This window comes from Sinohyriopsis cumingii, chromosome 1 (genome assembly GCF_028554795.1).
Source record: "Sinohyriopsis cumingii isolate HCF-2022 chromosome 1, ASM2855479v2, whole genome shotgun sequence".
Lineage (NCBI taxonomy): Eukaryota > Metazoa > Mollusca > Bivalvia > Unionida > Unionidae > Sinohyriopsis > Sinohyriopsis cumingii.
The window spans coordinates 139,936,360-140,057,886 of record NC_142961.1 but is presented as its reverse complement, the minus strand read 5'-3'; the positions used below and the strand labels follow the sequence as shown (position 1 = coordinate 140,057,886).

The following is a 121,527-nucleotide window of genomic DNA, read 5'->3' as shown; positions in this document are numbered from 1 at the left end:
TTCAGCTTTGGGAAAGTTCAAAAGTTGATCTTGACAGACTAACTCCTGAACCGGATAGGCGATATTTGTGTAGGGATATTTATCTGATTTTTTATATCAGGGATGCTAAAAAGGATTTCGTGATGATGGGGCATCACACATTTGGTCGACATACTGTATTTGTGGCAGGGACAATGAGGGCGAATTGTGTATAGGTGCCATTTCTAACATTTACTATGAGCGAGAGAGAAGGATTCTTGGTTATCTCGGCGATAAAAGATATTTTATCAGAGTAAAGTGTATTGAGCCAAAATATGGGTGGATTATTCGTGACGAACGTGGTCTTGTACGTGTTGATGATAAGATCCTTTTGTTAAGTAAAAATTTCGGGTTGGGAATGCTGGCTAGAATTGACAGAGAATATAGAGCTCAACTGGTTGAAATATACGCGATTGTTTATCGAATTTATCGGGTAAATGATAACGAATTTTATGTTAATAAGATTTAACAGTGCGATCTGTTTAGGAGTATCTGTAGATTGCGGGTTTACGAACTCAGTAATCCATTTTTTTTACTTGATCATTATACTAGCAACTATAGTACACTGATTTCTCATTTGAGTCATCATATATACAAATATTTTTTTATTTAAATATTTGCCTAAAATATAATATGGAAGAGTTTGAGAGATTATCTACAATCGAGTCTTGAAAAACTTCCAGATTTGATCTTGACTGAATAACTCCTGACTTGCGGAGGCGAGCTCTGACTGATCCGACGATTAATCTGATTAATATTATCAGGGATGCTAAAAAAATTTCGTGATGATGGGGTATCTCACACGTGGTCGACATTAAAAATTATACGTGACAACAAATGTGTCAACAAAGGTGTCGACGAAGTTATTAATGCTACAATGAACGATACGCGGGAGAAAACGACTATGGATTATATCAACGATCAGAAATATTTTTTTTCAAGATAAAGTTTATTGTGCTAGCAGAAACAGATTCTACTGAGTGGATTATCCATGACAAACGTGTCCCTGTCCTTGCTAATGAAAAAAAACCGCTGTGTTAAGTAAAAATTCCAAGCCAGGATTACAGACTGGTATTGACAGACCATATTACGAATGAGCGTATCCTATAACAGCGGTTGTTTATGGAATTTATCAGCTAAATGACAACCCCAACATTAATGATCTTGCTCCAATGAAATTTTCAAAGCTGAATTGTGTAGCCGTACGAGTAATCGAACATTTTACAAGCGCGGTGTGTGGAAACGGGTTAATGGATTTACGACGTTCGCTGATCAACAATTGGGCCGAATCGGTCAAGGATACCGGATCTACAATAAATGATGTCGCGGAGTTAGGAAATAAATTAAAATTTCCAAAAGTAGTAAAATGATAACCGTGGAGATTTTATATGAATCAAAGAATAAATCGAGAGGAGCTCCAATTGAAATTATTGATCATAATGCGCACGCGTGGACTAGCGCAGTCACAATATTTCCACAATATCGAACTGTAAGATTTTACCAAGGAGGTATGTTTGATTTTATTCACGAAATAAGTAAAAACGATCCTGTATCAGTATGGCTATTTAAGAGTTCAGAGGATGACAAAAATGGTAAATTTGTACGACCTAACGGCGAAATATATTGTAAAGAATCTCTTCATGAAGAAATGAAAAATCTCGCGCAGAAATTTTCAACAGATAATACTGAGCAATTATTAAATAATTGTTTTTACAATTCCATCTGTTGCATCTCACTTTGCAAGAGAGAAAAATTTCTGGAAGCCAACACGATTTGAATTTCTCGAAGACGTACAATTAATTTGCTGTGAATACGGACACGGTGGATTGTGGAATACCAAGTATGACCACAACGAAGTTATCTCGGTTGATATGATCGCGTGTTATCCGTGAAGTTTTCTTGGATTGGGGGAGTGTTCTGTGTATTTTAAAAGATTTGGGCATCCGACAAACGAGATGACAAGAGTATCGATAAATGGATCACTACCTGATTTTGATCTAACCGGATTCGCTCGTATTATATCATTCGTGTTTGCTAAGGGTCTTCATCCGATCTGTTATGTTTGATTTTGTAGATACTTTTCAGAAAAACGCTGGGCACCAATAGTTTTATTACGATATATGCTTGATTGTAAAATACTGATATCATTGATTGTAAGTGAGGCAATTATATGATTTCGGAAGCAGACCGAAATTTGTTTACCACCACCTGACGATGATAAAACCGCAAAAGATCTCGGTAGAAGAATAATCGGTAAATTTACTCAAGGTGGAGCATATGATCATAAATAACATTATGCACGATTAATTCTAGATGATGCTGAATATGATTTTATAATCGCTGATGCAACAGCTAGAAATATATTTATAAGTCGAGAAAAAGCTAACTTATCTGACGGAACACGGTTAGGTACAATTGTTGATTATATTGATGGCGAGTCACCTCAGTTTACTCATTTAAGAACTGCAATGCTCGCTTATGTTTCTATAAATTTATTATCAATGTTAAGTAGATTCCCTGACACTGCAGTCAGAGTGGCAACGGATTCGTTTTATATCGAAAAAAATATACAGAATTACTGACTCTTTTTACAAGTACTGATGAATCATGGGGTTCGTGGAGAAGAAAAGAAGAAATGTTCTATGATTATTCTGAATCCGCAGACATTACGATTAAAGATATTTAATACAGCAATCAGATATCAGAATTATCGTCTGCGGCATCTGTGTATGATCCAGTATCCGGGGGGTTCTGGTAAGACAACTCGGGTAATCGAATTATTTCGACAGAATTCGGATGATATGGTTGTTTTAACACCTACACACAGACGTGCAAGAGAAATGAAATAACGAGGAGTACAATCATGTACTTATCATAGATTTTTCCGATACAAGGGTGAAACATGGACTCCTGATCGAATGGGAGATAAATATATTCCAAAAATTATTATTTGGGATGAAGTATGCACAGTGTCGCTAGATACATTAAAAATGTTTCTCGATTGGTTGTTATTGAAAAATACAGCTGTGATAATGTGCGGCGATCACGGTCAACCACCACCGTTTGTTGGACCATCTCCAAATGATTGGCTAATGAATTTTGTAGAATATTTCGAGGAGATAACTGATGATCATAGATCTCTTGATGTAGAGTTAAGGAAGTTTAAGAAATGAATCAGACTACAACCGAATAAAATTCAACGTGAAATAATGCGTAAAATAATTTCAGAAACTTCTATGAACGATTTTCTGCAAGTGTGGAGACCAAATGATTTAACAGTGGCAAGTAGAAAGATAGTTCGTGATACACTTCAACAGCGGTTATTTGAAAAGCATAAGGAAACGTTTTCAGATCATAGTGTACCATTGTGCTATAGACCAGATGATACACGACGACAAAATATCGACTTTGATATACCAGGAGAGACTGAGAAACAGAATATCGTATTGAATGATGTTGTCGCAGTTGATGTCAATGTTGTTGAGTATGCGCTGAGTAATGATAAATCCCCGTGGACGTTAGGATACACAATAACAATTCACTCATCTCAGGGGTTAACCATCTCTGATACTCGAGTTTGGATTGTCGATGATCGCGTTGAGTGGTCAAACTTAGTTTATCTCGCAGTGTCTCGAGTCAGGAGAATATCTCAGCTGCGGAGAATTGTCATAGACGTTACAGAAACCATCAATGATGTTATTGACAGAGATATAGTAAGAAAAAATTAGCTGGTTATAAACAAAGTGACAAAAAAGCAAACGCGACTTTGATCTAGACGTTGAATTTGTCATAGCGCTGAAGCAGCAGCAGAAGAATCATTGTGCGAGCTGTAATTGTGTAATGTTGTGGCAGTGCTCGAGTAATAATCCAAGACAATTTACCGTAGATAGAAAAGATAGTAGTCGCAGCCATACACGTGAAAATGTGATGCTGACCTGTCTCGAGTGTAATCGACGTAGTGGTGCTAGTTAAGTGATTGCGGTGGTAATTGCGTGTCTTCAGGAATTACTTGTAATTGTTCATGTGTAAATCCACGTTCAGGAGCAGTTGAATCTAATCTGTAGATTGCAGGTCTACCCGCGGATCTTAGCACGCTGAAAATTTTGTGTGTTGTAATACTCCAGACAGGATCAGTTGCTCTTTTTTACCACCTTCAAGTTCAACGGGCTCATATAAATATCTTACAGTCACATTACCCAGTACTGGCTGCGCTGAACAATCACGCCGTTGTACTGGTCTATACGCGCTTGTGATCGTTTTAATAGGCTTCATGGCAGTTGTTCGATTAATTTCATTATTTAATGCAGCTATCACATTTGGTAAACTTGTAACCCATTCGCGAGATCTAGTATCTTGAATTATTTCCTTCGCGTATTGATATCCAAACTTTTGACATTATGTTGCTTCATCAGCGATGATACTGCACCCTGAAATTCTTTGCCAGGATCAACCTGTAACAGCTGTGGCCATCGTAGACCACCACGTCGATAAATTCGTTCAAATGCAGAAGCTACTTCAGTCGCTTTCTTTGTTGATAACGGCTCTGCTTCTTTATATATACTTGCAACATCAACGACAGTTAGCGCGTATTTGTACGTTAATCGACGTCTTCCAATTTTAATAGTATCGTGTGGTAAAAATAAAATATCAGCCTGATGAACTTCAATAAGAACGCTAACATCAATATGTGCGTACTGAATTGTTTTAGGTGGTGGTAGGTAAATTTGCCATATTGCCTGTCCGGCTAACCAGTTGGCTGCGGCTGAAAGTTCGACACCTGCTTTTTCAGGGAATTTACTAATCGCTGTTCTACCTTTCCAATATCCTCTTGGGGAATAATAAATCGACTCCATTATTTCAATAATCGGATGATTAATTACTAGCTTAGGAAACTCCGTTTCCCAATACAAGCTTACCCTTCATTGCAGATCTCACCAACCAATTAGCTAATGATTCTTTGAAAGATTAATTTTTTTAATGGAATTTAGCGCGTGAATTAATTTCACATCTGCGATATGCCTATGCTGCAGATCTTTACTTTTATAAGCAAATCATGAGCATGACACGCTTTATCAATAGCATTTATTGGATACTCACCGGGTTTTGGTTGATCTTGGTTATCAAGTCTCATATCAAGTGGAGTTCCAGGGCCACAGTAACTATGTCTTGGGAGGTGTTTTTCTCCTGGGTACTTATCCCACGGAGTTCCTGGTAGTTTAGCTAACTGAGCGGCAATATCACCTCCTCTTTTTTTAATATTGTTTGGATCAGAAATAAACTTAAATTTCTTTGTACCTGTAACTGCTGACCTGATTTTTGTTGTTGTAATAGTTGTTAGTTCACCAGTGGGGGTACGCGTCCTGCATTTCATACAATATAAACCTATATTATAATTATATGGATGTAATTGATTTTTCAGCGACAGGAAAACGAGAACCGGTCAAGCATCATTCTGCGTTATCAAATTCTGTCCGAATGATTATCATAGGTCCATCTGGATCTGGTAAGACGCAACTGCTGCTTAATTTGATAATGAGGTAGCTCAAATGGGATAAATTGTATTTAGTTGCTCTGTCAGTTGATGATCAACGATGCTCTGATGTTCTTAAAGACTTTAATGAAAACGCACAGTTGTTGGATGAGCGCGGTGATAATGTTATCGAGTTTATTACTGATATCGGTGAAGCACCGTCCGTGGATGACCTTGATGGATATATTCATAATTTAGTTGTGTACGATGATGTAATGCTGGATAAGCAATCAAATCCAGATAGAATATTTTCTAGAGGCAGGCATAAAAACACTGACGTGATTTATGTTACTCAACGATATACACAAATACCTAAAGTAATTAGAGATAATTGTAATATGCTTGCTGTGTTTAACGGAGTTGACACTCACACGTTATGAAATATTCATCAGACTTGGTGTAGCGGTGATATGGATATAATTAAGTTTAGCAATTTATTTAGTCAGGCTCAGTTATCCCCGCATGGTTTTATAACAATAAACTTACATTACTCACGGTCACGATATCGAATCGGACTTGATAAAAATTTTAAATAATAGCAGCAGAGGGGGCGAAGTCTCCTACTTGGCACTCGATTATTGTAAATCCTTTTTCTTTACGATTTTCAAGAAGGACGTTCATTTCGAACCTTTGTTTTTGCGATTTCCAGGAAGGCTTATTATTTGAAATAGAGAGTGATTCAATTAGAGTCTGTTCGCCCTCTCTGCTGCTACATATGCGCTTTTCCCTGTTCACACACAACACACACACACACACACACACACACACACACACAAACACATGCACGCGCATACACACACACACTTTATTAAGAATCAACTCCTCTCCATTGTCAAAAGTTTATTGGTGGTAAATATATTCATTATAGTTCTTAACAATTAATTTTTTAATGAATAACCGAGCCATGAACTGTACTTGGACTCTAAATAGAAATCATTTGTGTTTAAAGTGGTATAAAGAAAACAATGTTTGATGCTTTGTAATCATGTTTATTCAGAATTCATTAATCCAGACTTAATCAAGCACGCAAATTATCTGAGCACTAATAATTATATTAATACAATAAGATCCACTTTGATTGGACAAATTAAGATGCTGACGAAATAATTTCACGTGAACGTTTTGACTGTGAGAGGCTACTACTGATCAGTGGTAACCTTGCATAACACTGAGACGACTTATCTCTAAAGTGTATCAACATTTTTTAAGTTGCCCAGCATCTTCAAATACGTCACCCGATCATAATGTCTTATAATAACTACTACTACCTCGCAAAGCCGTCCCTCTGGATGACAGTTAAAGAGACTGATCTCGTCTTGATACAGTAAAAGCCATCATAAATGATCACACCTATATTTATTAGCATTGAAATAGTGTTGATGACATCTTCTGTGTTGTGAAAAACATATGAGCAACGGCAGTTTTTGAATCTTTTAAATTCCGCACCAAAACGTCTGGTGCAAAATTCAATACTTAAGTATGTAAAATGACTGCCATTCCATAAAAAAGACATGGTCGCAATGTTCTTTTCAATTACAGCTACGATAAACTCCCCAAGGATTCTTTTCCCTGAAATCGTACTTTCATTACCAACCACTCCTAGGCAGCCAAACGTATGTAGGTTTATTTTATTTTCCCCAATTTCAAGACTGTTCCCCATTATTTCATATTATTAGTAGCGCGTGTCCTACACACACACCCACACACCCAGAGAGAGAGAGAGAGAGAGAGAGAGAGAGAGAGAGAGCCAGCACAATTCACATACAAGTATTATGAAAGTTTTCTACCTTAAAGTAAGTTGGAGGAGAGTTCTCTTAAAAGAAATGCATACTCCATCAATACATGTCCAGCTTTTCTTTCTTTCTTCGTCTTTAAATTTCTGTCATTTTTCTAAGCGCACTTGGTACTTAGATGAACGATGTAACAAGATAACCGGGTGGGATTTCGGATTTACAACAGAACACTTTTGATTAATGATGAATGACTTGAATGAGAAAATAATTCTAATTAATATCCAAATATTGGATCTATTAACATAATCCGCACGAACTAAATAATGAAAATACAAATAAATGTAATGGGTTATTTCACAACGAAAGAATGATGTGTTTTACTCAATAGTAAAACTGGTGTTTTACTCATATAGTAAAAATCTACTGACTCAATAGTGAAAATGATGAAAACAAAGGGACAGATGTACAAAATATATTTACAGCCCCAAAAACACACTGGATATTACTAACCCGAAAGATTAGTACACGGCTAAAAGATTACATTATGGAGTTACCCTTTCCGTCACCAGCGCACTTGGCAGCCAGTCACACTGGTCAATCAAGCAGTCAGTATTCCAGGTTGGTCAATCAAGCAATCATCGCCCACCAATCTCGGTCAGCAACGTCCGATCACCTGCTACTCGACCAGCAACACTGTTTACTCAGCTCTACGGCTGCTATGGTTCAGCTTCATAGCTGCTCTGGCCAACTTCTGTGGTTAGCTCTGCAGCTGGTACCACGTCGACTCCGATCACACCGATAACTCTGATCATTCTGGTCAGCTATACAGCTGCGACTCCGATCACCCTGGTCAGCTGAAAATGCATCTAACACCGTGTACTATGCATGCCACGGGCATATACTATACAATTATATACGGTAAGCTATGCAGATTACATTATCGGCACAATACTTACAAAAGAACACATAAGTTCAGAAATAACCCTAACCGTGTCCAAAAAGAATCTTACGGTACTAAACGTATCTTAAAAATGCAACTGTATATATTGCTTAGATAAATCTTTTGCTAAGTCACAAACAAGAATAGAATATATTTGCATGATACTACGTAAACCGAAGCTACATAGAAACTATACAAAACTAAACGTGGTAGAACATTGGTTATAACGTATATACATGCAATTAATAACTCACATACCTCTACAGCTGAAGATGTTCAAGTCCTTAAATTAGACCGCTCACTGACAAGACGTTCCGTAATGTAAAGATTTTGACCTACGGTGAGGTATTTATACACAGACGATGCTGCAATACATCGTCTTTGCAAAGGAAGTATTCGGTTCTTCCCATCGAAAGCACTTCCCACGTGCGGCAGAGGACGAACCGAACTCACTATTTTGAAATCTTTGTACAATATACATAAATCACCATCGGGTATCGTTGTACACATAAAAAAAAACGAAACCCGAGTACATGTATTTAATAAATAAAAGGATTTATACAGTTCAATAACACACAGGTCGCTCGTACGTACCCCAATCCCAACATTGCTGCAGCTGTATTAAAAGGTGTGCAACGCTATATTGAATTATTTTCATAGGTCATCATTTGACTTTCCTAGGTAACAATGTCTTACATATTGGTATTAGAGCGTCCACTTCATAGTTCCCGTTTCAGTCTGATATACACAAGTAGGTTTTCTATGTAATTTTGGTTGTATCGTCCAATTAGTAGTTACTATAAGCTGCGCTTTGAGAATTGTACCAGTATAATCAGTATATTTACCTTTCCTACACGTAACCGTTGTTAGAATTTACATTCTAGCGTCCACCGTGTACGCATCTGTATCTACGCCCCAGTACTCTAGGTGTATTGGCTACCACGTTGGTTCTTTTGCAGGTAAATTGTCGATGTTGTGTATCTCTGCACGTACACTCTCTAAGTTCATAAAGCAGTACGCGTGACAGGCTACGTCTGTATATATTGTACGCCCTATTTTTTCTACAGATTTAGATCATGAACAACACGAAGTGTAGGTTTTGTTGCTAAGCTTCGATTATAGTTTCACGTCGGTAATATTGGTATATCTATAATAACTTCTATAATAATGCATCCACATTTTACATGTATTTGACAGACCGACATTGATCAGTTGCAACACGCACACGCACTTCTAACCAATTTAACTTTTTTTACTGGTGCAACTGTCGTACAATTATTGAAAATCTCTTTCTGGAGCATATTCAAGTCTCTGGCGATCGTACGTTCTTGGGGTCTGGCATGACTTACAGACACAAGAAACCATTTCAGCCATTGAATAATGTCTTAAATCATCGCATTTGTCTTTGCACAAACAGTGTTACACAGACAGGTGCTTCAATGTTGAATAACAATCCAGACTTTTTGTCTTTGTTCAGTCAGTGCTGCTGGGTGTATTCGTTGGAAACTGTAGTTGGGTTGGATTCAGCAGTTAATTCCACTTTATAGTTGTAGAAACAATCCCTCGGTGTTTTTGCATCTGGTGTGCAATCAACGATCGGGCAATTCCACTTGCTAATACCTCAAAGCTCGCGTCTAGTAGGCATGTCCCAGGATAGTCCCAATGGTTTATTTATATTTAGCCTCTAACAAGATTATATTTAAGTTTATACAAGGATATGTTAACACCGTTTGGAAGCAGATATTCGTCGACAAGTGGAACGAAATGGATATCAATGAAGACATCGCTGGTCAAATTGTCTAACATCCCGTCGATAAATTCCGCAAACACATGATCGCTGTAACAATCAATCACGTATATGTAATGACAAATATAATCTTAAATAAAATAACTAAAAACGTTTAAGTGCCCGAGTGGAAAAATGTTGATTCCGTCGAACTGAATGTCATCTCCAGTGACAAACTATATTGGCACTTTATATGTAAAAATATGATAGACTCTAGTCGCTGGTGGGTCACATATCATTAATTCACAAGATTGGAGAATTGTTCACTAATACTATTCCATACCATTCACAAGAAAAACCGGATAAGACAACTAAATACTTTCCTATCTTAAGGACGTGAGATTTAGATTTATCAAAACTGTAAACTGTAGTGAAAATAAGTCGACTTGCTATAGTGGTGGTAATGGTTTTCTCCTTTGTTAACTAGTTAAAAGTCCTGTCCGTTTTGAAAAACAAATTTTCCACACGGACACGTCTGCGATTTGTTCATTCACGTATTGTTTTGTTGTACCAGCATAATCTTTGACAAACGCAACAGAGACAACATTCTTTGATTCCTCCGACTTAAACTATCACGCGCCTCAGTCATACAAATATATTTTGGATGTCCACTACGACGTTTGTTTTACCTTGGAAAATCACAAGCTTGCTTCGATCAAAATCAGCTAGGCTGATGAACTTAGGCAAATCCGTTTCTTAAACGATGTTTTGAATGTCCACATTTGACATTTTCTGTTTTTCAGCTCGATCTTCAAAAATCACAAGTTGACATTGTTCAACGTGAACAACAAACATATCAGCAACCTCAACAATATCCGCTATCATGGCAAACTTGCTTAGATCCACATCAGCACTCTAAATATATACATATGTTAAGCGTAATTTAATGTAAAATCAATAAGTGTTTGCGGGTAGAATGTCCCGTAAGTTCGTGGGACGCTTTATGCCCACATATTTGCCCATCCAAACAAGTCAGCAATGGTAGGGTAGAATAAGACAACGATATACAACATTCTTGTAAGTTATCAGCAATTTCAAGTAGTGATACATGCCCATATGAGTCAAAATACAAGAGATATTTGGGTGGTATCATATATGCGACCCAAAACTTTCCATGTCCTGCTCTTGAACCCAGGTTAACACTGTGAGATTCTCTTGTGCGCAGGATTATCGATGCAAGTTCATTAAGCATAAAGACACCACGGAGCTATCTGACTGACTTGACCATTGCGAGTATATCAAAACTGGTTAGTGGCGAGGCCTTGTGCTTCGTAGTTGAAGATTTCTGCCTGAGACTATTATGCGAGCTGTTCCCGGTAATCAAAGAATATTTTTTGTATGTTTTTATTCGTCGACCGACGGCTCTGAAAAGCCCGCCTACGAACGCCTTTTCCTTTGCCATTTGGCATGTATTTCTGACATCCCTTAACGCAGCTTCTTTTACAACCGCAGTAACCGCAAGAGATAAGAATTCTTGAAGGGCTGCGAGGAACGGAAATATTTCAATGGTGTTTCACATTGGCATCACCTCAGACTTTAATAATTTTATTGAGAAACCAATATCGTTGAACCCTAGAGTCGAGAAAAGACCAACGAGTTTCTCAGAGTAACCAGTTTCAGTGTGATTTATTCATGTTCCAGCTCCGCACGGTTTCTCACTTGAACCTATTTTCTATATAATCGTTTAGAGTTAAATGCTTAAGCAATCATATCCCAAAATTCATAAATAAACCCATTGAATTTGCTTTAAGTGTTAAGGTTTTTGACGACATATATTAATTGACAGCTCAACGTGATACAACCTGTCTGAGTAGGTGGCTCTTGGAGCATCGAAATCATAAGTAGGCTGAGCTCGCATCTTGCTAGCCTTATGACGATGAATTGCAAGGCGTAGCAAATATCTATGCCATAAACGAGGCTTAACTAGGGGTCAGGAGGGCTGATTCTCTGGGGCTGTCTGCGCTTGTATTGTACACATTATTCAGCCACTTTCTGCCTATAGATAACCGCAAAATTCTAAGAAATGATTTAAAAACGACCCAATCAGCAAGACCTCCTTGTCGAACATCAGCGGCCAAATTGACTTTAGGGACGGTGCAGTACTAGATAGCACACATTGTAGATGGCTTGACTATCGATAGAGATATCGATTTCTAAAGCAAAAACAGCAGCAAGCACAACCGATAGCATTCAGATGGTAACAATGCTGGACTGAGATAAAGGAGAATACTGCCATCTGTAGCGGAAATGTGTGTACTTGATATAAATACGTTACATATGACAGAAAATATATTCAGGTTTCGTTACCATGTACAGCGTTACCAGCGAGTAGTTTAATTTTGTCTTTAGCTTTTTCAAAATACTGAGATCCGAGTGATGTACGATCAAAGTGTTTTCATCGAGAAATATGATTACTATAAGCTCATTGGCCGTGCATTTCATAATAACCAGGGTATTTATAGAGTAATGTGCAACTGAATTATCACAAAACGACGAGTTTTGGCAGGAAGCAGTCTTCATTAGAGATGGATTCCTGACCAACAAAAAGCATGTAAGGCAAACTATTTTATAGTGGGTTCCGCCCAACCAAGCCATGTTTTATTGAATATGTGTACCATTACAAGATTGTCCTTCAATAGGTAAAGAGACTATGTTAACACAAGAGTCTTCATGCATAACATGTGCTTGATCTTCGTCTTTTATGCCTGCCAGTTAAAACGGTGCCTATGGCCGTTATATACCTCCATGATTTTTTAAAATTATTTTTAAAACCGGTTTTCAAGAACCAGTGTTCGAACACAGTTTAAATGTAGAGGTGAAATCGGTCGATTCGGAGTGGGGATCTTTGTTTCGACCAAGTTGTGATCATTTCTTAGATCAGTTTTAGAAAAGCATGTGAAGTAATTCAGTCAAATTTTCTGCTTACAACTTAAAGACATGTCTCGCTGCGCCGCTTGACCGAGAATCCGTACCACAGCTGCATTTGTGTAGCCTTTGAGTTTCAGAGACACGGAGTAGACGGCTTTTTGCGTCGATGACTGTGTTCATGTCTCCAGTTCAGCTCGTCAAAAAAGAATATGTACAAACAGGTCTCCTAGTGAGCTTAAACTCTTCATTCTTGAGGATCCTTCTCATGCACTTTTCTGAAACCATGCTCTGTTTCCGTAGATTTCGTCTATGTCAAATCCACTCATTTCATGCATTCACCTGCTCTCGCTTTTGTGCAGCTCTCTTGACTGTATTTTCGCTTGCAGGATAATGCACTGATATTGTGGGAGCGCTTGAGGGCAATGTGGCAACTGTCCTTGTTTGTACACGCATGCGTTATTGATGTGGTCGATTGTCTATTGACCATGGGCAGGTGGCACTTTTGAGGAACAACCACCTTTTCACAGGTCCAGTCAACCTTGACGTAAGCCCTAGCTTACAGTCTTTCCGACCCGACCTACGAATGCAGCACTGTCATACGTCTGGCCGGTTGTCTCGTCAGTGATCTTTAACTCTTTAATCCTTGGATGCGCTTTTCGATGATCCAGCGGGAAACATGCAAAAGGTCATTATTAGTTTGCATGGTGCAGAAGCGCATACATTCTGTAAGGAAGCACGTGGATGCTGTTTCTATAATAAATATAGAGCGTGTCGACCAGAGTCGATCATCCTGTACTGCCTGGAAGGAGGTACGAAGTTTTGGGACCACCCTTGCTTATCAACGTCCGATTCACACTACCGAAGCCTCGAACAGTGGGTCCCTGTCCTACTGCAAGGAGCTGATCCTCCTTTGCCCATTAGTGCTGTGTGGGACACCTATATTTGCCTTGCAATTTCATGTATTATAACTGCATATATTTTCAAATTAAAAAAGTATTAAAAATGACCTCCATTGGTGTTGGTGGTGATGGTAATTACTCAAAGGTTTTTTAAAAACCAATTTTAAGATAAAAATTGCCATAAAATATTTTTGAAAATCCGTGTCATTTACTAACTTTGAGAGAGAGATTAATATGACAAGTGCAGCAAGGAAACTAAAGAGTCAATGCAAACTAGGTAATGTCTTGATTCATTCAGACTTCTTTACATTGTATAATCTTTTAAGTTTAAAATTTAGCTTTTGCGGAGAATTGTTGTGCATACTCTCACTCAATTTTTTACATTGCCGTAATAACGAAAATAAAAACTAGAATATCAGTTTCGACTACTAACGTAGCTGTTTAGACCTGGTGTAGTTTCTTAAAACGTCCGTTATCAATGAATCGATCCTGCATCCATATAATCGTGTAATCATACATCTTGTTCTCCGTCCTTCAGTCCATTCGGATGTCAGCTTATAGGCACGGCAGGATGTGTATATCGGTTTTTGTAGTATGTAGATGAATATATGGATGGCTGTCAACATATTTAACTGCTGAAACATTGGCAGACATCACATACATGTCTTAAAGGTTCTGGTGGAGCATAAAGTAGTTTTCTTATCAATAATATACCTCAAATGAGCAATCATAAAATGAAATTAAACTGTAGCATTCCTAGTCCGATATACATGCAATTGCAGAGCCCTTTCGCAAATACTTTCTAATTGTGTATCATTTCCGTTGCGTTAGGGTTCAGTCATTTCTATGTTGTTCACATATTTCATTGCGGAGACTCAAATGCAAATTTGTAAGGCTTGATTGGAATTTTTTGAATGAGTATACGTGGTCTGAGTCAACACGATATTTAAGCAGCTCTGTTCGTACATGGTTTGAAAGGTTACTCAATAGATGAATACGTATCGAGTTTTCGTATTCCTATACAGTAGAAAACTACCTCACACTCTTGATTTCCTGCACATTTGCATTCATCATAATTTGAGCTAGCATTTAATTGGATGAATTTCATTGATGCCAATTTATAAAACTGGTCTGCTACCTTCAACAGCCTATGAATGTTTATTTGTTGGAACAAAAAGCGCCAGCGCGCGCGCGTGTGTGTCTGTGTGTGTGTGTGTGTGTGTGTGTGTGTGTTGATTATTTATAACATTAAGTGCGCTGCATAAAAAAAATAAAGATACTTTTTAGAATTAGACATGGTCATATATTCTATGATATACCCATTGCAAGAACTATAAACCACAGTTAGTTTTGGCGCGTACATGTTTCCATAGGTAACATATATAAGCGTTATTGCTTGAGATAAATCACTAATTAAAACTTTGGTTACTTTTACAAAAATACGCATATTTTATATATCTGTTTGAAATTTTATCTGTACATGTTCTGTACAATCATGATGTAAACAAACAGTGAAGTGTTCTCGTTATGCGGGAGGAGTTCTCTAAATTTGGTAGAATATATGGAATATAATCTGAAGATGTTTCATTGAAGATTCATCAACCGAAGAAATTATATTATTCCACTGATATGATTTTTTAAAGACCTTTACATTGTACATTGTAGTTTTGTAAGACTGTACAAAGACCTTTACATTGTAAATTGTAGTTTTTGTAAGACTGTACAAAGACTTTTACATTGTAAATTGTAGTTTTGTAAGACTGTACAAAGTCGAGATGGATGACATCAACCAGTTCAATTTCAAATTCATCAATTTATTCTGACCATGAAAACACCCCAGCGTTGGAATCAACCACCAAAATTGAGTATGTTAGATCAATGTTTGCGAGAAGAAATGTATATTGCAAGATATAATTTACTGTTCAGCATACTAAAGGAATGACATGTTTATGAGAATAACTTCCTGAATTGTTAATAAGTACACGTATGCGCATGTCTACGAATGTTACATTTATTTTGGTTGATTTTCATTTTATACTTGATTGGTTGATCATAGCTGGAAAACTAAGTCTTGATCCCGATTTTCTGATGATACAGCAATCAGCATCGCATAATTATAATAGTGATATTTTTCTTATATATATATATATATATATATATATATATATATATATATATATATATATATATATATATCCATTTTCAGGTAATATAATCACTATATGTAACTTAAATACAAAATAAATTGCTTAAAGTTTCAACCTTTTTGATAGTACCTTCATCTTTAAGATGAATCGAGATACATTTTGATATGCACAAGAATGTTGCAAAGTTGTGTATAAAACGTATGTAACAACAGTTGCTCGTTTTCACTAAGATCACTGTCAATAGCATGAATTCTTCGACTGCTGGGGACAGCAGGCCCCTATATGTCACATGTCATTTATACTTATTGTGTAGTTTCTAAATTTTGCATCACGTACGATTTCATAGCTGAATGGCCATTAAAGTTCATATGCGAGACCAAACTGATAGATGCTGAACTGATTCTGGCAGGACATTGTAAGATGCTTCACTAGGGACTTGGCATGGAATGAAACCATTATGTTTTACATGTATGTACTACGGTATTAGACAAATCGTTGGAATTTAACGATGACGATTTATTACAGAGAATATGGTGGTTCGGAATCAGAAAAAGTCCATATCGTATTCATACTTCTAGGAAACGAAGGTAAAAATATAGCCTTTTATTGAGTAAAACCTTAATAGCTGTGTAATAAGAAAGGAAAAAAATAAAAAGGTCTTGAGATCAACACAGACTCTTTGATGCTGGTCTCGTTGTACGAATGTTACTGATTTGTTGTTTATTATTTATTACGTTTAACATAACTATGTGGGCCTAAGTAAACTGCAAATATATAAAGAAAGAATTAGTTTCTGTATCTAGTTAGTTATTCTTAATTTGCTTGAAGACTGATATGATACTGATAGAAAATAGATAAAAAAAGAAAAACAATACGAAGAAGAAAGACAAATAAGTATTAGCACTATATTATTATTATTATTATTATTATTATTAAATGAGATGGCAAAAATTTGTGCTACATATTTTATTTAAAGAAAATAAAATTGCTTGTGGAACTCAATTATCTTTAGAATCTTTAAAATTTGTTGATTCAGTAAATACATTCTCCTTCAAGACATGGTTCATGTTCCATGTCATTTTCAACGATTAATGAATATTGGATTTTATTTCATTTGCCATTTTCTACTGGTAAATTGAGAAGTTATTTTAAATAGTGACTTAAAAAGTTTAAATCCCCAATCCAAAACTATTCTTCAAAACTCAATGCTTATTATTATGTAGCTTCTAAATGTTTCTATTTTTCACATGTGAGTCGGCAGTAAACCATAAATTTGAAGGTATGATGAGTGTTACATTTAAGCAAATATGACACCGACTTTCTTTATACAAACTATGACAATGTTTGTGTATTGTAAGTAAGCAGCATAGGAATGCAATCTAAAAGAGCTATACTTTACTTTGTCGTATCTAACAATGGAAATTTTCTAAATGTTTTTCTTTCTTGAAATCCCACTTTTATATGACAATTATAGATAATTTAATTAGCGCTAAACTATTCATTTATTTATCAAATAGAATGAATGGTTGTAATTTGAATAATCAATATGCTTCCAATAGCAAATGATTTTAGGATCTGGCATGACAGTACTATAAGATCCATGCACCCATTTACATTATACAAAACACCTTTAGACTACAAGAAATCGCAGACATATTTCTAATCTTCAGTTAATAGTTTAATCCAAATGCTCAAAGCTTAATATCCCGACTCTATGCCCAACTTAAACGCAAACAAACAAAAGAGTGAATCAGTGTGAAATTTTCTTTCTTGTTATAAACATTAGGATCCCTTTCATTAGAAATGGCTAATGCCTTTTTAACTCAAGCATGAATAGATTTAAGGTACTCAGATTAGATCTATCCACTCTTATAAAATTTCTCATATAATTCTTGAAGGCCAAAAGAAATGTTTGTTCTATAAATCTGTGATAAAAGGTTTATTAGCACTTTGCTTCTCACGCGAAAATCATTTTCAATGTAACAATTCTTCAAAAGGATAAGAGTATTTCTGCCCTGTCGCACATAGGGTGGCGAAAACAATTAACATTATTTCATCCCTGTGAAAGAAAAACTCCTCGAAGTAGTTTCCACAAATATCAGTGACTCATCCATCAACACTAATTGGTAGGTTGTGTTATGTATATTTAAATTAATTGTTTGTCTGTTAGTTTTAAAATATTTTGTATTCCATTACATGTTATTGTACTGTAATATTGTTTACTGGACTTGATTTTTTTCAGATTTCAGTTCAGTTCTGTTTGACCTGACTGTTATTTTTCATTGATAAACGGATAATAATAGAAACATTAATCTAGTTTCTGACCTTGTTTCAAAATCAGTGATAGTTTTTGGTAAACAACGTTTTTTATTTTCTATTCTTTCTCAGAGTAAGAATTATTAAGTTAAGTCAAAGCCATACATGGATTAAGTGACAAATAGCATGTATCAATTGTTACAAACTTCTGTTTTCTTTCTAGAAGATTGACCCTTATCCGGGAATCTGTTTTGTGTCTTATTAGCGTATAACTATTGTTTCTGACAGACGTTTGTCAGTCGGGCTTAAAATACTTGATATGTTAAGTTGTCTTATGTTGTGACCAGTTTGAGTTGAAATTTTAATTTCTTCAAATTATTTTGAATTCATGTGATTCTTGTCCATGGAAATATAAAGGTGCTCTAAATTAATTTTTGGACAAAGACATCCACTGAAATGTATACGGAATTCAAAACTAGAATAATATTTTCTATGATTCAACAAGAGAATGTTGACACATCAGTACAACGCTGACTATTAATGACGTGATCGCCTTCCATCTTGAATTTCATCGGGATTTTTAGTTTATGATCATAGACTTGTAACAGAAAATTCGTGCGCTCGTCCTTGGGATACGAGTTTTGGCTAAAATATTTCAGAAAACTTGGTTTTTGAAATTTAAATTGCCCTAGTTTCAAAATTTTAAACCCCAAGTATTATTTCACATTTAAAAAATCTTTAGTGAAATCAACAAACTTTTGTACAATGTCATCAAAAGTGGAGATCTTTCTTTCAAATTCTACCTAGGAGCAGTTGGACTGTTTGAGAAAAGATAAATTGTTTCAACTTGCCAGAAAATATGATCTTTCCGAGGCAAAACCTTCTTTAATGAAGCAAGAAATAAAAAGTTCTTTGGTCCAGTATTTTGTGGAATAAAAGTGCTTTGGTTTCGATCAGTAAGTCTGTATCAGACTCTAACATCAAAGTAAAAGAATTAAAATTAAAATACAAAACGGATTTAGAGTTAAGAAGGCTTGAACGTCATAAAGAAAAAGAGGAAAAACATATACAATAGGAAAAAAGAGAATAAACAGATGCAAATGCAGTCACAATCGGAGAAAGTGGAGAGATAGAGAGAGAGACAAATGTAGTTGCAATTGGAGAAAGAGGAGAAACAAATGCAGTTACAGAAAGAACAAATACAGTTACAGAAACATGAAATGCAGTTAGAGAAAGAAGAAAAGCAAATGCTAATGGCAAAGAGAAAGAAGAAAGGGAATATCTATTTAGAATAAGAGAATTAGAGCTGGCAAGTGAAAGGAACTTTCCCACTTTACATACAAATTTCAGTTTGATGTTACTACGAATTTTAGGTTAGTGCCCCCTTTTAGAGAAAAAGAAATATACAAAAATTTTCCTCGTTTTGATAAAAATGCTGAAAATATTAAATGGCTAAGGGAACACTCGACTTTATTATTACAATGTGTACTTACTGGTAAAGTAAGTGATACTTACATTTCACGGTCACTACATCAGCGTGCTGACTGACTATGATGTGGTTAAGGACTATATCTTAAAGGGTTATAGACAAGGGTTTAGGAATTCTAGAAAATCAACCGACTAGACTTTTGTCGATTTTGCATGGGAAAAAGCACGACAATTTGAGAGGTGGTGCTCTTCTATAAAGGTTAATAAAGATTACGAAAATCTCAGACAACTCCTACTACTTGAAGAGTTCAAGAACTGTGTTCATAGTGACATTAAGACTCATCTAGATGAGAATAACGTCGAAACCTTGGAAAATGCTGCTCGTAATGCTGAAGAGTATTGCATAACTTATAACTTTTCTTTATAAGTAAGTCTTCCACTCAGCAATCTTCTGTTAAAAATAGTTCAGCCCTTCTAAATTTCAATCTGGCACAACTTTGAGAAATCAAGTGTCTGTTAAGAATGATCAGAAATCCTTATCTCTTCCTACGTGTACCTATTGTAAGAAAAAAAGGATACGTTTTTTTTTCTGATTGCTACAAATGGAAAAATAAGCATTAGAGTAAAGAGAGACCTATTCCAAATGCTCTTATTTGTAAGAGGTCAAGGTCACGGTCATGTATTGAAAACAATACATATGATTGGTCTAATAAACCAAAGTCTGATTTTATCATGGAGAATTATGAACCATTCACGTCAAAGGGTTCTATATCATTCTATATCATTCTTAGGTGATTTTGCCAATCCCAACCCTATTAAAGTTTTAAGGGGCACAGGAGCTTCACAGTGTCACAGAATTTTATAAAAAATTTATTTATCAAATACATGTATTCGGGTTTCATTTCTTGCGTACAACGATACCCGAGGATGATTTATGTATATTGTGTTGTATTTCGAAATAATGAGTTCGATTCATCCTATGCCGCACGTACGAAGTGCTTTCGATGGGAAGAACCGAATGCCTTCAGTGCACATACTATATGTGTGTATAAATACCTCACCTTATGTAAAACTCTTTGCATTACGGATAGTCTTGTCAGTCAACTGTCTACTTTAAGGACTTACGTATCTTCAGCTGTAGAGGTATGTAATTTTATTAATGTCTTGTGTATAAGTTATTACTACTGTATTACCACGTTTATTTTTGTATGTTTGCTATGTAGCTTTGGTTTACGCAGTGTAATGCACATATTCCTATACTTGTTTGCGACTTATCAAGGGGTTTATTTTAGTAATATAAGACTACATTTTTGAGAAATGTTTAGTACAGTCGTTTCCTTATCGAGCAGGTTTAGGTTTATTTCTGAACATGTTCTTTTGTAATTATCGTGCTCATAATGTAATCCGTATAATTTACCGTGTATAACGTCATTACCTTATATGCCCGTGTCATATATAGTACACGGTATTGGATATATTTTCAGCTGTTCAGAGTGTCCGGAGTGTGTACAGCTGTGTAGAGCCGGGAAGAGCAGTGTAGAGCTTTATAGAGCTGTCCAGAGTGTCTGGAGTGTCCAGAGTGTCTACAGTGTCCAGAGTGCCTAGTGTGACCAGAGTGACTCGAGTGTTCAAAGTTATCGGAATGATCGAGGTCAACGTGGTCTAAGCTGTAAAGCCAACCACAGGAATTAACCGTAACAGCTGTGAAGCTGAACTGTAGCAGTCGTGGAGCTGAGATAAAGTGTGCTGATGACGGAGTGTATCTCCTTACATGTAATCTGTTAGCCGTGGGCTAATATGAGTAAAAGTCTACATTGTTTACTAGCTCAGTAAACTGTATCCATTTTTTTAAAAATTGTGAAATCACTATGAACCATTCACGCCTTGTCTTCGTATTTTGTATAGTAATTTATTTGTATTTTTCAATATAAAGTCTGTGCGTTCTTATATTAGTTAATCCAATATTTTGATTATATATACACGCACATATTCATAATTAATTGCTCATTCAAGTCATTCAGTATTAAAGATTGTATTTATATCATCGTCAAAAGTGCTCTGTTGTTAATCCGGAAATCCAACCTGGTTACCTTGTTACACCCAGAATCTTTTATCATCAGATAGTTCGTCTTTTTCTGAGAAGACTTCTTCTAATGATGGTGTTCTTGTTCAGGGAGTAGAGTGCGGTTTTGTTAATGTTCATCTCCATTGTGTAAATTTGTCATGAGAATAACACTCGGGACCCGTGTAAGTCGGAACAGTGTCTTTCTTACACGTTGAGGGCATTCATTTATTACTAGGCAGCGACCTAACTGGAGATACGGTTGTGGTTAATCCACTTGTAGCTGACATACCTTGTTTGGTTGAGCAAGTTTATCCTATTGAAAACGAATTCCCTGGTTTATACCCAGTTTGCACAGTTATTAGAGCTTTGGCAAAGAAAGCTCTTTAGAATGATGTTGATCAGGAAAGTATTCCTTTAGCTGACACGTGTATTGGTCAGGCTTTTAATGAGGTCGCTTTCATTCCTTGTTTGGATCAATTAAAAGGGAATTGATCACAGTGTTCCTCTTTTAACTACTCATTCTCTTTATTCTAATCAGGGTGACAAACGATAATCACTTGTCATCAAACAGGTAAAGTATCCTGAGATCTCTATTAGTGAAACTGAAGCCACTAAAGTACCTGTCTGTTATTTCACTGAAATGGGATTCTTATGAGGAAATGGAGACCTCCCGAGGTACTTGCTGGTGACGAGAGGTCAGTGAACTATCAAATTGTAGTTCCAAAATTTTACAGACAGGAAAGACTTAGTCTGGCACATGAAACTCCTTTGTCTCGTCATTTAGGGATTATTAAGACTTATCACAAGATCTTGAATCACTTCTATTGGCCAAAAATCAAAATTGATGCTTGTCAATACTGCCGATCTTGTTATACTTGTCAAGTGGTGGGAAACCCCAATCATATGATACCTAAGGCTCATCTGCAACCTATTCCTCCATTTGACGAACCATTTCGCAGAACAATGGTACACTGTGCTGGTCCCTTACCTAAGGTCAAGTCAGGTAACTAATACTTGTTGACTTTAATGTGTGCGTCAACAAGGTTCCCAGAGGCCATTCCTCTCAGGAATATTAAAACTAAAATAATAGTAAAAGCTTTGATAAAGTCTTTTACTCAGTTTTGCCTTCCCAAATCAGTCTAATCTATTAAGGGTCAAATTTTAGGTCTGGGATTCTCCAGCCGATTATCCTTGAAATTGGTACTCAGCAATTCAAGTCAAACGTGATATTATGGTTCGACAGAACTTCATAAGGAGAGAACCTTTGAATCCGATTATATAGTTTTGTCTCTCTTGTTCATTCTTCTAAATTTTCTTCAGATTAGGTATTACGGCCCTTACAACGTTATAATAATAGTACGCGTCGAATGTAAATAAATTAAAAGCGTACCAGTATGTTGAGAGAGATAGCCAGGTTAATCATGCAATTAATTTAGTTGTACCTGTCCCAGTCACTGACAATTTAAACGAGGTAATGCAACCAGACTCTATTGACTTTGGAGTGACAAATCTTCGGAATTCTGAAATTATACATTATTTGGACCATAATCATTCAATTTTTCAGCAACAAGAAAGGAATGAACTTAGACAGTTATTACTGGAATATGAGCACTTATTTCTAGTTGTTCTTATAAGAACAAACACAATTTACCATGATGGTGAAATTGTAAATTCACAACCTGTGAAACAACACCCGTACAGGATGAATCCACTCAAACAGCAATACTTGAAAAAATAAATTCAGTGTTTGCTGGAAAATGATTTCATAGAGCCCCGTAAAAGTGAATGGAGTTCACCATGTATACTTGTATCAAAACCAAATAACACGTGCCGCATGTGCGCTGATTATAGAAATTGAACAATGTGACTAAAACAAATTCATTTCCATTACCAAGAATCGATGACTGCGTTGATAAAATTGGAAATGAAAAGTATTTCACCAAATTTTTTCAATTCTTAATGAACATGAGTACCCCTACTCTAGATAATTGTGGTGCTTACATCGATGATGTCATTATCTGCAACGACACCTGGAAAGAAAATTTAGCAACAATTTGACATTTTTTGACAGACTTACTGATGCAATTTTGACAATTATTTTATCCAAAAGTGAGTTCTGCCGTGCTAGTGTATCATTTCTAGGACATATAGATGCTAAGATCAAGACTATCTCTGAATTCCCTAAAAAGCAACTGATGCGAATTTTGGATATAACTGGATACTATCGCAAATTTTGTTCTAATATTTCCTGAACCCCTGATAACTTTTTTGAGGAAGAAAATCAAGTTTCTTTGGACTGACAAATGTCAGGAGACATTTAATAAGTTAAAAGCCATACTTAAGAGTGCACCATTTCTTACAGATACAAATTTCAGCCAATCATTTAAACTCTGTTGATGCAAGTTATGTAGGGGATGGAGCAGTATTGATTCAAGAAGATAAACACGATGCTGATCATCCAGTGTGCTATTTTTCTAAGAAATTACATAAGCACCAGAGAAATTATTCCACTGTGTAGAAGGAATGTTTGGCTTTGACATTGGTGTTACAACATTTTGAAGTTTACACTATTTTAACTCCTTCTCCGATAATTGTGTTTAGTGATCACAACTCCCTTCCTTTCATTGGCAAGATGAAAAACAATATATATATATATATATATATATATATATATATATATATATATATATATATATATATATATATATATATATATATATATATATATATATATATATATACCGATGGTTAATGCCTTATCGTAGGCCTTTGGCCTTAGGTTCGGAGTAGTTGACCCGATTGCCGAGTCCTAGATAAATGGATTCGGGTCACAATTAGTACTTCCAGTTCAGTACCCACGAATGTAGTTCTAGTCTATTTTGAGAACATTTTTTTCCTCTCTCAATTTGGTGGTGATAGAAGAGTTTTATTTATGCATTTTAATAGGAATTTAAAGGTAATTGTTTATTCTTGACAATATGTGATCAGGGTGTTGTTGTCTGTATTTATTTCGGCCACAGTGCACAGTGAGTAATAAGGCCTTGGTGATGATCCGGTAGTGAAATCTGTGTTCTGTTTACATGCTGCTCTGTTGACAGTCCAGCATCTCGAAAAAGAGCAGGTCAACCTTTGACAAGAACTTCACCGTGAAGTCATCTTTGAAGGTATTTTAGATTAACACATATTTTGCATTGATTGGCACATAGTGGAAAGGTCTGTACTGAGAAACAAATGTAGAGAACATATAGTAAAATTAATTGTGTTCTTTGTCCAAATCCAAGGATGAGAAGGGATCTTTATATAACAATGTCAACGAGGCCTGTGCGATAAGCTATCAAATATTGACCACGCAGAAGGATGGTTTATTTTGCCCACCCGTTTATTTTGATTGCTACAAAGGAACATTATTTATTTAAATGAGATGATGAACGTATTAATAAACCTTGATTTCACACGACTATATGAATGCAAACTCACCAACATTATTAGCAATAATGTTTAAAAAAAATATCAAAATAACCGATGAAGATGAAAGAAAAAAACCATTACCGGCAAGATCCTATGTAATAAATTGATATATATTCATTTTTAAATGTCACACTACACATACCCTAGTTATTCTAATAGAAATCCCCTTTCAATAAACGCACCCTCTTTCTATCACACAAAATAATCCCGACCTTTCTAAGGCTTATTGGTCATATTGTTTCCATTATGGTATGTCCAAATAATTAAAGCAGTACACGAATAATCCAACGACTGTTAGAAAAAATTAACTTATTTTTCGAACATTTTCAGTCAAACAGCTATATACGATATCAATGCTCCACCCCCTTTGGAAACTGTACCGCCCCTTAACTACGGTACATATGTACCTGAGAGTCCTTGGAGAAAAGGAAAAGAAAGGACGAAATTCAGAGGTGGTATATAATACTCATGTGTTGGTGATATACCAGAAATAAGACCGAAAACTGACCATCGTATTACGAAAGAGGTGTGCAGTTTAACATGTGTTGCATATGTTATTAAACGTTCTGTGCATAGCACAAACGAGTATATAGCTTTACCAAATGAATGTTTTCTGATCTTCTTAACGAGTAGTCACAAAAAGGGAAGGTTTGGAATATAAATAGGTTAGAGGTGACTGTTTCAAATCAAACTCTTGTAATGAAAGTTATTGTTGTATGCTTTGTCATAGTCCCAAACTTTCATTTTAGAGTCTGCTCAATTTTTATAAGACCAAACCCAGTGTCACAAAATGTTCTTATAAAGTTAATCGAAATGCAACTTCTAATTGGATTTCTAGCATTAAGTACAAAATAGTAACATGCTTTGTATAAGGACCGTTATTACTGATACTTCAGTATATTGACTACATTGTCGGCTGGACTTGAGATTTACGTTTAGGGGCAGGAAAAAAGTTACTCGTAATTTCCTGACGAGCAAAAATGTGACTGTGTATTGTACAGCATGTTTAGTACTGTTTGTGTTGTATTATTTCCAATCCACTGGCCGGGTGTGCAAACAAGTATTTCGCCAAATGCGTCAATGAACAAAGCTTACTGGAAAAGTACTGAATTAGAATAAATTATTATTTGGTTTAATGAGTTCATTTTATGAACACATCTTTATTTTTGTCATTACAAAAGATTGGCAGAACACCACACCGTTCACTAAATCTCCGATTAGATCTGTTTTATAGTAACGCAGTCTTTATGAGGTCGAGTGTTAGATAACATAATTAGTAAAATTAGTCTTAAATTATGAGATGAGCATTATACGAAGAAAAATTCTAATGACAAACGATAACATCCATAGATAATATATTCCCCTTTTTAACCCCTAGACTGACAGGAATGGAGTATGTGAAATGTTAGCATTGCCACTTAGAGTCGCCGTTGCTTCCCTTGAAAAGCTTAAGTGTTCGCTGGAAAGTAATTAGGAAATTGTCCGGTGATTTTATGTCTGTATTTGAAAATCGTTACGAAATTACAAGAAGTCGAAGTAGAAGGAAGCAAAGGGTTCGGATTATTTAAACAGATACAAGTTGGTGGTGTGGTAATCTTCATTCAAGTTAGGATTACTAAAGTTTTGTGATATTCATCGTTCCAGAATGTTGAGTAGAAATTTTTGGATTACTTGCTTAATACAAATCAATTGACTTCAGCTTTTCTGTATTTTTGTACCTTCTACCACCAGATCAATATTATGTGGAACAGACAGCGTATCGTTTTAGTCTCATCTCGTTGATTCAGATTAATATCGACTGTGATAATGATGTTATGCCATAAGTGGCGGCTTGCATTCATATATCGAGAACTTACCAGATAGCTCAACAGCTTTTGACAATCTCCCACCATGCAAAGTAGTGGACAAACTAGTTGATCAGCACGATCTTGCACTGAATACCTAGTGTAACGGTACTCAAGACTGATGATCGTATGGTAGTTATAATTTGCGCAAAACTGGCTTGATAAACGTCATCAATATTTTGCACGTTTATATCAGGGTTCGATCATGGATGAATCAGCGGTTGACGAATATCATCGACAAGCGCTGAAAATGTTTCTTCACCTTGAACCTAGGTATTACGAATCCATTTTCTTAAAATAAGAAATAGAAAACATCGATATCAACAACTTTGGTAAAATTCAACAAATACGTTATTTCTCTAGAATATAAAGTGAAAAAGTTAAAAGAACTTAAAGTATGATGAATTAAATCCTAAATGATCCTAAACGTTATATCCAAGTCCAAAGGTATATAGTGTTCCAAATGAATTCCAGTTTTGAATGTGCTGACGTGCCAGTATATATTAATGTACCGATGTGTCAATAGACTTCATGTAACACAATGAAGTAATCCACAGTGTGATTGAATGAATTTACAATAATCACAAAACATGACTTTGTCCAAATGTCAATGAGCACTTTGTAACTCCAATGAAAAATTAAAATAAATACATTTTCTCAATTTATAACTGAACACAACTAAGACATTGATTCCACTAAAAATAAAAATGAATAATTCTATTGATAATAACTTATACATAGAAACCAAAGACACAATAAGAGGACCACGATGAGGGTCAAAACCTCGTTTCCAGAATATTCTAAGTCTTAAACAAGGTCAGGTCTTTTCCTTAAATTTTAGTAAAGATTATATAGACCTATCATTTCGAAGTCGGTAAGCTATCTAATTGCTGCTGAAAAGAAACAAACCTTATCTTGATAATTTAATGAACTGGTTACGATTTTGCCAAAATATTGCTTTCTTCAAGCTTTAAATAAATCAATAAATAAATAAATCAATAAATAAATAAATAATCAGAATCCTTTTCTTTCATGTTTTTAATTGCTTATTTTAAACGATTCAAAAATGTCAGAGAGCATACTTATCAAAGCTATGATTCTGTAAATAGATTTTTTAACTGTAAATACCAATTCATTTTAAAAATCAAACGAATATAAGCATGATAATATGTATTGTGTTAATAGTGGTATGAAAGAAGGTAACTGAATTATTTGGACTTAAAAAAACCCGGCAACCAGTTGTCTCGATAAAACACAACCGGCTGTAACATCAACCCTAATAGTACAACAACTAAAACAATATTCGCGGGAGCGTAAGATTCAAATACCAAGTGGTGCAGGAAAAGCAGAATTAATTACGTTATCACGGTCAAAAAACGTCTGACCAAAAGAGAGCTCCGCATAAGAGAGGTATTAATAAATAGCTTTTCAAGTTGACCAGTGAGATCGTTACTTAGCCAACTAATTAAATTAAAATTTTTTCCGTAAGATTTCAATGCGAAAATTAATCATTTATGCCAGAAACGATCAACGGCCTGTGAAACACCAAACAGTACTATACACCTATCCTAGCGTTTGCTTAAAGCAGTGCACGTACTATATTAGACATCTAATAACTGAACTATGTTGAAATTTTGGTGGCGGAAATCAAACTTATATATATATATATATATATATATATATATATATATATATATATATATATATATATATATATATATATATATATATATATATATGAAGGAGATTATCTGAATGCATATGGTTGTAAATAAATTTACATAAAACTCTTTCCATTATTTTCCCGAAATAGGAATGTAGTTTGACGGAAGTAGTATATGCGACCAATTTAGCAACAATGGGACTTTAACATTAAAAATGGGTATATCAAAACTGGCGACAATGGGACTTTAACATGGGGAATACAGGACCGGCACTGTGGCGACAATGGGACTTTAACATGGGAATACAGGGCCACTTTAGCGACGATGGGACCTTAATGTTTAAAATGGGTATATCAAAATTAGTGGCAATGGGACTTTAGCATGGGACTTTAACGTTAAAATAAGGGTTTGCACTTTGGCGACAATGGAAATTTAACATGGAATGTCACCTGAAGGTCAATGGGAATTGAACATTGGGTGGCGTCATGGGATTGATAGGGTCAAAACGTTTTATTGGGTGAAATGTATTTGTAGGGACAAAGGGTTGATAGGGACAAACATAGACATACTGAAACAAACAAATAAACATTCAATCACACAGAAAAGAGGACAGAAATGTTCTAAAGAAAGACTCACAGATATAATATAGACTCGAAAAAGAAAAGTCTATTGTATGGGTTCAGAACATTTGCTCAACTATCTACATCGGCTTTCTGACCTGTGCTTTGGTCTGAGCACTATCCATTTAATGCATAAACATTTTAACATAAACAAACATATTTACGAGTTATTTAGTTCTTGGTTCTAGTAAACTACTGTTTAAAATTAAAGTTCACGCCTTTTTAAAATCACTTCATATACAACGTATTTATATTAAATGTTCATTTATAAGGGAAAGCTAAAACAAAACAAGTAACAACCAATCAAATAGGACAAAGTTCATATTTCTCTCTCTATCCGTCACACACGTTGTTTAAAATCTGGTCAGCTACCACTTGTGTCCCAGCGTAGATCTTTCACATTACGTACTCCCTTTCATTCGTAAATCTGCTGTTAAGTCCATCTTGCTAGGTACACTTATCGGTAATTAGATCAAGTGCAGTCATCGTCTTTTTCCCATGGAGGTACAACGTATGCCATATATGAATGTTCACTTTTCCATCGGTGACGTCAAATTTTCCTCTCATCGTCTGCACGCCTTCAATAGCCCTCAAAAGTTTGGAAGAGGTTAGTCCTGCAGGTGTGCTAAACCCGAGACATACAGGCGAGGTCAAACTGTCTTGATACATAGATAAGCTCAAACGACCTCGATCTTTGACTTGGCAATGACATTTGAGTTCCTCTAACAGTCAGTCAAGTAAGTCTGTAATGAAACCTGCTACTTCCTCGGCTGGAACGTCAAAAGCGAACTCTTTAAATTTCACCGTGTAGGTGTAAGTTGTCGTCCTAAATTTTCTGGAGGTCGCTGTCTGAGACATTTGGATGCTAAAATACTCCTTGAGGTCTACTGAATGCGTTCCCTTTTTGGACGCACTTTGTTGTGACGATATGGTGGTGAAAGAGGTCAATGATATTTGTTCCTTCTCTTTTTTCATCTGCGTAGAGTCCTCGCAATGAAGTTTAGTTCTTGGAAGTCGTCCCTTTTTATACTGGTGATATCAGCATATCCATACGGTAGAGTTTTGTGGTCTGGAAGTTGCACTGGTTGCAAAAGAATCACACCTGAGTTTTTCGTTGGACTTGAGTCTTACACTAGATACTTGCTGTTTGAAAGGATTCATTTTTCTCGATTGACGTTGTTAGTGACAGGGAACTGTCGGTCTTGAACGTTGTCCCTTTATATATGCTGACCAATATCGACGTGACCGTACTGCAAAGTGAAGTGGTTGGGAAGCCTCACTCGCTTCTGGTACATGATTTGATGTAGTTGTTACAAGGGTCGACTGACGATTTGGTGGGTTGGTAAGCGTATAATCTTATTCGGCTCGTAAGTGGTCACTTTAAAGTTTCCATCCTCTCCAGACTGCAAGACTTCTTTCAATACGCAAAAGTTCACACGCAACTGTTGAGAGTCAATCGTTTCACTTTACAATCCGTGTGCACTTCTCCTTGTTTGTCCCCGCATTCGTAGCCGGAATTTTTAGGACCGCCACTAGCGAAACTTAAAATCGTGTCATCCGGGTGTTCGTCTGTCCAGGCTCCGAAACGGTCTCCTTCAATGTCAGAGCGACGTTGACCCGGGCGATCGATGTAGATGCAGCTGTCCGTGTCAATGTACAGGACGCGATCACCTAACAGTTCTAAAGCTTCGTACAATTTTAAGCGGGCATGGGCTGTCACGTAACCCGCAATGATGACATTTCCAAATTCGTCAGCTTGCACAAAGTGCAATTCTTCTTCGTAATTGACTAAGATCAAGTCCTCGCAAAAGACGCCCACGTGTTTCATATACTGTATTTGGTTTCGTCGTGAATCATCTGAAAGTAACGGGAAGTTTCAAATACTCTGTCTTGGGGAAACACGGTCATTGTGCCACTTGTGTGAGTGTGTCTGCGTGCGTCTGTGTGTTATGAAGATTATGTTTTACAATCTACACCTACCTGCACTGTAAAATTAAATGATTTACACCATTGGTTGTTATTTGTTTGTTTATTAAAATTTGGCACAATGTGTGTAAGCGAAAGCTAACACAAACGCGTCTGTATGTCATCGTTCTAAATTTTTCTCAAAGTTACGTTTGGTGCTACTAGATTGTAAAACATAATCTTCATAACACACAGACGCACGCAAGCACACGCACCCAAGTGTTACTACATTGGGTGAGAGTGTTCTACGCTTTAGTCTGGATTGTTTTCAGAGATGTGCAGACAGACTTAACATTACAGAAAGAAAGAATGGTAAAAACCCCGAACAAAATACAAACGTAGGACTTCATTTTTGGTTCTGTTATTTTTTTGCGGTATTACAGGACAAATATAATGAAGACAACCATACATTCTATGTGAAAAATGTTCATTGTTTTCATTCATTCATCAATGTCATTAAAAAAGATAGTGTGATATTTATTGTCGACTGACTGCTTAACATTTTCTTAACATAGCCCAAATTTAAGAGATGTTCTATGTTTCGCAGCAAACGCTACAAACAATGTTGCAAAATATTTACAAATCTAAGAGCGGGAAAAAAATCAACACCAAAACGCTCCTTGCTCTATCCAGTCTAAACTGAGAGAAATAGGACAAACATTGTTACATATTTTCTGAACGCATGATTTGATATTACAGTTTAGAGTTAACCCGAATCAGGGTTGTATAGTGCAATGTCACTCGCGCCATTCTTGAAACAGACGTGTTTGGGTAGACATTTTTTCAATGATATTTTGCAGTGCCAAAATAGGATAAAACTAAGATATCCGAGTTGTACAAGCTCAAGTAAAGTCAAGATTTTATTTTATCCAACCATTTACTAATGGTAGCAACAAAAAAAAATCGTTATACTTTTTTTATGGTCTTAAGGTTTTGAAAAAAAATAATTTAAAAAAAAATGCTTTGAAACGCATCTTGTTCTATCGACAGCCTAAACAGAGAAAATTGGTCAAACATTGTTACATTTTTTATGAACGTGTATTTTGGTTTTCAAATTCAGAGTTAACCATGGGCAGGGTTATACAGTGCAATGTCACTCGTGTCATTCTTGAACATTGTTACATTTTTTTTCGAACGTGTGTTTTGGTTTTAGAATTCAGAGTTAACCATAGGCAGGTCTATACAGTGCAATGTCATTCGCGTCCATTGAAAAAGGCATTGTGTTTGTTTCCTTTCTTGAAAAACGGTAGATCTGTTGTTAGAAATTTTTTCCGTGCCACATTGCGGTGCCAAAATAAAGACAACGCTAAGGTACCTGAATTGTACAAGCTCGTCAACTCAAGATTTTATTTCATCCAAGGATTTACTGATTTACAGTTTGTAAAAGTGTAAGTGTTTGAAGAAAAAAATTACATGACAAACTGTACAGTTCACGTAATTATGGTGATTACTGATCACAATTTTAGACAGGTATCTTCAAACGGGAACATATGCCATTAGATTTCAATCAAAATTACTATGACGGAGAGAAAGAGAGAATATTATTCCTACTTTTAAAAATATCAAGACTCTCGCATTTGTATGGTATATTTTCCTTACGAGATTTCAAAAACACGAATCTCACTGAAATAATTACTCTTATAGGAAAAATCCATTATTGCAAAATATCACAAGAATAAACTGGAGACAGCCTTCTAAAATTATTCTGCCAAAAACGTCGATGTAAAGTTCTCACAGAATAAATACTTCATCCAAACATGCAATGAGTAATTCCACGAGTCGCCCATGGTGCGATTATGCATTAGTTTTATTGTTGTGAAGTGACTAGTGGTCAGGTACAGAAAAACACGTCCGATCCTCTCGCGGTGCGAATAACAACTTAAAACGATTTGAAGCTAAGGCGGTGGAAAATATCGGTTAGCCAATGAAGTCGTTTGCAATGAATGACATTTGTTTGGGCCTGAATTCAAGGCAAGTAGTGTAGTGGTCAGGCGCAGAAAAACACGTCTGATCTTGTCATTCTGCGAGGTGCGAAAGAGATTCGGTGCTAAGGTAGTAGCAGATAGGTGTAGTCAATACAATTGCTTCTAACGACTTATTTTGCCTTATCTCTTGCGCTTTTACCTTTGGAGTGCAGACTGACTGGAGAGTGAACTTAATCCTGTGTTGTGTAAGATAACATTTCTTCTTGCCACATCAAATACTTAACTGTGCCATTATTGTTCGCGTTTTGAAACTGACCAAAACAAAATATTTTCTTACCTGAACATTTTGACGTACACACATTCGCATAGGTAGAGAGAGAAATGAGATAGTATTGAGTGATTGATTGATTAGTTGGATCATAGTGGTGAGCGCACGTTGTGCATGTACCACAGGTAATGGTATTGAGTGGTAGTTTTTTTTTTCAAATTAGTGAATTTGAGGTTTGTATGAAGTAAATAAACTAAAGTACAGTGAACCTCAAGGATGATAACACAAACTGCCTGTCCATCAGAAGAAATATGATCTCTAGAACACAAAGATATAAAGCAAGCATGATTAAAATGAACACAAAGACAGCAAGCTGTAGTAACAAAGGCGTGTTTTCCTTCACGTCCGCGTAACTTAAAGTTTCAATCTCCTTGCAAGACAAACTTGATTTATTTTTTATTTTTTTATTTTTTTTCTTCTTTTTTTTAATTTTTTCCCCCCTCATGTAGGCATGCAGCTATTAATACTAACCATCATGGTCTGAGAAAAACAACACATTTATTCTCATAACTATGTATACATATTATAAAGGTGTCAAACCTCCGCCATCAGGCCCATATACATACGACAACAAGAGTGGTAAGATACAAATAAACACAAAATATACTTAGGCCCCAACCATCTTAAGACTATAAGGTGACCTAAGCCAAGTCAAGAGGCCACACACACACACACACACACACACACACCACTACGGAACTAAATAAACAACAACAACAACACAGTCCCCAATTTTTAACACGACATGTAAATCCAACACTTATACTCAGACCAAACATACTAATTTATACAACAAAAAGGGGCACAATATACCTTCAAAATTCAATACAGCTATTAAACAAAGAATCGTGCCGATAAAAGACCAGTCGCAAAATCAAGATCTAAGGCAATGGAAATCGAGTCGAAACAGAACAGCAAACTCTAGCAAAACAGCAAAACACTACAACAGCACGAAGAAGAAAGAAAGAGGGTATCACAGAATGAAAAAGGAGTAAAGAAGAAAGAGGACATCGACTTTCAAATTTCCAATTTATATGAGGTTCTTCCTTCGGCTATTGAAGACCTCTTTCGATACAAGCTCTATACCCACAACCCTAACTCGATCCTTTGTATACCACCAACAAAATGAAAACCGAAAGTAAACACAGCGTGACCCAAACATGTATAGGGTGCCTGACACCCAGCTGATTGTCAACATTTCGGAAAATCAAAAGTCCACCATGTACACCAAAATTCCAACTTTAATTAAAAATAGCAATGAAATTACACAACTCAAAGGATTAGGAAAATTACACGAGTGACTTACACACCATTGGAATAGATTTCTGTCCACTAGTACATCTGGACTTGAGTCCCGCGGGCCCCTTGTCTCCTTTCCTCGGCCGGACATGTTCATGAATTAAAAAGTGCGACATTCGCACATAAAAGCGGGACTGTAGTGGCTCCATTCCTACAGCCCCGATCAATTGAAAATCTCGACCTTCGAGATTTAACCAGTCGGGAAAGCACTAGTTGCGTAGGCGACTTAAATCGTTTAATTGACTGATTGACAAACTTGATACCTTTTGTAGAGCTTGAAATAAAAACACTGAACAAATGTAAGCACTTTGCTCTAGATATTTTCTTCTGCAGCAACAGACTAAATAGCATAAATAGACCTACAACCATACAAAATTTTACATCTCCTATAACAAAGAAATACACTAAAAATAGAATTAAAGATTAATGATGGCTAACCAACACAACCGAATTTAACAAAGGCAGTGAGATATGTAGAAATGAATCTCACTTCGGGAAGGTATGCAAATGTAATCTGCCACGCACCAACCTGAACAAACCATAAACAGAGAGAAACCTGAATTCAAAATTCAGTTTTTTCAAAATTATTTGTACATACCTAAGCACTAATAAAGAGTGGAAGAGGGTAAATACACAAAAAGCTTTGATATTTCTGGGAAAAAATGAGGGGATATTCTTAACGTTTTTAACCAGATATATATGTTTGGACTTGTCCGTGGGATATCCACAAATAAAGAAGTACAGAGTTCTAGTCACGTTGCAAGTGTGTGCGTGTTTTGGAAAATGATAAAAATTGGATATGCAATTTTCTCGTGACGCTTATAAAGTGAAAAGTTTGTGCAAGTGTCAAAAGCCAAAGTCATATAACCTTTGTACGACATGTACATATTTTCACTTTAGAAATTGTGAACTATCACAAGTTATTATCACAAACAGAAGTGGAACACACGGGCTTGACAGCTGTTGTTTAGATACATCCACTAAACTTCAGAACTTACTTTCTCTGTCTCATACTTTGGTCTTAGGAAAGATCACCTTTGTAGGTGCAGCAACAATGGTAACAGCAGGGGGGAGACTCCATCGAGCTGTCAAAAAGGGTAGTTCTTTAAAAATGGGATTAGTATTTTTTAAAAATATCAAATGAAGAAAAATGTGTGTTAAAACAGGATTGGTAGATATCGTGGTTAGCGACAAAGTAGAAGTGACTGAGAGAAGGAGACATCGTTGTCGAGTAGTGTAGTTTTCTGAAGTACGTACGTGTCCTAACGGACCAGTGCCGTCTCTAGCTCTCTTGAGGACACCAACTGTCTGTTTTGTTTCCCTTGCAACTTTTTTTTTTCGTGGTAGAGTTCGAATCTAAGGGTTGTCAAGATGCATGTGGTGCTTAAGATGTACCGCTGTCGTTGTGTTCCTGTATATTTGGCTTCCACTTTCCATTGTGAAATAGACCAAGTCATTGTCACAACAAGAAGTAGAGAGGGTATATATGGATGAACAAACTTGGTTAAATCATTTATGAATCAGCAATCGAGACGAAACGATCGCACGATTTCAATGAGAGAGAAAAAGAACGTAAGAGGCAGCGACGTGATGTATCGCCTCACACACGAAAATAAGTATTCGCTCAAATCGAAGACAGACGCGAACCTGAACCAACACCTTCCACGTATGCGACCAAACAGAGAGAGAGCCTATTCCAAACCAAAGTCCACCAGTATAACCCGAAAAGTATTATCACATTCGAGAGACGGAAAAGCGCTCCTCTAGAAAGGTTAAAACGACGGCTTACACTTACACGGTGAAGTTTAAAGATTTCAAGTCCGACGTAGCGTTGAAGAAAGCAGAGGACTTCATCATCGAGGTATTGAATTCTTTGTTAAGCACACTGAAACGACAATGTGAAGCCAAAGAGGACGATCGATTGAGACTTTCCATTCATCAAGACAGTTTTTAGTCACCCATTTGGATCAAGTTTAGCAGCCCAGCTGAATTGACACCTTCCAAAGTCATCGATAAGATTCAACACGTGCAACAATCCAACGACAAGTTTCACGTCACTGATGGAAAAACCACACTGTTCATGACCCACGTGTCTCTTCCCCAAGGGACAGGACGCAGAAAGGTGTTTTTGGTGTAGGACCATCGCAGCACCCAAAAGAGCCTCGTCCAAATTAACAACCCTCAAGACCACATGTGTTTAGCCCGTGACATCGTCGTAGGACGTACGTATGCCAACAAGAAGGACACAGTAGAATAGAAAAGAGCCTGGAAAACTATTCAAAAATCGGACAGAACCAAACAACAAAGAGAAGCAGAATTCCTGTTACAACAAGCTGGCCTGTCCAAAGACACATCCTGTGGCATTCCTGAAATGCAAAAGTTGCAAGATGTCTTATCTCCACCCTACACTTTGCAAGTGCACCCTCAAGAAGTGCGCGGGCCACTGTTGTTTCGAGCCAAAGATTTAAAAGACCGAAATTACATTCACGCATACATTTCGATATCATTACCAGTATCACTGGATTACTGAGATACAGCTATTAGTGTGAGAAATGTGACTATGACTTTAATAATCGAGAGCAACACAAGCATTTCGGATCAAAATGCTCAGGATGTTTGGCCTCTAAACCCTGTCTATTCGAAGGACAACAACGGGTGCATTGCCGTGCTTGTCAGCGCACTTTTGGCAGCCTTACCTGTTACCAACAGCATCTAAAAACGCAAGGTTCACAGCGGAAAAGTGCCTTTCAACTCCTGAGATTGTGCCTTACTGGTGGCCAAGGCATACGTGCCAATAATGACAAGGCACACATATGTTCAGGAAAGAAACGATGTCACACTTGTCACCAATCGTGGACTTGGAACACTAATGCTACATTAAAAAATAGTATTCCAAACATCAGGAGGAGGAAGATGATCAGAATAAAGGAAATTTCATCTTTTTCGATTTCGAATGCGTTCAAGAAACTGGCATTCACATTCCTAATTTCTGTATGGCTCATTGAGCATGCGAGAAGTGCATGCAAGAACCTATCTTTAGTCATTGCCCTCATTGTAGTAAGATTCCTGGAGGACGTGAAAAAATATTTCGGGGACCAAATAAGCTAGCCGAATTCGGCCAATGGATCTTAGACTACATCGACGAAATGTTGAGCCAAGAGGACATCGAACGTTACGGAGATTGTCATCGCCATGCCACAGTGATGGATTACAATTTCTCGGGATACGATGGACAGTTTCTTTTGAGATACTATACGGAACAAGGTACCGAACGTCCTAAACTGAGTTTGAACGGAGCCAAAATAATTTCCATGCAAGTGGGACAGGTACAGTTTAAAGATTCGATGAGCTATTTGGCCATTCCTTTGAGTCGAATGCCTAAAACTTTTGGAATGACAAAAATGGCTACTTTTTCAATACCCAAGCCAATCAACTCGCCGTTTTGCCCCATTTGCCTGAGGCTCACGACTAAGACCCCAAAAACATGCGTACCGATCAACCAGAAGCTTTCTACGCTTGGTACCAGGCTCACGCTGACCCCTTCGACTTTCAGGAAGAAATGTTAAAGTAGTGTCGTTTCGACGTGGACATTTTACGACGTTGCTGTGGAAAAATTTCGACAACTGTTCATGAAACACGGCACGGGGGGAGCGATCCTTTGAAAGAAGCCTTCACCATTGCAAAAGCGTCTTCCTTAGTGCACCGACAACGATTCATGCCCGAAAACACCCTGGCTGTCATCATTCCTCAAACGACCAACTTTGTCAAACATCAATACTCTGTCAAAGCCCTACGCTGGCAACATTATTTGTGGGACAAGGAAGACAAATGGATCCAGCACGCCCGAAACGGAGGAGGCGAAAAGACCATCGGAAACTATTCAGGTGATGGGTGGGACTTAGAAAACCCCAAGATCATGTACGAGTTTAACGATTGCTTATTTCACGGATGTCCCTTCTGCTACCCTGCACGTGACGCTAAAAATAAGTTTTTACAACGGACCATAGAAGACTTGTACTTGTCAGCGGCGCTTGAAGTTAAAATAGCAAGGATACCGGGTGATGTGGGAACACGAGTACGATCACCGTTTGAAAACCGATCCTGAATTTAAACGCATCGTAGAAAGTTACAAGCTGGTCGACCCACTGAACCCGCGAGACAGTTTGTACGGAGGACGGACGAATGCCATCTGTTTGTTTTACCAAGCCAACGAGGAGAAAGGAGAAGAAATCAAATACATTTGTGTTCTCTGTATCCTTACGTGTGCAAATACTGTCGCTTTCCTGCATGGCACCCGCAATTGCTGACGGAACACATCGACCTGGACAACATTCTAGAATACGAAATATTGATCAAGTGCAAAGTCTTGCCTCCCACCGACTTGCACCATCCCGTGTTACCTCACCATTGCCAAGGAAAACTGATGTTTCCCTTGTGCCGTACTTGTGCCGAAACGTGTAACCAAGACCAACCTTGCCAGGACACACAGGAAGAACGCGCCTTATCGTTAACTTGAGTCAGCGTGGAAGTGTTAAAATCTCTGGACATAGGATACCAACTGTTAGAAGTGTACGAAATTTACCACTTTCCAAGACACAAAAATACCATAAGGGAGACGAGACTCAGAAAGGCATTTTCGCAGACTACGTGGATGCTTTATAGAAACTGAAACAAGAAGCCAGTGTCTATCCTTACTGGTACCACACTCCCGAAGAACAAAAGAAATTCAAAGAGAACTACTGGGAGCAGGAAGGCATCACATTAGACCACATCGAGAAAAACGAAGGCAGGCGATCGTTTGCCAAAGTGATGTTAAATTGCTTGTGGGGCAAAATGGCACAACGACCGTGTTTCCCCAGGACAGAGTATTTGACAGAACCTTTCAGATGATTCACGTCAAAACCAGTTACATGAAACACGTGGACGTCTTTTGCGAGGACTTAATTTTAGTCAATTACGAAGAAGAATTGGACTTTGTACAAGCAGACGAATTTGGAAATGTCATCATTGCGGCTTACGTGACAGCCCATGGAGTACGTAATGTGAAACATCTACGCTGGGACACAAGTGGTAGCTGACCAGATTTTAAACAACGTGTGTGATGGATAGAGAGAGAAACATGAACTTTGTCCTATTTGATTGGTTGTTACTTGTTTTGTTTTAGCTTTTCCTTATAAATGAACATTTAATATAAATACGTTGTATATGAAGTGATTTTAAATAGGTGTGAACTTTAATTTTAAACAGTAGTTTACTAGAACCAAGAACTCGTAAATAGGTTTGTTTCATGTTCAAATGTTTATGCATTAAATGGATAGTGCTTAGACCAAAGCACGGGCCAAAGAGCCCATGTAGATAACTGAGTAAATGTTTTGAACCCATACAATAGACTTTTCTTTTTCGAGTCTCTATTCTATGTGTGAGCCTTTCTTTAGAACATTTCTGTCCTCTTTTCTGTGTGATTGAATGTGCTTTTGTTTGTTTCAGTATGTCTATGTTTGTCTCTATCAACCCTTTGTCCCTACATATACATTTCACCCAATAAAACGTTTTGACCCTATCAATCCCATGACGCCACCCAATGTTCAATTCCCAATGACCTTCAGGTGTCATTCCATGTTAGATTCCCATTGTCGCCAAAGTGCAAGCCCTTATTTTAAAGTTAAAGTCCCGTTGTCTCTAAAGTGACTCTCTATTCCCATGTTAAAGTCCCAATGCCACCAATTCTGATATACCCATTTTAAACATTAAGGTCCCATCGTCGCTAAAGTGGCCTCTATTCCCATGTTAAAGTCCCATTGTCGCCACAGTGCCGGTCCTGTATTCCCCATGTTAAAGTTCCCATTGTCGCCAGTTTTGATATACACATTTTAACGTTCAAGTCCCATTGTCGCTTAACTGGCCCTGTATTCCCCATGTTAAAGTCCTATTGTCACCAGTTTTGATATACCCATTTTTAACGTTAAAGTCCCATTGTCGCTAAAGTGGCCCAGGGTGTCTTGTAATGCTAATTCCATTGACGCTAAAGTGTCCCCAACAACTACTGACGGATCAATTGGAGTTCCATTTTTCAGATATTGTAATCACAAAAACTCCTTATTGGCATCACAAAAGCTCCTTACCAAATATTAGGAAAGATTTGTTCTCTTAATAATTAATTTAATACGAATCTCAGGTTTGGCAATTGGTGGTGATACACATTTTAACATAATATAACTGATCGTATCAAGTCCACTACCGTTTTGACTAAGGTTTGTTTGATAGAACAACTTCGAAAAGAAATATGTCTACCGTGTCCCTGCGAATCGCTCCACAACCATCAATCATTCATTTTAATCTAATTATGTTACTGTCCATGAAAAGGACCTAAATGACCTTCATGCCATGTATAGTAGAGACATCTATAAGACAGTAGAGGGACGTATATCGGCTAGCGATTCGGGTATGTAACCTCTGCCATGGGTATATGTTGTTGTTTTGGGTTTAAAGCTATTTATCAGTGGAGGATAGGCTATACACAGAGGCCAGTATAATTGGTGGATGAAGAAATTGGACAAACCCTGAAAAGATCCATCAAAAATCCCACAGGAAGCTTTCTCATATAACCCCATTAGCCTATCCCGGCTATGGTTGTTTGGCTGTTTACACCAACTATCTGGGTTTTGATAAACTGTTAAGAGAGGCTGGTGGGTATGTAATTTAACAAATTACCTTTTTTCACTTAACTCGTTTCAATTCATCCAATTTTGAAAAGATTGGATCAATGCACGCCACCATCCACTTCGAACAAATATGTTTGCCCCTGTAGATCGCCTCACAAGCATCAATCATTTTTATCACATTGGTTTAATCTCCACGTGAAGGACATAACTGAACTTGATACCTTGTATGGCTGCAGAATATGCATAGCAGGGCGTTAGTCGACCAGCGATACATTACCTGGGCTCTTCCTTGTATGTTACGGCTTTTTACGTCAACGGTCTGAAGTTTTGATAGACTCAGGTGAAATAGATGGGTATGTACTTTAATAACTTACCTTTTTGCTTTTAACTCACTTAAATGCATGCGATTTTGAAACAAATGGCAGAATACATGCTACTTTATTGCTTATTGGTCGAAATATTCATTTGAGAAGGAAAGGAGCTAAATGTTTTATTATGACCGGCTTCCAGAAGTATGGAATGAGACCAGCGTCATAATTCTACGTTGAAGATGTCTATCAGTATACAATATATATATAGTCCATGTTGTATTTTCTATGTGCTTTTTGGATGTAATTGTACATCTGCCAACATTTATTGCTGAATTTGTTTAATATCTTGTTAGAATACTGCAATGTTATGTCTTACGATTCCATGTGAGTGATCTATGTGCTAATCTTATGTAATATTTTGTCTTTCTGCTGCTAAATTCCTCTTCGCATCATAAGCATAGAATTCGATAAATAATAAGATAATATAAATGCTTATTTCTTCCAGATTAGTCTTTTTTCTTTTTATATTTTTTACGGATACTTCTTTTACAGCCGTATTAACGATTCATCGCCTTCCCCATCCCCTAATAGATCAAGCATTATCTCCAGTTTTGTTATTAATGTTTATTTTTATTACTTTTGTTGTAACATATATGTTTTCAATTCACCATCATAAATCAGATTTGTTTTCTGGGGAATTTAAAGTAAACAAGACTATTTTAAATTCAACACTCTACCCCAGTCCTCCAAGTGATAATTCTACCTGACCTTTATTATCTCTCTCTCTCTCTCTCATATTTTGGCATTTCGAAAGACAACGATATGTAATCGGGGACACATACTAACAATATAATCCCATGCTGCAATAATGTTCGGCGTAACAACAGTGGTGATCAAAGATATTGGAGGATTTTTAAGGTCAGAAACATACGATTTTTTTTTATATAATCTGGACTCGCCATGCAAAAAGGCCGTTCAACTTTATTTACCCATGCATACTGCAAACGATTTCTTCAAACCAGTCTAATTCATGTGTGACTGGTGACGTGATTATCTTCGCGAAGGCATCATTTAACAATTTGTAAGAAAGAGTCATTTGGAAAGAATTTATGACACAAGGAGGTTCAATCAGTTTGTGATAAGAAATGACCTTTTCGCATTGTTCATATATATGTCATTGTATATTCACAGTTATAAAAAGAACAACAAGATAAAAATAATCTTCTTACTTCGTAATACGATAATCATATGAAATAGGAAAGTTTTGTAAAAGTTCATATTGAGAGAAAAATTTGAATAAAATTTAAAAATAGTTATTGATTTGTTAAAGAATATTTCATATGGATTTCACACTGAAGTGTTTCATATAGAACACTATTTGGAACTAAATGCTTGAACCAGAGAGAGATGGAGGAGTGCATCGGATACGATGTTGAAGACGTTTTACCGATTTGTCAAAAATATCCGCAAACCAAAATAAGGTCTTTCATTTATAATTGAAGGTTTCATGAAAGCTTCAAACTGTCATTTTAAATATGAAATTTAAAGTAATATTAAATAAACAACGATATACAATTAGTTTCAAGAGTCTGGGTGTGTGTATAGTCAGGCAAATGGCAACATTAAACAAGGACTGAATAAAAGATATGCTAATTCCTCCTGAACATCCACGGACAGAAAGCGAATTACCGTTACTAATAGCATATATAGTCTCCATACCGACAACTTATGAAGTCAGTCTGGTGAATTTTCCGTGAGTGATTAAGGATCATCTCTAATTACAGACAGACTAACGTGAGCTCATCATTTAATCCCCTGAATTTGACACGTGTTCTTGATCATGCTCTGTGTGCGTACTTATGTCTGTATCTATATCTAATGATTGTAATGTGCTTGTGAGATTTGCAATACATTATCATAAATTCCCGATTAGACTTTTAAGAAGAATAAATAAAGAAATAAATTGTTCAAATAAATATATTTAATACGAAGTACATGCCATTGTATCAGTATAGTTGGACATAGTGTGTTAGAACCATAAATGAAGATTTTGTGTGCGCTTTATATCGCACGTTAACCAGGACATGTATGTGCAATAGGAGATAAGTGGATATATCTTCCATGCTTAGAATTTGTCGTATAGATAAGACTTGGGATAGTTAGCCGTAGCAAGACATTCACAAGCAGCAACCATTGCATCTCCACTGGCATCAGAGACTTCTATAACTTGGTATTTGGTGTTTCTTTTTCATGGATGTAATCATTTTTGCACGTACATAAGTAAGGTCTCGGTTGGTTAGAACTTTAATGTCACTGACTTGTCCTTCAACGAAACATGCGTTCCCATGTTCTTTCTTATAATTTGCTCTTTTCATTACTGATGGACCGGATTGTTTTCCTTTCTCTACTAAATAGTCATATATCAGATGAAAATTATGTTTTGACAATTTAAAAAAAATATCTAGTCCATTCAGCCTTTTTCGGAAATTCACAATCGATCGTGAAAAGTTGGATAATTTGGCTGGTGAATGCTGGTGAATGTCAGCATCACACTTACAATCTTATTTTGGCCGAGAAACGCCCTTTTTCCTACGAATTAAAGGGTAGGTACGTGAAACTCGAATTGCCTTTTGGCCCTGACGCTGTCAGTGTTCAGTCTTAAGATTTCTTTCAATTGTTTCATGGGTAAACACTGTAAGTCTTCTAAGTTATATTCGATATATTTCTGACGTTCTAATATTTTGATTTCTTGTAAATCTCCCAACAATGAGCGCTCGTTTAGAAATTTAGAGATGTTTTTTTGTTTTTAGATAACCGTTGATCACGATTTTCAGGTATTGTGAGACTGGCCTATTTTGGCTGAGTATCTGACACAATAAATCTGGAACATATCACTAACAAGTCTTTCTTTACGGTACACACATGTACACATTTTCACAGGTAAATTGCATGTATCCACGAAACACACTCTGAGCTCTCATGCTTTGCTGTCCATGAACCAGACACTGTAAGTTGCACAGGCTCGACTACTTTGCTTAAATATAAATTTTCGGTTAACTCCGCTGTCCAAGATAATGCGTAGCATCTCTGAGTTCTTAATATTTCTGACAACATATATGAAATATTAGCGGAATGTATTTGAACAGTTTTATACTGTTCTGCGTTAACTAGGTATTACATCAGACAACGTAAGTGTCTCAGGAATGCATGACTTTTTTTTTTTTACAGGAATACTATATATAGTGGAAGACATTTTCTAATCATCTTATGGGAATAAGTGCGACTAAAAATGATCGTGTATATGTTTGGCGTAGGCATTTTGTCAAATGTAGTCGTGAAAAGCAGCCTAATATTTATGTAAAATTAGTTTTGGAGCAACATAGGTCAAAAAGCTGTAGCCAAATAAGTGACTATAGAGCGAAAAATCATGTGTGTGAGTGAATTTCGTCACGTTAATGGGAAAATGTGGTCCAAGCCTTTTTATTTTTTATTTTTTTTTAAATGTGATAGGGAAATATTCCTCACTAACATTCACACATGATCTTACCTGTTTTACTTAAATGTGCTTAGATGGGAGATTGCGTCGGAGCGAATTTAATTTTGTTATCGGGAATAATCTTCTTCCTTGCACATTGTGTGAGGTTTGAACAATATAAAATACTGTATCTTCATAAAGATCATCATCATCATCATCATCACCATCATCATCATCAATACTACTACTACTACTAATAATAATAATAATAATAAAACGTTTGTGGAAGAGGAAAGAAAGGAAAAGTCTATTACATTCAAGGGCCATACATCTGTCTCAAAATAGACCTTCATATTTTTGTTACAATGCTAATGTGATCAATGCTCATATTGGATCAACTGCCAAATCTAACAAAATATTTTCTCCAAAACTTTGATTACTTTATTATTCGCTCATTTGCTATAAAAAATGCCGCATCAAAGGCAACCTGCTATACACGGATTTTGCATAATTTGGAGCAAAAGAGTACCCAAATTCCTTACGTCATCTACAGGCCACCTCTACATTTTACCGGTCAAGCCTTCTACCGTGCTAAACGTTATATTTTGGAATATATTTTCAATTATATTTATATCCGACCTTTTTAATCAGATACTAATTGATCTCTTCTTCTACAAAGTAAGTCTAGATTGATATGTTTCAGCATTGTTATCACGGAACATCAGTTCTTATGTAAATACGTTGATGCTACTAATTACATATATGCTATAAACCAGGTTTTTCGTCATTTATGGAGTTAACATTACCATCCACTGGTAAAAAGAAACAATAAAACATCATGTATTTTAACCAAAACCAAATTTTTGTTCCAACATCGATGGGATGGTAACTTGTGTCTTAATGTAAATGTAGAATCGCATCTTTCAGCTCCAACTCATGCTTACTGCTTTTCTTCGCATCTATGTTGACAAACGATAATCACACATGATTACACGTCGTATTTCATTCCAGACAATGTTTAATACGATTTAAATTTAACTCTGAGATTTCAACCCAAGGTTTAAACAATTCAAGTAATTTTATACTCTGTGTGGTTAGGTGTTTGTTTATAGCCCGAGGGACAGCAATACGGAGGAGACAAATAACTGAATCAAGAATGACACTGCAAGGTGAGCGTTGTTAGAGTTCAGCATTAATGAAGAAATAATAACATACTCCATGATTGTTGGATTGTGGGTAAATGTCGGCAGGACTAGAACGAGTTTTCATAGCATACATATATCAGCTGGTAGTCTGGCATCTGTGTGCGGTAAATGTTTATGAAGCGCTTGTAGGAGTTTTTGTTTTGAGTAAGAAAAAAGGAGTTGGTTGGATCGGGGATATTTTTAAGTTTGTGCCAATAGCCGAGACATAGGTAGATATGGTTGATGGTGCATAGTGTTTTTCAAAAAAGATACGAAATAAAAAGTGCCAAAATGTTATTTGAAACCGGGAAAGTGCTGTGGAGTTTTAAAGTGGTTGAAAAATGGATGTAATGTTTTTCAACTGCTCCTGCAAGATTCTACCGAAGTTGGAGAAAGAGCACTTTGTACTAACATGGACAGTATTATTCCCAGTCTGTTAATGTCGGTAATTCTGAGACCTGTTCTGGGATTTCCTCTGCGCAAGGTGAGAGCTGGAGGAATCTGTGCACCTGTTGGCGAGAAAGAGCATCCTGAGATTGTGCCATCCCTTGCAAGTCAAAAACCGACTGCAGGTACAAAACTCTAAATGTGTTGTGCCCCATTCGGATTCATGGTGACTGACCAGTTGACGGAACTGCTCGTCATAGTAACGCCAGTTGGCTTTTCTTGTTGGAAAGAGTCATTACAGTTTCCATATGTTGCGACAAACCTGCAATTGATACTGTTTTACATTCAGCGTGAATTGCTACGAACCTATTCAAAGCAAACAGCCACTGATGAAGGAAAAGAGGGGTTTTATTCTGACTAGGGATCAGTTTAATTTCGGGAGAAGTCCGGTCAATATCAATCTGCATCTTAAAGGTCTCCTCGCTTCTATCAGGAAGAAGTATAGCTAAATCAATGTACTGGCCATCCAGAATGAGTTGTTTGACCTTTATAGGGATGACAGCTGTGATCTGAGTGGATGCACGACCAAATTTGGATTCGTTTTGACATGGCAGTGCCGACTGACTGGGAACATTTATAGGCGTGCACAAAGTAGCAGTGACTATCAGTGTATCTCCCACTGACATTGCCATGTCTACGGCCTGGTCCACCACCTCATGATTCAGCTGCTGTGACGGATTAGCAGCTGGTTGATGTATCTGTTGCTGGGTGTTGAAAATGTTGGCCAATTGGTCATCCACGTGGGCCTTGATGGTGTCAGTTACCTCTCTTGTTATGTTTTCTATCGCCTCAGCATCAAGGGATGAAGAAGTGCCAGGAGCTGGAGCTGAGGAAGTTCTTCTATGCCCGACATTCCTGGCGTCCACCACCCGCTGTACACCATTTGAAGTTGTTTTTCGCGGAGGCGCTCTTTTGCGTGCAATATTCATAGAGTCTACCATCTGTATCCCCACTGGAGGCTTTTCTCTGTGGAGCCATTCTGAAAATAAAAAGGGGAACAGAAAGCAGCATTTCCGTATTGTGGGAGTAGGAGAGAAATTGTTACATAATGAACAAATTGCATAAGTCATGGTGACTAACACCCTAAATAACTGCTGTCAACACGACCAACTAGATACGAGTTAGGAGACAAACCATGTACGTAGAATTTGTAGCATTGAGATTGAAGCCAGTTGCCAAAATTGAGAACTGAATCGCCGAGTAGATGCAAGTAGAAACAGATGAATATGAATGATACGATGCAGATGGAAAGAGTCAAGCTGTCAGGAGCGACTTGATAACTGACAGAGTCAAGGAGAAGGACCCTCAAAGGAACTTGTAACATCATCATGTATAGTTAAGGTGGTTGACTCAAGTGATCTCTGATCAACTTGTTAACTGGTAGAGTGAAGTGGAAATATCTACTTCATAACTTGTAAAAATTATATTCAAGTGATCTATGATCAAGTGGAAGTATTCACTTGATAACTTGTAATAATAGTCAAATGATCTATGATTCACTTGATAGCTGGTAGAGTCAAGTGGAAGTATTCACTTGATAACTTTGAATAATAGTCAAGTGATCTATGATTCACTTGATAACTGGTAGAGTCAAGTGGAAGTATTCACTTGATAACCTGTAATAATAGCACGTAGAGTCGAGGCAGAGCACAAACTCAAGAAAGGAAGAGTCAAGTGATATAAAGTGAACTTGAAAACTGCTGGTCAGATGGACACACCTGATAACTTGACATAACATCAAACAGAATTGAATTTGCAGACAAGGTCCAAAAGTATAGAATCTATTGAATGAACGATGAACTTGAAAACTGGTAGAGTAAAGTGGAGATAGTTGGATAAACTTGGCGACTAGTATTTAGATCATGCAGAATGTAGCTAACGTATGTACTGTAGACCTGAAGAGCCAAGGTTGTACCGATATTGATCATTATCTTGCCAAACTAGAGGAATGACGCTCCAGAAATTTTTACCTAAAGTAGGCACTGTTAAGGACAAGCTCAAAACGTACAGAAAATCAGTCATTATAAGTAATGTGTTAATAATGAGTGAAATAATGTAGGAAACGGAAGGAAAATACAAGGATATATAAAGAAAAACAAATACGAAAAATAAATATATATGTATTAAGACCTCAACGGCTTCAGTCTTCTAATCTAACTTGTAAATTTTCTTGCGAGCAGTCATGATTGCGCCCTTAAGTGATTTGTACAAATAGGGTTTCCCTTTGTTTGACAAGTGTTCGCCGTCTGCCCGGAATTTATCCCTGCAATCCTTGCGTTCGACGGGCAAAGGACCATTATGTTCCCAGATGTCATGTATGGATAGGAAGGTACTTCCGTCCACAGAATTCCATTCACCGACCGTGCAACGTCGAATAATTATTAGGTGTATGACCACTAAGTATGAAACGTGGAAGCATCTGGCATAATACAATTTGTTTGACATGGTAATCACGATGTAATTGTGAGGCAAGCGAAATCAGTTTAAAGGCTAATGCGTGGGGGTCAGTATCAGCCTGTATGTCATTGTTGCCCAAAAGCAATACAACACTATCAGGACAAAGAAAACAAAGGGAAGATATGTCGAACTTCATCCATTTCTTCACCGTTCTTTCTCCAACACCGTGCAACTTCTCCGAATCGACGTTTTTCAAAATTTTAAATCAAAGGCAAGACGGTCGTCTGTGCCGGAGGTAAGATACGGTGATTGCCATTTACAAATAGAGTGGCCCGTAATTAGAGCAAGAGGCATATTCATAGTAGTAGTGAAAATCAAATGTGCAAAAATAAATTTTACTGACTTAACAAATATCACAAAAGCTGTAAAGCACAGTGCCAACTAGTACGACAAATCTTGAAAGGCGACTGTGGAACTTAAATTCCACACAAAATATTTGTCTCAAAGAAGGATCGCATCTCTACTCCTCTGCAGTTCAGTTGAAAGTGACGCTAATTACAAGTCAAATAACTGTGCGCAGTTGCAAGCACCGACAAATGATTGGGCAATGAAACTTATGTGACCACTACGGGGCAATTCAGGCGGCCTTCCGGGCTCAGCTCATTATCATAACAGAGTAAGGTAAAAATTAGACCCAACCTCATTACACCACCCATAAATGTACTTACGCAGGCGTCAGTAGTTTTGTGATAAATTCAAAACTTGTACATTTGCTGCATAAGAAATCGTACAAATTATTTCGTTTAGTAAAGATTGGACAACATTTGATTTAAATGCACAAGTAGTCACTCAGGTCAATACTTATCTGTCAAGTTATCTAGTTTGTTTAAGCATATTTTATTGCCTTATTTACAACACCTTGGGTAGGGCTACACGTTCTTAACAACAGCCCTCTCCAAAATGTTTAGTTAGGTATATGAAATGTGGCAATAGCCAACAGTACTTGCATATACATATGTGTGGATCAGATATACCGTGTATTTATACAATGACTATAGAAAAATTCAGCATGCTAGAAAGATTAACACAACGCAAGTGTACAGCAACTAATTTAAAGCAGAGAAAAGGGGAGAAAAGGGGACTCCTAATGGGGTGCCATGGCGGGTAATGGAGGGAGATCATGCCAGTAGATAATTTGTCTTAGACGATTACTGAAGTCTTTTAGCATCTTTAAGTCTTAAAGATTTCAAGGATGCGAGTGTTAGGTCATTGGTATTGTATGTGTCTTACAATTTTAAAAAATATAATGGTAAGCAGTCTCGTCGTCCTGTCTACACGTAACAACGGACAATCAGTAAGAAAATTTGAAAATAAAACATTATGTAAATCACCGCAGTTGTTTTTATCCTTGTATGAATGAGTCTTTCTAGCCTGTTGCCATAATAAAGTAATAATAATAATAATAATATAGTGAGACATGGTTTTTGGGCAGATGAATGTTTTCGTTTAAACATTGAATAATCTGATTAATTTTTACTGGTTCCGGCAGGGTGTTACAAGCCTTTAAAGTGGAAGAATTTCTGGAGATTTATTCTCTAGGATGTATTGTGAAAACTATTTCTGTTTCTCAAATTATATTTTGTTGTATACAAGATCTTATGTTTAACAGGGAGAAAAACCATACACAATTTTCCTCTTGTAATAGATTGGAGGTAGTTCAACTTTGGATATAGAATTTAAAACAGTGTTTATACATTCTGCTTTTTCTAAGTCGGTAATTACTCATTATTTAGTAATTTAGTTCATCTTATGGTTTGTCTGATAGAACAACTTCGAGAAGAAATATGTCTACCTTGCCCCTGCGGATCGCCTCACAACCATCACTCATTCATTTTCATCTAATTTTGTTACTGCCCATGAAAAGGACCTAAATGACCTTCATACCATGTATGGTAGTGACATCTATAGGACAGTAGAGGGACGTATATCGGCTGGCGATTCCGTTATGTAACCTCTGCCATGGTTATGCGTTGTTGTTTTGGGTTTAAGGCTATTTCTCAGTGGAAGATAGGCTATACACAGAGGCCAGTATAATTGGTGGATGAAGAAACTGGACAAACCCTGAAAAGATCCATAGACCCACAGGAAGCTTTCTTATATACCCCCATTAGTGTTTGGTTATTTACATATACCCCCCCATTAGCCTATCCCGGCTATGGTGGTTTGGTTATTTACACCAACTGTCTGGGGTTTGATAAACTGTTAAGAGAGATTGGTGGGTATGTAATTTAACAAATTACCTTTCTTCACTTAACTCGTTTCAATTCATCCAATTTTGAAAAGGTTGGATCAATGCACGCCACCATCCATTTCAAACAAGTATGTTTGCCCCTGTAGATCGCCTCACAAGCATCACTCATTATTATCACACTGGTTTACTCTCCATGTAAAGCACATAACTGAATTTGATACCTTGTATGGTTGTAGCATAGACATAGCAGGGCGTCAGTCGACCAGCGATCCCTTACCTAGGCTCTTCCTTGTATGTCACAGCTTTTTACGTCAACGGTCTGAAGTATTGATAGACTCAGGTGAAATAGATGGGTATGTACTTTAATAACTTACCTTTTTGCTCTTAACTCGCTTAAATGCATGCGATTTTGAGAAAGATTGGATCAATACATGCTACTTTATTGCTTATTGGTCGAAATATGCATTTGAGAAGGAAAGGAACGAAATCTTTTATTACGACCGGCTTCCAGAAGTATGGAATGAGATCAGCGCCATAATTCTATGTTGATGATGTCTATCAGTATACAATGTATATAGTCCATGTTGTATTTTCTATGTGCTTTTTGGATGTAATTGTACGTCTGCCAATATTTATTGCTGAATTGTTTAATATCTTGTTAGAATACTGCAATGGTATTTCTTACGGTTCCATATGAGTGATCCATGTGCTAATCTTATGTAATATTTTGTCTTTCTACCTTTAAATTCCTCTTCGAATCATGAACACAGAATTCGATAAATAATAAGATGATAAAAATGCTTCTTTCTTCCAGATTAACGATTCTTCCCCTTCACCATACCCTAATAGTTCAAACATTATCTCCAGTTTTGTTATTGATGTTTATTTGTATTACTTTTATTGTAACATATATGTTTTCAATTGACCATGATAAATCAGATTTGTTATCTCGGGAATTTAAAGTAAACAAGAATATTTTAAATTCAGCACTCTACCCCAGTCCTCCAAGTAATAATTCTACCTGACTTTTAACATTTCTGTCTCTATCTCTGTCTCTATCACTGTCTCCGTCTCTTTCTCTCTCTGTCTGTCTGTCTCTGTCTCTGTCTGTCTCTCTCTCTCTCTTATATGTTGGCCTTTCGAAAGACAAAGATATGTAGCCGGGGACACATATTAGCAAGATAAGCCCTTGCTGCAGTAATGATCGGCGTAACAACAGTGGTGATCAAAGGTATTGGACGAAATTTAATGTCAGAAACGAACGATTTTTATAAAATCAGGACTAGCCTTGCAAAAGAGAAATAGAGCCACACAAAAATAAAATTTGATCTTGTGAAGTTGAAGGATCCCGAAGTAGCAAAATCCTTCCCGGCAATGATTGGTGGGAAATTTGCACCGCTCGCTATCCTCGATGCTGACAATTCCGACATGGACACGTTGATCACCACCTTCAACACAGCAACGACCGAAACAGCCAGCGATATCCTCAGTAGACATCACCCAGTCAAGAAACCGTGGGTCAGAGCTGAGGTTAGGAACCTGTGTGACAACAGGAGGGAACTGAAGAAGAAAAAGAACGATACAAAATGGGCAGAGCAGTGCAAGGCAGTCAACCGGGAAGTGAAGAAAAGCTTGAAAAAAGCAAAAGAGAACTGGATAGAAGAAATGTCCAAAGACATTGAAGGAAACTTGAAAAGGAACAACAGCAGGAAAGCATACCAACTGATCCATGTTATAACAGGCACAAAACAACGGCGGGTTACCTCCTTACAGGACAAAGCCGGAAACTGCCTCACAGAAGAAAAAGATATTCTGAAACGATGGACAGAGTACTGCGCAGAACTTTACAACCACCAAGCCACAGTGGATCCAGATACTGAACATCCCTCCAGCAACTAACAACGACAACCACCCTATCATACACGAAGAAGTAGAAGCCGCAGTGAGATCACTCAAAAAGTGTATGTCAACAGGAGTGGACAACATCCCAGCAGAATTAATCCAAGCTGGCGGAGAAGCAATGATTAGTGCCCTCACAAACATCTGCAACAAGGTCTGGCAAACAGGAGTATGGCCATCGCCATGGACCCAATCACTGATCATCATCCTCCCCGAGAAAGGCAAGTTGCAACACTGTCAAAATCACCGTACAATCAGTCTTATAAGCCATCCAAGCAAAGTCATGTTAAGGATACTGCTGGACAGAATAAAACCACAGGCTGAAAAGATCATTGCCGAGGAGCAGGCATGCAAATACTTTGGCACCATTCTATTTTGTATAATATTAACATAACATCAGCATCGGAGGCAGAACAATACCAACTTACGTATTGCTGATGACATTGATGGACTAGCAGGAAATGAGCAAGAAATAGCTAGCTTAGTAGAGAGCCTTGACAAAACCTCTGCAGCCTATGGCATGGAAGTTAGTGCAGAGAAGACCAAAATGATGACCAACAACATCAAGGGCATTAGCACTGATACAGGCTCCAAGGTGCAAACCTAGAAACAGTCCACAGTTTCAAGTATTTGGGGGCGACTAATGAGGGATCTAAGCCTAAAATAGTCTCCAGGATTGCACAGACAACAGCAGCGCTGACATAACTGAAGCCCATCTGGAAGGACAAGAACATCGTACTCAGCTCAAAAGTCAGACTGATGCAGTCACTGGTGATCTCCATATTTCTCTATGCCTGCGAATCATGGACCATAACAGCGGACTTGTAGAAACGGATACAGGCTACAGAGATGAGATGCTTCCGAAAAGATCCTCGGCGTCACATACAAAGACCATATCACCAATGAAGAAATACGGCATATGATAAGACAAGCCATTGGTCCTCACGATGACCTCCTGATCGTAGTGAAAAAACGAAAATTGCAGTGGTATGGACATATTTTACGATTATCAGGACTGGCCAAGACAATCCTACAAGGCACTATACAAGGAAGAAGAAAGAGAGGCATGCAAAGATAGAGTTGGGAAGATAACATTTGAGAGTGGACAGGCTTGACACTGAGCGACTCACTGAGAAAGACGGGAAATCGAGAGGAATGGAGGAAGCTGTTTGTTAGGTCTTGTGCGGTGCCCCAACGGTCTTCCATACTACGGGATTACGGGACTGATGATGATGACGATGAGCCTTGCAAAAAAGCCGTTCAACTTTATTTACCCATGCATAAAGAAACGATTTCTTCAAACCAAACAATCTATATAGTTCATGTGCGCCTGTTTACGTGATTATCTTCACGAAGGCATCATTTAACAATTGTAAGAAAGAGTCATTTGGAAAGAATTTACGACACAAGGAGGTTTAATCAGTTTGTGATAAGAAATGACCATCTCGCATTGTTCATATTTTTGTCATTGTATATTCACAGATATAAAATGAACAATAAAATAAAAATAAAATCTTCTTACTTCGTAATACGATAATATATATGGAAGTGGTGAAAAATTTATGTTGAATAAAAATTATTTTGAATAAAATTTAAGAATAGTTATTGATTTGTTAAAGAATATTTCATATGGATTTCACACTGCAGTGTTTCATATAGAACACTATTTGGAACTAAATGCTTGAACCAGAGAGAGATGCGGGAGTGAATCGGATGCGATGTTGAAGATGCTTTACCGATTTGTCAAAAATATCCGCAAACCAAAATAAGGTCTTTCATTTATAATTGAAGTTTACATGAAAAGCTTCAAACTGTTATTTTAAAGATGAAACATAAAGTAATATTAAATAAACAACGATATACAATTAGTTTCAAGAGTCTGTGTGTGTATATAGTCAGGCAAATGGCAGCAGTAAACAAGAACTGAATAAAAGATATGCTGTTTTCTCCTGAACATCCACGGACAGAAACGAATTACCGTTACTACTAGCATATATAGTTTCCATAGCGACAACTTATGAAGTCAGTCTGGTGAATTTTCCGTGAGTGATTAAGGATCATCTCTAATTACAGACAGACTAACGTGAGCTCGTCATTTAATCCCCTGAATCTGACACGTGTTCTTGATCATGCTCTGTGTGCGTACTTATGTCTGTATCTATATCTAATGATTGTAATGTGCTTGTGAGATCTGCAATACACAATCATAAATTCCCAATTAGACTTTTAAGAAGAATAAATAAAGAAATAAATTGTTCAAATAAATATATTTAATACGAAGTACATACCATTGTATCAGTATAGTTGGACATAGTGTGTTAGAACCATAAATGAAGATTTTGTGTGCGCTTTATATCGCACGTTAACCAGGACATGTATGTGCAATAGGAGATAAGTAGATATATCTTCCATGCTTAGAATTTGTCGTATAGATAAGACCTGGGATGGTTAGCCGTAGCAAGACATTCACAAGCAGCAACCATTGCATCTCCACTGGCATCAGAGACTTCTATAACTTGGTATTTGGTGTTTTTTTTCATGGATGTGATCACTTTTGCACGTACATAAATAAGGTCTCGGTTGGTAGGAACTTTAACGTCACTGAATTGTCCTTCAACGAAACATACGTTCCCATGATCTCTCTTATAACTTGCTCCTTTCATTGCGGAAGAACCAGATTGTTTTTTTTCTCTCTACTAAATAGTCATATATCTGTGAAAATTATTTTCTGATTTTCTCTTATTTAGTGAAAACGCAATAGTTGCTCTCTGTTCACATACTCTACTCGTTTACTGCGTATGGTAGTAGAGTAGGAAGCGTGGTCGAAACCACCTGTTAACGTCAGATTTCAAACCCAATTAATAGTCGCGTATGTTGGACTACTGAGACGAGAAACCTTTTCCCTATTAATATTTGTCCCAACGGATTCCTGCAACGAGTAACTAGTTACCCACTACTGCTCGTCACCAATGACTAGGAGGGGACAAACATATGGTCTGTTCGTTAGCCTTGCTGCTGCATTCTATATTTACAGTTCAACAAATATATGCACATGCATTTTTATTTTTCTATCCCAAGATATGGACTATTCAGAAGTGGAATCCTTCGACTAACGATTCCTGTTTCGTTTCTCTAGTCACTGATGAATAATTCTTCGTAAAAGGACTCTGAGGTTCAGCGAGAGAGTCGAATATTTATCATAGGGATCAAGAAACGTGGTATAAATTGCAATAAATGAAGCAAACTAAAGCGTTTAGGCTACGTTATCCAGAGATAATTCAACAATTTAAAATTAGTATTGAGTGGACTTCGTGCATTGGAGACAAATACAAAACATTGGATATTTACCCGAAGGGTTATTAAAGCATTGCCATATGATTTTTACTAAGAACTTTTTATGTTACTGCCCTAAATTGTACAAAGAAAAATATAAATTGATTTGGTGAACACGTAGGCTAAATATTCGAGTGTACATTAATGTACGATGGGTTATTGCATTATAAACATCTTTTACACAGAATGAAGATTGGGGCCCTGAGTGGCCGAGTGGTCTAAAGCGCTCACCGTTCCAGATCACTGCCATCTCACCTCTGTGTGCGAGGGTTCGAGTCCAAGGCTCTGCTAGCGTGGGTACGTGGGAAAGCTTGCCAGTAGCTTCTCGTGGGTCGGTGGTTCTTCCCTGGGTTTTCTAGGGTTCTTCCTTCACCAGTTATACTGGCCGCCATGTATAGCCTATCTTGTGCTGAAAAATGGCGTTAAACCCTAGAACAACAACAACAACAAGAGAATGAAGATCATATATGAGACCTTAACTCGGATTTCCTTAAGTCCTAGCTTTACAAAGCCCCACAGTTTCAATGTTGATTGTTTCCAAATGATTCATTCAATGATTCCTCTTTCAGCAAAGATGTACATTGTAAATGAGAACTGAAATGAGTTGCAATTTTTTTGTCTCTATATAGCTGTACAGACGTATATTCTGATGACATAAATCAGACATTATAAAAAAAATGAAAAAAAGATTCGAGCCTGTCAGTGCCTCTGATGCATATTCTATGAAAACTTATGGTTATATAGAGTCTTTTGAGGTATTTTGTTTCGCTTATAGCTGCTAGTTTGCATATCATTTTACATAAGGAGCCATGAAAAGAATATACACGCCGGTATCACTGTATAATATCAGATTTGCTTTGAATACAGCTTATTACTGTCCTTTCGTCAGCCTTTAAGTGTGCAGTTTACTGTATCATTATACTATGAACACAGAGTTGAACGTACCGGATATGAAGATGGTCAATCAAGTGGTATAGCTCCAACACGAAGAAACATAATTCCGACATTAAACTAAACGCTCCCTTCACAATTTTAGTATAAGGTCAGAAAGAAGGATACATATATGTCCATGTGAGCAGTTTAATTTCTCAATACGTCCATTTATCTGTGATAAAAATGTAAATAGTCCAGTAGTATATATAAATGGAGGTTCTGATTTACTTGTATCAATGCGTGATAAAGAATGGTCGACAGAGTCCCTCTCCATTGTTCTATCTACTAGGGTATGGGGTTTCTGGCTGATGTTTTTCTTAGAGGATGTGTGGTGACTCCAGCACAGAAAAAATGCCAGTGTTTTAGATCTTTATGATGGCTCACTGCTTGATAAAGTGTGTCCCCTGTTCGTATGCAATGGATTTCTGGCTCACTGTTGTTTGTTGCGTTAGAGGTGTGCTGGTGATATAGCGAAGATGTCACTACCGTGTTATCCATGGAGTGGAGATCGATTGGGATTGAGTGAAGTTATGAAAAGTCCAGTACTGGAATTAAGTGAGTAGGAGTCAAGAGAATGGTTGAAACCTGCCAAGAAGTTAATAACGTACGTGAATAAAGATTTGAGTTGTCTGCCTGAGATGATTTACTGTGATGAAAGCGAAGACGAGTGTGAGAATGAGGAATGGGTGAGACTCAGCTGTACAATCCGCAGTATTACATCAAAACTAAGCTGAAACGTTTTCATTTGGCATAGCCTCAGCGAGATCAGCTGGTAGGTGGTTCGAAATTTATAAAATTTGAGCATGTGCTCAAGCGTATATTTGAAAAGATCGGTCTTCACGAGCATGCTCCAGGAAGAGTTTGTCTAAGGAGTACGATAAGATTATTTCTGAGGCTTTGTCCTCGAAGTCATATACTCTCGAGACAAAGGAGTCAAGGATGCTGTGGGAATCCTCGAGTTGAATTGTTCAGGAATGCCAAACCATTTGACGAGCAATTGTTTCCTCTGTAGGTGACTTTTTCGACTCTGAAGAGGTTTTGTTTTGTTTTTATTGTAACTCCTGTTCGTAAAAAGATCCTGTATGGGCTCCCCCCTAGGAAACTTTGAGTGTGTACGTGATCGGAATGGTTTTTCGAAGGGTATCGACAACGAAAATTTCTTCGATCCAGTTAGTAGTGTATCCCTTTTCGAAGGTATTTTTCGTCTGCTGATTCTGAGCAGGTGAACCAAACGAATCGCAATATTGGACGTCTTTATAATGTGGATCGTTGACCGTGGCGACATGGTGAGTGTCATGTCCATCGTAAAAAATTTGCAGGTTAATTACGCAGCTCGGGTGTAATTTGTTCAGGAAGCTGATTCTTAGAAAAGACACCTCTGAAATTTCTAACGCTAGGCACTAATTCTTGCTCGATGTTAATGTTGGGTAGCGGAGAAAACGTTTCCGTAGGAGTCATAGTTTCCAACGTTAGAAACTTGTTCCCTTATACCTTTGCTGGAAATACCTTTACCGCGCGTCATTGCAGGAAGTTGGAGTAATTTTTCGATGCCAAGCAATTCTGAAAGTAACATTCGAGCGATTCCAGCTAACAGGGTTGCGATAAATCCTCATTGTTATGCTAGCTTTGACTCCGACAAATTAAGAACAATTCCTTTTCGTGCAGCGGCATATTCAGCTACTGATGTGGCCTGGTGATGGGTCAACGTAATTCTATCCGGTCATGTGAGCGCTGACGCTTTAATCCTGATAGTTACTGGCCTTTTATGCGTGGCTGCCACAACGATACTTTTCTTCTTCTGTGGTGACTGCGTAACATCTACTGGAAAATACTACATTGTGTTATACTAAATGTTATTATTTTGGTGGTTTTCTTTTGACAGATTTACTTCGATAACCAAAGGACACCGTCACAATGTCACGATTGGTCAGAGATTTTCTCCGCGGAAGTTTATGCTACGGACAACACCATTTCGCATCACCACTTTATGTATGGCTTCGGTAATGGCTCTTGGCGCCTCGACAAGCCCCAAGAGAACATAAACAGCTTTGGTGCCATAGTCTTCACGAATAGAACTATCTCGCTGGCGATGGAGAAACCCTCATGTTTTGATCCCTGACGTTTAAACGACTTTTTCTTCGGCATTGTCTATACAATGATATTCTTTGTTCCACTGAGCATGTCAAGCGTCATGAATTGGTCTGACGTCAACTGGATTGTTAATAGTCCATCTGATTTCGATATCAACTGGTGAATCTTCGACAGGCTCCGAATGTATGGAGGCATCGAAATGAAAGATGGAATACAAGTTAGCGAAATATTCCTGGGATACTTGTGTGCCCTTGTCCACGTCTTGGTGTTTCTGCATGGCTTCACTCAACATCATGTATACGCGAGAATAATTACTGGTGCCTACAGCGAAATTGCACTCCAGTTCTCTCCCTGTATATTGCCTGGAGTTGATGCGAACGTGAATGCGGGACAGCTCCAGATGGCTAAACACGTACTTGTTTCCTTCCTGATCTCTGCGTTGTGCTGCCTTCTGAAATGCTACGAACCCGTGTTTGGGACGCTCGCTGCCTGAATTGGTAAATACTCTCCAAGACGTGGTCAACTTATCAGCGGCAAATTGTTGCATGTAAATAAGGTGTTGTTCAAAGTAAAGTTTATTGGGTAACCTGGCGAACATCGATTCCAGTTCGAGCATGTGAACCCTCGGGGGCGTGATTTTCGACATCCACATCAACAACCACGTCATAGTGAATTGTCCATTACTTATCGCTGCTCCTCTGCATGTATTGTGCGGCAGAATCTCTTTTCATCACCAGTATGTGCTTGACGCCTCTGACCACCGTGCGGATATCCAAACACACACCAAAGATGCTGCTGAGAGGAAGCATCATGAATGTCCCATGGCCGGTGTCTGTCAGAGCACGTCGAGCTGCGAATCCCACGTTGTAGATAGAGGTATTTGATTGTGCAAACGCGGATGAGATTTAGGTTTTTGCTGTCATATCAGCCTGTCACGGAATTGTGTAGGAGTTATTTCAATATGTATATGTTGTCAAAAATGTACTCGGGTTTCGTTGCCGCGTACAGCGTCACCCGAGGGTGGTATATTTTTTCGGCTTAGTTATTTCGAAATCCTGAGCGAAACTCAGACCATGCTGCACGAACAAATTGCCTACAGCGGGAAACCGAAGTAACTAGCTGCGCATATCTGTCACAGCTAGTGTACTTATAGAGCAAATTCTCTATAAACAAACCACATTACGCAAAGTCTTGTCAGGACGCTTACCCCTTTACAGGAGCAAATCTCCAGCTGTAGAGGTAATGAAATTCTTTATTATTATTCGTCTATATGACGGAATTGTTTTTATACTTCAGATGTTTTAGAACCTTAATGTTTCAAAAAGACTTCTATCTGCAAACATATTCATTGAATGCAGTAGCTAACTAGCAGGAAACATGTATGTATTCTAAATTCTACGGCGAGTCAATACCTAGGTTATACAACGCTATATTATAACTACTATGGTCTGGTTCGAGTTAGCTATTTGTTGCAACCGAACAGACAACTTGTATTTAATTATACAATGTTTGCATTAAACGATTAATGTATTGGGTAATGAATTCATGTGCGCGCATGCGCTACATATATGACTGAAGAAGTACTTAACCGTGTCATGTGTACTACACGGCTTAGTTTTTATCATTTTAGCTGCCTAAATGCCATGCCTTGTATATGGTTTGATGTGGAGTCACCAGCTGTAGAGCTGCTTTATACATGCCTGCCATGCCTTGTACATCGTTTGATGTGGAGTCACAGAACTGTCGGGGTTCGTGTAACGTATACGCTGTGTTTTGGTGACGTTGGCTTGGAAGAGTGAACTGGTTTTCTCGGTGCGAGAGACCAGGGCTTCGCGACCAACGAGTCTGTGATGTAAGGGATCCTATAGCAGACTGAAGAAGCGGACCATGCGTGGGTGCTTCTCTGGCCATTTACTAGAGCGCGTGGAACCGGAGTTAACATCTTGGTCGTCAAATGGGCGCCACGATAGTTGTAATGTTCCATGTTATTTCCACAATTGCATTTATGTCATTCATTCCTATTGCTATATCGTTATATGAACGATCGATAGGTTAATGTCATTCATCCCTATTGCTATGTCGTTATATGAACGATCGATAGGTTCATGTCACTCATTCCTATTGTTATATCGTTATATGAACGATCGATAGGTTCATAATGTCATTCATCCCTATTGCTATGTCGTTATATGAACGATCGATAGGTTCATCATTCCATTCATTACTGTCGTTATATAAACGATCGATAGGTTCATAATGTCATTCATCCCTATTAAGTTGTTATATGAAAGATCGATACGTTCATAATTACACGTATTGTTATATAGCTATATGAACGATCGATAGGCGAATAATTACACGTATTGCTATATCGTTATGTAAACGATCGATAGGCGAATAATTTCATTCATTCATATAGTTATATGAAAATATCGTTATATGAACAATCGATAGGTTTATGTTAATTCCTATTGCAATGCCGTGGTGTGAACGATCGATAGGTTTATAATGTTATTAATTCCTATTGCAATGCCGTTGTGTGAACGATCGATAGGTTTATAATGTTGTTCATTCCTATTGCAATGTCGTTGTGTGAACGATCGATGGGTTTATAATGTTATTAATTTCTATTGCAATGCCGTTGTGTGAACGATCGATAGGTTTATAATGTTGTTCATTCCTATTGTAATGCCGTTGTGTGAACGATCGATGGGTTTATAATGTTATTCATTCCTATTGCAATACCGTTGTGTGAATGATTGATAGGTTTTATCATTTCATTCATTCCTATTTCAACGTCTGGTTACGATCGATAGGTTCGTAATTTGCACTGCTTTTCAATATCTTTTTATGAAAGATAGGTTAGTAATTTACACTGCTTTTCTAAATCGTTATTTGAACGATACATAATTACATTCTTTTCTAAATCGTTATTTGAACGATACATAATTACATTCTTTTCTAAATCGTTATTTAAACGATACCTTCAAGACTTTTTATATGGAGGTGTAGGTCACTTTATTTTGTTGATCGGTGATAGGATTCACGTTTGTTTTGAAATTCCATTTGTTAAATTCATGTCTTAATTTTTCTCGTTGAGTTAATTGTTGATAGTTCCATGTTAGGAACTTTATAATTTTCCTTATCTTTTGATTATAATGGTGTCAGATTTGTTATATTTAAATTGCGTTTATAAATAAACATCTTGTAAACGCAGTTGCTTTTGGTGTCTTCCCTAATCCAGTCCCAACCCGGCTTCATCCTGTGACACAGCCAAACGATATTCATCTGCTCCTGCCGCTGCTGGTTTGTACACGATAACGTTAGCGGTTTCTGCCTCTTCAGATCAACGGCATTGACTGGCAGTGTACCAGGGCGAAATGTGTTACTAACAGCTGTACCCGCGTTGGTATCTCTGAACCAATACATGTTGGTGGCACACGTGGGGCAAGTAGCCTTTTCTTCCACGGTCTGATTGGTTAGCTGATATTGTGCAGACTTGAATAACAACCATTCTTTATTTTGCTCTGGTACTTGTGCGCCTGCTGAATAATTTCCTCCGCCCGCCGCAAATTGAAATCCGCGGATTTTGAGAAAAGCTTTACGCGAAAGCAAGTACACATCTTCGTCAGACATCTCTATTTTTCGATGCGTGGTCGCGTTGAGATTGGTGATGTTCGTGTGCTAGTATTCGAGGTACCAGTAGTCTGTCGTCGAGTCGTCGACGGGGTTGTCATCGTTTAGCCAAAGATAATCGGGAGTGAACCTCGCATACTTGAAGACGATATATTAACTCGGCTATGTTATAATAGTGTTACAAAAAAATCGCGCGATTATTCAAATACATGATATTTATTTGTCCAAATATGTCTTTGGAATAGTTCTGAAAATTTCTTACCATAATCGTTTTAATCCATAATAGGACATGATGGTGCCAAGACATGGTGTAGGTGTGCCACTCACCTTTCTCTCAAGATTGTACAAAATTCTTTCTGATCTTGCGTTGATACCGCCAAAGTTTTCTTAAGAGCCTGTTTGGCCTGCTTGGAAAGATAGGACAGCCGATTTTCCTTCAACTGTGACGGAGTCGCTGTCGGTGATGGCGCAGGCATGATATTGCTTGATATTTTTGTCCCACTGACGCTTCAGCTGCAGAGGACTCTCCAGTAGCTCCAGATTCTCCCGCTTTGAGGTCAATCTAAGCTACTGTCGCTGTAATACAGGAATGAGCTGCACACACCGAGGAAAACAGCGAGGTTAAAATTAAACCTGCGATTTTACGTCGTTGTACGCGTGAACGCCTCATTGCAACTATTTTATATACGAGTATTTTCTGTTATCCATTTAAGATGGTGTTCTGTGTCGACAGCTTCAAGAAGCCTTTTGTCTCACGTGCAGGTAATATGTGATTTGTTCATAGATATTATGTACAACGTTTCCAGACTGATCGGCGAGCCATATGGTGATTTCATAGGCACGTACATATTCAGGATGAGATAATAAATGAAAGGGATTGGGGCGAATTTGCATGAACGATCCTGGTGGGACAAATCGCCGTTGAGTAAATTACGTTGGAGGCCGAACCGACCGACAACAACAATCCCTGAGCGATCAAGCACTTGATGAGAAGGTTACCCAGGTCGGTGATGTATAATCTCTCTCGTACGTTCCATTGGCGCTTACGACAGCACCTGTGCTAAAAACGAAGAATGGATCCAATCGAGTTGGCGATGAAAATCTCACGCGACAACCTCCCGACAGCGGATTCTGGTTCACAGCGTGGAATAATTAGGTTTGAATTTGATGTTAGTGGGGATGAGTCCGTTGTCGGTTTTCAATCTGGAGATTTCCGTGGCGATGTCGGTTATGTTGCATCCGTCTGGCGAGATCGTGATCGTTTGTCTCTGAGCTGACGCCGAGTACGAAATTTCATTATTTCTCGCGCTGATGTTAAGAAAGCTGTTGCATCTTTCGACGGAGATCAACGCGATCTTGTACCACGACTGTTGAAATAAGTCAGCGGGGTATAATACCTCACCGTGGAAGTGACCGAACGTGAATCGATCAACAGCGTGGTATCTCTGAGAGCAATGTGATATATCATGAAATGGCAGTTTCCTATTTAAGTGTATGTGACTAAATCAGGTGGTTGTACAGAATCTCATATTGTTCCGACGTCACCAGTTTGCGATCCAGAAGATGATTGAGGATACCCAACATCTTGGTATCGATCTCCACACCGACATACCCAGCATGTTTAGAAGCCATCAGCAATTCTAACCGCGTGACGATCTCGGTTGAACTTTGAAAGTTGTGGATATTCTTATTTTCAGAGCCGCAGCGGATGCCTTTTCCAGTCGTTGGTCTTTCCTGCTTCTTGGACTCCTCTTCCTGCCGACGTGTTGCTGACATCTCATAAGGGCGGTTGATTTTCCTGGTTTCTTCGGCAAGCCTTTTTGTTAAAAAATAAAATCTCCCTCTTCTCTAAGTAAGGATTCTGTGAACCCTTTCGACCCCTCTGCAGGCAGACTCGCTGAGGTCTCTGGATCCGCCAACGCTTGTTTCTTTAACCAAGCAATCTCTAATCCTGCTTGCTTTGTACAGGTCGGATCTGCCATGGGAAACATGGGTCTTTCCCCCGAGCGGTATATTTTTTCGCTGACTTTCAGCTCCTCTTTCAGTTCAGAATTGTTATCTTTTAACTCTCTAAGCAGAGGGCTCATGTATTGTTCTCTTTCTCGTCCTTGTTGTGCTAAATTGACGGTCCATACTTTTGGTTGATACGACTTATCAGGCGACGTGCAGCTACCGCTATATAGTAATTATCATAACATCACGTGCTCTTTGATGTCTGGAAGTATGTCTCTCACAAAATGTTGTAGCCATTCTTTGCTTAACGCAGAAGGATGCTGATAACCGGTATGAAAGGCCAAATCACCAAAAGAGGCAGTGATATTAGCATGCTCACATACAGAAAACTCACTCTGAAACTTTTCTTTTTGCAGCTGATTCGTTTCTTCCTCTTTTTCAGTAATTTAAGACTGGCTTCGGATTTTTCTTTTTCTTCCATCTTTGGAGTAACGCTGCTGTTTTTTTCCGTTCTGTTTCATCTTTTTCAGTTCGGACTTCCTGGCTTCTCCTTTTTGTTGTGCTTCAGCTTTCATCATCTTTGCGGCGACGTCACTTTCAAGAGCAGGAACCAACTCTTCCAGTAATCGCTGCTAAGATTCCTGACAAAATTTTAGCGTGTTCTGATTCAATTTAATCGTGTCCAACAACTGATCTTGCTTTGTCTCATAGTTCGTTTTTGCTTCATCGAGTTAATGAGAAAAGGCTCCAACCATTCTCCGGCGACATCTCGCTTAAAGGAGTGCTGACTTATTTTGTCCTCGATGACGCGCTGACAAAACACTCCCACGCAGCTCGATACTATTTTCGAGAACGTCTTCACGTTGACGACGATTGCTTATCTTTTTGAACGGCATGATGATACACTAATCAGGAAGGTAAAATTCGTCAAAGCCTTTCATATATCGTTCTGGGATTGTCTCCGCATCGCAATGAAACGTCCTAAAATCGTGTTTGAATTCTTTGCGGTGATGCCCCTGCAATGGTCTCTAGCTATAGCGTCGATGTCCCTGTTGTCGAGTCCTGAAAACAGCACAAAGTATTCCGTGTTACGTTTGATGTATTTAGGCACGTGGTAGTACGACTGAGTGGGATAAATCCAGTTACAACGCTTGTCGCGCGACAACAAAAAATACTCTCAGATCCGGTTCATGCTTTCGTTGATCGATTTTAATATCGGCTAACACATGATCTTATGAGTGCCTGAATCCATTTCTTCTACGGGTTTTATCTTCTCCGGATCCACGATGGTAAAAACGTCTTCTGACGTGTTTCCTGAGACCATTTCGTCAAACTCGTCAATCGTCCTGTATTTGTCCTGATGAGGATCTAACGTGTAAATGACCATTTGGCCATAGTACGGCATATTGTTCAGAACTATTTTCATGAGCATAGTGGTTTTACAATGGCCAGTCCGATCCACAATCATGTAATGGAAATCGGGCATCAAAAATGATGTTAATGCGCTTTCGTTTTCGCCTTCGTGTCGAAATTAATGATGTCCATTTTCCATATATAATTCATTTCGTGAATCATTCTTGTTAGTCGATCTTATCTGACAACCATGTCTTACACTTCCTTTGGTGTGCTCACATGAAATCTCATCGTAGTAACTGGAGCTAAACTCGTAGTGACGGATTATCCACCCACGGCAAACAACGAGCCACGAAAATATACCTGGATACGTGCCGTGTCAGAAACAGCTTCGACACATACCACTCACAAAAAATAATGGAAACAGTTGTGGAGTTTATGTATCAGCATCATCAGAATTATCATGCTCTTACCTTGCTTATTATGTTTTTGCCAATCATCTGGTAGCGTCCGATGCTGTTAACGGGTGGGGCACGGCTGCACTAATATCCAATTTCTGGCTTCATGTGCAGTTACCTGCTAAAGTAGTCATCTGAAAATTTCAATTGCGTGGGCGCAGCTCTTGAAAACAGCGCATTCTCACGTGTAGATTCGATGGAATAAAATCAGATAGCATTGCTGATGATCTTTACGACGGTACCTCTTCCACTGGTTCCACAACGCTTGAATTTTACATATCTGCCGCAAGCATGAAATATTCCAACCTTCTAATCCTGGGTTGAGTTATTTCCAAATTTTTATACTGGATGACCTGATCTAAGCCGATTATTTTAGCATTATACAGATCTCGCCATGGCGAAATTGTCAGAGTAGCTATCGAACGTGACCAGTTATTGTTGACAATAGTTACAGGCAGGATGCGTCGTATGCTGGATATGAGGTCATAAAAGCACTTTTTAACGCGATCATGTATAATGTGGATATAAAAATCGTTGCAGATCTTGCTGCATCGTCATACACGTATTTTGACAATTTCACACAGGAAAAAACTGAGCAAAAATTGAGTAGTGTTTTTAAAAAGGAAGTGTGTTTTCACAAGGAAACTTTGTCAATGCTCAAAAGGCATCTCAGAAACTGCTTGATAAAATGAACGATCGAGAAAAATATCGAAGAAAATACTCAGCTGGCTTCCAGTGACAGAGATTTTATGCTCCAGCGATAAAAAAAACTTTGAAAAAGTAAATCTCAACGTGGCAAACATTGCCTTGTTTTGTTATTACGTTTACAAATATCATCGAAAAACACTTTATTCTGCTGAAGATTTCCGCTTGTTAGCTTGTTGCACCATCTTGAACTGGCAGCGACTCTTGATACGCTGTCGGATATTTTAAAATTAAATCAGCTGATGAAAATCACAAAAGGGTTAAATTGATTTCCGCTTTGTATTGTTGAAGAGTGACATTAACGTCAAAGAGGATAAAATTAACGTGCATGTAAAATTTTTAAACGAGAACTTGCCACGGCTTGAACTGTTGATGAAAAGTTTAGTTGATTCAGAGGCATATAAAAATGAATCCCATCATCGACCTCAATGACAATGAATTTGACGGCAGAACAGCGTCATGATGCAGAACCATATTATCGATATTACCATCGAAAAGTCTACGTGCACAAGTACGCGTACAATAGATACAAGCGTGTTCTAAGATTCATCTCGTTGACAACTCTCGATGTGACGACCAACGGAGTGATCTCCATGAGAGCAATAGCCAACCCGCATATGTTGATTTTATCCGGAGCTGGAATGGCCTTACAAACGATGATGAAACACATCGAGTCACAACTGTATGCTAAACAAATACCACAACAGGCCATGAAGTCGTATGAGAAACTGCTCGTATCTTCTGCAGCCCCGTTGACATGCATTTGCTCATCGGCCAGAAAAGAACCGTCCACGATTACATCTTGGACATAGTTGGCAACCGGTACGGATTGGCGTTCCTGAGCCGATTCGAAAAAGTCTACGATAAAAAGTATGTCATTGATTATATATAAAAAATGTCTGGCTACAGCAGCTATTCTGCCGGTCTTGATGATGAGGAGATATTTGCCACCGCCGTAATCTTACACAATCCGGAAGAGCCCCTTGAAGCCATTGCGACGGTGGTTCGAAATAACGTTCCTGTGACGCTTGAATTGATGCTGACCAAAACGCAGAGAGCAGCGTACAAAAGCGTCTTACTCACGCGAGAGCAGCGTGATAAGTTATCCTGGAAAGGCATCGTCAAGATCCATCACGACAGAACTGCATGAGATGAATCAGCGAGAAAATACTGAAAAATCATAGAACTATCTTAGTTATAAGGATCAACATGGAAGAAGTGGGCAACAATGGCTCGGCTGCCATAACAGTCAACAACGAGGTCACCTCTATCAATTCCGAAGCAGACTCAATCAACTCTGTTGATCAGATGCGATGTCTCACGTATGTCATCGTAGAACATTAGAAAGAAAGAAAACACGGGATGAACATTCCACGGAAACACAGTTTCCCGAGTCGTGGTTAACTTTGTTGACATCGTCATGCTTGATCTTCGCAAAAAACTCGGGACTTTACTATATACACATCTATCATCTGTAGAATAGACTAAAATTTTGCTTAGTATTAATGGAACGTAAAATGCCGCACAAGGTAGCTGCAGATCCAGGGAAAGATTTTATCCAGCGGCATGTTAATGCTCGTCGACTCAGGGACATCTGTCGATATATTCAAGGTACCCACATAAACTATACAAGATCAAATGCCTCCCTGCAAGAATTAATCAAACGAGTCAGAGGATCATTAAAGTTTATGCCGAGAAGGGATCCTGAACACCGCACACTCGTGAACGAGTACAATGCGCTGTCGGGACGAGAGATCTTTACCACACAGCGGTATCCAACGTCACTTCGAACGTTATGAAAAGTATGGATCGGCATGGCTTTGTGTGGGAGGCAATTCTGTCTTGTTTCAAACTTTCAAATTAACACTGTTGCGAGGCAAATTGTGGCCACCAAATCATGCTTCAATGTCAGAAACAACGATGACTTCTGCCTTGTGTGAACTATCCTTTCCGCGCTACATTCTGCAGAGGACAATGCATCTCCAAGTACAAGCCGTATTTTGATACCATAAAAAATACCAGTACCACTTTATCTGCAGAGGTCAAAGACGTCCAAAATCTTGAAGAGTTCAATGATGGACTCTCAGTCAACTTTTTCGAACTCGATTCAATGAAAACGGGCGATAAACAGTTTGTGGTCTATCCCATGTTGATCTCCAAAACGGCCATACAACACAGCAACAGTTTACTGATTTAATATCACCATTTTGTGTACATCAAAAAAAATTCAGGTGCTTGCGTCGATCACAGTACGCGCAAATTAAAAATCATGGATATTTATGCTATCGCTGCTTGCAATGCTTTCCACAACTACACGATCTTGACACGTCTCGATACTCTCACACCGTTCAGATGCCACGCGAGGAAACACTACAGTTCGAAGACAACTACAGAAAATGCGCACATAAGTAGTATATCATCTTTGACTCGGAAACGATGTTTGAAAAAGTTCAAGGACCCTCTCCTGATCCTGTACATTCTTTCACTCAAGTGGAACACAAACATATCCCGTGCTGCTCCGTCAATCATACGCCATATCGTGTGGTTCTTTGAGCAATTCGTGGCTGAATGGAAACGCACAGTGGCATTCAGAAAATTTAAACGCCGATTATTGTATTCACACCGTTACAACTGCGACAACATAAATCAACGCAGAAATGTTATATCCAAGAGGAGCATTTGAAGCCACATGATAAAATGTCAGAGACCATTGCTATGTCACCCGGTCACTATCGAGGAGCCGCTGATGCTGGTTGTAATCTACGGTTCAAAGATCCGGACTTTCGACCGCTGATCGCGCATAATCTACGACTAAACGATGGAAATTTCATCATCGCAGCCCTCAATCATCCGCGCGTCAAACAACTTCTCACTGAGGTGGGATCCAAAATCAAATGCATCTCCCACAATTTTGAGAAGTACATGTCGTTCTCGATTGGACTTTTTCGATTCATTGATTGGTTCCAGTTCTTGGCGTCTTCGCAGGAAGAACTTGCTGAACCTGTCCTAAGTTCACACACCTAGAAACAGAATTTGGACTCCATGCAGATCTACTCCAACGAAAAGGGACTTTTCCCTTCGAATACATCGATACCTGATCGAGATTTGATGAAACCTCGTATGAGCCACAAGACGCATTCTATTCACACTTACATTTCTCCGATATCACCAATGAGGAATACCAGTTTGCGAGCAAGATATGGAACGACTTTGGTTACCAAACTCTTGGAGATTATCACGACCTGTACCTGAAAACAGATGTACTTCTGCTCACTGATATCCTTGCAACTTTCAGGTATACATGCTTGGATCATTACCAACTCGATCCACTCTGGTATTTCTCAGCCTTTCCTGGGATGCTTTTCTCAGGACGAGCCAAGCCAGTTTAAACTTTTTACCGAGCCGGACATGTTCATGTTCACCGAACATATGATTCTCGGAGGAAACTCCGTGATCAGTCAAAACACACAGTCGACAATAACAAATACATGAAACACTATGATCCGACCAAGCCATCCACGTACCTATGCCATCCATCTCTATGGTTGGGCAATGTCACTGCCCCTTCCCGTCGGAGATTTTCAATGGATCACTGAAACACAGTTCGTCGAGGAAAGACAAGCGTGATATGATGATTGTCATAGCTTTTTCGTTGAAGTCGATCTCCTTTATCCATCTGATCTCCATGATGCTCATAACGATTATCCTTATCATGCTGTGCCACTCCTCGTTACCAACTCGATGCCGTCTCCAAATAAGTTGAGCAAAAAAAGCCAATTCGGACTCGGATACGTCAAAGTAAAATGACTAGTACCCAGTCTCAACCACAAAACACGCTACAAAATACGTCATCGGCTGCTCTAGCAAACTCTCCAACATGGATTAGTTCTCAACAAAGTTCACGGTGCTCTCGAATTCAACACAAAACAACGAACCAAAGCCACTACGGACTTCGGTAAAAATGTCTTCAAACTCATGAACAACGGCGTCTTCGTAAAAACCAGGAAAACATTAGACAAGGAAAGAAAATTGAAATCGTCAATAGCCTACGGCGACGAGATAAGCTCGTGACCAACGAAGCCGTCGTCAGCATGAAAATCTTTGACGAAGAGCTCGTCGCGATAAAATCCAAAAAAGAAAACACATCTCAACTGGACAAACCCACCTACGTTTGCGCAGCAGTTCTCGACTTCTCCAAAATATTCATGCTAGAATTTCATTAGGACTTCATCAAATGCCAACACGGAAACAAAGCCACACTGCTCATGACCAATACCGATAAATTCATCTATGAAATTCTTTGATCTTACCGATTATCGTGATACAAGTCAATTCCACTGCAAAGATAATAAAAAGGAACTTGGAAAGTTCAGAAATAAAACTTGTGTGATACCCTTCATAGAATTCACAAGACTTAGGTCCAAATGTATTTCCACACACTCGATGATGATACCATCAGGAAAGAATGCAAAAGGTGTCATATCGCTGCTATTAGACAATCACTACAAGGACATTTACGCTACTACCCCATGAGAACATTCCGATCACAACGACATGACATATCTACCATACTCACAACAAAAAAAAAGGACTTTGTCCCTTTGACAATAAGCGTTACTCCACCGATGGTATTCAATCACTCGCACACAGACATTATCGCACGCAAAAGTAAACCCCAGACAAGGAAACACTTTTTATCACGCACTGATCCACGATACAAGTCCAAAACACACCCATGTTTTCTGCGCTGGAGTCACCACGGTAAAGTGATCCAGAAGCCCCTTACCCCAGTAATATATAGACCTATGAGGGGCTCTCTCAAACACTCTGTATCACGTGGTGATAAAAGTGAGTCAGAACCCCAATATTTATTTTAACCAAATTTCAGTATATAAAAGAAAGTATTTGAATCGCATTATATCGGATACACTAATTCATCTCTTTTACTTTTCTATTGAGATTCGACATTTTGTAACGTTTACAAGAGACCCATTAGGTTTAGAAAACAAACAGAAAGATATCTTACTTCAATGATTTTTTCAAATTATATATTTTTTAACTTCATGAGATAGCTTTTTAAGTATCCAACATTTATTGCCCGTTGATGAGTTATTGTAGCTATCATTTAATCGTTTAATATTTAAAATATTGATTAATTTATATATGTCCTCTTAATAATTATAAAGCATACACTTTGTCACGTCCGATTGAAACTGGCATAATAATATCAATTGATTTCTCTCTGTTTTCAGTTTAACATGTTGATTACAGCCTGAATCGGAATTATCGCAAAAATCATTTTGTTAATACCTGTTGCCGGAAGAATCAAAATGGTATGAGAGTACTTGCGCAATTTTGGTTTAAAGTTATGTTTAAATTTCAAATTTTGAACATGTTGACAAGGATCTAAATGATTGGTTGTAATTCTGTGCATGACATAAAGATTTATTTTTAAATATGATTATTTTAAATACACTGTAATGAGAAACTTAAGATGACATAAAACTTAGACATCTTCGCAAGAATATTTAGAATCATATATATTACCTATATGTCATATAAGCAAGCATTTCATGATAGTTTATAAAACATTTGAATTATTGCATAAATGTTTTATGACACTGTACTGTAGTTAAATAATTAATACATATGTAAAAGTACACTCGTTCTCATTTGTCAAAAAAATCATATCTGAATTTCTAAGTTTGGTAAAGGTATATTTATTGGATACTGCATTTGTATGAAAATATATGAACGAGCTTTTGGGACGGAAATACTGCACGACCTTGGGAGTGCAGTATATCCATCCGACAAAACGAGTTCATATTTTGCATATAAATGCAGTAACCGTTTTATTATATGCTCATTTTCCTATTCTACCTAAGTCTTAATTATATAAACAAAAATACACTACAAGAAACAATGTATCTGAATGTATACCGTATTCCGAACTAAATACACATCGGCAGATTCATGCATCATTATACAACAACAACGTTATTAATGCGCACTTAACTCCGCCCAGATAAATTTGAACTTAGTCGCGCGCTAGAACTAACTTTCGAAAGAAATGGCGTCTCTACCTAAAATTGACATTTGGAGTCATATTGTGAATGAATGGGAATTGCAACAACGCTTCCATTTTATCTAGAATGAATAGATTTTGGTATTTTTGTCCATTCTCCGAAATTCTTTTTATTATGGACTGGATTTATCTGTGACAATTCCACATGAAATACATCGGATTGAATCAGCGAGGGAGAAGCGTATTGACATCTGCAAATGTGTTTCTGTTTCTGTCATTGAATGTTTGAAATAATAATGTGGGGAAAAATATGAAGTCGTTCAATTGCTATTATCAAAAAGACGCTATAGAATTTAATGCTTATTTCATTCTGAGTGCAGTAAAGAAGATGTATTTGCACGTGGAATATATTCGAAATTACAGTACAATTTCGGAATCTGTAATCAAGATTGAGAACCTATGGCATGGCTTATGTAATTCGGATTTGCAGAACTAAGAAGGTAGATTTTTAGGAAATGCAGGTGTAAAACTTTATGTATATTTTTTGCCATTCTTATTACCAGCTAAAGACGACGGTTTTAAGGAACCTGTCTGGCGTCTATAGCTAGCCTAAATTTAAACATTGTATCAAAAAAGGTAACGCGGAATGTGCCAAAGCAGTTAGTATGTTGCAGTCCACGAAACATCTGCTTTAGTTCATTCAGAAACAAAGTTAATAGACCAAAACGTAAAGCGCCTACTACGCAAGTGTACATGATTTGTTTACAAATCAAAAGTGCTGGCGTCCATTGTTTGTTCACAATAGAAGGTAGTTCCTTTATGCACGTGAATGCAATATATGAATTGAACGAGAGTTCAATATCGTAAAATATTGCACGATTCTGACAATGTAAAGTTAACGGAGAAATAAAATGAGCATATAATAAGTAAAGTTCCTGTAATGAAACAATTACTATTTAAGGGAATATAATAATCAGGTAATTTATCCATCCTGTTCCTGAATTCGTTATTCACTTGAAAAAGTATGAGAAAGATTAGAAAAATTAAAGAGTAACATGGTCTAGATTGAAGGTAATTGTTCAATTGACTAAACAACAAGGAGCGAATTCAATTATTAATCTTACTGGTTATAGATGTCTATCAAAGTACAATATTTAAAACAGAAACTGTAGTTGTCCTTATTAATATTAGAGGCACGCGTACAGCAACATAAACGAATAGGAATAAGAGAACTAAATGAAATCTATAATGTGTAGATCTTATATATCGTAAGGTTCAAGAATTATTTATCAATACATTTTGTAAATTATGAGATGATATTGATAACACACTATTTTCTTATTCAGGCTAACCATACACATGATGGCCTCGTATCGGATCATGAGGTAAAAATATTGTAAAATACCATAACCTGTAAATTTAATATATATTTATTTTCTTTTTAAAACAATTTAGATGATCCATTGCCTACCATTTAAAGACTGTGAGTACAAAGAAAGGCAGGGTTAGTTTTGACCATGCTTTTTGTCAATGATGTTTCGTTTTCGAATACGTCAGCTTCAATGCTCAATGAAATATTCTAACATTTCATTTTTATTTTATGTGCATGATCAGTTCTGTTTAGAATATGATAGTGATTGGGGCATCAAAATTATATTCAGCAATCACAGTAATTGAACATATATTACGGCAGATAATTGGCAATTAAAAATAAATCCTCTATTACAAAATTTTCACGGTGAGGAAAGATGATGATGATGATAATGATAAAAAATTTACATGATATAATTCTCGTGTTCTCTTCTTTCGTGATTTTTAGTAATAATGGTTTAAGAGATATAGTCAGTATCCATTCGTACTGATAATTAGTACTGAACCATAACTGTATATGTCTTGCAATCGAGTACGGAGAAATCAAACACAGAATAATGCCTTTTATGTGACTCGTGTCATTTTCACCGTTGTAATATATGTTTAACTTTTGAAAGAAATGCAGAAACAAAATGCACGTTATTTTTAGAAAATACAACCCCTCACAAGCTCCTTTGATATTCTGTTGTTTCCATGGAAATTGGTCTCAAAATATGGTTTGGCTCATATCACTTGCAGAGTTGTCTACCAAGGTATTATATTTGTATTCTTTCTTATTTTTCTCTATCGCTTCTCCTACGTCTCACCAAAGAGCTGAATAATACGGCGATTCTAAGAGATTGGTAAGGAAGGGGTGGAGCGGAATCTTTTTCGCTCAACATCGTGTAAAGTCTGGACACGTCAAGCGTATAATATATGTTTCACCGGGTTGGGTATCTCATTTTTCTAAAATAAAATTGAATACTTTCATTTCTAAAGCACTACATTGTTTAATCATTGTGAAAAAATACCAATGTCGATAACTTAATGGGAAATCAAAATTTGCTTTTAAATTAATGCTGGAAGCGTGCCGATTTAATTATATTGTACAAAACATAACTACTTAATGTTTATGAGCCATTACTATTTATTGATGCAAATGAACTGTCTTTTAGGGAATAAAAATGGTCAGAAATTATATTTTGCGTGTTCTATTATGTTCCTCAGAGCCGATCAAACGTTAACTGAACACATATCATTGAGTCTCAAGTTGTCTTTAAAAAATTTAATCCTGGAATAAATGAAGTATTATAATGCTATATCAAACTTTTAACAGTTTGTAGAAAAACCATATGAATAAAACCTATTTGCCACAAGTTCCCGCTTTCACTAAATTTCTCATTAACTTAATATTTTAAAGTATCTTGCTTACCGGGTATAATGATCATTAACAGGGGTAGAGATAGTAGAAAGGAGGCAAAACTCACCGCTTAATTTTAAAATACAACACATGGAATAAGTTTGATTCTTGACTATAGTTAACAAATTACTACAATGTTAAAGAATGCTTCGCAGTGTCCTTAGATAGGCGGCAAGATCCCTTGTTTGATCCAAGCTGTGTGTTCTGTAAAACAAAATCATTTTCCTGGCTAATTGTTGAAAGTTCGAGATATTTAGTATAACTGAGGCATGGCTTTAACCATTGAGTTGATATAGATATGCAAAAATAAAGGACATGAGTTCGTAGATTATATCAGTAAAATGCAAATATTTATTACATATATTTTTATTATTACATCTTTGACAAGATGTTTGATATTAATATTCCATATTTGTTTTGTGCCTGTAATGTCAATACTGTGCGCTTATCTAATACTTTCCTACTTAGAATATGGTGACAATTTTTTTGGTGAAGTTTCAAAACATTGTATTATCAAAAGTTAATAGATTTTCTTTAATTGTCTCGTTAATATATAAATGCAGTTGTGTTGTATTTTCTGTGTAATATATATATATATATATATATATATATATATATATATATATATATATATATATATATATATATATATATATATATATATATATATATATATATATATATATATATATATATATATATATATATATATATATATATGTGTGTGTGTGTGTGTGTGTGTGTTTTAATTTGTGTTTTTAATAACAAACAACGATAAAGGTAACAGAAGTATAGTTCGCCTCTACCTAGCTTTGACACGATGAAATGAACTCCTAGTCACGATCGACAGGCATTTTCTTAACAACACTGTCGCCCCGCCATATGGTGGATGTACAGAGTTAAAGGGTGAACCACCTGGTAAAAGATAGTGACTAGGCTTATGTAACCGCACTCTAAATGTATATTAACATGTCTAGGGAAGAAACAAACTACATCCACAAAACAAATACTACATACAAAAGGAAATATAAAATCTGGACTCTTACATGTTTAAATAACATGACAAATCTACAAACAAAAGGTAAATAATGGAATAAATAAATAAATAAATAAATAAATTAAAACTGGAATAACTACCTTCAAATGGGCAAACCACATATCTATCCTGGGCTGCCGTCATTCCAACATAGTTATACGATAGCATTCAAAGGTGAGAAGATCGTGTTTATCGTATAGAAAACAATAATGTTTTGAGCTCATTCCAGACTGGGTACAAAGGACAATAAACATGCGTGACGAACATTTACCCTAAGTTTAATTTTAAAAATAAATTGCATATTTCAGGAACATTGTGTGTGGAGGTTATAAAGGAAATATAACTAGAAACTTGTATATGGAGAATAAGCAGATAATAATAATAATAATAATAATAATAATAATGATAATAATAATGATAATAATAATAATACTGTTAAAGAGTCACAAAAGTTTTCTTGGAGAAATGTTATCTCACGAATTGTGCAAAGATAATAGACTGATGAAGCCTGACTGGAATTTTGATAAGATTAAATTGTCTAATTTAGGTAAAATTCTCCATACGTTCTAAATAATAATGTCCAGTGTCATTCTTTTATAGAGTATTCTGTATCAGTCCACTCTTGGTTATACTCAGTCAGTAGCACCTCGAGGTTCGCGACAATATTTCAGTAGAGTTGTAGTGATGTGTACGTGTTTGCGCATATGGCTCTTGTGGCGTTTTCTTCATTTTCAGAAATTAATATTTTTGCCAACATATTTAATGGCACATAACATGCATTTCAGGATATCGATTACATCTTTTGCTCGAAATCTTAACTTCTAATTGATACTAAAAGTAACTTAGGTAATTGAGATTCCGAACTATATCTGGGGTGTCATCGCCGGGGGCGGATGTGGGAGATAATCACTCACTTCCCTTGGAAATCTCCCAGTGTTTTGCGTCTGATAGAGCCTCTGAAAACCAAATCCAGCTCCAGGCCTTCACAAGTTTCGGAACCTGTTTAAACTGACTGGAGAAGGGATGACAGGCGAGTTTCTGGTGCCTCAAAATCAGATGCTTCGGGCAGATGGGAATTGTCAACCTTGGGTGGTCGCCCATCTAGGAGAAGGTAAACTCCGATTTCAACCCTTTGCTGCCTTGCGATTATACCCTCTCATGGGAAAGGCTAAGGGAGTAAACCCCAACAGAAAATCCGGAGATGGAGTCCCTAAGGCGACTTGGCATTGCTTTCAGTGTCATCTCGGCAACTCCTGCGACGCAGCTGGTGCCATGACGTATCGACTTGTCCTTTCCCTCAGCTGCGTGGAGAGCGGGGATCAGCTGCATGGGCAACAGTTGATTCTCCATATCACCCTGCCCAGGCTTGCACCCTGGAGAGTACACTCCATATTCGCTCCACAGCGTCGACACAACACGGGAAGCAGCAGTTTGCCGGTTATAAGTCACCGCTCGATTGACATAGAGCCAGACGCCAGGGGTTGCTTCTGACGGTGGAAGAGAAAAACAGGTTTTACTGGACAGCTACCGCCCGCCTCAAACTGGGCAGCCCCCAGCCAATAATATGCCGTCCCGCCACAGTTCGCCTGCCTTGCTGAGTGCGCAAGGCTTAAGGTACGTGAGTACCTGACAAGCGGAGTGCAACTACTGCACCAAGAAATAAGAAAATAAAACCAATAAGGAAACCTCCAATCCTCAAGCTAGGTACCTGGAATGTCTGGACCATCCTGACTGGGCTTTCAGATGATCTCCAGTCAATCAGCGATGTTCGAAAGACTTCAGTCATCAACGACGAACTTGCAAGACTCCAGGTCGACATTGCCTCGCTACAGGAGACACGACTACCAGATTCCGGGTTCCTCAGAGAAAAGAACTACATATTCTTCTGGCAAGGAAAGAGCGCCGACGAAGCCAGAGAGTTTGGTGTCGGTTTCGCTGTCAGGAACACTCTGCAGAGGATGATAGAACCCTGCCAAGAAGGAAATGGAAGACTGCTATCCCTCCACCTCCACACACAAACGGGCCTGTCAACCTGATCAGTGTTTACCCTCCCACACTAAACGCATCCACATATACCAAGGATGAGTTTTACGATGAGTTAAATTCGCTCATCGACAAAATTCCCAAGGAAGAGAACTTGATTTTGCTGGGCGACTTCAATGCTAGGGTAGGTGCCGACCATGACTCTTGGTCCTCCTGTCTGGGCAAGTTTGGCGTTGGGAAGATGATTGAGAATGGGCAGCGCCTTCTAGAAATGTGCTTGTACCACGACATCAGCATCACCAATTCATTCTTTCAGACTAAGCCACGGCATAAAGTGTCTTGGATGCATCCCCGGTCTAAACACTGGCACCAGCTGAACTTGATCATTATAAGACGGTCAGCCATGAAGTGTATGCTTCTTACCCGTACCTTCCACAGTGCTGAATGTGACACGGACCATTCGCTGGTGTGCTGCAAAATGAAGCTTCAGCCGAAGAAGATCCACCGCTCTAGGCAAGAGGGTAAACCGCACATTGATGTGAGCAAAACGTCTTATCCAGACAAGGCTGAGGAATTCACATATGTTCTATCCAAGACGTTTGATTCAGAACCCCCAACGGCAGTGCCAAAGAAAGATGGGATCACATCAGAGAGACTGTGTACAGCACAGCCACGCAGATCTTCGGTAAGAAGGAATTAAAAAACAATGACTGGTTTGAGGTTAACTCTGCCACACTCATGCCAGCCATAAAAGAGCGTCCCAGTGCTCACCTGCAATACAAGTGATCCCCTGCCAGAAGACACTACAGGCATAAAGGTCTACCAGAAGGAAAGTGCAGAGATTAGAAAGGCAGTGTACCAATGAATACTGGCTTTAACTCTGTCAGAGCATCCAGTCAGCAGCACATATAGGAAACATCAGAGGCATGTGCAGTGGCATAAAGAAATTAACGGGTCCCACGAAGAAAGTGACAGCACCACTGACGTTTGTTACAGGCGATACCATCCACAACAAGGGCAAGCAGATGGAACGTTGGGTGGAATACTACTCTAAACTGTACTCCAGAGAGAACCGTGTAACAAACGATGCCCTCAACGCCATTGAAAACTTACCTCTCATGGCCGAACTGGACGAGAAACCTACTGTAACCTAACTAAAGAAGGCCTTAGAGAAACTGTCATCAGGTAAAGCCACAGGGAAGGACAGCATTCCAACAGAAGTCAACAAGTGCGGCTGCAGCGTGCTGCTCACACACCTGCACGACCTCCTCTGTCAGTGCTGTGATGAGGGTGCAGTGCCTGAGGACATGAGAGACGCCAACATCGTAACCCTGTACAAGAACAAGGGCGACAGAAGCGACTGCAACAACTACAGGGGCATATCACTTCTCAGCATCGTGGGTAAAGTTTTCGCACGCGTCATCCTGAATAGACTGCAGACGCTTGCTGACAGAGTGTATCCAGAGTCCTAGAGCGGGTTTTGCGCAGAGAGTTCCACAATCGACATGATCTTCTCCATCAGGCAACTGCAGGAAAAATGCAGAGAACAACACAGACCCCTCTTCCTGGCCTTTATAGACCTCACCAAGGTTTTCGATCTGGTCAGCAGAGACGGACTCTTTACAATCTTGGCGAAAATTGGATGTCCTCCAAAGCTGCTAGGGATGATTCAGTCCTTCCACGATGACATGAAAGGCACAGTGCTGTACGATGGCTCAACATCCGACCCCTTTGTCATCCGCAGTGGAGTGAATCAGGGCTGCGTCCTTGCCGCCACACTCTTCTGCATCTTCTTCGCAGTCCTATTCAAGCACGCCTTTGAGACGTCCACAGAAGGGATCTACCTGCACACGCGATCAGACGGAAGACTGTTCAACCTGGCACGACTGAAGGCAAAGAGCAATGTGCGCGAAGTCACAATCAGGGGCATGCTCTTCGCAGACGAGGCTGCTCTATCCACCCACACAGAAGCTGGGCTACAGCGCCTGAGCCTGGTGGACCGCTTTGCTAAAGTGTGAGATAAGTTTCGGTTAACCATAAACCTAAAGAAAACTAACGTGATGGTTCAGGACGCGGACCCACCCCCCAAGCATCATCATCAACAACTACGAACTTGAGGTGGTCAGTCAGTTCATGTACTTCGGCTCTACCGTCATCAACAACATATCGCTCGATTCTGAGCTCAACAAGCGGATCGGAAAGGCATCAACAACTATCTCCAGCTTGTCGCAGAGAGTGTGGAACAACAGCATGCTGACCCGGAATACTAAGATCACCGTGTACCGTGCTTGCATGCTAAGCTTTCTCCTGTACGCCTGTGAAACCTGGACTCTGTATGCCTCACTAGAGAAAAGACTGAGCGCCTTTCACATGCGATGCCTCAGACGCATACTCGGGATCACCTGGAACGATCGAGTAACAAACAACAAGGTGCTCGAACGTGCCAAGATTCCCAGCATGGTCACACTCCTACGCCAACGTCGCATCAGATGGCTGGGCCATGTACGTCGGATGGATTACGGACGGATCCCCAAAGACATTCTTTATTCGAAACTCGCCTCTGGAAAAAGGTCGATCGGATGGCCACATCTCCGCTTCAAGGATGTCTGTAAGCGCGACATGAAAGCCTTTGACACATGGGAAGAGCTCGCTCTAGACAGATTAAGCTGGCGACATGCTCTGATCACTGTTCTGAAAGCCGGCGAGGACAAGCTACGCTTGCTAGCTGATAAAAACGATCGCAGAAAAGAATAAGCAGCTGCAATCAACACCAGACGAAACCTTCAAGTGCAGCAAGGACTGCCACTCCTGTGTTGGACTACATAGCCATAGCAGACGCTGCACAACCACCAATCGGGACATCTCTCATGGGCGCATTTCCATCGTCTCTCGAGACTAACGGATGCCAACAACAAGGGGTGTAAAAGTAATCTCGAAAAAGACGCACTTTCTAATGTTATATTTCACGAGAGCGCCTCTATCTATGAATTATTGATTACTTAATGGCCTCGTCAAATATCCCCTTCTATATTTTCTTTCTAAGGTGCGCCTTGAACTATTAGGATCAAGTTCGAAAGCTAGCGGATTGAAGCATATGCGTTCGGTCTAACAGTAAGGAAAATTGTGTTTATTTTGTGGTAGAGGTGGCAGCAGCTCTGAAGCAGACACTTGTAACAGCAAATTTTAGAATACAGATCGGTGTCTATGTTCCCATCCACTGATCTAAATCTGGGAACCTGTGCTTTGGTTTGATTGCAATGTCCACGCCTGGCATTGTTTGTTAAATTGCCGTTTATGGTACGATTATGCTTGTGAGAAATATTGGCATTTTCCACCGTGGAGAATAATGCGTACATAACCAGAGCTATGCGAAATAATGTTGGAACAAACTTGTGTTTAGGGAAATCTACGACTCATCGTAACTGGTATTGGTTTTTCTATCATTCTACAAAAAGATTTTTTTAGTCTCATTCCCCGTGCATATTTTCGAAGCCTTCTTTTAATACGAGAATATTACATGCTTTGACCCAGAACAACAGTTCTTGAATAGAAGACTTATATCATAGTGAGGCACCTTAACCGATGACAGGTTTATGCTTGTACTGATATTCCAGTTTTTGGAAATGTGTTTCCTACGAACCTCTTCTTTTCAATTTTTGTTTCTTCTTTGAATAATACATGTTTTGAATGTTACCGTATTACGTGGTTTCTAGAAAATTTGAAAATTTGAAGCTTAAGAGAAGGACATTGAAGATATGAGTCATATTTTCATTAAAGAAAAATGTTTAAACATTACCCGCAAATAGGAAACGTGAATTATCAAATCCATTGGGACAAGATATATATAAACACAACAGTTGGGACAAGATATATATAAACACAACAGTTGGGACAAGATATATATAAACACAACAGTTTACTAGACCTCTAACATCAAACAGTTTTACAACACTCGGAAGCAAACAATCTCCTTGACTGGGGGAAAATAATTACAACCACCAAAACCTCTTAGCACATAAGAGAAGATAAAGTTTGGACTTTTTCATGTGTGAATGACATGGGCTGTTCATAAACAAGCGTTCAATAATGGAGGAAACAAAGAAGCAAAAAACGGAAAAACCATCACTAGGTGCGTACGTATATATTACATACTCTGTCTATATATACATATATGTATGATATAAGTCTGTTTTCTAACGCATTACTTCAAGATGGAAAGAGGAACAATAAAACACGAAGAAGTAAACAAGTTCAATGACAGAAATTATCTTTTACATTATCAGGAGAAATACTCGACTTATTCTTCAGAGGAAGATGCTATCGGTTTTGGTTCCGATTTCCAAGGTGATGTAAGCAGAGATGATAAAAAGGTAATATGTTTTTATTAGTGATAAAACGTATTTGCTTTGAAACTTTGTGTATTTTCGTAAGATAATGTGAACATAGAAATGTTTTAAAAATAAAAAATTCAAAGATATTTGAACACTAAATATATCCAACTCTGATGCGACCTAAGTAATTATATTGAATACATTCAAATACCTCCATTTCGAAATGCAGATAAATTCATATATTTAATATTAAGAATTTTCAGCATACGTGCTTAAAAATAGTTTTGTGGGATCAAACATGTTGAACATAATTGAGGAAAAAGCTTCGTTTTTTTGTTCTTCTTTGTCTCAGAAAACAGAAGAGCAAATCATACGTCCGAATGCTAGTTGTTTGGACAACTATGAATTCGAGAATATAACACGGATGATGGAAATGCTAGAAATAAAATGCGCAGAGTCGAATAATAAAAATAGAGACATCCTAAAGAAGCATCTTTTCAGTGGAGAATGGAGAGGATCACAGTCCAAAAGGGTACGTTATTTAAAAGAAATATATAAAACAGTTATAAAAATAGAAGGAAGGAAATAAAAAAGAAAATAGAGCATACGTATCTAACTACCTACCAATCAACATGCCTGCCTACATATATACATGCATACGTGTATGTACAAATACATACATGCCTCAACCACGTTATTTTCTGACCTGTAACAATAATGCTGTTGTCAATATGATTAGCTTGAGTCTTAATTTGTTGTTACCTTAATGTGTATCACCTGCGAGTAGCGTGAAGGTAAGCGTTTTAGATAATAGTTATCGATATGGTCAACGCCTTCTCATGATTTTACCATTCTTCCAGTCGCGAGAGCATTCCATACATGTCTGAAGTCGATCCCTTTGTCAGCCTTGTGCGAGAGACACCTCTGCTGCGTTTGCCTCGAGAAGTTACACTTTCCAGTCTATAGTACTTATTGATTGTTAGTCTGCCTGCAGCAAATACTATTGTCTTGCACAGTTTAAGTGGGCATGAGAAAAAAAAAGAAAAAAGAATGCAACAAATCTGTTGTCATGCGTGCCCTATTCTCAAAGCAAAATCCAAAATGAACCGAATTATTGTTGGTGAACGCAGGAATTAATGATTTCATGTTCGTTTTTGCATCAGCACATATGGTGAGGACGCATTACACTGTTTTACCAGCGCTGTTATTAGTTCTTTTTACTTACTTGTTACGTTCGTAGCATAATTGATTAGTGCGTTATACTCTTAATCGAAAAAGTTTAGGTTTGCATCAAGCTCGGTTAAATTCCTATTGTTTTTTAGAATTGAGAAAACATCGAGCTCGGGTTGGGTTGCACAAAATGATGAATATATAATATGACAATATATCGTCGGTGTCAATTACACTAGCTACCAGACAGGAATAATTTTTTTGAGTTGCTCATGTCTGAAGCAGCTTCTGAGCCTTTCAGGATGTCGCTTGGTACATTAGGGGCTCATCTGGAGTTGAAAAGTTACACTCAAAGTAACACGTTTGTTGACTGTTAAAAAGTAGCGTGCAAAAAAAATGAAGGTTACAGATTGCCTATAAATATCAAATAAATAATATCTACAAGACAACCTAGGCGGTGACAGATTCCTTTTAAATTTCATAATGAATAGTCCCGTTAAGTAATATATAATGACGCAAGATATATCAACGTTCTACACTCACAATATGGTGAAAGAGTTCGCTTCTGTAGTTAATACAGGAATTAAATGGCCTGACAAATGGTGCTTTGGTGAAATTGTAAAAAAGTAGATACAATTACTGATTAGCTTGAATGCATAATATCAGTCTGTTAAAGACGTCCATAACATGCTATATGATTTTTCAATCATGTATTTGGAATACAATGAAAAATTAAACGGGGTATGGATCACTTAAGAAAACATGAATGGCGAAAACTCGGCGAATATTACAACAAAAAGCCCATAAAAACATTGTATTATGTCATGCAAGAAACTTTAAAGTCGCTGGTCTAAATGAGTTGCCGGTGCAAGTAATTATTGTTGAACTTGAAAATTGTCACATCCAATGTAGGCACTGAAATATTCAAACTAGACAACGAACATGGTGGAGACGAAAAACGAAGCGAAGAGAGAGAGAGAGAAACCCTTCATGATCACTGTCAATAACAAAAATTAATAGAGATATGGAAACACAAAAGGATCTTATCGGCATGCATGACAAACAATATCAGAAAATGATACGTGATTTAGAGGAAGTAGGGGAACATGTATGACAGGATTATGAAGAGATATTCAAGTGCAAATACATCGAGTCAATATACAAGGACGGCGGACAATTTGATATTATTCGATGCTGACGGACAATGGGTGGCCATTTACGAGTTGGTCTAATACAATCTGGTTGTGGCAAGGATGGACTAATTAGGACGAAAATAGCTTTATAGAAAATTGTATTCGAGCAGGAAAAGCTATCTCATGCTAATCAGCACTTTCTGAAGTATGATGACAATGCTTGTTCACGAGATGCTAATCTGCTTTTTGTCATTACTATTCTAAGTGAAAAGTATTTTATTGTTTATGGGCGTAGGATCAATTGCTCTCCATTGAATCATGCTCTGAAGTTAAGCAAACCATCAGTCGATAAAAATGATGATTACATCTTTTAGCGCATACAACTTGCACGAATCCGTGAAATAAGGATATCAAAAAGCACAAAACGATAAGATTAACTAGCGTTATTTATACATCCCCTGGATGATCCACGTCTGTCCGTATGACAGCTTCGTGCAACAACAGGACTGTTACATATTGAAATTTCTTAACGGACCAAGCTGACTGGTACTGGACACGTGGTCACAGATGGTCAAGATCGCTGCCGTATCAAAGCCATTACCGCAGCTGAAGCTGTAATGAAAGTACTTCAACGATCAGAGGTCCCAGGGTTAAAGTTACACAATCTCGTTGGTGATTTCGTCCATTACCGAGTAATTATTCCACAATAATCCAAGCAAAGACGCTGTGAAGCTTCTCAAACATGCGTCATTCCATCTCATCAATGTTGCAACAATGTTGCAACACCCGGTACCTCTGAGTTATTACTGAAAACTATTATTGTTGTGTACTTTACTATTCTGCTTTCTGATGCAGACTCTAAATGTTAAAATGAACTGGTTTAAAAGCTCACGTGAGTATTTGTGCAGTGGTGCGTTTGTGATTTTGAAACGTGTAGAAACCTGCCATCAGTGATAAATTGGCAAAAAGTTTGCAATGATGATCAAGTGTTTTGAAGTTTACACCCGTAAAGGTACAGGATAGACTCTTTCCAGATGTGCGGAAGTTCATGTTGATGTTTTCCTGTACAATTCTTTTTGTTGATTGAAACGCAACTTGATCAGCTCAAAGCGGATAAGCGATACAACACATCGGTAATATTAAAGGTGTCCTAAGTCGAATGTGATGTAAATGCAACCAAGCTGCAGAATATTTCCATTAGAGGCAGTCCGAACAGTATTCGTAATGGCCCTAGAAAAAAGGCAAAAAAAAAGGCAATTCGCGGATCCATTGTGTCTTTACAAAAGTTGGAAAATGTTTTCCCTACCCTGGATGGCTCGAAAGAGAGGTGGTCTTTGACTATTCCGGTCGACTTGCCGTTGGTGATTTTCGAGGGGTGTACGTTGAATAAGCTTAATTTATTCGAAACTGAAAAATCCATCGAGCGCTTTAGAGTCGTATTCATGAAAGATGAACTCACTACATTCATCCCTCGCATGTGGAAAAATCGTGAACTGGCTCTGGAACTCTCTGTGTCGCTTATGCCGTAACACATCGATATCGTTTGTATTTTCACTCGTACAGGCTTGCACCTCCAAATGGACCGCTCCGGTGACCTAGCGGTTAGAGCGTCCGACTCGGATGCGGGAGGTTCAATCCCTGGCAGAGTCAAACCAAAGACTTATAAAAATGTTACTAACAGCTGCTTCGCTTGGCGCTCGGCATTACGATGTTGGTGTTAGGATTGGTCGGCCTGGATAATGTGACTGGGTGGGTCATCATGCTACATGTCTGCGGTAGGATGCCCCAGTGCTAGACATCACTATAAAATGCCACACTGCAGACATCGTAGTGATATGACTGAAAAATTGTTTGTTAAAACTACGTTAAAAATCGAAATCACAAATCACAGTGTTTTTATGCGCTGCATGCAATTTAGCGTTCACTTAGCCTATTTGCCTACACGCGCCAGAATTTATATTCAGATGTACCTCAGAAGCAATAACTCATTCGTGATACAAATGGGTCACTTTCAATTTTACACGATTTGGTGATGTTGTTCTTTTCAGACGAGCATAAGAGTGCATCCCCAAAATCATTATCTTGTTTCATCTACACTCTTAACATTTGTTTATCCATGCATCTCAGAACGATTTTAGTATATCTGAGATTTTTTCTTAGCACTATCCAATCTTACACACCTTTTCACCTATAATCATCAAAATGTATACTTTGAGACACCTCATGACAGACCTTTTAACATAAAATTGCTCACGATGGCTCTTCTAGTTTTGTCTAAACTTTGCACATATCAAGCCCTATGCAGTGACTCATCTTTACCAGCAATACAAACTAGCTTATAAAATTACTGCTACATATATTTTATGCTAGAAGTTTAAAAGTTATGTTAAAACACACGTAATTTATACTATATACTTGACTACCGCATCACATAAAGTGGCATGTGAATGCAGGCAACGAATACATAACATATTTAGGCTATTGATAAAAATGGTAATACATTTCGAAAATGGATTCACAGTTTGCTTCTCCGTTTTGTTAATATTTAATTTACCTAAATAAATTCATTGTAGGATATCCGAAGTTATATAACAAGTCGCTTCCTTGTGTTGCAAAGTTATATAACAAGTCGCTTCCTTGTGTTGCAGAGTTATATAACAAGTCGCTTCCTTTTGTTGCAAAGTTATATAACAAGTCGCTTCCTTGTGTTGCATATACTTTAAGTCTGATATTATGCTTTTTACTCTTGTTTTCGTCATTATTTATCAAGTATTATTTTCGTTCCTTTGTTTCTTTTTTAAATTTCCTTTATCTTTGGCTTTGTTTTCTGTTTTTCTTTTGTGCTTTTTGTTGTTGTTTTTCGTGCACTGTGGCAGGTGGAGGAAATAGAAGTTAAGTCAACTGCTGCTTGTTTCAGGTGAAAGACGTGATTGACCTGACAATAGCAAAATATGAAGCTTTCAAAAAGGAGCTGGTTAAAAGTTTTGCAAGTTTCTCCGAAATTGTTGAAACGGATTTATTCCAGGAGGAATGCGACGGACCAGTGAGAAAAACATACCCGAATTATATTTGTGAATTACAGCAAAGAAGAGAAGAACTAGAACACGTTGAAAATAAATTGGAAATTGTGGTTACAGGTAAGCTCGATGATCATTATTATTTTGCGTCAATTATTTCAACTAATAATTGTGAAAGTTAGGCTTTTAAGACTGTGGACATGCACGATAACTGGCATATAGTTATCAAAAATATATCAGTAACATTGCCAAGTAACTTAGTCCCGGATGCCATTATGAATGTACATCTGGTAATCTTTAGTCTATGTGTATACAATACAGCTCCTCTTAAACATAAATATAATTTTATTAATCTGAAACATAAATAACATTATGATCAATAAGACACGGTGTCGCTGTTTCCTGTCTGAATTTAAAGGTGCCTGAGAAATGTGAAAAACTCCATGTTACGATACGTATAACTGTGACACTGATCATCTTACGATACGTATAACTGTGACACTGATCATCTTACGATACCTATAACTGTGACACTGATCATCTTACGATACGTATAACTGTGACACTGATGCATTTTTACGCATGTGCCATTACAGCGATGTTTTTAATGTCGTATGGGTATCTTTTTGTCACTGGTTTGCATGGCATGCTCTTTAACATAGCGCGAAATTAAAATCCAAAGAATCGGAAAGATTATATTAATCATAAAGTAAGCGATCAAGCGATTTTTGTTTCTTCATCAAAATTATTTTAAGAAAGACCTTATTGATTTCTCTGACGATAAGTAATTTTTTCACCTGTTATATTTCATGCCGTGATCAGTTTTTATTAGAAAAGGTCTCTAACGTTTAAAAGGCATTCTCTCCGTTTAGAAAAAGAACCATGTTCCTGTATTAATACAGTCAGATACGTACACACCTTGATGTTTATACTTTGTTTCTATATATGTTTTGACTCCTCCGCACCAGTGATTATACTCAGTAAAAAAAACTACCAGCAAAATACGTCAAACGATAAACAAAAATAGAATGAAACACTCAAACGTACCATTGTTTATATGAAACGCAACTAAATGCAGTTGATAACAAGCCAAGACAATGCACAAATGCACTTTCATTTGTTTGAATCTAAAGAAAGAAAAGGGGCCTGAAAATCTCTGTTATCTTAATTATGGACTTGTTTCTTCGTACTCGATCACCTAGGTTATGATACCACCCTGTTACATTGTTTTGTATTTGCATAAGAAACGTACAGGTATTAACTTTTATTTGGACGCAGTGCTCAAAGATAATACAATAATTCAAAATGAATTTTTGTATGTTGCTATATCTGCACATTGGTACTGAAACATTCTCAGATATAGCTTTGTGAAGATGAAGAAACCCCTGGAATCTGCATAGGTTTTATTAAGCAAACCTTTAAATTGCTTAAGTAGGGACATCGATAATAATAACGCAGATCGTATTTATCTATTTGCTCTTGTGTTTGGTATGACATGAAATTTAGTATATACTTTGATTTAAACGAAAAAGATTAATCACTGAAATGTAACTAAATTAAAGGAGCTGCAACTATATTTAGTTCTAAATATTTAAAACTAATAAACCAATTTTTTATGTTTTAGGTGAGACAAGTGCAGGAAAAAGTGCTTTCTTGAACGTACTTCTCGGATGTCGCATTTTACCGTCTGCTCATTTACATTTGACATCATGTTTGTGTCGCTTACACAACAGTAAAGACCGAAGGGTGGAGATTACAAACGATGATGGATCAATTCAAAAAATGTCTTTAACAGATGATCCGAATGAAGTCAATTCAAAATTGCGCTCAATCGTAGGGCCCATCGATGAAGACGACAAACCTCTCAAAGTTGTTGACATTTATTGGCCAATACCATTACTGCAGGTCAGTTAAAGCACTATTAAGTGTGTCCACCTAAAATAATACCAGTCTACCAGTTTAATCTACATTTGAATACTTAACAAATCTATTTCATTTATTTTCGGATCCGCACTTTCATTAACTGCACATGTTAACGGAGTGGCAAGAAGTAACACATCAGCAGATATAACTTTTGTCAGGCACTTAAAAGACTTGTTTTAATTACCTGTGTCAATGTTTGGATAGTATTGTAATATTGTCCTATGCGATGTAAAGACATGTTGTGTCTGCGCTCTGTCTCCTTCATTTTCAATATATATTTAAATGATTGAAATAACTGTCCGTTTCTTTCTTGGAAATAACGGTTAATTTTGTTAAGTGACGCATGGAATAATGGTACGAACATTTCCTTTAGCTGAATTTGTAATCGCTTGATGCAATTTTTAATTCAAGTTTCTGGCCATTTAAATTTACATTCCATTTCTAATTCCAAAAGCAACATTTTAGCCGGCTTCTAATAATTGTGTAATGTCAAAGACTTTTTATTTTGCTCTGATACAATTTATTACTCATATATTATGTTTCAAATGGAATTTACATCCGACAAATTTCTCAAAAATGTAACTTTATAGCGTTTAAAAGTTCTCTAACATATTTCTACATTATGCATAACACAGAAAGACAAAAATAACTTCGGTAGACGAATATAAAATAGTAACTCAAGAATTCCGTTCTATCTGTTTAAAGGTCTAACGATAGCGTCCAAATCTTAGACATATACATAGCTTTTTCTTTGTTTCAGGAAAATATTGTTCTTATCGACACACCTGGGATCAGTGAGAAACATAATCTTGCAAAGCAAGTAGTGAAATATGTTACAAATGCATCTGGATACATTATTGTATTAGATAGTAGCCGGGCTGGAGGAATTCAAGAAAATGGGGTAAGAGAAAAACTTCAACATAATAGGACATGCGTATATCTCTATTGGTACCTACGTTAACATATACACATATACATACATACATTCTACACACACACACACACACACACACACACACACACTCTTATATATATATATATATACACACACGCAGACATACATATACATTTTTGTATCACAACTGAATTTTTTGAGACTCCTATTATTCTGGCGCAGATTCAGTCACATTTTCATCAAAACTGAGAAATCTCTTGCTTACAACTATATATGCTAATTGCAGATTGTCCAATTATTTAAAGAGATACAAGTGGCAAGTAAAATGGGATCTGATGAGAAAGATTTCAGCAACCTACTTTTTGTGTGCAACAAATGGGACACTGTTGATAGAAAGGAAAGGGAAGACGTATGGAATGACATAAACAAGAAGCTGTTATCCTATTTTGGTATAGTACGTGACTGGCAGGTCGTCCGTTTTAATGCTAAACTGGTAAGTGTGTGTGTGTGATTTGGATTTTTAATGTTTTCAGCAATATCGCTACGATATCTGCAGTGTGACAGTTTATAGTGATGTCTAGAACTGGGGCATCAAGCCGCAGACATGTATCATGATGTTCCACCTAATCACATTATCCTGACACCAGGCCGACCAGTCCTACCACTAACATCTCAATGCTGAGCGCCAAGCGAGGCAGCTGTTTGTACCAATTTTGTAAGTCTTGGTTTGACTCGGCCGGGGATCGAACCCCGACCTCCCGCATCCGAGGCGGACTCTCTAACCATTAGACCACCGGAGCGGTTGCTAAACTAGTAAGAAAACCATTACTATCATTAAAAACTAGGAATGGGTATTTAAAGTTTGCAGTCTCCCAGTTCCTTCTATTGAATATTCACGACACCAATAAAGCTTTAATTTTAATAATTTTGTTGATTTGACGTTACTGGTTAATAATACAAGCGCAACAGAAGGGAAATTATTTCGATTGAATGACACTAAATACGTTATTACTCTGCATGCATATTTGCCAACATAATATAACACCATTATGCTCATTCAATGTGATTTAGCAGATCAGACCAATTGGAACGATGTTTTAAAGCAATTGTGATTGATTATGCGGCTAATTGGAAATAGACACATCTAATCATTAAAAGTAGTTCTTCCGTATTAAGTACGTTGTTCTTGCCATCGATATATAACAAAACAGTTATCTGATATGAAACATTATCTTGTGCTTTAAATAAAAAGGAAGCTTATTGCATGTACATATATGTTATAAATAGATTATTCTTCAAAATTCAGACTTCGATTTCACATAGATTATACAGAAAATTAGCATACCGTATTACTTATGAGTATCTGTTCTCGTGTGTATTTTGATAGGAGCTAGAACTACTGGATATGATGGCCAACCCAACACCTGCTTTCAATGATATACTAAACGGGGTCGAGGAATTGATGATGCAAACAATCGACAGCAAAACTGACAGCCATTACCGGTATATAATTTAACATGCGAAAGAAATGTATTCCTACCTTAGCAACACGAATTACAGATTCACTTAATCACTTTATCAAGGCGAATTTTGTCAATCAATTGCAACCATTTCTAAATCTTCAAAACAAAGTTTCAAGAACCTTTATATATCAACATCAAAACTGGTTTAATCTGAATATAACACTGTGTCAATGTGCAAAGTAATTCACCGAGGCATTTTATCATTGTTTCGGCTATAAAAGTAATGCTGCTGAATCTTGATTTAGGGTAAATAACCAAAGAGTCTTAAACAATCCGACGTTTAAAAAGTCTGTATTTAGTAATCAGGAGATGTGCAATCTATTTTCCTTTCTTCTTATGAACATGTGAGAATGTTGGTTTTGCTCTGCTACCTACATTTTCTACATTGTGATCATATCTCTGTGTATTCAGTTATATACTGAGACAATTTCCCCGTGCACGCTTACCGCTAACTTGTCATGTTGAGGTTTTGGGATCCAGTGACAGGATATCTAAACCTTACTCAGGCACATTATTCACAATGCTGATATGACTTTGAAAAAGTTGTCACTTTCTCTACCGTTACTCTCTAGCCCAGTGCTGCCATCAGATATATCGATCCTACTAGGAGTTTTTTTCTTGCCTTGTACTCACTGTGGGCTATTTCCTTGTGCACTTATACACCTATTTATTTGTATTTCCTTCATCTACCTGGAATAGGCCAAGCCTCACTCATTATTTTCCCTTACCCAATCCACATTTTTGCTTCAAAAGGCCCTGTTACGTCCACTCGTCATGGATAGTTGCAGCCTGTTTTATATGAGCCATGAGATTTACACTACTGATGTGTATCGACGTTATAATGATCGTTATTTATGTCTCCCAAATCGTCTTTTATTTCTTCAAACCATAGCGTTGGAAATGCAGCCGATGATAGAAACTGCCTTTGCATGATTGTTTGCGACTGTGTTAACTCTGTTTAGTTGTATACTTAGTATCTGTTGTACATCCGTCAAAATGGCGAGTGTATTATGGTATACGATTATCGGTCCATCTACCTATCTTTAACCAGGTTTCTTTCCACATAATTACTCAAGTTTTCCATAAACTACAGATAGATTTCTTATTTATTGAGATTCAAGAAGAATCATATCTATTTTGGTGGTAAAAGGTCAAAGGTCATGGTCAGAGCAACTGAGAGACGAAATTGGTTTCCACTAAAAACTCAGATTTACCACCTTTTCGCAATTACCAAATTCTGCAAATGGTTTGAACATATTTTAGGACGAACTCTGTCAATCTTGGGTCAAGCAGATATAGACCAAAGTCACTGTGACTGAAAGCAAGAAAATGGTTTACACACAGATTAATTCATAATCACATACCTGTACAAAACTTCTCAAGATGAAGGAAGTTGATATTGAGATCTAAGGTCAATTTCACTTTGACGGAAAGAAGAACAATACTTTTAGAATAATTAAATTCGTTCTACATCATGTGAAGCAAGAAAGAATCTTTTGATGGTCAAATCAATAAAAACTAAGGTCTGAGAAACTAAAAGAAGAAAAACAGTTTATATGCAAACATTTTAGGTATCTACACAAAAGCATGATTTTTGCCATTAATATTTTTTCGTTCACGTTATGCCAGCCAATGTGAGACACTCAACGAGCAAAAACGAAGTTATTCTTACAAAGACCTTGTAATTCGGTAATTTCCATGCACATCATTTTGAGTGACATCTCTTTGATTGCTAGCTGGTTCTTGTCTCACTGGACTTTCAGCAATGGGCCCATATAAAGACATTTCTAGACGTTCTGTACTGTCATTATGATTGGTTTATGTGATGCATATGTTGTCATTGAATGTTGTATCTTCCAGTATACCAGACAAGATTATACAAACTTATTTTCTTCTTGACTTTGTAATTTTATCGTTCAGCTCTCGAGGTGTTCATCAATGGTTCCTATTTAAATGCTTGTCTCAGTTTTGCATTTTTGTATTCTATTTTAAATACACTTGTTGTTTTTCTTCGTATGTATCTTACGTCCATGGTATACACTGTAATTTGCATATTCTGGTTATGTCTGCTATTCTACTTTGAATTTGTTGCATATATTTTCCAGACGATGCAGTTAATATGCGATATCTTTTCTAGTCGTGTTTCTTCTGATTGTAATTTTTGTCTACCTTGTTGCGTCTTTTATACTTTAGTTGCTGTTTAGTCACCAATAATCAGCGTATAGCATATTAAACATTTCATTTGTGTTAGTTATACTGATTATTGTTAGTACATGATTTAGCGTCTGTAATTAGGCAATTAAATGCTTGTTTTATATCACGTAAGGTAGGCCATTATTTGCTTTCTTGTACACTCGTGCAGTTATTTTCTCTTTTACTTCGATTTTTCACTGATCTATACTACATTACATTATATTAGGTTATTGTTATTATTTCTGCACTTGTCAGCTTGGGCTTGTTCAGGTTGGGGAAATATTGATTCAATCATATTGTAGCTTTGAAATAACTTTTCATTTACTCTCTGTCATCTAGACATATAAAAGCTAGCTATTTCTCTATCTTACACATTTATTACAGACTACCCTGTGCAATCAGGCCATGAATAATAATACAAACGGTAGGCCTAAAATAGTAATAAGCCAAAGGACATCAAATCCATAATTGTAAGATGACAATTGACCATATTTCCCAGAAATAAATGACAGGAATCAAATAATCATTCAGATTAGATATAATCTAATATTGTATTGTTGTTAGTATTGTTATAGTTATTGTTGCTATTATTTACACTTTCTTTCCATACCAGAGCAGTCCTATCTCAGTCATTAGTATTTCACTGAATACCTTGTTAAGCATACGAATGTATGGATTCGTAGATGAATATAACATTTCTTGCAATACAACGAGGACTGATTTCAATTATACACAGCTGGATTAAGTCATTTGTGGTGGAGTTGCAGATGTTTGTAGACACAATGATCTCTGCACAATCTCTGACGAATGAAGAATTAAACAGACGTATATGTCTGGCAGACGAAAAACTTGATCGTGCTAAAAGCCTCCTAGAGCAGGTAATTATATTTTCAAACCACTATAATGGTTACATGTTGCTGAAATAAATAACAGAAAAGTATTTTAAGTTGTTATGATACGAGTTGATTTTCAAACACACACACACATACACACACAGCACGAATATTGACAAAATGTTTCCAACATGTTGAGATATTTAATTAGACCAGCCGAGATATTATTCATCTTAAATGTATTATTTATCTAAGATTTCAATTCTCACGATAAATTATGATGACAGCTTTCTTGATCAGGATGTTGAATCGTATCGATAATGATAGTAATTGCGCATTGGTGGCAAGGTAACTAAGTAATACAGTGATTTATTATTGGCATTTAGTATTTTTTGTCTGACGATTTTGAATCTTTTTTTCTTTTTGCGTTGATATTAAAGTAGCACTCTTGTTGCAATATATAATGTTTACTGCATACATTTTGTGGATCCTTTATTCATAATGCCTTGTCTCATAATGGTTCTAAGATATTCACGTGTAAGGTTCGTGATATGTAATATCTATATACAAACTATTTTAGCAATTTTATCAAGGAACAAGTTGGAAACAGCTTCAAACACAGCTTGTTTGATAACTGAGATATCATGCCAACCTTTTCCTCTGACTTTCTTTTATGTTGCTGGGAAAAGATATGTAATGTCAGTGCTCGACTCATACGATCTTTTCATGTGGCTCATGGCGTTCTAAATTATGTTTAATTATTAATTTAAGTAAATGAATCCCTCTGTATAACTTCTGAAACGCAGATCACGTTCTGCTTACTTGAACAAGAGTACTACGCAACCATGCAACATTATGAACGTACCTATACACTAAACAAGAATGATTCATCTTTAAAGTACTACAATCATTGGAAAAACTTACCATTTAAGTTGTTGTTATCTAAATAACTCGTACAAAACTATTATTATGAAAATAATACACATAATATAGACATACATAACAATGTGCTGTCACCATTCAAATGCATTATAATAATGCAAAGGATATTCTGTCCGATGTTCTGGTACACATAGCATGATGAATACTTTGCATTTATAATGCATACATGTAATTCGAATTATTAAGCTCAGTTAGGGATCATATTTACATCAAAATAAACTATCTTGCAATTATTTAATGGCAAACCAATGTCGAAATTACTTCATACTCTTGCACACTATATCCAATCATTTACAGCGCTACGTTATCTTAAGTTATGTCATACCTGAGCAAATAACACATTAAGTTCTTTCGTTAGAGTTCCGCTGTTTATAATTTACTTAACTGTATTACCTTGACATGGTTATATTTATATGTGTGCTATTAATGCATAGGAATATTTTTTTAATTTGTTCTTACATTTGACCAAAACATTATGGATAATCACAGTAAAGTCATCTTTTGCACAATCTCTAAGTGACTTGAAGAAATCAGATTAATTGCAAGTTATGTGATCAAGAAGTTGTCTCTAAATTTTACGGTTCCCTCTGTGTCTTAATTGTTTAAATGAGGATATCAAATCTGAATCTTGTTTCTGAGGCATTAAAAATCAAGTGGAGATACCAGTTCTCAAAAACTAAGAAAAGTTGTATTAAGTCCAAAGTACCGTGTGAAGTCGTATCTGTAATTATGTTTTGACACCGCATCATCAAAGGTGAGTCTCTTTAGAAAATTCACGTTTCCGTTAGTAGTAATAGGGGACGATTCAGCGTCAATGGGAATTAGTATTACAGACCCCGCCCCCCCCCCCCGGGACTGTTTAGCGTCAATGGAAATTTAACATTAACCACCCTGGGACTGTTTAGCGTCTATGTAAATTTAACATGGACGAAAAACCCTGGGACTGTTTAGCGTCAAGGGAAATTAACATGGGAATATGGAAATTTAACATGGACGAATAATCGTGGGACTGTTAAGCGTCAAGAGGATATGAACAATGGAAACTGAACATGATGGGACTGTATAGCGTCAAAGGCATTTAAACAGGGTGGGACTGTATAGCCTCAAGGGAAATTGAATATGGTGGGTCTGTATAGCGTCAAGGGGAATTGAACATGGTTGGCCTGTCTAGGGACAATGATGGTAGAGGGCCAAACACAACAGAGACAGAGACAGACATACACTAGTAAAAGCCTGAGATTTATATATAAAGCATTACTAAGACCTGAAATTTTGCTGGGCTGTTCAAAAATTTGCATAATTGTAATGATGCTATAAATAGCTATAACCATGAAATGCTCAACGACAAAATGGATGTGACTAAAAGTAACGCTAAAATGACGAAATTGTCCCAGAATTTCAAGGAAAATAAACACATCCCCGAAAATTAAGTTACAATGGTTTAGACTAAAATGGATAAAATTAGTAACTACTTACAATATCAACTTGTGTGACGATCGTGGATAAACACCCATGTATCTATTTATAGCTATAATCAGCTAAAATTCCTATGAAATCCCACTATCTATTTATACTACAACTTGTGGGTTATTCCTTTGGAAAACCCCACTATCTTTTTATAGCTTCAGCTTGAGTGACGTTCTTGTTTATGAACTCTAGTACATATGTATAGCTATAACCTGTGGAAATCCCCAAGTCCATATTTATAGTCTCGAAATTTCCAGCGTCAGTGACGTCACTGTACTGAACACTAGGGGATAAATGTCAACAGTGTTGCAAGTGGCTGACCTGAATACACGCTACTGCAGGTAGGTAGGTAGAGTGTATCTGATGGGGATAAAGTGAGTTTTATAGGGACAAACAGAGACCAATACACACACACACACACACAACGTACGCGCGCAGACATACGCACACACACACATACACACACACAGAGGGAGGAGGAAAAAACAAACCCCAAATATACTATCAACACAGAAGGGAGATAATACAAACCCCAAATAAACTATCCACACAAACGTACGCGAACGCATAAAAACCCCAAATATACTTTCCATACAAACGTACCCGAACGCATACAATTCCCAAATATACTATCCACACAACGTCGCTAACGCGGACAAACCCCAAATATATGATCTACACTCGGGAGGAAGAAGAAAAAAACAACCAAATATACGATCTACGCAACGTACGCGAATACACACACACACACACACACACACACACACACACATACACACACAGAGGGAAGAGGAAAAAAACAAACCCCAAATATACTATCCACACAAACGTAGGCAAACGCATACAAACCCCAAAATATACTATCCATACAAACGTACGCGAACGCATACAAACCCCAAATATACTATCCACACAACGTCGCTAACTCATACAAACCCCAAATATACTATCCACACAACGTCGCTAACGCATTCAAACCCCAAATATACTATCCACACTCGGGAGGAAGAAGAAAAAAACAACCAAATATACGACCTACGCAACGTACGCGAATACACACACACACACACAGACACACACACACACACACACACACACACACAGAGGGAAGAGGAAAAAAAACAAACCCCAAATATACTATCAACAGAGAAGGCAGATAATACAAACCCCAAATAAACTATCCACACAAACGTACGCGAACGCATACAAACCCCAAATATACTATCCACACAAACGTATGCAAACGCATACAAACCCCAAAATATACTATCCATACAACGTCGCTAACTCATACAAACTCCAAATATACTATCCACACAACGTCGCTAACTCATACAAACCCCAAATATACTATCCACACTCGGGAGGAAGAAGAAAAAAACAACCAAATATACGACCTACACGACTTACGCGAACACACACACACACACACACACACACAAACCACAGACGGAAGAAGAAGAAAACCATTATACACTATCCACACGGAGTGAAAAAATAACCCTTTATATATACTATCAACACAGAGTGAATAAAATAACCCATTATATTCCATCAACACAGAGTGAAGAAGAAAAAGTTTTTTGAAAGCACCTAAGCCCTCACCTGCAATGACCAACTCTGCCAAACACCTACACCCCACCCCCACTCCCAACACTACAAACCCATTTAACCCGTTATTTTATGGCATCAGTGTGTGATTTAGGAAACATCAAGACACAAAATGATGGATGAATAGACTGACTATTGTTTACCGACTTGCATGCCTAAAGAGCGTGCGTGAAGGAAAACATCCTTCCATTTCAATTCTAACTAAAACATGATCCATAGGGATAGAGAGAGGTGAAAGAGCACAATTTCATAAAGTGTGAGTAAAAACAAAACACGCCATCCTTATTATACAATGTCAAGACCAAGAGACACTTACGTTTTCTTTCTGGTCTATTCTCTTTTAGAAGGTAGTATGAAATTTCACATCAGGGCCAACGCATCGGCTCACATTGTCAATTTTTCCATTTCCATGTCTTCACTGGCACAAGTTCTTCCTCATCTTCAATGTCTTTTTCTTCTGAATCCCTCTTCTCTTTTTCGTCTTGTTTCTGTTTCTTCTCTTTTCTCGTAGGGCACTCTGAATCCCAGTGTCCTTTCTCCTGACAACGATATTAGGTATCTTGACTTTTGTCTCTCTTTCTTAGACGAAGCAGGTATTCTGGAGACAAATACCCATTTACCTTTGCAGATATAGCAAACTTCATCAGCACTTACACGCTTTCGTATGACTCTCATCAAATCAACGACCAAAAGAGTAAGTTTTGTTGCCAATTTCGACTGTGAATTATGCTTTCGTATGACTTTAGCATATATTTGACCAGCAGGTCGAGCTGTGCTGACTCTTCCATCTTCTTGATCGTTTGAGAGTGGAATGAATACTCTGACGCTAAGACACTCTCCTTATATACAGGGACCTGCTGCGTATGAAACCTAGTCAAATGTAATTTTGCAATAAGATGAAACGATTTCATTGAGGAAGTAAAAGGCAATGATGTACCGTATCGCCTCACACAAAACCTGAAGTGTTAGTTCAAATCCGTGTCAGCGATTTCGAAGACGACATAACTGAGCTTTGATCAATGTTCTCCATTTATGCCACAAAACCACGAGTCCTGATTCACGCCAAAGGAAATTTCGTTCGGTCCATAAAAAATAGTATCACATCTGAGAAACGCAAAAACGAACTTCCAGAAAACTGAGAACGACGGCTTACACCTACAACGTAAATGTATGAGTTCAAGTAGTGCGTAAAACTTAGTCAAATTAAATTTTTATAGTCAGGACGAAACGATCTCTTTTCGAAGAAGAAAGCAGACACCAAGCGACAATGGCGATCAGTGTCACACAACACTTTTCAAAATGTATATTATCAGAGGTTTGTTCTAGCGATCTGCACGGTAAAATGTATTTTGCAATAAGACGGACACAATTTCCATGGGATCGCCCATGGTACCATTGTTCGTGCATTAGTTTAATTTTTTTAAATATTTTTTTTATATAAATTGCCTATAGGATAGACCCAGTAAAGCATGGCCATTCTCGTCACTGTCTGAATAGCTACTCAAGTCAATTCGAAGCGAACGCGGTAAGAAAATAAGTATAGCCAATGAAATGGCTTACAACGGGTGATGCATTGTTTTGTTCTAGGACTGTGTGGCATAATAATCCCTATGTTCTTGCGTTGTTACCATTACAGTGCAGACAGACTGAAATGTGAACTTACAGGCCCTCTTTGTGTGTGTGTTGTACCATTTCTTCTTACCACATCAAAATACTGAGCGTCACAGTATTGGTTCGCGTTTTCAAGCTGACCATTTTTTATATCTCACTTAAACATTTTAACATAAACACTCACACTCACATCGGTAGAGTCAGAACAGACGTGTCACAGTATTGAGGGGCATGTTATCTTTTTTCTTTCAGACTAATAAATTTGGGGTTTGTATGAAGTAAAGAACCGAAAGTACAGTGAAACTCAAGGATGATGACCCAATCTGTCTGTCTATTGATGCGTGTATTTACTTAAGAAGAAATATGACCTCTAAAACACAAAGAGATAGGCAAGCATGATTAGATTAAACACAACGATGTTTTCCTTCACGCCCGTGTAATTTAGAGTTTCAATCGTCTTTGAAGACAAACTTGGTCTCCTTTTGTACGGCTTGAAATAATAAAAAAACTGAAAAATCTTAAGCACTTTGCTATAGATACTTTCATCAACAGACTAAACAACATAAATACCGTTACAACAATAGAAAGCCTTAAATCTTCTATCAAAAAGAAATGCATCAAAAAAATTAAAGATTAACGATAACTAACCAATGAAACCGAATTTAACAAAGGCAATGACATGTGAAGAAATGCCTCTCACTTTGGAAAGGTAGGCGAATGTACTCTGTCATGCACCATCAACTTGAAAAAAATTATAAACAGAGAGAAACCTGAATTCAAAATTCAGTTGTTTTTTTCTTCAAAATTGTTTCGTTTCGTTTTTTTATTTTTGGAACAAATCTAAGCACTAATATAGAGTGGAAAAGGGAAAATGCACATACAAGCTTTGATATTTCTGAAAAAATGAGGGGATATTCCTAACGTTCATAACCACCTATATATGCTTGGACTTGTCTGTGACTTATCCACAAAACAAGATGTACATATTTATGGTCAAGCTGCAAGTGTGTGCGTGTTTTGGAAGATGGTAAAACTTGGATATACAATTTTCTCGTGACACTTATAAAGTGAAGAGTCTGTGCAAGTGTCAAAAGCAAAGTCATATAAGTTATGTATTTTGTACGGCTTGTAAAGATTTCCACTTTAGAAAATGTGAAGCATCACAAGTTATTATCACAAACAGAAGTGGAACATAGGGGCTTGCAAGAAAGAAAATAACCCAGACTGTTGGTGTCATCAAGAGTGCTAGAGACGGTACCCGAACTTGCTTGCTTGCTTACTTGAATTAAAGTGATTTTCGCTCTAATGGAGCATGTATCACTGGTTTAATCACGCACCGCGTGATTTTTAATTACTCCTGGGGAAGGAAAGAGAGCCTCGTCCCCCAGGCTTTTATGTACTCACAGACTATTTTTAAATTTAGCCACTCAGGTGTAGGACTAACTAGTCTTTAACAACCTGACTGAAAGGCTTTAAACATGAGTGGGAATTGTCTCACCACACACTCATTTTTCTGTCCGAGCGCGGTAAAGGAGGAAAAAGGTGCTCAGCAAGACAGCCATGGATGTTAAGTACTCACCAAAACGCTAGCCCGTACTTATTTCAAATCAAGCCGTGTCACCAAAAAAGACGACGTGTATGACATCAAAGGGATTGTCAAACGCAGAAACCGTAAAGTGGGCAAACGACGTGTCAAAGAAGTCAAAGTACGTTGGAAAGGATATGCGCCCGGTTTTCGTTCTTGGATCGACGCTTCGCACGTCATCGACTATAAAAAGAAGTGACCATCATTCCCTTTCACACAGATTCAGCTACTGCGATCACTCCTTCACCCAATTCTTCTCTGGAAGATTTACAAAAACAACCCTTGTGGGTGTGGTGTGGAGAACGTGTGCCTAAAACGCAAATCATCTTTTTCTGCCAAACCTTCGTGGTGTATTGTGTCATCGGTGCAGCCATCGCCAATATGAGTTTGCAAACAATTGTGGACCATTGTATTGAGCAGTTGCATCGGTTACCTGCTTCCTAATCCCTCCCTGAAATTCTCCTCGAACGGGAACAACGGGAACCTTGTGTCCAGTGTCAGTGCCAGTCACCACTCCAACAACAACCCCATTTTGGACGGAGACACTCCGCTGACTTCCAGTAACACCTCGGAGAGCCACAAAACTCTGGAATTATGAGCAATAACAACCAATTTTACTCAACCTTACCCAGTGACAGTTCCATGGAGGTGTTTCCCAAGAACACGTTGTGCTGTTACACGGTCAAATTACCTCAGACCATCCAGTTAGATCACGAAGCCCATTGGGAAGTGGCTTTAGTGGAAATCATTCACCCAACACAAATCAAAAACATCACCGAAAAGCAAAACACTTTCGAGGTGGAAATCCTGAATGCCCAACTGGAGGAAGAAATCAATAAAATCGGGGTTTTAGGGGACACAAGACCAGCTAGCAATCCAGCCTTCATTATCTACACCTTGAAAATTCCTTCAGGTTATTATTTTAGTGGTGAACATTTGGTGGACACTATTGCGGACAGGTTCAACTTAGCCTTTGGCAAAGCACTGAACAGAGCCAAAAAAAGTGTGAAGATTGAGTACCATAAAGTGGCTCATCGTCTCATGGTCAAATTTCAAGATACGGACACATTGTCCCTCAGGTTCAATGGTAGTTTGTTTGAAATTTTGGGTGGACATGCAGAAATGGTCGCAAACAATTTGAGCCCCAAGATCAACAGTAATATGGATTTTTACAGAGCTTTTGGAAACCCGGTAGAACTGAACCAAGGACTTAATTTGATCTTTGTGTATTCCGATATGGTGGAGTACAACGTGGTGGGATACACCTCTGTGCCGTTACTGCGTGTCATTCCTTTCAAAGTGGATAGTACCACAAACAATGACCAGGAAGGTGCAAACACCTATCACGTACACCGTGAATTTGTACATTCTCACTATTTGCCCGTCAGTAAGTCGTATTTAGACACTGTCAACATTGCTATAAAAGGAGATCTGGGACAAAATATTCCATTCTCCAAAGGGAAAGTTACAGTGAAACTCCATTTTCGAAAACGGTTCTCTAACGAATTGTAAGTCAAGACAGCGAAGAATGACATTTTCACCATATAAAATCCGGCCAGATGCGTGTGGAATTTCAGTTTGCAGAAAATCTGCGCGCAGATAATACGGTGAACGTCATCCTGTATGCTGAACTTGACAATACGATATAAACCAACAGTTTGAGAGAAGTCATTCTACACTATTAGAAGTCATGGAAGACTTTTATCAACGTTTATATAGTAGGGATTCTTTGGACATGGAATGTGAAGATCCTGAGAAAGGAGAACCCCAAGACAAAGACGAAGAAGTCATCATGATGAAGTCTAGATGGCCAGAACAAGAATCACATTTAGTTTCCTGTTATGCTATAGTCTTGACAGAAAAAAATTAAGGAATTGATCAAGAAAGATTGCTATGGAAGTCAAAACAATCATCCCAGTCAAATTCAACACGATAAATGCCTGATGCTGAGTCAAGAAGAAAAATTGGACGAATATCTGGACGAAGCTTGGAGTCTCATCTCGGAAGAAGACGTGTTACAACAGTGGTATAAAGGCTTGAGTGAACATTCTTGTCCACCATTAACCACTCAAGAGATCCATCGCATCGAAGCTCTCTTGGATCAGAGTTGGGAGACAAGGCGAAGAAACGGTTACTTTTCAGACATTTTCAAGCAAAACGTCAGGATCGAATTGATGACTTATTATTACGTGTGAAGAAAAAAACAACACACAAATGGATACCTGGGAACTTTATTACCTTTTGAACCACAGTTCGTACACTGCTTCTTGGAATCCTGTCGTCTGTGCTAAAGATGAACTCCCTCATTGCAAACCTCAAGGCCATCAAGCTTATGTGATCAACACGGACGACAGTCATCTCCCAGGAACCCACTGGGTAGCCGTCTACTTTCCTCAAGAAGGATGTGTGGAATATTTCGATTCGTATGGATTGCCCCCTTTGGAAGACGATATCATCGACTTTATGAGAAGAAATGCTCAGACCACACGATTCAATATTATGAAATTACAAGGTACAGATTCCTTGGTGTGTGGACAATATTGTGTGTATTTTCTGCATCATCGCAGCCTGGGCTATTCCTTAGAACATTTAGTGACTTATTTTGATCGTCATTCTTCTAGAAACGATGAGAAACTAGATCGATGGTTTTGTGACCAGTATGCTTATTTTTTGTCTCAAGCTAGGAAACGTAGTGTCCATCAATGGCCTAATGACTTCCAACAGTGGAAATCACAATTTCATTCACAACGTTGTCATCCCTGTCCAAAATAATGTGTGAGTTGAAAAAAAATGTTTGTGATTAGAAAAAAATGTTTGATGTTATATTGTTGGATTATTGTTAAAAAATGTTAGAGTTGTTTGTTAGTGTTAAGTAATTTGGAATAAAAATGTGTTTTGAAGAAAAAAATGCCTTTGTGGTTTGTTTAATTATAGGTATCCTGATTCATGCTCTTTGACTTCTCTCTATCCCTCCCATAACACTATTTGAACGGTTCGACTCGAAAACCGTGTAGTAATGATTTCCGTCACGTCTGCGCTTTGAAAATAAAAACGGGGCAGTCTCCAGTCTGCCCATCCATTGTCGACTCATCTTCCTACGAAGATGTGCTCAAGATTAGCCAAGTTGAACGAAGCCTATGTGAATTTGCATAGGGTCATGACAAGTCTGATACCGAGACCTGAAGAGATAGACAATATCATAATGTTGAAAGTCACTGAAGACCTGAAAGAAGAGCTCTTCAAGGAGGAATTCAAGAAGGAGAAAGAAGAATGGACGGAGAAGTACAGACTTCATAAACAGCAGAGACAGCAGCAACAGCAGCAGCAACATGAACCTGACAGAGGCTTTGTCAACAGTTGTATCGACACCAAAGAGTTCTTCTTCTCTTTCCGAAGAAGCAGACCTTATCCTGTGAGAAAGCCTGTCGTCAGAGGAGGCCGCCATCTTATAACCTAAGCGATCGCCATAGCTTCAAGTTCCCAAAAAAAAAAATTTCAGGGCTACCCAATACTCTCGAAAAGAAATAACATTCCATTGCCTATATATGTTAGTCAGTTAGAAGAAAAAATACAGAAGTGAGTCTATCAGCACATGATTTCTTTATCTTGGTTAGAAAGTGTGACTCTAAGTTGTTCGTTTCCGTCGCTTATCAAAATTTTAAAAATAGTAATGTTCTGTAAAAAGTGAGTGAGTGTTTCTTTTAGGTCTGTGCGTTTTTTGTTTTTTTTTGTTGGTGATAATATGGATAATGTAAGTTCGGGTACAACGAAATTAAAAGAATTAGGCCCAGAACTCGGTGTGGAGGGAAGAAATATACGCAACAGCAGCGGGAGCAAGAAATGCAGACCTAGCCAGTTAGCACTCCACCCACCTCGAGAACACAAATAACATCTTGTCAACAGCCGACTATACCTAACAAACAACCCGCCCCGGAAAGAGTGGTGGCAAAACAAAGGGCCAATTATGTTAGACAAACGGTATGGCAAACTCAAATGTAATTATCGGAGGCACTACGTTCTTTTCTTACTCCGATACTACAGGCAATCTCAGCTGAAAGAACAACCACAACAACAATAACAGCGACAGACACCATAGCGGCGGATTTGAAACTATCTACCTCAACTGAAGAATTAGTATCAGAACCAGAAGAGGAAATTGAGGCGGTTGAGGAGGAGGAGGGGGACGCTGAACCTCGTTGAGAAGTACACCGAAATGGGGCTAGATCAAGCATTGTATGACGTCAACAAAGCAAGGCAGTTTATTAGAGCCATACAATACGTTGCCTACAAATCTCTAGAACCTTTAAACCAAGACCTTCTCAATGGGGATTAGGGGTCAGAGTTCTTCCCCAATTCTACAGACAAGCCTACACTGGATACCCCCTCAGTCAACTGGTAGAAACCGCTGCTTACATTACCGCCCATCATGGCTACGCATTTCCTGATATCAAGAATCATGAGACTAGGAGTGTGGGAAAGAACGTAAAAGCAAAAGAGAGACGTGTTACCTTCTAACAGAAAAACCAGAATTTTTTAGGGCTCCAAAAGATTGCTTATTATTAAATAGGGAACCATATTTGGCTTGGTATCCCTCCTTGACTAAACTATTCTCGAAACAAACTTGACCCATTGGAACACCGCAACAAACTTAACTTTTTAAACCTAACAGTGACCAAACTGGTATATGTCGCTTAGTCATAATAATTTAAATAAGATCAGTATGGCTATTTTTATGTACACTAAGTATTAATATTAGACAGATATGTTAGGAAGTAGGAAATTTAACAGACTCGTTAGATTTGAACTAATTGCACAGGTGGTTAACACATTATTGGTACTTTTTATTGTCCATTAGCAAAAACGGGACTTGATTTGAAATAAGAACGGCTAGCGTTTTGGTGAGTACTTAACATCCATGGCTGTCTTGCTGAGCACCTTTTTCCTCCTTTACCACGCTCGGACAGAAAAATGAGTGTGTGGTGAGACAATTCCCACTCATGTTTAAAGCCTTTCAGTCAGGTTGTTAAGGACTAGTTAGTCCTACACCTGAGTGGCTAAATTTAAAAATAGTCTGTGAGTACATAAAAGCCTGGGGGACGAGGCTCTCTTTCCTTCCCCAGGAGTAATTAAAAATCACGCGGTGCGTGATTAAACCAGTGATACATGCTCCATTAGAGCGAAAATCACTTTAATTCAAGTAAGCAAGCAAGCAAGTTCGGGTACCGTCTCTAGCACTCTTGATGACACCAACAGTCTGGGTTATTTTCTTTCTTGCAAGCCCCTATGTTCCACTTCTGTTTGTGATAATAACTTGTGATGCTTCACATTTTCTAAAGTGGAAATCTTTACAAGCCGTACAAAATACATAACTTATATGACTTTGGCTTTTGACACTTGCACAGACTCTTCACTTTATAAGTGTCACGAGAAAATTGTATATCCAAGTTTTACCATCTTCCAAAACACGCACACACTTGCAGCTTGACCATAAATATGTACATCTTGTTTTGTGGATAAGTCACAGACAAGTCCAAGCATATATAGGTGGTTATGAACGTTAGGAATATCCCCTCATTTTTTCAGAAATATCAAAGCTTGTATGTGCATTTTCCCTTTTCCACTCTATATTAGTGCTTAGATTTGTTCCAAAAAAAAAAAAAAAAGAAACGAAACAATTTTGAAGAAAAAAACAACTGAATTTTGAATTCAGGTTTCTCTCTGTTTATAATTTTTTTCAAGTTGATGGTGCATGACAGAGTACATTCGCCTACCTTTCCAAAGTGAGAGGCATTTCTTCACATGTCATTGCCTTTGTTAAATTCGGTTTCATTGGTTAGTTATCGTTAATCTTTAATTTTTTTGATGCATTTCTTTTTGATAGAAGATTTAAGGCTTTCTATTGTTGTAACGGTATTTATGTTGTTTAGTCTGTTGATGAAAGTATCTATAGCAAAGTGCTTAAGATTTTTCAGTTTTTTTATTATTTCAAGCCGTACAAAAGGAGACCAAGTTTGTCTTCAAAGACGATTGAAACTCTAAATTACACGGGCGTGAAGGAAAACATCGTTGTGTTTAATCTAATCATGCTTGCCTATCTCTTTGTGTTTTAGAGGTCATATTTCTTCTTAAGTAAATACACGCATCAATAGACAGACAGATTGGGTCATCATCCTTGAGTTTCACTGTACTTTCGGTTCTTTACTTCATACAAACCCCAAATTTATTAGTCTGAAAGAAAAAAGATAACATGCCCCTCAATACTGTGACACGTCTGTTCTGACTCTACCGATGTGAGTGTGAGTGTTTATGTTAAAATGTTTAAGTGAGATATAAAAAATGGTCAGCTTGAAAACGCGAACCAATACTGTGACGCTCAGTATTTTGATGTGGTAAGAAGAAATGGTACAACACACACACAAAGAGGGCCTGTAAGTTCACATTTCAGTCTGTCTGCACTGTAATGGTAACAACGCAAGAACATAGGGATTATTATGCCACACAGTCCTAGAACAAAACAATGCATCACCCGTTGTAAGCCATTTCATTGGCTATACTTATTTTCTTACCGCGTTCGCTTCGAATTGACTTGAGTAGCTATTCAGACAGTGACGAGAATGGCCATGCTTTACTGGGTCTATCCTATAGGCAATTTATATAAAAAAAATATTTAAAAAAATTAAACTAATGCACGAACAATGGTACCATGGGCGATCCCATGGAAATTGTGTCCGTCTTATTGCAAAATACATTTTACCGTGCAGATCGCTAGAACAAACCTCTGATAATATACATTTTGAAAAGTGTTGTGTGACACTGATCGCCATTGTCGCTTGGTGTCTGCTTTCTTCTTCGAAAAGAGATCGTTTCGTCCTGACTATAAAAATTTAATTTGACTAAGTTTTACGCACTACTTGAACTCATACATTTACGTTGTAGGTGTAAGCCGTCGTTCTCAGTTTTCTGGAAGTTCGTTTTTGCGTTTCTCAGATGTGATACTATTTTTTATGGACCGAACGAAATTTCCTTTGGCGTGAATCAGGACTCGTGGTTTTGTGGCATAAATGGAGAACATTGATCAAAGCTCAGTTATGTCGTCTTCGAAATCGCTGACACGGATTTGAACTAACACTTCAGGTTTTGTGTGAGGCGATACGGTACATCATTGCCTTTTACTTCCTCAATGAAATCGTTTCATCTTATTGCAAAATTACATTTGACTAGGTTTCATACGCAGCAGGTCCCTGTATATAAGGAGAGTGTCTTAGCGTCAGAGTATTCATTCCACTCTCAAACGATCAAGAAGATGGAAGAGTCAGCACAGCTCGACCTGCTGGTCAAATATATGCTAAAGTCATACGAAAGCATAATTCACAGTCGAAATTGGCAACAAAACTTACTCTTTTGGTCGTTGATTTGATGAGAGTCATACGAAAGCGTGTAAGTGCTGATGAAGTTTGCTATATCTGCAAAGGTAAATGGGTATTTGTCTCCAGAATACCTGCTTCGTCTAAGAAAGAGAGACAAAAGTCAAGATACCTAATATCGTTGTCAGGAGAAAGGACACTGGGATTCAGAGTGCCCTACGAGAAAAGAGAAGAAACAGAAACAAGACGAAAAAGAGAAGAGGGATTCAGAAGAAAAAGACATTGAAGATGAGGAAGAACTTGTGCCAGTGAAGACATGGAAATGGAAAAATTGACAATGTGAGCCGATGCGTTGGCCCTGATGTGAAATTTCATACTACCTTCTAAAAGAGAATAGACCAGAAAGAAAACGTAAGTGTCTCTTGGTCTTGACATTGTATAATAAGGATGGCGTGTTTTGTTTTTACTCACACTTTATGAAATTGTGCTCTTTCACCTCTCTCTATCCCTATGGATCATGTTTTAGTTAGAATTGAAATGGAAGGATGTTTTCCTTCACGCACGCTCTTTAGGCATGCAAGTCGGTAAACAATAGTCAGTCTATTCATCCATCATTTTGTGTCTTGATGTTTCCTAAATCACACACTGATGCCATAAAATAACGGGTTAAATGGGTTTGTAGTGTTGGGAGTGGGGGTGGGGTGTAGGTGTTTGGCAGAGTTGGTCATTGCAGGTGAGGGCTTAGGTGCTTTCAAAAAACTTTTTCTTCTTCACTCTGTGTTGATGGAATATAATGGGTTATTTTATTCACTCTGTGTTGATAGTATATATAAAGGGTTATTTTTTCACTCCGTGTGGATAGTGTATAATGGTTTTCTTCTTCTTCCGTCTGTGGTTTGTGTGTGTGTGTGTGTGTGTGTGTGTGTGTTCGCGTAAGTCGTGTAGGTCGTATATTTGGTTGTTTTTTTCTTCTTCCTCCCGAGTGTGGATAGTATATTTGGGGTTTGTATGAGTTAGCGACGTTGTGTGGATAGTATATTTGGAGTTTGTATGAGTTAGCGACGTTGTATGGATAGTATATTTTGGGGTTTGTATGCGTTTGCATACGTTTGTGTGGATAGTATATTTGGGGTTTGTATGCGTTCGCGTACGTTTGTGTGGAGAGTTTATTTGGGGTTTGTATTATCTGCCTTCTCTGTTGATAGTATATTTGGGGTTTGTTTTTTTTCCTCTTCCCTCTGTGTGTGTGTGTGTGTGTGTTTGTGTGTGTGTCTGTGTGTGTGTGTATTCGCGTACGTTGCGTAGATCGTATATTTGGTTGTTTTTTTTTCTTCTTCCTCCCGAGTGTGGATAGTATATTTGGGGTTTGAATGCGTTAGCGACGTTGTGTGGATAATATATTTGGGGTTTGTATGAGTTAGCGACGTTGTGTGGATAGTATATTTGGGGTTTGTATGCGTTCGCGTACGTTTGTATGGATAGTATTTTGGGGTTTGTATGCGTTCGCGTACGTTTGTGTGGATAGTATATTTGGGGTGTGTATGCGTTCGCGTACGTTTGTATGGATAGTATATTTTAGGGTTTGTATGCGTTTGCGTACGTTTGTGTGGATAGTATATTTGGGGTTTGTATGCGTTCGCGTACGTTTGTGTGGATAGTTTATTTTGGGGTTTGTTTTTTTTCCTCTTCCCTCTGTGTATGTGTGTGTCTGTGTGTGTGTATTCGCGTACGTTGCGTAGATCGTATATTTGGTTGTTTTTTTCTTCTTCCTCCCGAGTGTAGATCGTATATTTGGGGTTTGTCCGCGTTAGCGACGTTGTGTGGATAGTATATTTGGGAATTGTATGCGTTCGGGTACGTTTGTATGGAAAGTATATTTGGGGTTTGTATGCGTTCGCGTACGTTTGTGTGGATAGTTTATTTGGGGTTTGTATTATCTCCCTTCTGTGTTGATAGTATATTTGGGGTTTGTTTTTTCCTCTTCCCTCTGTGTGTGTGTGCATGTGTGTTTGTGTGTGCGTATGTCTGCGCGCGTACGTTGTGTGTGTGTGTGTGTGTGTATTGGTCTCTGTTTGTCCCTATAAAACTCACTTTATCCCTATCAGATACACTCTATCTACCTACCTGCAGTAGCGTGTATTCAGGTCAGCCACTAATGCTAATTCCCATTGACGCTGAATCGTCCCCATTACTACTTCCGTTCAATTTAGCGAAGTTCTAGTTTACTGTCAAGAGTCATCAGTGTCCAGAGTCTATTGTTAGTACTTGATTTTATTGTTGTCCAACTTTTGTCTTTGCAGTTTTATTCATATCTTGCCGGGGTGGTTTGGGGGAGGGGGCAAGCCTTTGGGATATTGGTTAACCTTTAGTCTATTTGTCCGCCTATACGCTGATCTGTTGATCACCAGATATCATTCCAAACTTTTGTGTGGACCTCATTTGCAAATCTGTGTAATTAGGATGCCCATGGAGTTTCCCTCTGTTTGAGGGGTGTTTCCCTGCCTTTATACATGGAGTCCCTGGCAGATGGAGAAAGATGAGATACTTGCAGTGATATATTCAGGAATCGTCAGGCTACACTTTATATGTAGACATAACAGGAATGCGTAACACACACACACACACACACATATATATATATATATATATATATATATATATATATATATATATATATATATATATAGAGAGAGAGAGAGAGAGAGAGAGAGAGAGAGAGAGAGAGAGCATGGCTATAAAGGGGTTCGCTTTAGACAATGAATTATGCAGCAGTTATAGTCATGATTGCAAAGGCGAGCCAGTTTAGTTGCTATTGTTTCCAAGCACTACTATGCAGGATTAACTTGCTTGTTCCCTTGAGGGACTTTAATTACGGGTTATGTTCATGCTAACTGACAAATTAATGAGCATAAGTAACCATATTAAACTCACCACAATTAAATGGTTTTCATTCCCATGAATGATATAGTTTTCCTTCATAGTCGTTTTCATGTTTTCTCTCAGATCAATATTTATCAGGGATCTCTTTGATTTCCACAAATTGTACTTCCACACTTTTAAGAGATTAACGTAATTAGAATATAAAGCTGATAACAACGCAACGAATTGAAACGTTTTATTTTTGCCCGGCATCTTGTGAGTAAATAAGTCGATTTAAATGAAATGCTATCTTAAACTATACAATTACTAATGGTACTATCACGACTATTATTATTACCACTACTGTAAGAACTAATAAACTACTACCCTTATTTTTATTATCATTTTTATTTATTTATTTATTCATTTATTTATTATTATTATTATTATTATTAGCATTGCAGAGAATTGGAAATATCTGTTCGCAGAAAAAAACAACTTTTGTTTGAGCATTTGAAGAAATATTTGAATCATGACGAAAGAAAGTCGAAAGTCTGTAAATGGGATCACAATACAGCCCCAAAGTATGAGGATGTTGCAAGGAGAGGTTCTCAACTTATTGAACAACGACTTCAGAAAGTTATTTCCCAATGGATAAACGATGGACCATTGAAAGAATACGTATCCGAGATGACAACACTGCACAAGACAAAAAGAAAAGAAATGGAAACATGTTTTCATGAAATTTACAAACTTGAAATAGGTTTCACTATGCCCGTGAATACTGAGGAAGATATCTACTTTACTGCATACGAAAAGGCAACACTAATCATACTTTCACCACTTATCATCGTGTGTGCACTCGTCTGTCTTGCAATTGGTATCCTGGCATTACCATTTATTATCGCCATCAGTAGTTCCGCAGGCGATAAAAGCGTCAAATCTATGCAAAAAATGGCGGCTCAGGCCATGAAGAATGCAACAAAGGGAAAATCGTTGGACATATTTATTTCCGATTGCTTCGAAGGTCCGCAGAAAAAGATTATATCCATTTTCAAGAACGAATGTATGAGGAGGATAAAGTTGATGCATGCGATTTTGGATGAAATTAAACAAGACTCACGAAGCAAAAGTAACATATTATATGTGTATGGGCGTCTGCAAGAGCAGATTGAACCGCCTTCATTGTATGTGAGGAAACTTGGTGTTGAGTACAAAAGTCGATGCAGTGTGCCATTGGAGAGTCTTCAAATACAGGGTAGTTTCTCTAACACAGACATGTCCCATTTGCATGCTATCAACGGGTATTATCAGGAGAGGGATGCAACCCTTCGAGTCATTCATTCCAATTATTCAGGTTTCCATATTCAACATTTCAAGGATATACGGTAGGTTGGAATAACACTTTGATTCATTTGATCAAAAAGTTGGAAAGAAAATATTTTCATATTCATCAGTTAGTTTGATCTTTTTATTTTTTAAATAAAATTGCAGTCCTATATTGAACGCTGCATTAATTTCCGAAGTATCATTCATTTTATAAAAGATTCAATACCAAAATCATTGTCAACAACAAGAGTTATCCCATGTACAGTATTTTGTTGAATTTCATCAATTCATCTAGAGCGACGATTACATGAGTAAATGTTTAACATATCTTTGCCAAAAATATGATTCCCACATTATGCCATAAGCGTTACATTTACAATCTACTTAAAACGTTAATACAACTCATTTCATATATTGATAATTATAATACCAAAGATATATATATATATATATATATATATATATATATATATATATATATATATATATATATATAGAGAGAGAGAGAGAGAGAGAGAGAGAGAGAGAGAGAGAATCTGCTCGCTCCTCAGCTTATATCTGGGGTCCCTTCCAATAAAAGTTCACATGTTTGATGGGAATTATGGCCACTCTTCCCCCATCCGCATTTACGGGATTAAGATTTGTGAGGTAACTGTCAACGATAGTGCAAAAGGAGTCTTTGACTAGATTGCGTGCTTCAGACTCGCATTGAACTCCGATGTTGAGGATGTATATGTGTGTTAGTGTAGTGTGCGTGAAAATATAATGAATTAAAACAATTCAGACTTATGTTCATACATACGAAAGAAATCCGTTACTTAATGATTTAAATCACGAATATCTTTTCTGACAAAATACTGTCAGGAGCAAATATTTTATTTGAAGTGACTCTGCAATTTCCAGGTCGCTAGAACACAATAACTTTGTGTCTCACAGAGGTGTTGTATTTTCAATATCACCTGAAGCAGACAAGACATGTTGTACGGCAGGATCCTTGAAAGTCTTGATAGAACCGTGTATTGATAACCTTGAGAACTATGTATTTCCCAACCCCCAGAGGCATGGTTGCGTCGCTGGAAATTCTGCTGAGCCCTTCTTTTTGAGAATGGCATCTGGGATCATGGATGCTCTGTTCTACATTCATCAAAAGAATTTCGTGCATGGTCGCCTGGAACTTTCATCTGTTCTAGTAAGTCGAGAGAGCTGTTGGATCACATTTGTGGACAACTTAGTCGTTGGTGTCTTTATAGTTGAATCATTTACTGGTGCTTTCATGGAAACTAATATTAGAGAGAGAGAGAGAGTTTACTTACGCATCATTCATACAGCTTTTAGCTTTGCCTTCAGATGAATTAATATCAAATATGTCTTTACCAATGCACTTGAACACCATTGCCATACTTATTTTGTGTTATTTTGATAAGGATATAGTAAGAGTGGTGAAAATAAAACCACACAAATTGACACCAGGTCAAGTAGCTATATTATAAATTTTGCTTATGACTATAAAATTGGCCTTCGCTTGAGACTTTCGTATTCTTGTTTTGACTTAAAATAATTTATGACAATACAAAAACTTTGTATAGAAACAAAATATATTCATGAATACAATACAACGAATGCTGTTGATGTTTTATTTTTGTTAAGTTTCACATTTTCTGTTTAAATGTATGGGGAATACCATCTAGACACTAAATAGCACCTACTTTATTTGTTGCAAATATGAGTTCAAAACGATCTAAAAGAGAACTGGGGCGTATCCAGGAATATCGTTGATTGTCTGGCGGGAAGTGGGGCGAAGAAGGCAAGGGATTTGTGCATGAACCCCTCTTGAGACCAGGTGTCAAGACCCCGGAAGCTTCTGCATTTTAAACGATTACATGACATAATTTTAGCTATCTCTCTGTAAAGAAAACTTACTCAAAGAAACGGTCCGATTGTTTCGCATCTTTTGTCAGTGAGCGCATACCGATTCGGCTCAACTTCCCTCCATCTGTCCCTAACAAGTAATTATTTGAAGCGGCAAATAATCTTGTATACTCAGCCTTAGGCTTGCATATAGAGAGAACATATTGACTCTTACACTGGAAAGGGCAAATGGACAGAACAGTGGTCCATATCTTGATACCTTAACTTGAAAGGTATATTAGAGATACCTTAACTTGAAAGGTATATTAGATTGAACCTGACTAAATAAGCAATACAAAGCTGCAGATGTTTCAAGTAATTACTGCGCAATTTTGTCATTACAGTGAAATCTCTTTTCCTTAAATTTCTCCGATTTGAGCCAAGTTCGTATTATGATACATTAATTAATATTTAGTAAATGATAAAGAAGTTTTTCTCTTTACAAAAAAGCGTTACTTATTCGTCTTCATTATTTTATTCAATGACCCTTATAATTAATTCACTCTGGTTAAATATTGAAATGGTGTACATACCATTTCAATAGAGTACATAAAGCGCACTTTGGAGATCGTACAGTTTTTTTTTTTCTCTCCAAACGTTTCGCTTCTTCGATAATGATACGGTCGTCTATCACTTTTCAATTGCATTTTGTTCGTCACTGCAATGAGGAACAGAATTTAGCTGTTTTTTTTTTTCTTCAGCTGACCCCTGACGTGATTCCCAAATTATGTGACATCGAGATACGTCCCCCTGGAAAACAACATAGAAAGTGCATTTATCACACAGCACCAGAAGTTCTTCTAAGTGTTCCTAACAAAGTCAATAAGCCAGCCGATATTTACAGCTTTGGGACCCTTCTCTGGGAATTGTGGTATGGACAGCACATTGCGGTCATTGAGAATTCAAGTAAAATATCGTGCGTCAGGAAAATACCAACATTTGTCGATAAGATTCCCAGAAAGTCAATCATAAGTTTAATTCAAGCTTGTTGGTTAGAAAATCCGTCTGAACGTCCGTCGGCGAATGTTTGGAGTAAGTTGTATGAAAACTTTAATGCGCATGTGCACGAGGACATTTTACGATAGTTCTATACAAAAGGACATGAAATGCTAAAAGGCTATAAGATCCCTTCACTTTGCATTCAATTGTTTAATGGCTTGTGTGTACATGTGAGATATCTAAAAGTGTGTTTGCTTATTTGACTATCAATGGCATATGAACATGACTATGGATAAATTATAGAGATCGAAATACGAATGCAGTGCAGCTAACTGCTGACTGATATTCCCAGTGAGATCAACTGATTAGATTAGTTAGGATCATATATATGACAACTTAGGTTTTGATTGTGTATTTGGTCAACGTTCTTTAATTCATGATAAATGTATTATAATTTTTATTTTATGGATGCACCCAATTGTTTATTTCAAGTATCCTAATTACTTTATCAGATGACATATATAAACCAAAAAGAAGGCAAAGTTCAATCCCTGGATTCTACAGGAGAATGATTCACAATATTAGCCAGAATTAACATTTAATACATACAGGTTAGAGACTTCTTTCGTACTCAACGGAGATTCGAATCAAGGTCCGCAAAAGGCGATGGCTGCCATTTACCCGTGGACATCGTTACGAATCTCCGGAGAATACTAGTATGAATTAAATATTCTCTATCCTGCATTGTATGTATGTATGTATGTATGTATGTATGTATGCATGTATGTGTATATATATATATAGATTATGTTGCATAGATACGTACACACACACACACACATTCGTCTCCTCCATCTATTAATCTTCCATCATGTACAAATTTTCTTAATTACACCTACCTGTGTATTTCAACAGACGAAAAGTATTAGCGTCAATCCGATTAGTGTTGGTCAAAGACACGTGGTGTGTGATCTTGCTAAAGCTATTTATTGTATCCTAGTTGTGCTGGATGAATAACGCCACTTTCTTGTTTTGATATTTTGTTTGTGCTAGATAATAACTAGCACATCAACAGACAAACGAATTCGATGGACAGTCGGAGTGAACAAGCTACTATTTCATACATTTTTTTTACCAAAACAAAGTTGTTCACGTGCATTGTTTGTTATTGTCCAGATAAGCACGAAACTTGTTCAAATCGACCAAAGTGCATAGTTATATATACACAGCAAGTACGTTTGTTTTTAGTTTTTTCAGCATGCATTGTTAGTATACACAACTGAATTGATTTGTTTGTGCATATCTGCCTGTACATCTCCGGCTCCTCTGTACACAGCTAGTATATGCCACATTCCCCCACAGCTAAAGCAGCATTTAAGTTACAGATTTGACTCCTGTTTATGTGCTGGCTAAATATAATAATTTTTTCTCCATGTTTTATTGTGCACTTTTAAGTGTGTGTGTGTGTGTGTGTGTGTGTGTGATTTGGATTTTGAACATAGCTTTAACAATTTTTCAGTCATATCACTACGATGTCTGCAGTGTGACAGTTTATAGTGATGTCTAGCATGATGTCCCACCCAGTCACATTATCCTGACACCAGGCCGACCAGTCCTAACACGAGCCTGCTAATGCTGAGCGGCAAGCGAGGCAGCTGTTAGTACCATTTTTGTATGTCTTTGATATGACTCGGCCGGGGATCGAACCCGCCACCTCCCGCATCCGAGGCGGACGCCCTAACCTTTAAGTTGTATGTTTTCTTTTGTAGTCAAGTTTTCCATATTTAGCTTTTGCATTCACTAAATTTATATGGGATGCTTTTAATTTTCATGACAATTTATATTACAGATATGATTTAAATCCTTGAACATGGATAGAGCATGTATATTATAGAATTTTGCTGTACTTTTTAATTAGTTGGTTTAGTCAGGCTGATCAGTAACATTGCTTAAAATGTTCTGTGACGTTTTAGCTTGTATCGGTCTTAAACTTGTAGCTGTAAATTCTTACCCTGGGTTTTTAGAAACACGATGTATTAGTTCCTCATCCAATATTTCCAACATTTTCATTAGTACGTAAGTAGCAAATGGGCAATAGGTTGATTGTTATTTTTCTAATGCTGACACTGAATAAAGATTTTTTCCAAATCAAAACAGGTATTTTTTATATTTATAATTGTTCAAGTCTACAAAATAAGCCTTTGTCTAATTTAAAAAGATTCCTATAAGCATGGGATATGGTTCAAGTTACGTACAACACAGTACATTACAGAGCAGAATTTTTATTGGGACATTTGTCCCTTGACGGTAGGTGGGGGTCTTACGGAAAGTTTGCATTAACCCTAGACTTGCATTAGTGTGGTACTTGGGGGTCATATGATAAATCCTGTATTAAAATGACCCATAGGTTTAACATGGAAATTGGTTATGGTGTCAAAAGTATTTATAAGGTCAAACGAGAAGGGTGATGTCAATATGACAGACAAACATATACGCACAACATAGAAAAACAAATATAGCAATATCTTCAAATAGTACCTCTCATTTCTAGAGATCTGAGTGGCCCTGAAAAGTGGCGTTTGGGTTTCTTTAAGTTCTTCTTCTTCCATCATTTCTTCCACCATTTTATCCATGATGACTTCTTTGTGGGGACCATCTTTTCTTCCAGAAATGGGATCAAGTTTTGATGACCCAATTCTCTAAAATTTTCACAGATCTTCATCCAGTTTGCTTTCAAGCGATGACAGTTCCTTTCTTCCTTTTTGCCGTCCTCTTCTTTTTCTTCTCTCGGGTAATTCTAATCGTATGTGTTTTCTTCTATTACTTCTTTAATCATGCTCTTGGCAGTTTGCAGTGCAGCCACTTCCTTTCTAACACGTGTACTATAAACCTCTACTCGTTCTTGTAGTTGTTCTAAGCCTATCATGAAATCTACATATTTCTGCAACTTTTCGGCCTTGTTTCTCTCCATGGCCTTTTTGTGTAGTTGACGACGACTGACTGATCATAGATTTACTTAAAGTGAAGGGTTAATTGTGGCACTGATCGGTTATTAATCTATCGTATTGGAGGTGATTAGAGCCACACGCGTTTATGTGTGGACCGCACACTTCTTAATTGTCATATCTGGTCGAGGCCACGGAGGGAAAGGGTGCAAGAGAGACGCATTGACGTCATCTTAAGGCACGCATTAATCCTCGGATATATAT

The 121,527-nt window shown here is 37.7% G+C and overlaps 1 protein-coding gene across 8 annotated transcripts; it reads left to right on the top strand.

The window, feature by feature from the left end:
• Positions 1-41,665: 41,665 nt before the first annotated feature.
• On the top strand, positions 41,666-120,472 carry LOC149808011 (uncharacterized). 8 transcript variants are annotated; one of them, XM_089972457.1, is made up of 14 exons: positions 41,666-41,798; positions 73,124-73,204; positions 75,243-75,281; positions 83,969-84,055; positions 84,369-84,548; positions 89,237-89,456; positions 90,961-91,241; positions 92,020-92,160; positions 92,441-92,647; positions 93,542-93,657; positions 96,607-96,748; positions 114,599-115,530; positions 116,375-116,660; positions 118,081-120,472. In XM_089972457.1, exons 2-14 carry the CDS (start codon positions 73,202-73,204, stop codon positions 118,462-118,464), a joined length of 3,018 nt encoding a protein of 1,005 aa, XP_089828583.1. In that variant the 5' UTR covers positions 41,666-41,798; positions 73,124-73,201; the 3' UTR covers positions 118,465-120,472. The 8 variants fall into 8 exon arrangements, with proteins under 8 accessions (XP_089828583.1, XP_089828602.1, XP_089828626.1 ...); XM_089972460.1 differs by lacking the exon at positions 41,666-41,798 and adding an exon at positions 51,742-51,863; XM_089972466.1 differs by lacking the exon at positions 41,666-41,798 and adding an exon at positions 57,022-57,039.
• The last annotated feature ends 1,055 nt before the right edge of the window (positions 120,473-121,527 follow it).

Coding starts and splice junctions, on each gene's coding strand:
- LOC149808011 (XM_089972457.1), top strand. Junction 91,242..92,019: donor GGCCAATACCATTACTGCAG/GTCAGTTAAAGC, acceptor TCTTTGTTTCAG/GAAAATATTGTTCTTATCGA. Junction 92,648..93,541: donor TCCGTTTTAATGCTAAACTG/GTAAGTGTGTGT, acceptor GTATTTTGATAG/GAGCTAGAACTACTGGATAT.